General features: G+C 43.2%; 6 protein-coding genes and 1 long non-coding RNA gene across 7 annotated transcripts; 3 read left to right on the top strand and 4 right to left on the bottom strand.

The window, feature by feature from the left end:
* Nucleotides 1-5,496: 5,496 nt before the first annotated feature.
* LOC124145729 (sodium- and chloride-dependent glycine transporter 2-like) lies at nucleotides 5,497-23,419 on the top strand. Its single transcript, XM_048401340.1, has 13 exons — nucleotides 5,497-5,686; nucleotides 9,581-9,712; nucleotides 12,620-12,899; nucleotides 14,391-14,523; nucleotides 15,641-15,775; nucleotides 16,159-16,262; nucleotides 16,445-16,569; nucleotides 18,084-18,196; nucleotides 18,753-18,884; nucleotides 19,636-19,735; nucleotides 21,066-21,166; nucleotides 21,378-21,545; nucleotides 21,707-23,419. Exons 1-13 carry the CDS (start codon nucleotides 5,497-5,499, stop codon nucleotides 21,827-21,829), a joined length of 1,836 nt encoding a protein of 611 aa, XP_048257297.1. The 3' UTR covers nucleotides 21,830-23,419.
* Nucleotides 23,420-26,440: 3,021 nt separating this feature from the next.
* On the top strand, nucleotides 26,441-28,150 carry LOC124145768. The gene is made up of 3 exons (XR_006862593.2): nucleotides 26,441-26,542; nucleotides 27,326-27,446; nucleotides 28,062-28,150. It is a non-coding gene; the product is annotated as an uncharacterized LOC124145768 (long non-coding RNA).
* Nucleotides 28,151-46,389: 18,239 nt separating this feature from the next.
* LOC124145767 (toll-like receptor 3) lies at nucleotides 46,390-58,516 on the top strand. Its single transcript, XM_046515680.2, has 2 exons — nucleotides 46,390-46,457; nucleotides 55,724-58,516. Exon 2 carries the CDS (start codon nucleotides 55,756-55,758, stop codon nucleotides 57,949-57,951), a length of 2,196 nt encoding a protein of 731 aa, XP_046371636.2. The 5' UTR covers nucleotides 46,390-46,457; nucleotides 55,724-55,755; the 3' UTR covers nucleotides 57,952-58,516.
* Nucleotides 58,517-67,712: 9,196 nt separating this feature from the next.
* LOC124145728 (keratin-associated protein 16-1-like) lies at nucleotides 67,713-68,362 on the bottom strand. Its single transcript, XM_046515621.2, has 2 exons — nucleotides 67,875-68,362; nucleotides 67,713-67,719 (listed from the first exon to the last, which is right to left on the bottom strand). The coding sequence occupies exons 1-2, from the start codon at nucleotides 68,360-68,362 to the stop codon at nucleotides 67,713-67,715; spliced, it is 495 nt and encodes a 164-aa protein (XP_046371577.2).
* A 7,266-nt stretch (nucleotides 68,363-75,628) lies between these two features.
* Nucleotides 75,629-81,676, bottom strand: LOC124145766 (toll-like receptor 13). Its single transcript, XM_046515679.2, has 2 exons — nucleotides 81,627-81,676; nucleotides 75,629-78,185 (listed from the first exon to the last, which is right to left on the bottom strand). Exon 2 carries the CDS (start codon nucleotides 78,139-78,141, stop codon nucleotides 76,042-76,044), a length of 2,100 nt encoding a protein of 699 aa, XP_046371635.2. The 5' UTR covers nucleotides 78,142-78,185; nucleotides 81,627-81,676; the 3' UTR covers nucleotides 75,629-76,041.
* An 8,505-nt stretch (nucleotides 81,677-90,181) lies between these two features.
* LOC124145765 (toll-like receptor 13) lies at nucleotides 90,182-95,649 on the bottom strand. Its single transcript, XM_046515678.2, has 2 exons — nucleotides 95,566-95,649; nucleotides 90,182-92,520 (listed from the first exon to the last, which is right to left on the bottom strand). The coding sequence occupies exon 2, from the start codon at nucleotides 92,474-92,476 to the stop codon at nucleotides 90,377-90,379; it is 2,100 nt and encodes a 699-aa protein (XP_046371634.2). The 5' UTR covers nucleotides 92,477-92,520; nucleotides 95,566-95,649; the 3' UTR covers nucleotides 90,182-90,376.
* An 11,251-nt stretch (nucleotides 95,650-106,900) lies between these two features.
* LOC124145764 (toll-like receptor 13) lies at nucleotides 106,901-111,333 on the bottom strand. The gene is made up of 2 exons (XM_046515677.2): nucleotides 111,263-111,333; nucleotides 106,901-109,386 (listed from the first exon to the last, which is right to left on the bottom strand). The coding sequence occupies exon 2, from the start codon at nucleotides 109,340-109,342 to the stop codon at nucleotides 107,243-107,245; it is 2,100 nt and encodes a 699-aa protein (XP_046371633.2). The 5' UTR covers nucleotides 109,343-109,386; nucleotides 111,263-111,333; the 3' UTR covers nucleotides 106,901-107,242.
* Nucleotides 111,334-121,866: the final 10,533 nt, after the last annotated feature.

Genomic DNA, 121,866 nt, shown 5'->3' with positions numbered 1-121,866 from the left:
CTACTTGGCGACAACTAATTGTACGATTGACAGTGAAGAGGACGTCTGTTGAAAATCACAAAATTTTAGTTAGTATGATTGAAGCCAAAATACAGGATTTATGGCAGAGATGTAATGGAGATTGTATTCTTAGAGTTATTAACTATTATAACTATTGTTCGGTATATATATATATACACATGAAATGTAAATGCAATGAATATTTCAAGACAGCTGTGCAACACATTATTCTATAATTGCTTTTTTATATAGTGTACATCGCTCTATGGCGTTTTGGTATAGAATATGAATTGACTGAAACATCCAATGAAACAGCTATTGTCATGGGGATTATTGTCAAGCATAAATATTGGCCGACACATTGTAAAATAAAGTTACAGCCGCCTACGAAGTATTGGTATAGAGAATGTCACAAACTAAATTAATTAAATTAACATCTATTGTTAGGACGATGCTTGATTTATATTGGCCTTCACATCATATACCTTATAGAAAGCATGCGGTATCTGTGAATGGTGTACTGTCTGACACCGAAAGATTTAATGTTTTCAGTCTTTTCTTTCCGGTCGGGTAGCCTAGTGGTTAAAGCGTTCGCTCGTCACGCCGAAGACCCGGGTTCCATTCCCGACATGGGTACAATGTGTGAAGCCCATTTCTGGTGTCCACCGCCGTGATTTTGATGGAATATTGCTAAAAGCGGCGTCAAACCATACTCACTCACTCACTCACTCATTCACTCACTCTTTCCGGTCTACGTATGAATATTATTAACTGCCGGGCAAAAGAAAGTATCAAACTTGAAAATTGGATTTGACGAAAACATTACAAACGTTATGAAAACAGTCAACAAAACACTGCAAAGTGAAGGTCCAAAACACAACCCGTATCCCATACATCATAATCGAACAACTGTTTGTTTCATTGCTAGCTACCACAAAACACGGGTGCATACTTTGTTTACTGGCAGTTTTGCTAAAGGGTTTTGAAAGGGTATTTTCGTTTGGATTGAATTTAAAGTGCGATGAGACCCATGAAGATCCGGGGTAGAATAGGTCTTCAGCAACCCATGCTTTCCGTAAAATGTGACTATGCTTGTCGTGAAAGGCGACTAACGGGATCGGGTGGTCAGGCTCGCTGACTTGGCTGATGCATGTCATCGATCCCAATTGCGTGGATCGATGCTCATGATATTAATCACTGGATTGTCTAGTCCAGACTCGATTATTTACAGACCGGCGTCAAATAGCTTGAATGTTGCTAAGTGGCGGCGTTGAACAACAAACAAACAAATAAATTGTGATGGGAGTGTACATGTGTCTTCGACTGGAAAGATATATGAACACATATACATTTAAAACAATAAATTAATAGTCAAAACAGTGGTTGATTCCGTAAAAGCTGCAGTTGCAATGAACAGAGTTGACCTTTGGATTTCAACTTTTATATTCTTTCAATTGGACTTTTCGGTACAGATGATAAATTATTTATCAAACAATTGTTGAAAGAATGAAGAAGTTGCAATCCATGCAAGTTATATGTATTATATTTAGCCCGTGAAGATCCGGGGTAGAATAGGTCTTCAGCAACCCAAACTTGCCATATATGGCGACTATGCTTGTCGTAGGAGGCGACTAACGGGATTGGGTGGTTAGGCTCGCTGACTTGGTTGATGCATGTCATCGATCCCAATTGCGTGGATCGATGCTCATGATATCAATCACTGGATTGTCTGGCCCAGGCTCGATTATTTACAGGCCGCCGTCATATAGCTGAAAAATTGCTAAGTGCGGCGTTAAACAACAAACAAACAAAGAGTGAGTGAGTGAGTGAGTAATTTTTGCTTAACGCCGCATCAGCATTATTGCAGCTATTCGCGGCGAGAAAATGTCTAATCTGACCATATGGAATCAAACATAATAAAAGTGATGCTAAAAATCACCAAAACCTCAGTCAATATCACATTCAAGGGTAAAACTGATTGTTCAGATAAGAATCTATATTTCATCACACAGTTTGATTACTTTTAAATATGCCAAAATCAAGTGATTAGAAACTGTTTTAAAAAGTTCAGATGAGGTATGAACATTATCATAAAATCGTTGTCTGATGAGTGCAAAATCAACACTATCAAGCAAAATGTGCTTGATAGTATTTGGACTATTGCAGGTGATACAAAAAAGGGGGATCTTCACCCTTCAATAAAAATGAATGTGTATAATAACTATGGCCAATGCGGCACCGCTGTAAAACAACTTCGTCATGACGATATCAACCAGAACATGTGTGACCTCCAATCAGTGGTTTGATAGCATGAAGTTTGTTCAGAGTCTTGGTACTCCAAGTTTTTGCCAGTGATCATTCACATATTGTCTGATGGAAGGTTTTAGATCAGAATATGGGAGTTTTGTGTTTGACGTTGGTTTATTAAGAGCGGTTTTGGCCAAAGAATCTGCTTTACAATTGTCACTGATGCCAACATGACTGGGCAGCCAACAAAAAAAATATATCTTTTCCAGCTACTGATACACTGAGATGACACCGTAAAATTTCAGCTAAAAATGGATGATCCACCTTTCGGTTTTCGATTGCCTGTATACAGGACAGACTATCAGATAATAAAATAAAACTGGTTTTAGTAGACTTTCAGTTTCAGTGGCAACGTTGAGTAATTTATCAGAAAACAGTTTGATTTGATCATTATCATTGATAAATTGATCAACTTTCAATTTAGTACAGCACAAAGAACTAAAAGACAGCCAATTAGCCTTGGAATATTGCCATTTGGAAATGGAACTATCCACAAAGGGAGATATAGCTTTAAGCAGGGTAGGAAAGTGATCACTGCCGCACAAATCACCATGAACTGACCACGAAAATTCATTAAAAAGTGATGGGTCAGAAATGGACAAATCCAAAGCTGAGTATGTACCTGTTGCCGGGTGGAGGTAGGTGTTACTTCCATCATTAAGCAGACATAGACTATGCTTATCCAGAATGTCTTCAAGTACTTTTCCCTTGTCATTATGTGTAGATGAACCCCATAAGGGATTGTGACCATTTCAGTCACCCACTATAATGAACGGTTTGGGAAGCTGGTCAATGAGATAATCCAGATCCCTGATTTGGAGAGCGTATGATGGAGGTATATATATAAAGAGCACAGAGTTATTGCAACATGTAAAGTTAGTCGTACTGCAACAGCCTGTTAATTAGTATTTAGTACAATGGGGCTGTGTAGTGAACCCTGTTTAATAAGTATACTTGTGCCCCCAGAGGCCTTACCGCTGGTGATCTTTAAATCAGAACTATAGGCATCATACTGGCGCAAGTTAAACGGATAATCGTCCCTTAGAAATGTTTCCTGGAGGCTAAATGCCACGGGGTTAAAATCTTGATTTCTTCAAAATTTGGTTTAATTCCTCGACAATTCCAATCCCGACGTTTTTTCTTAGGAGAATGGCTCCTTGAGCGGGTGCTCTGATTGGCTGACACTTCCATGTCATCTAAAACACCGAATTTGTTGAAAATGGACACAGGGTCTCGGTGTCCTTTTGGAAGACGGTCACTGGAATTTTTTTTTTTTTTAATAATTCACATTTACATTTTTATTTTTCTGAAGTGGTAAAGAAGGTGTCTGAGTTTCAGATGATTTTGATGTATTTTGTGAAGAGGATTTTGGTGGTGGTGAAGTCTTGAGTTCACAAAGACTCACCGGTGTTTCAGTGTTTATCCAAGTTAAGTCAGTTTGACAGTCTAAAGCTGTTGTGGAAGGTTTTGAGACCTCAGCGTAGCTTGATTTGCCTCTCAAGGGAATATTGCTGGAAGGTGAAATTGAAGCTGCCAATTTCCTTGCATCTGAAAAACTGATGTTCTTCTCAGTTTTTAAGCGCTTGGTGGCCATTTCGAACTTCCAAACTGGACACTCTTTAGAGGAGGACATGTGAGGACCGAAGCAGTTAACACATTTAAATTCAGATTCACATGAGTTGCCATCATGATCTCCTCCAAGCGGCATGTTTTGTACGTGTTTTCTGTCCATGGCCAAACTTCTGGCACTTAAAACACCTGAGAGGATTAGGAACATACAAGTCAATTATCATAGAGAAACATCCTACTTTAATTGATTGAGGTAGCTTCGGAACATCAAATGTAAGCAGGTAGGTATTGGATGGTGAAAAGATTCCATCCTTCTTAAAGGTGAAACGATTTGCCTCAACTACACCCTGCACACGTAACTAACTTACAATGTCATCAGTAGATAGACTAGCAAGACTCTTATCTCTGTCTCGGATAATGCCTTTGCTGAAGTTCAGGGACTTATGTGGATAACATGTTATGGGTATATTAGCAAAAAGTTTCGCTTCCAGCAGATTAGCTGCCTGGCCTCTTTTAACACATTCTATAAGAATTGCACCAGATCTAGTTTTGGTGACATTCTTCACAGTTCCAGCAATACCCTGAATTGCTTTTTCTAAAAAAAAACGAGAACAAGAAGTCAACTGTTTTTCAGTAGATTCAGCAACGATGAATCGAGGCCAGGTGTCGCGTTCAGGGTAACAGAGTCTAGTTATCATATCTTCCTCATCATCAGTATCATCAGTATCATAACGTTTTTGTTTTATGGGGTTTTGAGTAGCCATGGTAGTATAGTTGTGTTTCACCTTCCTGGCTCCCCATCCACCATGGAGCGTCAACAAGGACGATGCCAAAGTCCTGTGGGCCTCAGACAAGCGGCACCAAGGATACCAAGAGGGGGGGTATACTCAAGCAGAAACATTACAAGGAATGAACTACCAAATTGGCCAATGAGCCACCGCCTTCTGGGCTTTAAGACTCTAGGCAAAATTGCAAATAATTCAACATATAAGCATACATATTTGGTTTGAATACAATTTAAGCAGAAGTAAACTTTGCAAACGGCAAACAGGTTGCCCAATTTTGTCGCCTCTAACGACAAGCAGTGGGTTGCTGTGAACACATTCTACCCCGGGTCGACACGGGGGAAAAGCTATTAGCGCTACCCAGCGCTCACCACGGGGAGGTTGCTCTTCACGAGTGCCAAACAACAAACAAAGAAACAAACAGTTATGTATTTCTGAAAGCCGCTGAAATACACACAACCTAAAAGCATAGTATCACCACACGAAGTGTAATGTATATAAACGAAATGTCGTGTTATAATATCCTCAAGATAATTAACCGAGCATATTGTTTTACATTTTGAATACGTCAATCGACAGGTTTATTCGACCATACTTTGAATATCCAAGTGAGATATTAACAGATATACATAAATTGAACACGTTAATCGACATGTTTATTCGACCACACTTTGAATATCCAAGTGAGATATTAACATACATACATAAATTGAAAAATGTAATTTGCGGCAGCAGATGTTTATGGTTTCAGAACACCGTACACATATCATATAGATCAGAATGTCCGGGAACATCCCGACAACCACCGTCACGGTGTTTCATTGTGGAGTCAAACATGGCGGAGAGTGAAACATTTCTTGAGGATGTCTGTCGCAAAGAGACGCGAGAGTATAGAAAAAGAAGTTCCGTAGCAACCAGAGAGGAGTGGACGAAAAAGAGAGAGTACATCCTGTCCCTCCTTGGGTACACTGTGGGCCTTGGGTCTCTGTGGAGATTCCCCTACCTCTGTAACAGAAATGGCGGTGGTAAATATGAAATGTGTATTCACATTGTAAATTTTTGGGGGGTCTAAAAAGGTAATCAAACAATGTTTGTATGTTATTATACATTGATACACCACACCAGCGGGAAACAGTGTTGAAATTACTTTGATTTTTGGTTAGATTTGAAGGTTCTGATGGCGTTAAAATGTCGTCGTTGAATCAAAATCAGATACCAATGTTGAAACAATCTTATACACAACACCAGTGGGAAACAGTGTTGAAATGACTGATTTTTGCCTGGATTTGAAAGTTGTGATGATGTTGAAATGTCAGCGTTGAATCAACATCATATATTGATATTGAAACAATGTTTTGCTTCAATGTAGAAATAACATTGCTTTTTGGCTGGATTATAAAATTGAATCGACGTTCAATCAACACCAGATATCCATGACGAATTTTGGTTGGGCATTGGTTCAATATTGGCTGCATTGATAGATAAGCTCTATAGAAGTATATAATCAGTTCAAATGGATTTTAAGAGAGTCCCGTGTCACTAGTGGTCTGTCAGATACACGCATGGTATTCTTTATCCGCTGTGCATAGTTACCAGCTCTTGGTAGTTTCAATTTTCGCGATATCACGAGATCTCGTCATTCTCCAACCCCGTAAAGCGAACCAAATAGGAGTATTGACAGACAAAACACAAGACAAGCAAGTTGTGAACAAATGACAATGTTTTTAATTTTGCTTGAACAGAAAATACAATCTTTAAGTAACACCTTAACAAGGAGAAGAATCAATAAAACTTCAAGCCAAAGTGTCTCTCAATTAAAAGTGCAAGTTTATCCCGGGATCACATCACTCCCTCAGGATCATAACATTTCCCCTTCGAAAACGCCCCCCCCCCCCCCCCCCCAAAAAAAAAAAAAGAATATTGTTAAATCTAAATACAACACTACAGTGTATCATATTAGGATATGTATGAGATGCACACTGTCTTCACTTTCCAGCACATTGTACATATCCTTCATATGAGCACTGTATATATATTGCGCACTATGTTTCCACAATGTGAAGCTTCAACTGTAAATTGTTCATTTTCATCATGCAATATTATGTTTAACTGTATACAGGGAGAAGGCGGTTTAAAGTGCTGCACTTGTGCCCAATCCCTTGGTCTTGTTGGATAATAAAATATGTTTACAGTATATTTTTAACCAATGTCAAAATATCTTTTTATATAAATTTAAACGAATCGCCTTTGCGCAACTTATTCATCCCTATCACTGACATGCGCAAAATACCCGTATGCAAATCTGGTATAAAACGGGTACGAAAATGTTCTTTGGCATTGGCGCATTCAGTTGCCAAAAGTGGACATGCAACGATTAACAATGGAACTGAGATAAAGGGCACATGGGGTTGTTGGATATGGGGGCAACTCGGGCCCATGTTGCTGGGGTAATGTGCTGTTCGAGAAGGACGATACTGAGGTTAGTCAGCCGGTTTGGGCAGACAGGTGGAACAGCAGACAGCCATAGGAGCGGTAGACCCAGAATGTCCACCCCTCCGGGAGACGGCATTTACCGCTGCTTCTCCTCGGGACGACATGCTCTTGGTCATCACATCAACAGAACGGACGTCACGTTGTTGCGTGCAGGAAATTGAACCACACGGCGGTGGCAGTGTGATGGTCTGGGTGGGATCTGTGGAGACATGAAGACGGATCTGGTTGTTATTGATGGCACTGCTTCAAGCTACGTCATTGAAGTCTTAACGCCAGTTGTACTGCCATTTCTTCAACGTCACCCGCAAACGTTATTCCAGCAAGATAACGCCGCGCCTCATACAACCCGCAGTACCAGAGCATTTTTCAACGCCAACAACGTGAACCTTCTTCCTTCGCCGGCAAGATCCCCTGACATGTCTTCAATAGAACATCTGTGGGACCACCTGGGACGACAGCCACATCCGATATTGACTAGATAGTTGCTTTTTCTGACATTTTTGAAGTGGCGGATCATATTTGTTGGTGATCGAATATTGGACAAGTAACCTTCTTCGCAAAATTTTCGACAAAATGAATTTCTTCCGCTGAATTTAAATTTACCCTAAAAGTAGCCTAGTTGTTAAAGCGTTCGCTCGTCACGCCGAAGACCCGGGTTCGATTCCCGACATGGGTACAATGTGTGAAGCGCATTTCTGGTGTCCCCCGCCGTGATATTGCTGGAATATTGCTCAAAGCGGCGTAAAACCATACTCACTCACTCACTTTTTATTATATATATCATGTTATCGATATACTTATAAATTTTATGTATTATATGTGTACTATGTTTCATAAAATATTGTACAAATCAACTCGTTTAGAGTATCAGTCGTTTAGATTATTTTTCCAACTCTAGTGTCTAATGATTCCTATAACGCCCGCGCCTTTTCACGTATAATGTTAAATATATATGTTAATATTCAATGCTATCAAAATTAAATCATGTAATACCAGTTATGCACTACTGCTTATTGTTTTAACCAGTTGTAAGATAAGCAACAAAAGACCCAACTCTGCATTGATAATGTAATTCCCGGACAGTTATAAATGTAATATAATCCATATGCATATATATATTCCATTTTTAAGTGATAAACTCCCATTTGTCATAATGCTTTTTTGCAATCAGTAACGCTTCTGATATAGTCGGAATCATACAATGATCTGTTTAAGCAGATATTTCTTTTGATTATGGAATTGTTGTTGTCGCTTTTATTGAACACAACGATCTGGTTTCAAACCTCAACCGTTCCTCGTTTGCATTTCACTTTCACATTTAACCTCACTACATGTATGTGATCACATTTCTCCTCCATTGGTAGTACCCTGCATCACTGACTCTCTCTGATTATTTCCAGCAGTGACAGTGGTGCAACTAGAATAAACCTGGATATGAAAGTCATGTGCCCAGCGTGAGTGAGTGAGTTGGGTTCAACGCCGCTTTTAACAGTATTCCAGTTATATCACGGCGTGTCAGCTTAAAGTGGGAGGAAAGCCCAAAGTGATGCAGGTCTCAGACGTTTACCACTGCGGTGAAACCCACGAGCACGGGTATGATGCTGACAAACCTAGAAACATAATCGGGGCGAACCGGGATTCGAACCCACAATCATCGGTTTCTGGCGTGCCAAAGGGACGCAACTCAGCACAGCCTATCGTGGCGCCTTAGACGACTGGGCCACCCATGCCCCCTTTTACATTAGTGGCGCTGAGAGAACTAGGGTGCAGCATCTTGGAATACCTGATGTCATCACTGACTTTCAATGGACCATTCTGTGTTTTTCACAGCTATTTTGCCCTTTACGTTAAATCTGTTTCGGCGAATAATCAAGACTGGTTATTCTCTTGCATTGACAATGTACATTTGCTCAGCCCCTTGCAACACCTATCCCAGATTGGCCATATGGTCTGTCTATTAGAACCATACCCATGTTGGGGGGGGGGGGGGGGGGGAGGGGATCACCAAAGTTGCAAATGTCCACGACCCGCGTGACACCATGTCATATAAATGAAATTATGTTCAAATTCAAATCCCCCCCCCCCCCCCTTAATTCATTAACTAAAATAATTTCACCCATGATATATTTTTAAATGTTTACTTAGCACAGTTGACCAGGCCGTTTTAGGCTCTGCAGATCTCCTTGTCTCCGTCATGCATAATGGGTGAACTTCCAATGTCTTCATTAATACGTTGTTTTTTATTTGTCAGCACCATGCCCGTGTTCATGGATTTCACCCCAAGTGGTAAACGTCTAAAACCTTCATTTGGGGCTTTCGTGACACCTAATTATGTTTTCTTTTTTTTCGATGGTGGTCAATGAAGACCAATAATCACATGTGTCTTGTCGCCATTATCTACTTGTTTGTTTGTTTGTTGTTGACAGGTGCGTTTCTCATCCCTTACTTTATCGGAATTATCACGTGCTCTGTCCCGCTGTTTTTGCTGGAGATCACTATCGGCCAGTTCTCAAGCAGGAGTGCAGGACACGTGTGGGTCCTCTGCCCTCTGTTTAAAGGTCAGTTGTTGCCTCATTGTATTGTTGATTACATGTCATTTAACCATTGAAGGTACGGATGGCCCAGTCAGCTTAGACGCCGACATTCGCTGTAAGGTGGCGTTCCCTGGGCACGATAGAAACGTATTATCGTGTGCACGAATCCTGGCTCGCCTCAGTTATGGTTCTAGGTTTGTCAGCACCATATCCATGTTGTTTCACCAAAATGGTAAATGTTTGAAACCTGCATCACTTCGGGCTTTCCTCCCACGTCAAGCTGACATGCCTGGGACTTTTCAAAGCGGCCTCAAACCGAACTTATCCACTCACACAAAGAAAATGTTTATCGGATATAGGAGCGTCACTTTACATCATGCGCAGCAGTCTTTTGTATTTCTGTTTCGAAAAATATGTTCCATTTCTACGGTGGCCCATACCCGCCACTGGTGAGATCATTTTTCACTGTATGCCTCTATATTTTATCTGGCGGCCGCCAGATACTTCCACTGGTGAGATCATTTTCCCCTGTAAACCTCTAAATTTTATCTCACCAGTTGAAGTATCTTGCGGTCGCCAGATAAACTATAGAGGCATACAGTGAAAAATGATCTCACCAGTGGAAGTTTCTCGCGGCCGCCAGATAAAATATAGAGGCATACAGTGAAAACTGATCTCACCAGTGGAAGTATCTCGCGGCCGCCAGATAAAATATAGAGGCATACAGTGAAAAATGATCTCACCAGTGAAAGTTTCTCGCGGCCGCCAGATAAAATATAGAGGCATACAGTGAAAAATGATCTCACTGGTGGCGGGTATGGGCCACCGTACATTTCCAGCATCTTCAGTGCTTCGACCATTTGTTCTCGAAGAACGCATCTTATGTCTAGGGTCTGATTTATAGGACTGAGCCTTCAGGTTTAGAGACACCTAGTGTATTAGTCACTACTAAAGCGAAAAGAGTCGGTGGTGTGGCCTAGTGCTTAATGCGTTCTCTCGTCACTCGGAAGGCCCGGGTTGAATTCCCTAAATGGGTTCAATATGTGAAGCCCATTTCTTGTGTTCCCCGCCTTGATATTGCTGGATAAGCTCGGCATTAAGGGGCTAAAACAAGGACTGGCCGGCTCGGAGTCAGTATGCTGTGTCTGAGTGGAGTATTCATGTTAAACTGCGGCATGGTATCTCAGTGAGCTAGCACTATAAAACGGCATCAGTCCGGACTAGTGCAAGCAGCCACACAAACACACACACACACACACACACACACACACACACACACACACACGTGCATGCACGTCGCTATATAAGTGCAATAATCTTGGACGCGACGTTAAACCGTTTCACCTCACCTCGAAATAAACTATAGAAACCGACATGTATATACACCTCAGTACGGAGCTCTACTTCATCTGTTATCTATATTACGGCGGTCTGTAAATAATCTGGGACACTTAAAGCCAGCGGTTGATAGCAAGATCAACACGTCCCAGGTTACAATGACCTACTATCAACTAAGTCACTGAACCCGACCATCCCATCCTAATTTAAATCGGCAGTAGAGAAAAGTATTGTGCAAAGGTAACCTAGACTGGCTGGAATAAAAACAGCGCACGCTCACTGTATGATGTTATTCAGGCGTTTAAATTCCGTTACTGTGAAAATATTTTGAAATTAACTCTGAAAAAATATAATCGCTAAAACTTCCTAAAACTTCGAATATAAAAGTGACAACGAATAACAACGGTCACGATAACGTCTTCATTTTGTTATTTTAAATACTCTGACCCATTCGCCACAATGGCTTCGTTCCGGAAGTGACGTCACCATCTCTATCTAACCGTTAACGTTGCACAGAATTTCCGTCGCTAATGAGAGTAATTTGATTGGATGCATATGACTCACTGTCGTGCTGTTCGAATCGGGCTCAAACCGACGCTACGATAGCGAATAGGTCGAGGGTATGTCATAATAGAACGATATCGGGTGGTCAGGCTCGCTGACTTGGTTGATGCATGTCATCGTATCCCATTTGCGAGGATCGATGTTCATGATATCAATCATTCGATTGTCTGGCCCAGACTCGATATTTCACAGACCGACATTCACAGACTATTGCATAGTGCGGCGTTAAGCAACAAACAAACAATAATAGAACGGTTGAATATTCGAGGATGAGCATATGTTAGACAATGAAGGAATATATTGTTACGGTGTGATATTTGCTATATATTCTTTTGAAATATGATGAAATTTTTATATATGTAAAGATTTGAATATTATTAAATTTCCTTTGGTTCGGAAACATATGGTCACTTACAACTGAGGTGTATTGTTATAACTGGTATGCGCCTCTAGCAAAACGGTCGGGCAAGAACTGACCATTTATCAGGAGCACCTGTCACCTAGGCGCATCTTTGAACATTAAATACTTACTCAGTCGCCAGTGTAGCCATTGTATATTGATAACCTTTCCCCAGGCCACCAGCGTCCAAACAATGGACAGAGTCAAAATGTACACTGAGGGTCTATTCTTTTGGACCCGTGAATATTCCGGGGTAGAATAGGTCTTCAGCAACCCATACTTGCCGTAAAAGGTGACTATGCTTGTCGTAAAAGGCGACTAACGGGATCGGGTGGTCAGGCTCGCTGACTTGGTTGATACATGTCATCGATCCCAATTGCGTGGATCGATGCTCATCATATCAATCACTGGATTGTCTCATCCAGACTCAATTATTTTCAGACCCCCGTCATATTGCTGGGATATTGCTGAGTGCGGCTTAAACAACAAACCAAACCAATCTTATGAAAATTATATCATAAAAATATCATATTATATATAAAAATTTCATCATATTTCAAAAGAATGTATAGCAAATATCACACCATAACAATATTATTACAGACTGTTATAAACGTGTTTTGTTCCAGGTATCGGTATCTCGCAGGTGTTATCCTGTGTATTCGGAAGTGTGCTGTACAATGTGATAATTACCTGGTCCATGTATTACATCTGCAATTCCTTCTGGGCCGCGTTGCCCTGGACAACGTGTGACAACTGGTGGAACACTCCCTTGTGTGTCAATAGGCTTGGAAACGTTTCATCCACCAGCGAGACCCACGCCAACACAACTGTTGTGGATGAACGCCTTTTCAACTCAGCATGGAGAAAGACGAATGCCACATTGACAGCATCAGAAGAATTTTGGCAGTAAGAGAAAGATTATACCATACATGGTATTTTACCCGAGTACTAAACGCCCGGAATAAATGTGGAATAAATATGTACAGGCCCACTTAGCGCTACGAGTATTGTAAGCCTATGGGGGACACGGGTGGCCCAGTCGTCTAAGGCGCCGCGATTCGCTGTGCAGAGTTGCGTCCCTTGGGCACGCCAGAAACCTATGATTGTGGGTTCGAATCCCGGTTCGAATTATGTTTCTAGGTTTGTCAGCACCATACCCTTGCTCGTGGGTTTCATCGAAGTGGTAAACGTCCGAGACCTGCATCACTTCGGGCTTTCCTCCCACATTAAGCTGACACGCCGCGATATAACTGCAATACTGTTAAAAGCGGCGTTAAACCCAACCCACTCACTCACTCACTGTAAGCCTATTTTAAAGTATGGGAGTTACGATCATGTTAGCGCAAAGATCGCTTTGTGCAAGTGGGCCCTGGTGTCATAACTGATTTTCAGTGATTCGTGCATGTCATTGTCACCCTCATTTTACCTTTTACGCCTTATGGAATCTGTTTTGGCAGATACTAGTAATCGAGAAACGTTATTCTCTCCCGTTGCCGTTATATAGTTATATCTTGATCATTTAACTTCATAAAGAACATTGCTACTCTTATCTTGCATATAAAACTTAAAATAAATGTATTTAATTCAAACCAAATATAAAATATGCATATGACAAACTGCATATATTGAATATAACACATAACTTTCTCTCAACGTTTCTACCAAATTTGAAGTAGTATCTTTGTGTGGTTAGTGCTAAGATGTGTGGGAAAGTGTATAAGTAAAATACATGCTTTGATGATAAAGACAATATGGCTGACAGTGGCCTTGATCCTCGCCTGAAGAAATCACAGCAAGCTTACATCTGAAACTAACTATTTTCTTCCTGTTATTTTTGACATATTGACATACATGTACATATATCACCGCTTTGTTTCTCAATGGGATTCCAGACGATAACGTAAACAAATATAACACTCTTGAGGCCAATTCGGTTGAAGTTTACAATACAGATTAAACGGTACTAATTCGTTTGATAGTCACATGTGAAACATTGTCATGTGACCGACCAGGCTTCCGACGAAAAAAGCCCCTATAGGGGTGGATGCTTTTTAGGATTTGATCATGTTATGGCTGTTTACAATGTATATCTGTCTCGTTCTTAGCACTATCAATTGAGACAAACATAAATTTCCATCCCACTGGTGTACTCACCGACTACAAATATGTTCGTGTGTTTGTTTGTTGTTTAACGCCGCACTCAGCAATATTCCAGCTATATGACGGCCGTCTGTAAATAATCGAATCTGGACCAGACAATCCAGTGATTGACATCGTGAGCATCGTTCCATGCAATCGGGATAAGATGACATGCATCAACAAGTCAGCGAGCCTGACCACCCGATCGGCGTTAAACAACAAACCAAACCAAACCAAAAGTTCCGTTTACTGTGACAGATACGGCACACTGAGGGTGTCTAGTGGAGTCGACAGCGTCGGGTCAGTCCAGGTCCATCTCCTCCTCTGTAACCTTGCTTCCTGGGTTGTCGTGTTCCTCTGTCTCATGAAAGGCGTCAAGTCTGTAGGAAAGGTGAGACGCACCATTCGCTAGGCCACCACCGCACTGATTTCTTTATCTGATCTCATTATGGTGGCCCCATGGGGATTTCTCGACAGAATTATCCCGAATAGGGTCCAACCATGTAGTAATTTAAGATTGTATTATTGTATTGTTTGTTGTTTAACGCGCCGCGCTCAGCAATATTCGAGCTATATGACGGCTGCCTGTAAATAATCGAGTCTGAACCAGACAATCCAGTGATGCACCGATCGACGTAATTGGGATACGATCATAAGCACCGATCGACGTAATTGTAATACGATGACATACATAGTAATTTAAGATATGTGTGAGGATGTTTAAGATGCTCAAAACCATTCCCTGGAAGAAGAAGCCAAACGGTTTGGGGACCCACTTAGATCCACAACACATCATTTTTCAGAACATCAAGTAAGTCCTGTGAAGGATTTCCTTTAGGGGTTAAAGGGAAAAGTAATATTTACCCGCATGTTTGAGAACAGATCACACGCTTTTGACTTATAACCTCTCTCCGTGCCCCGATGGCGTGGACCTTCTCCCACGCCTTCAGACTGATCCAGACTAGATTGTTTAAAGGCTGCCATGCACACACTCATATAGTCGCTGTAACAATGCCGTTAGTGTGAGCATATTGTACTAACGACCCGTGAAGATTCCGGGGTATAATAGGTCTTCAGCAACCAATACTTGCCGTAAAAGGCGACTAACGGGATCGGCTGGTCAGGCTCGCTGACTTGGTTAATACATGTCATCGATCCCAATTGCGTGGATCGATGCTTATGATATTAATCACTGGATTGTCTGGTCCACACTCGATTATTTTACAGACCGCCGTCATATAGCTGGAATATTGCTGAGTGCGGCGTTAAACAACAAACAAACAAACAAATATTGTACTAACTCTGGGTTGAGTATTGTCCTCACTTGATACTTTGTTTGTTTCTTTTCTTTGTTTGTTTGTTGTTTAACGCCGCAATATTCCAGCTATATGAAGGCGGTCTGTAAATAATCGAATTGGACCAGATAATCCGATGACTGACATTATGAGCATCGATGAACGCAATTCATTCCTAACCACTCAATAAAGACTTCTGGTTTATATTTACAGGTGGTTTATGTGACTGCGTTGATGCCGTATATCCTGCTGACGGTGCTGCTCATAAGGTCGTGCATGATGCCGGGAGCAGGAGAGGGGATACTTTTCTTCTTACGTCCAGACTTCTCACGACTAGCTTCCGTTCAGGTTCATAAAATATCTGTCAAAACAATGTCTCTAAATTCATCTTTGTTTTAATCAGATTTTGCAAAAAATCTGTCTTGGTACTCCAGCGTGTCCAGCTTGAACTATTTGTTTCAAAAGTTACCTCCCCACAAATTATCCCCCCTTAATCGTAAGTATCTTCTGCTGGAAAACAACATGGAATACTCAAAATGAGTGAAAATATCTCGCTTTCCTTTTTACTCGATGAGAGACACATGATATTACACTCGACGTATGGACTATCCTCAATATATCTTTATCGCTTTGCTATACAATGCTTTATTATTTTGTATATGTATATACCATTACTATACCACGTCGCACAGCCCCTATAATACAGCACTGATGACCCTGCTTTTTCACAGGTGTGGCTGGAAGCGCTGCTCCAGGGGTTCTATTCAACGAGCGTTACCTACGGCGGACTGATCACCATGAGCAGCTACAACAACTTCAACAACAGACCATTGAAGTAACTTGTAATACTTCACTTCTGAAATGAATTTCCAAACAGCGTGGTCTTTAATAGTGATCACGGTGGTGATAGTAACACAATTATTCGTTCTTAAACCAATAATTACCTTAATAATATTATTCCATTCTAAAATTTGACATGTGATCTGATTTTAATATTTTGATGTCTTTTGATTTCAGAGACTTGGTGTTGGTTACCGTCATTGGTCAAGCAAGTAGTATATTCTGTGGTCTTGTGGTCTTCTCTACTCTCGGCTTCATGGCGCATCAGGCGCAGATACCTATATCAGAAGTTGTGTCATCGGGTAAATATATCTGTTCCTTACTTATTGATATATATTTTCATTAACAAATGGACGGGTATAGTGGCAGAGCCTCCATACGGAGGGTGGAAGGTCCGGGGTTCGATCCCCGGCCGCGTCATACCAAAAGATGGTACTTGTTGTTACCCTGCGTGGCGTCCGGCATTAAGGGGCTTAAAAAAGAACTCGTCGGCTCGGAGTCAGTATACTGTGTTTGAGTGGGGTATTCGTGTATAACTGCGGCATGATATTTCAGTGTGCTAGCACCATAAAATCGGCATTAGTCCGGACTAGTACAAACACACACACGTGAATGTATAAGCTGTATAAGTGAAATGATCTTGGACGCGACGTTCCACCCCATTTCACCTCATTAACGCAAGTGTTCGAACGATCACCGAGATGCGTATGAGCTGTGGAGGAGATGCGTTAAACTGTCGCAGAGAACTGTGAAGGAAATGATGATGATGATGATGATGATGATGATGATGATGATGATGATGATGAACAGCCTATGTAACAGCTGACCTATCTCTTCATAATCACACTAACTACGCCTACTTGTAACATTGAATTAATGACGAGATTTTCAACGTGACACCCGAACTAGTTCCAGGGAATTACAGGGAGCTCGGGTGGCCAAGTCCTCTAAGGTGCCGCGATTTGCTGCGTCCCTGGGCACACCAGAAACCTATGATTGTGGGTTCGAATCCCGGTTCGCCCCGATCATGTTTTTAGGTTTGTCAGCACCATACCTGTGCTCGTGGGTTTCTCCGAAGTGGTAAACATCTTAGATCTGCATCACTTCGGGCTTTCCTCCCACATTAAGCTGACATAAGTGTAATACTGTTAAAAGCGGCATTAAACCCAACTCACTCACTCACTCACTCAATCACTCACTACCCGCAGCACCTGCCACTCGCACTGTTTGCAATAAAAATATGTGTTCGTTCCTGTCGCCACAGAAAAGAACTAAAAGTAGACAAGGATATCTATAGAAAGATATAAGATGAAAACGACTACCCCACACGTAAACTTTATGTTTTTATGTTTGTTATAATTTCCATTTTGCAAACACATTCCATGTGTGTGTAGAGTTTTAAGCAAGGGTATGATATCCTTATGATTTGGTTCATAACATACTCAGGACATTTCACGTACGTGCAGTCTCAGACACCGAAATTAGATGAGCAGAGTTGTTCGCCCTTGGTTTGTCGACACCATGACAAGTTTCTAAGCTTTCACTGAAATGGTTTAAGTGCAGGAACTTTGTCATCTAGAGCTAATCTCAACATCAAGCTGACACGTGATATAACTGAAAGACTGCTCATAGAGGGGTCAAAACTCACACTGAATCGAAGACGCGGCGTAAGGTAGTGGTTTAAGCGTTCGCTCGTTACGCCGGAGGCTTGAGTTCAATTTCTCCAAAGTGTGAAGCCTATTTCTTATGTTCCACGTTGTGATATTGCTGGGACATTCTTGAAGGCGGCGTAAAACTAAATTCATGTCTGTTTCAGGTTCTGGTCTGGGGTTCATCATCTACCCAGAGGCAATCGCCCAGCTTCCGGTGTCTCAGCTGTGGGCAGTCCTGTTCTTCCTCATGCTCTTTGTGATGGGAATAGATTCTTTGGTATGCAATACTTAAAACGTTGTGATGTTATCAGATGACTTCTAATGACACGTTAACCTGATGTTAACCAACATTTAAAACGCATGTGCCATGCAAATGATGATTAAACAGTAATTAGTGAGTGAGTATGGTTTTATGCCGTATTTTATCAATATCGCATCTGGGACACCAGAATCCAACAGTAACATGATCTACTAAATAAATGTCTAAAGAGTGATTGTGCGTCACACTTAGCAATATTCCAGTCACCACGAGGGGAACTAAGTGTGGGCCTTATACATTATACCCTTCTTGGGAATCAAACCCGGTTCTTGGGTTCAAGGGCGGTAGGGTAGCCCCGTGGTTAAAGCGACCCTGAGATCGGGTCGTCAGGCTCGCTGACCTGCTTGATGCATGTCATCGTATCCCAATTGCCTTGATCGATGTTCATGATGCCAATCACTGGATTGTCTGGACGAAACTCGATTATTTACAGACCGCTATTGAATAGAGCGGAGATAAACAACAAACAAACAAACTTTGTGAAACTGCTGAAGCTAATTTGGTACGTTCGCAGTTCGGGATGACGGAAACTAACATAGCTGGAATCATAGACGCGTGTCCAAAACAGCTTCAACAACGGAGGTCGTGGGTCACTGCTGGGGTGTGTCTAGCTAGCTTCGCTGTGTCCATTCCCTTTGTAACCGAGGTACGTATATCTCATGGCCAAACCTGTTTGTTTCATTGAGGTCTGATCTCTGACATGACTTGGATTCAGTGTTATATGGACATGCTAAGACAGGTACATAAAAACGGTTATAACGCACTCAAAGGGACAACTAATTTTAATTCGTTATAACCGTTGTTCGTTATAAACATATATGTACAGCAAATGGACGGGACTCAAAACAGTTCGTTATATCCGGCAGTTCGTTATAAGGATGTCCGTTATAAACGTAGTTTACTTTATTATTATGATACCTAAAGAGAACAATTTTCAGTGATTCTGGAATGAATGCTGCGAAACATGACCAAATCTGCCATGTCGTTTGAAGGTTTGATAATTCTAAATGTAAACAAACGTTACAAATGAAGAAAGTCATTGTTGATCAAAGATATTATGCCTCTTTAATTAGCAACTCTTTACAAACGAAACGACCCGGGAAGATCCGGGGAAGAATATATAGGTCTTCAGCAACCCATGCTTGCCGTAAAAGGCGACCATGCTCGTCGTAAGAGGCGACTAACGGGATCGGGTGGTCTGGCTCGCTGACTTGGTTGATGCATGTCATCATAGCCCAATTGCGGGGATCGATGCTCATGACGTCAATCACTTGACTGTCTTGTCCAGACACGATTATTTACAGAGAGCCGTCATAAAGCTGGAATACCACTGAGTGCGGCGTTAAACAACAAACAAACAAACAACAAATGAAACACTGATGTTATCCCCTATGCAGGGCGGAATCTACCTCTTCCAGCTGTTAGACTGGTACGCCTCCTCCTTCAACGCACTGCTCATTGGCTGCCTCGAGTGTGTCGCCATCAACTGGATCTATGGTAAAACCTTAAAGCACAATATAACATACGTCATTATTACTTATGTATGCAAATTATGTAAGTGGCGGGAGTTACCACTGAAGGAGGTCATGCTTATATATTTTTCACCACTACAGTACCCTACGGTTCTAACGAAGTCAAAGGGACCGCTAATTCTAATTCGTTATAACCGTAGTTCGTTATAACCGTAGTTTGTTATAAGCATATGAATCACTGAAGGAGGACATGCTTACCCAGTTCGCTAACTCCTGGTATCAACATTCATAGTCAGTTATCAATATATTTTTTCACCACTACAGTAACCTACGGTACAACGAACTCAAAGGGACCACTAATTTTAATTCGTTATAACCGTAGTTCGTTATAACCGTAGTTTGTTATAAGCATATGAAACACTGAAGGAGGACATGCTTACCCAGTTCGCTAACTCCTGGTGTCATCATTCATAGTCAGTTATCAATTTATATATTTTTTCACCACTACAGTAATCTACGGTTATAACGAACTCAAAGGGACCACTAATTTTAATTCGTTATAACCGTTGTATATATAAGCATATATATGCTGCATATATACAGCAAATAGACGGGTTTCTAAATGAGTTCGTCATATCCGGCAGTTCGTTATAAGGGTGTTCGTTATAAACGTAGTTCACTGTATTTTGCGTTTTATGCTCAATGGAATCTACGCCCATTGTAAACTGATAGTTCTGGTGTTGACATTTGGTATTTTAAATCATATTGACACAGCATTGTCAGATTTGTGTAGATGTAGTGTTACAGTTTGTGAACTGGAGAGTTGGTGAACTCATTACATTGCAGAGTTGCGTCCCTTAGACAGGCCAGAATCTTATGATCACGGGTTCGAAACAGATTCGTCTAGTAATAATCACCGTACTCGTAGTCGTAGGTTTCACGCAAGTTGTAAACGCCTAGGATGATGATGATGATAGCCGAGAAAATGCTATTCCACTCATTCATTTTGACAGTATAACCGAGATACATTACCTGTTTCACAGATCCGCGAAGATCCGGGGTAGAATGGTTCTTCAGCAACCCATTCTTGCCTAAAAGGCGACTATGCTTGTTTTAAGAGGTGACAAACGGAATCTGATGGTCAGGCTCGCTGACTTGGTTGATGCATGTCATCGTATTCCAATTGCGTGGATCGATGCTAATGTCAATCACTGGATTGACTCGATTATTTACAGACCGCCGTCATATAGCTCGAATACTGCTGAGTGCGACGTTAAACAACAAACAAACAAAACCTGTTTCGACAAACAAATCCTACAGTCACACAGTGTTAACGTCGCTTCTCTGTTTTGTAGGTTCAAAGAGACTCAGCGACGACATTGAGATGATGACAGGCAGGCGATTTCCAGTGTTGCTTAAAATCATGTCATCTTATTTGACGCCCTTCATACTCTTTGTAAGTTCACACCAAAGAGTTTATTAGATCAAGATTTGATGTTACATCTTATGCATTGTTACAGAGACTGACATCCGTGCACATTCGAGTAGAATAGGTCTTCAGCAACCAATGCTTGTCGGAGAAAGAAAGAACAATCAAATATTAACTTAAACAAATCCATTGCAAGCATGTGCAGTTATATGTACAGAGTGGTTTCATTTACTTTCAGGCTTCCCTGATATGCTCCCTGTTTCTATATGACCCCCCGAGCTATGGCGAGTACATCTACCCTGAATATGCAAAGGTGATTGGTATCATGGTTGCGGTGGTGATGTCGTTGCCCATACCTATCACCTTGGTGGTCCTAGTCGTCAAGGGAAAAGGGAGCCTTTGCGAGGTACGTTTTTACGCATAGTACTTTACGACTCAATTATTTACAGACCGCCGTCATATAGCTATATGCTGAGAGCAAGTTTAAACAATAAACAAACAGACAAACGAATACGAACATAGGTCAATAATTTATCAACGCCTTCCTGGGAAACATTTCTTTTGCAGCGCCTGAGATTTGCAAGCAGACCTTCACCCGAGTGGGGACCATTACGAGCGGAAGACAAGGAGATATACCTTCAGAGCATGATCACAGAACATAGTCCACAGAACATGGTCCACAGAGCATGATCCACAGAGCACGATGCACAGAGCATGGTCCACAGAGCACGATGTACAGAGCATGATGCACAGAGCATGGTCCACAGAGCACGATGTACAGAGCATGATGCACAGAGCATGGTCCACAGAGCATGATGCACAGAGCATGGTCCACAGAGCTCGATGCACAGAGCACGGTCCACAGAGCGTGGTCCACAGAACATAGTCCACAGAGCATGATCCACAGAGCATAGTCCACAGAGCACGGTCCACAGAGCACGATCCACAATGCATAGTCCACAGAGCCCGATGCACAGAGCACGGTCCACAGAGCGTGATCCACAGAGCATGATCCACAGAACATGGTCCACAGAGCATGATCCACAGAGCATGATCCACAGAGCATTATCCACAGAGCATGATCCACAGAGCACGGTCCACAGAGCATGATCCACAGAGCATGATCCACAGAGCATGATCCACAGAGCATGATCCACAGAGCATGGTCCACAGAGCATGATCCACAGAGCATGATCCACAGAACATGATCCACAGAGCACGATCCACAGAGCATGATCCACAGAGCATGGTCCACAGAGCATGATCCATGGAGCATGATCCACAGAGCATGATCCACAGAACATGGTCCACATAGCATGATCCACAGAGCATTTACACAAGTGGTAAGTGCATTTTACAAAGGGCCATGAAGCTGCACGCACTGCACGTGCAGCAGCTCTATGAACGGTATTAAAGTGCAGGGGCTTTGATTGGCTGGCATCTGCGTCAATTGAACAGTGACAATTCAACAAAATGCCAAGATTGACAGAAGTGCAAAGAAACAACGACATAGGCCGCTTGCAGGCAGGGGAATCCCGATCAGCTGTAGCCAGGGTTTTCAATGTAGGGTATGGCCTCAACTGCGATGGAGGGATGTCTAGTTCAGCGTTGAATCAAGACTTCTCCTCCGTCGAGGAGGAGCACGGATCTACAGACGTCGGGGAGAACGTAACCCCGGAAACTGCGTACAAGAAGTGGACAGATTTGGTGGGGGTAGCGTTATGATGTGGGCGGCTATCTCTCATCATGGCAGGACAGGTTTGGTCGATATCAAGGGCAATCTTACGGCTTAACGATACATCAACGAAATTCTCCCACCACACGTCCTGCCAAATGCAACCAACGGCAACGGTGTATTCCAGCAGGACAACGCTTGATCGCATACAGCACGAATCACAACAGCCTGTCTACACAACAACAACGTTGATGTTCTCCCCTGGCCCTCCAGATCCAGATTTGAATTCGACAGAGCACCCGTGGGATGAATTGAATAGACGGCTACGCCGACGTCAACCACAAACCCAGACGTTGCAGCAGTTGTCTTTTGCGTTGCAGGCCGAGTTGGCTACCATTCCCAAGGATGTGATTCGCATAGTCGTCTCTTCCATAGGCAGAAGGTGTCAGGCCGCTATCGATTCCAACGGGGCACATACGCGTTGGTAGCTGACCTTCACCTTTGACTTTTTCTATGTACCCATAACTGAGATGACTACAATCACCAAAATATAATTAATGTTCTCTCCACATCATTTTGGCTCAATACCTTGTACGGTTCCTCGTATAAATGTATTTTCCTCACACAAACCTGTCTTTGCGTTTCTTTTGTTTTGAAGGTGAGGTGAGGTGAAATGGGGTTCAGCGTCGCGTCCAAGATTATTGCACTTATATAGCGACGTGCATGTACGTGTGTGTGTTTGTGTGGCTGCTTGTACTAGTCCGGACTGATGCCGATTTATAGTGCTAGCTCACTGAGATACCATGCAGCAGTTTTAACATGAATATCCCACTCAGACACAGTCACACTGACGCCGAGCCGACCAGTCCTTGTTTTAGCCCCTTAATGCCGAGCGCCGGGCAGGGTAACAACAAGTACCATCCTTTAACGTCTTTTGGTATGACGCGGCCGGGGATCGAACCCCGGACCTTCCGCTCTCCGGGCTGACGCTCTACCACTAGACCACGGAGGCGGTCCCTTTTTTAAAGAGTATAAATTGTATGATAAATATAACGTTCTGTCTTATATACGTATAATTATGAATGATATCGTGTATTTGATGTTTGACCATTGAGGTAACACACTAAACTGGTCTTTGTAACATCATCTGTTACCAGGGTCGGTCGGGTAGCCTAGAGGTTAAAGCGTTAGCTCGTCACGCCGAAGACCCGGGTTCGATTCCCGACATGGGTACAATGTGTGAAGCCCATTTCTGGTGTCCCCCGCCGTGATATTGCTGGAATATTGCTAAAAGCGGCGTAAAACCACACTCACTCACTCCTCTATAACCAGGGTCCTCACAGGGCAATACTGCTCTGTTTTGTTACGATACAGAGTTATTTAAAAGGATCTGTTAATCAAGGTTATAGGTTGTGAGAGCATACGCACCGTTTCCAAGGCGAACACTTCATTTCGATAGTGTGCCCTTCTTGAAGTATTGATTAATGCAGGGTTCTTAGTGAAGTATATGGCAATAATTGCGAGGATACCAAATTCATTATTTTATTCGTGTTTCAAAACTGCTAGATTCTCTGAAGCACACATAATGCAAGCCAGGGTGGAGAAAGTACCCTTAGCATTGTAACGTTTGTATGGATACATCACAAGTTACAGGGGTGCTGGCTTGCTATCAATGTACCACGTATTACTGAGATACTGCCTGTGTATCGACAGGACAATCACTGATTTTCAGCTGTACAATTCTCATCACTGATCCCGGTTCGCCTCGATTATGTTTCTAGGTTTGTCAGCACCATACCCGTGCTCATGGGTTTCACCGAAGTGGTCAACGTCTGAGACCTGCATCACTTCGGGCTTTCCTCCCACATTAAGCTGACACCACGATATAACTGGAATACTGTTAAAAGCGGCGTAAAACCCAACTCACTCACTCACTCACTCATCACTGATCATTCTCCAGCGTTGTCATTTTAGATTTACTGGAGTGCGAACTTGATATCAAAATATCATTAGTGAATAAACCACACGAGAGCCCTCTTAACAAATCTCCAAGAAAATATTTCAAATCAAGAACGAAAATGCCAATGTGACACTTGTCGACTTGAGACTGATTTCAGATATTTTACAAATGCTTCTTTTACTAACACGCAAATTGACGCCAGAGACTACCGAAGCGGTCAACACGACTGGGAAAAGATTGCATGTTAGTTTACACCGACATCCCAGCTGAAACTAACGTTAACTGAATGAAATATCTTTTAAACTGGAAAACAAAAGTATTGCTGAAACAGATATGTCAAGGATAACACACAGTAGCGACAATCGAGATGAAGGAAACGTTATGAAATATGTGTCAATGTCGGCGTACATCAGATAGATCTCAAAGTAAAAACACCAAACAAAAAAACAGTTAGGGATAATGAATATTTTTGGGAATATTTTTTGTAATGAAGACCGAACACACAATTTCATTTAAAAATATCTTTAAATACTTTCATTATCCCCAACTATTTCAGTTCAGTGTTTTAGCCGAACGATTCCATTATGGTCGGCTGAATCCACGACCGCCATAATACCTCGTGCAGCAATGCATGGCGTAGGAATATGACCTGAATCCACGTAACGCCGATTCCTTCCGCATATAGTTCGTATAACCAGGGAGTCCATATAAGATTATACACTGCCTGGAATATCAGAACGGCCAGCTTTCTACATGTTTTTCTTTGTCTTCCAGAAATTAAGTATGGAGACAGACCCAACGAAAACGATTTAAACGGTTATATCAGGTGCACGACTGTCAACAGGTAATGCTGCGTAACGTGATAGTCATGTACCGCTACTGATCAGTTTTCGCCATACTACTATATAATATATATTTGTTATTCGCCATCATATTACTATATGAAAGTAAGACCGCCTCCGTGGTCTAGTGGTAGAGCGTCCGCCCGGAGAGCGGAAGGTCCGGGCTTCGATCCCCGGCCGCGTCATATCAAAAGGCGTTAAAAGATGGTACTTGCTGTTACCCTGTCTGGCGCTCGGCATTAAGGGGCTTAAACAAGGACTGGTCGGCTTGGAGTCAGTATACTGTGTCTGAGTAGGGTATTCATGTTAAACTGCGGCATGGTATCTCAGTGAGCTAGCTCTATAAATCGGCATCAGTCCAGACTAGTACAAGCAGCCACACAAACACACACACGTACATGCACGTCGCTATATCAGTGCAAAAATCTTGGACGCGACGTTAAACCCAATTTCACCTCACCTCACCTGTAACAGTAAACGACCAGCGTAACTTTAGTAACGCCCAAGCGGCTTTAAACACTATTTCACCCATCCACGTAAGTTATACAGACTCCTTATTTGAAAACTGAATTCAACAAGAAAAAAACTGGTCTGTCTCACAGTAGATAAACAGGCAAGAACAGATAAATCTGAAACACGTCATTTGTTCATTACACACCAGTGGCACCTGTCACAAACACACGCAAAGGCAAATCAATAGCGTAACTTTGTAACGACCGAGCGGCTTTAACACTATAAATTATACAGATTCACAGCCCAGGTTACTTTAATGTGTCTTTCTAATCTGATCACAACAAAAACTTGGTCTGTGGCAAAGTAGATAAACAGGCCAGAACGGATTAAACTGAAACACACCAGTTGTTCATAACACACACAAGTGTACACGATGTTTCGAGCCTTCGTCGTTTGTGTCCTGCTTTTGGCTGGTAAGACTTGAAACATAAGTTAATGAGTTGGGTTTTACGCACTTTTAGTAAATATTCCTGGTGAATATATGAGGAATCGAACCCGAGTCTGACCCCAGCGGCGAGCGAGCGAAGACTTGAACCTAATAAGGCATGTCCATTTAAGTGTTTGAAACTCAATAAGGAAGAAAAATAATTAATAAATTTATAAATACATTTAAATGTCATTTTGCTACCTTCCCTGACTGAATCAAAAATGATGACTCAAATATAACACGATCCATCTGCATGAATGCGTAAATGGATGCGCGCGCGTGTGTGTGTGTGTGTGCGTGCCTGCGTGTGCGTGTGCGTGTGCGTGTGCGTGCGTGCGTGCGTGCGTGCGTGCGTCTTTTAAAACCACACTGACACTTAAATTTGTTAAGGCCGTAGAACTTATATCGATTTAAAGTTATTAGCCCCAGATGCCAATGTGGCTTCTGTGGTGACAAGGAAGTTTTTGCGAATCGAGTTCGAGGCGTCACTGTGATCTAACTAAACATATTGTCAGGGGTTCTTTCACTGTGTGTCAGTTTAATGTGGAAGGAAATCCTAAATTGTAACAGTTTCAGCATCTTATCACTTTGGTCAGACCCACAGTCATGAGTATAGGGATCAGGTCGACTCTGGGATTCAAACATGTGATCATCGGATCATCTGGCAACTCTCGCATTTCTGGGCACGAAAGACTGGAGGGTTCAAGTACCCAAATTATTTATTAGACTTAAGCATTAACTTTCATGAACTAATTCAATTATTTTACAGCGGTTGGTGCGGATGACATTCGCGATTGTCTGAGAGCATGTCCACTGAACTACGCACCGATCTGTGGATCTAACGGAATCACATACTCCAATTCTTGTGAAATGGGCGTGAGGCTGTGCATGTAAGTCACATCTACAAAATATACAAGTATATAGACTGACGTTATCGGAGTTCGACGTCACACTAAAACGGCCAGATCATTCTTGCAATGTGATGTTAATTGTTTCACCACACAGTGAGCACAATTCCAGCCATGTATCACGGCGGTTTATACAGAATCGAGTGAGATCCTTTAACGCTGTTTTGTATTTTTTATAATATCACGGCGTGTCAGCTTGATGTTAGAGGAAAGCCTCAAGTGATGCAGTGATAATAAGTGCAATAATCTTGGACGCGACGTTAAACCCCATTTCACCTCACCTATACAAAGTCATACGGGGTTAATTGTGAGGTCACAACTCAACATATCCTGGCTTACAAGTACAATCAAAGATTTCTGGCACGTCTAAGGGAGGCAACTCTGCACAGCGAATTGCGGCGCCTTAGCCGTATTGTTCACCTGTGCCACTTACCGCCGAGGACCAATGAAGATCCGGGGTAGAATAGGTCTTCAGCAACCCATGCTTGCCGTAAGGCGACTATGCTTGCCGTACGTTCTCGGTAGTCTGTGAACAAAGTTACCGGAGTTACTCTCGTCGACTTGAAATAATGTCTGTTTTTCAAATATGTTTTACAGGTCCGGGGATACTGCGACGGTCATGGTGGCACACCAGGGTGCTTGTTAGCAGGACATTTGAAGGCAATAAAGCATATCATGTCTAACAATCGGCGTTTTTGTAGTCATCCTCTTGAGTCGGGGGCTAATGCTGATAATGTAAACTTACTATCCGTGAAAGTATAGGATAAAGTGTTTCACAAGTGGATCCTCTCATTAGCTAAGGGAGACAACTCTATACATCGATCACTGTATTCGTCACCATTCGCATGTTTCCGTAACTTACAACAAGGCTTGTCCCCCTCACGAAGGGCGCCATGCGTCGAACGACGAAGGCCAATCAGAAAGCGCGTAAGGATATTGGTAAATATAATATAATATAATCCGGAGTATTTAAATTAATTTTGGGAATACGCTTGTATTTATGAAACGTGGAAAAATGTAGATTGTCGGTTCCACACCGCAGTGTGTACGGAAAACAGAATTGTGTCATAGTAATTGATGTTGTTACTTGTAGGGCCATGTTGGTTGATAGATTTGTACCCATGTGTTTGTTTAATTACATTCAGGAAACGGCTCCCTTGACTGCGACATCCGTTCATTTGAGCTATCACTAGTCATGGCTTTCCAAAACTTCATTCAGTGTAATATCCATGTCGATGGTACACCAAGAGATTAACAATGTATCAAAGTGATTAACTAATCACCTATTTCAAAACAAATTATTTATTTACCTGTTACATATGTAAATATATGTGACATTGTGCTTCGGACAATTTAGCCCATATGTATTTGCAATGTTTACAATTTTGTTTGTGACGGACCAAAATAGCTCATACTTCAATAAAGACAACAAAAATATAAGGAGGAATCATACTTTCGATTTTTAAATATTAGAATTAGTAAAGTGAACATAAATATTGAAATGGCTGAAGTTGCTGAGGTCATTCGTATGTTTCATGGTATGCATGGTCTATGTCTAAACATCTTCCCGAGGCAAGAGGTGTTAACTGACATTTAAAGTCCAGTTTCCACCCTTGCCGAACTAGGCTGGAATTACTGCGCTCGATCGTAGCGCCACCAGTGGCTATTACCAGTTATGTCCCTTCTAAGCCTCTCCTATGGACCAATCAGATTCAACTTCTCGTATCACCTGCGTTTGCTTCACACAAAATGGTGGCGCTGAGTCAGGACGATCTGGTCGATAATCAAGATCCATATTGTGATGAAAAAAACAAACGGGTCTTACATCGCGAAATGCATCAAATCTCGCGAGTACCTTGATCAAAAACATGAAAAGATTTGGAAGATATCTGCTGACATCGCATAGGCGGTGCACATGCTTTGCAAATCCTGCAATCGACCTGAATCTGCACGACAGTTTACGAACCGGATTTCGATTTTGGTGCGCGATTTTGATTGGACTATGCATAGACTCGTTAGTCCAGCCAAAATGTACACTCCATAATACCAGCCTCGGCAAGGGTGGAAACTGGACTTTTATAGTCAGTTAACTCTCTTGCCTCGGGAAGATGATGTCTAAAGTACGCACTTAAGTTCTATGTCAGCTCGCCTGAGTTTGGTTTGTGTACGAATTGATTGCTTTTATTAACTATCTATAAATATGACTTTGTCGGTCCTCGCTCTGGGGTATAGATTTAATGAATACAGCTAGCGTTGACATGTAGAGGCAATCCTCTTCCACAACAAGTGCTTTAAACGGGGGGTATCATAAACACAATGATATATAAAAATCGGAAGAATTATTTCGAAAGTTTTGAAAGAAAAGAAAGCTATTCTAAAAGATCAGCACTAAATTCTGACAAATTGTTAATGAATACAGTTGGATCCATTGGAAAAATGGATTCCTCAATACATATTCACAACCACATGATGGTCTATATACCACAAATCACTAATATTATTAGGGGCACGGATGGCCCAGTCGTCTAAGTCCGCGATTCGCTGTGCAGAGTTGCGTCCCTTGGGCACGACAGAAACCTGTGATTGTGGGTTCGAATCCCGGTGCGTCCCAATTGTGTTTCTAGGTTTGTCAGCACCATACTCGTGCTCGTGGGTTTCACCAAAGTGGTAAACGTCTGAGACCTGCATCACTTCGGGCTTTCCTCCCACATTAAGCTGACACGCAGCGATATGACTGGAATACTGTTAAACGAGGCTTTACACCCAACTCACTTATTTATTAATAAAATGGGTTTTAAATTTCCTAAATGGTTGACGTACATATATTCTGGGTTATCTGACCTGTAAGAGACTAGAATGTTACTCCCACACAATTTAATCAGTTAAAGCTATTTATGCTCTGTCCATCACATAGTTTGTACTAAATGTTTTTACATTAGTTGATAAGATTATAATTCTTCCTTTCTTTAAACACCTTAAATTTGAACGAGCTTTGAATATTAAAGCTTGTTTGTAGTTTAATGTCGCACAAAGCAATATTCAACCAATATGACGGCTGCTCGAACATGATCGATACATCACCAGGCCAACCAGTGATTGATATTGTAAGCACCGATCAACAAGCAGCAAGTCAACGAAGTTACCGAGTCTGACCACCCAATCCGTCAAGCTGCTCTTACGACAGGCACAGCGCTACTAAGGAATCCCCACGTGGTTTGAATATTGACATGGTCTCCATATGTGTTTAGAAATACTTCTATACATCTCTTTGACATGGTGGATATGGCATTCCTTCATACTTTTATTGTAATTAATTCATATAATATGTGTCTACTGTTAACACTGTCCATGAAAGGACCGATTCAGTAATGTCAAATTTGCCACGCTTAACTGAATATGTCTGAGATATTCTCTATAAAAATTACTTAAATCCGAAAACCACATTCGACTTGTCAGTTTTCTGTCATTTATTTTTGATATCTTATTTTAAAAAAATGAATAATTTGCAAATAAAAGATGTGCAGCTGAGAATAAGTGAGCTGAATGGCTTGCCAAATGTTATTTTGGACAAAAGAATATACTAGTATTTATATCAAAGAGGGTTAATATTTTTATATCATGAATAAGCGAGCGCTGCTGTAACGTCTGCATCAATTTTACTATAAGATGCAGGTAGAAATAGAGAATTTCATCCGAGTTGCTATATTTGATAAAAGTGAGTGAGTGAGTTTGGTTTTACGCCGCTTTTAGCAATATTCCAGCAATATCACGGCGGGGGACACCAGAAATGGGCTTCACACATTGTACCCATGTCGGGAATGGAACCCGGGTCTTCGGCGTGACGAGCTAACGCTTTAACCACTAGGCTACCCGACCGCCCCTATTTGATATAAAAACACACGAGGGTGAGATTGTATTTATCATCCAACATTATTTCAACTTTTTCAGTTTGTAAACAGTAAAAAGCAATGTCTTAGTGTAAAAACACTGCGAACAGCTTCAGTAGCAGAGCCATTAGTGATGTCATGTGATTGTGACGTCATGGTAACAATGACGACACAATGGTCTGCAAAGCATTGTGATGCAATTTCATTGCAGTGATATCTACAATGTACAATATTGATCTCACCCAAGCGATATCTCCAGTGGGAGCCAGTTTTGGATGATAATAAGAGTTATCGTTCTTGTTTGAAGTAGTTCTCGTATTCATACGCCAATATGGAAACCTTCGAGAGGAGCACCAGTCTTCATTCGGGTTGTCCCGGAATGGGACGAGTTGGTCACGAATGCCATCACTGGGTACTCTGTGACCTCTGGTCAAGATGAGCTGTCTGTATACAGACTCCCTGGTATTATATCTATGAGTGCTAGGTGGCACGGGTGACCCAGCCGAGCAGTGTTGCGTCCCTTGGGGACACCAGGAACCTATGATCGTACGTTCGAATCACGTTTCTCATCGATTATGCTTCACGTTTCTCATCGATTATGCTTCTAGTTTGGTCACCATACCCGTGTTCGTGTGTTTCACCAAAGTGGAAATCGTGTTACACCTGCATCACTTCGGGCTTCCCTTCCACATGCAGTCGACACGCCGTGAATACTGAATACTGTCAAACCCAGCTCACTCACTCACTCCATGAGAGCTCTAACGTTAGCATTATAATACCGTGTGGATTTGACGTGCGGTCATATTCAGAACAATTTCTAAAACCCAAAGTCAGGCAGATCGTTAACCACTTTGTTGACACTTGAGAGAAGGGTGGCGGTGCTGACGAACCTAGGACCATTATCTGGGCGAACCTGGGATTCGAACAAACGACCAGCGGATCCTGACACGACTAAGAATAGCAACTCTGTGGAGTGAGATGTGGTGCCGGAAACCACACAATCAGTGTTTGTTTGTCTCTTGTTTCATGTCATAATCTGCGTACATTAAGGGAAAATCAATAATTTGAACGGCATGTCAAACATTCCCACTGATAACAAAAACTTCACAGAGTGAGTGAGTGAGTGAGTTGGGTTTAACGCCGCTTTTAACAGTATTCCAGTTATACCGCGGCTTGTCAGCTTAATGTGGGTGAAAGCCCGAAGTGATGCAGGTCTCAGACGTTTACCACTTCGGTGAAACCCACGAGCACGGGTATGGTGCTGACAAACCTAGAAACATTATTGGGGCGAACCGGGATTCGAACCCACAATCATAGGTTTCTGGCGTGCCCAAGGGACGCAACTCTGCACAGCGAATCGCTGCGCCTTAGACGACTGGGCCACCCGTCCCACAAAACATCACAGAAACGCCACGACTGACACCTGAACAACCTAGCGGGCGAGCCACCCATGCCCACATGGCGAGAACTTTTAGTTGCTCCCGTGTTGTTGTAACTAACCTGATGCAACGTTATAGACAGACCGGGCAAGCATCAAACAGGCCAAGAACAGGCAGGCCCAGGCTAACTACGCCCAATGAAGACCGGTACTTGCGTGCTTTGCATCTCCGGAAACGATTCCTGACAGTGACGTCATCAGCGACGAATGCATTAAGGCATATGGTTAGCCGACAGACCGTGGCCAGGCGACCCAGGGCGCAATAATTAAGTCTTACAGAACTTACAGAGGGCAGTTATTGTTAGCCTCACATTGTCGTCAGAGATTGAGATGGGCCCGGACTGTACGTCCTTTCATCAGTGAAAGTCGATTTTATGTGGATGGAAGAGACCGTGAAGGGGAGGGTGTGTTATAGTGTGTGTGTGTGGGGGGGGGGGAGGTTGGGGGGGGGGGGGGGGGGGGTCGTGGGCAGGATAGAACACCACTGGTCATCAGTAACGCAAATTGGACAGCTCAGTGTTACATGGATGATATTCTTCGTCTGATTGTATTATCATTTCTACAACAGCTGCCATGTGGTGATTGCAGGTCATGTTCGGTAATCAGCCAAAAACAGATAAACCTAAAGAAAACTGAAACGCCAGTTGTTCATAACATACAAGTATACACGATGTTACTACCCTTCGTCGCTTGTGCCCTGCTTTTGGCTGGAGCGTAGCGCCTGCTTGTATTTCCCTATATGATTTTGTTATTGATATTCCCACCAGTGTATTTAGACATAAACAGTATTAACGGAATGCATATTAATCTACGTTAGTGCGTGCTGTGCATGTTTGTGTATCTGTGACAACAATGTGTATTTAATCTGTATGTGCGTGTTTGAGTGTGTGAGTGAGTGGGTGGTTCTTACAATCTCATTCAAATCAGATCTTAGTTCTCGCTATCGCTAAACAAAGATCTAAGGACATCCCATTACGGGTCACGTCAGCACGACCTTTTCTCCGGCCAATCAAAGCGTTGCTTACCAGATCATGAAAGCGACAGTGGGAATTTGTTTTCTAATCATGCAAGCTCGAAAACGTTAACATGGGGTATTCCGAACGACAGTTACGGCCCGTACGACTTATTCCGTCAAAATCATCGCCTATCTCTTGCTTCCATGGGAGAAAAGGCGTTGCACAGTACGTGGAAGGCACTACCCTACAATCTCAACCATATATGAGACATTCCGGAACGTTCGTTTTTTCAGTTTTCAAAATTTTTATCGAGAACTGTGTCAACATATTTTTCAAGCGTAGTCTGAAATGGAAGCAATCTCATTAAAATCAGATCTTTGTTCTCGCTATCGATAAACAAAAATCTGAGGACATCCCATTACGGGTCACGTCAGAACGACCTTTCATCCAACCAATCAAAGCGTTGCTTACCATATCATAAAAGTAACAGTCGGAATATGTTTTCTTATTATGCAACCTCGAAAACGTTCACACGAGGTATTCCGAACGACAGTTACGGCCCCTACGACTGATTCCGTCAAAATTTAGTCTATCTCTCGCTTCCGTGGGATAAACATTTGAACGGAGGAGGCGTTGCACAGTACGTGGGAAGCACTGACATACAATCTGAACCATGTATGAAACATTCCGGAATGTTCGTTTGTTCAGTTTTCAAAATTTTAATCGAGAACTGTGTCAACATTTTTCAAGCGTAGTCTGAAATGGATGTCGCCAGGTTGAAACGAGTACCGTAAAGCTCGAGGAAGCTGTTTTCCAATTGGCTGACGTCGACTTCTTGTTGGTCAATTCAGTGATCGGTCAAAGTTCGCGAAAGGTCGGTCTGACGTGATCCGTAATGGGATGTCCTCAGATCTTTGTTTACCGGCAGCGAGAACTTAGATCTGATTTTAATGAGATTGGTGGTTCTTTATAATAGTATGTATATTAATCAATGCACGTATGAGTGTGTGTGTGTGCGTATGTATGCGTGTGCGTGCGTGCGTGTGTGTGTGTGTGCGTTTGCGTGTGCGCGTGTGCGTGTGTACTGCTACTGCCATTGCTACTGCTGCTACTACTGCTACTGCTATTGCTACTACTGCTACTACTCCTACTGCTATTGCTACTACTGCTACTACTGCTACTACTCCTACTGCCATTGCTACTACTGCTACTACTGCTACTACTGCTACTGCCATTGCCACTACTGCTACTACTGCTACTGCCATTGCTACTGCTGCTACTGCTACTACTGCTACTACTGCTACTGCTATTGCCACTACTGCTACTACTGCTACTACTGCTACTGCTATTGCTACTACTGCTACTACTGCTACTGCCATTGCTACTACTGCTACTACTGCTACTGCTACTACTGCTACTGCCATTGCCACTACTGCTACTGCTACTACTGCTACTACTGCTACTGCCATTGCTACTACTGCTACTGCTATTGCCACTACTGCTACTGCTACTACTGCTACTGCCATTGCTACTACTGCTACTACTGCTACTGCCATTGCTACTACTGCTACTGCTACTACTGCTACTGCTATTGCTACTACTGCTACTACTGCTACTGCTACTACTGCTACTGCCATTGCTACTACTGCTACTGCTATTGCTACTACTGCTACTACTGCTACTGCCATTGCTACTACTGCTACTACTGCTACTGCTACTACTGCTACTGCCATTGCTACTACTGCTACTACTGCTACTGCCATTGCTACTACTGCTACTACTGCTACTGCTACTGCTGCTACTACTGCTACTGCTACTACTGCTACTGCCATTGCCACTACTGCTACTGCTACTACTGCTACTACTGCTACTGCCATTGCTACTACTGCTACTACTGCTACTGCTACTACTGCTACTGCCATTGCTACTACTGCTACTACTGCTACTGCTACTACTGCTACTACTGCTACTGCTACTACTGCTACTGCCATTGCCACTACTGCTACTGCTACTACTGCTACTACTGCTACTGCCATTGCTACTACTGCTACTACTGCTACTGCTACTACTGCTACTGCCATTGCCACTACTGCTATTGCTACTACTGCTACTACTGCTACTGCCATTGCTACTACTGCTACTACTGCTACTGCCATTGCCACTACTGCTACTGCTACTACTGCTACTACTGCTACTGCCATTGCTACTACTGCTACTACTGCTACTGCTACTACTGCTACTGCCATTGCCACTACTGCTATTGCTACTACTGCTACTACTGCTACTGCCATTGCTACTACTGCTACTACTGCTACTGCTACTACTGCTACTGCCATTGCCACTACTGCTATTGCTACTACTGCTACTACTGCTACTGCCATTGCCACTACTGCTATTGCTACTACTGCTACTACTGCTACTGCCATTGCTACTACTGCTACTACTGCTACTGCCATTGCCACTACTGCTACTGCTACTACTGCTACTACTGCTACTACTGCTACTACCATTGCTACTACTGCTACTACTGCTACTACTGCTACTGCCATTGCTACTACTGCTACTACTGCTACTGCTACTACTGCTACTGCCATTGCCACTACTGCTATTGCTACTACTGCTACTACTGCTACTGCCATTGCTACTACTACTGCTACTGCCATTGCCACTACTGCTACTGCTACTACTGCTACTACTGCTACTACTGCTACTACCATTGCTACTACTGCTACTACTGCTACTACTGCTACTGCCATTGCCACTACTGCTACTACTGCTACTGCCATTGCCACTACTGCTACTGCTACTACTGCTACTACTGCTACTACTGCTACTGCTACTACTGCTACTGCCATTGCCACTACTGCTATTGCTACTACTGCTACTACTGCTACTGCCATTGCTACTACTACTGCTACTGCCATTGCCACTACTGCTACTGCTACTACTGCTACTACTGCTACTGCCATTGCTACTACTGCTACTACTGCTACTGCCATTGCCACTACTGCTACTGCTACTACTGCTACTACTGCTACTACTGCTACTACCATTGCTACTACTGCTACTACTGCTACTACTGCTACTGCCATTGCCACTACTGCTACTGCTACTACTGCTACTACTGCTACTACTGCTACTGCCATTGCCACTACTGCTATTGCTACTACTGCTACTGCTACTGCCATTGCCACTACTGCTACTACTGCTACTGCCATTGCCACTACTGCTACTGCCATTGCCACTACTGCTACTACTGCTACTACTGCTACTGCCATTGCCACTACTGCTACTACTGCTACTGCCATTGCTACTACTGCTACTACTGCTACTGCTACTACTGCTACTGCCATTGCCACTACTGCTATTGCTACTACTGCTACTACTGCTACTGCCATTGCCACTACTGCTATTGCTACTACTGCTACTACTGCTACTGCCATTGCTACTACTGCTACTACTGCTACTGCCATTGCCACTACTGCTACTGCTACTACTGCTACTACTGCTACTACTGCTACTACCATTGCTACTACTGCTACTACTGCTACTACTGCTACTGCCATTGCTACTACTGCTACTACTGCTACTGCTACTACTGCTACTGCCATTGCCACTACTGCTATTGCTACTACTGCTACTGCCATTGCTACTACTACTGCTACTGCCATTGCCACTACTGCTACTGCTACTACTGCTACTACTGCTACTACTGCTACTACCATTGCTACTACTGCTACTACTGCTACTACTGCTACTGCCATTGCCACTACTGCTACTACTGCTACTGCCATTGCCACTACTGCTACTGCTACTACTGCTACTACTGCTACTACTGCTACTGCTACTACTGCTACTGCCATTGCCACTACTGCTATTGCTACTACTGCTACTACTGCTACTGCCATTGCTACTACTACTGCTACTGCCATTGCCACTACTGCTACTGCTACTACTGCTACTACTGCTACTACTGCTACTGCCATTGCTACTACTGCTACTACTGCTACTGCCATTGCCACTACTGCTACTGCTACTACTGCTACTACTGCTACTACTGCTACTACCATTGCTACTACTGCTATTGCTACTACTGCTACTACTGCTACTGCCATTGCTACTACTGCTACTACTGCTACTGCCATTGCCACTACTGCTACTGCTACTACTGCTACTACTGCTACTACTGCTACTACCATTGCTACTACTGCTACTACTGCTACTACTGCTACTGCCATTGCTACTACTGCTACTACTGCTACTGCTACTACTGCTACTGCCATTGCCACTACTGCTATTGCTACTACTGCTACTACTGCTACTGCCATTGCTACTACTACTGCTACTGCCATTGCCACTACTGCTACTGCTACTACTGCTACTACTGCTACTACTGCTACTACCATTGCTACTACTGCTACTACTGCTACTACTGCTACTGCCATTGCCACTACTGCTACTGCTACTACTGCTACTACTGCTACTACTGCTACTGCTACTACTGCTACTGCCATTGCCACTACTGCTATTGCTACTACTGCTACTACTGCTACTGCCATTGCTACTACTACTGCTACTGCCATTGCCACTACTGCTACTGCTACTACTGCTACTACTGCTACTACTGCTACTGCCATTGCTACTACTGCTACTACTGCTACTGCCATTGCCACTACTGCTACTGCTACTACTGCTACTACTGCTACTACTGCTACTACCATTGCTACTACTGCTACTACTGCTACTACTGCTACTGCCATTGCCACTACTGCTACTGCTACTACTGCTACTACTGCTACTACTGCTACTGCCATTGCCACTACTGCTATTGCTACTACTGCTACTGCTACTGCCATTGCCACTACTGCTACTACTGCTACTGCCATTGCCACTACTGCTACTGCCATTGCCACTACTGCTACTACTGCTACTACTGCTACTGCCATTGCCACTACTGCTACTACTGCTACTGCCATTGCTACTACTGCTACTACTGCTACTGCTACTACTGCTACTGCCATTGCCACTACTGCTATTGCTACTACTGCTACTACTGCTACTGCCATTGCCACTACTGCTATTGCTACTACTGCTACTACTGCCATTGCTACTACTGCTACTACTGCTACTGCCATTGCCACTACTGCTACTGCTACTACTGCTACTACTGCTACTACTGCTACTACCATTGCTACTACTGCTACTACTGCTACTACTGCTACTGCCATTGCTACTACTGCTACTACTGCTACTGCTACTACTGCTACTGCCATTGCCACTACTGCTATTGCTACTACTGCTACTACTGCTACTGCCATTGCTACTACTACTGCTACTGCCATTGCCACTACTGCTACTGCTACTACTGCTACTACTGCTACTACTGCTACTACCATTGCTACTACTGCTACTACTGCTACTACTGCTACTGCCATTGCCACTACTGCTACTGCTACTACTGCTACTACTGCTACTACTGCTACTGCTACTACTGCTACTGCCATTGCCACTACTGCTATTGCTACTACTGCTACTACTGCTACTGCCATTGCTACTACTACTGCTACTGCCATTGCCACTACTGCTACTGCTACTACTGCTACTACTGCTACTACTGCTACTGCCATTGCTACTACTGCTACTACTGCTACTGCCATTGCCACTACTGCTACTGCTACTACTGCTACTACTGCTACTACTGCTACTACCATTGCTACTACTGCTACTACTGCTACTACTGCTACTGCCATTGCCACTACTGCTACTGCTACTACTGCTACTACTGCTACTACTGCTACTGCCATTGCCACTACTGCTATTGCTACTACTGCTACTGCTACTGCCATTGCCACTACTGCTACTACTGCTACTGCCATTGCCACTACTGCTACTGCCATTGCCACTACTGCTACTACTGCTACTACTGCTACTGCCATTGCCACTACTGCTACTACTGCTACTGCCATTGCTACTACTGCTACTACTGCTACTGCTACTACTGCTACTGCCATTGCCACTACTGCTATTGCTACTACTGCTACTACTGCTACTGCCATTGCCACTACTGCTATTGCTACTACTGCTACTACTGCCATTGCTACTACTGCTACTACTGCTACTGCCATTGCCACTACTGCTACTGCTACTACTGCTACTACTGCTACTACTGCTACTACCATTGCTACTACTGCTACTACTGCTACTACTGCTACTGCCATTGCTACTACTGCTACTACTGCTACTGCTACTACTGCTACTGCCATTGCCACTACTGCTATTGCTACTACTGCTACTACTGCTACTGCCATTGCTACTACTACTGCTACTGCCATTGCCACTACTGCTACTGCTACTACTGCTACTACTGCTACTACTGCTACTACCATTGCTACTACTGCTACTACTGCTACTACTGCTACTGCCATTGCCACTACTGCTACTGCTACTACTGCTACTACTGCTACTACTGCTACTGCTACTACTGCTACTGCCATTGCCACTACTGCTATTGCTACTACTGCTACTACTGCTACTGCCATTGCTACTACTACTGCTACTGCCATTGCCACTACTGCTACTGCTACTACTGCTACTACTGCTACTACTGCTACTGCCATTGCTACTACTGCTACTACTGCTACTACTGCTACTGCCATTGCTACTACTGCTACTGCTACTACTGCTACTGCCATTGCCACTACTGCTACTGCTACTACTGCTACTGCCATTGCCACTACTGCTACTGCCATTGCCACTACTGCTATTGCTACTACTGCTACTACTGCTACTGCCATTGCTACTACTGCTACTACTGCTACTACTGCTACTACTGCTACTGCCATTGCTACCACTGCTACTACTGCTACTGCCATTGCTACTACTGCTACTACTGCTACTGCTACTACTGCTACTGCTGCTACTACTGCTACTACTGCCATTGCTACTACTGCTACTACTGCTACTGCCATTGCCACTACTGCTACTGCTACTACTGCTACTGCTACTACTGCTACTGCCATTGCCACTACTGCTACTACTGCTACTACTGCTACTACTACTACTGCTACTGCCATTGCCACTACTGCTACTGCTACTACTGCTACTGCTACTACTGCTACTGCCATTGCTACTACTGCTACTACTGCCACTGCTACTGCTACTACTGCTACTACTGCTACTGCCATTGCTACTACTGCTACTACTGCTACTGCTACTACTGCTACTGCCATTGCCACTACTGCTACTACTGCTACTGCTACTACTGCTACTGCCATTGCCACTACTGCTACTGCTACTACTGCTACTACTGCTACTGCCATTGCTACTACTGCTACTACTGCTACTGCTACTACTGCTACTGCCATTGCCACTACTGCTATTGCTACTACTGCTACTACTGCTACTGCCATTGCTACTACTGCTACTACTGCTACTGCTACTACTGCCACTACTGCTACTACTGCCACTACTGCTACTACTGCTACTACTGCTACTGCCATTGCTACTACTGCTACTGCCATTGCTACTACTGCTACTACTGCTACTGCTACTACTGCTACTGCCATTGCTACTACTGCTACTGCTACTACTGCTACTGCCATTGCCACTACTGCTACTTTCTGCTACTGCTACTACTGCTACTGCCATTGCCACTACTGCTACTACTGCTACTGCTACTACTGCTACTGCCATTGCTACTACTGCTACTACTACTACTGCTACTGCCATTGCCACTACTGCTATTGCTACTACTGCTACTGCTACTACTGCTACTACTGCCACTACTGCTATTGCTACTACTGCTACTACTGCTACTGCCATTGCTACTACTGCTACTACTCCTACTACTGCTACTGCCATTGCTACTACTGCTACTGCTACTACTGCTACTGCCATTGCTACTACTGCTACTGCTACTACTGCTACTGCCATTGCCACTACTGCTACTACTGCTACTGCTACTACTGCTACTGCCATTGCCACTACTGCTACTACTGCTACTGCTACTACTGCTACTGCCATTGCTACTACTGCTACTACTACTACTGCTACTGCCATTGCTACTACTGCTACTACTACTACTGCTACTACTGCTACTGCCATTGCCACTACTGCTACTACTGCTACTGCTACTACTGCTACTGCCATTGCTACTACTGCTACTGCTACTACTGCTACTACTGCCACTACTGCTATTGCTACTACTGCTACTACTGCTACTGCCATTGCTACTACTGCTACTACTGCTACTACTGCTACTGCCATTGCTACTACTGCTACTGCTACTACTGCTACTGCCATTGCCACTACTGCTACTGCTACTACTGCTACTGCCATTGCCACTACTGCTACTGCCATTGCCACTACTGCTATTGCTACTACTGCTACTACTGCTACTGCCATTGCTACTACTGCTACTGCTACTACTGCTACTACTGCTACTGCCATTGCTACTACTGCTACTACTGCTACTGCCATTGCTACTACTGCTACTGCTACTACTGCTACTACTGCTACTGCCATTGCTACTACTGCTACTACTGCTACTACTGCTACTGCCATTGCTACTACTGCTACTGCTACTACTGCTACTGCCATTGCCACTACTGCTACTGCTACTACTGCTACTGCCATTGCCACTACTGCTACTGCCATTGCCACTACTGCTATTGCTACTACTGCTACTACTGCTACTGCCATTGCTACTACTGCTACTACTGCTACTACTGCTACTACTGCTACTGCCATTGCTACTACTGCTACTACTGCTACTGCCATTGCTACTACTGCTACTACTGCTACTGCTACTACTGCTACTGCTGCTACTACTGCTACTACTGCCATTGCTACTACTGCTACTACTGCTACTGCCATTGCCACTACTGCTACTGCTACTACTGCTACTGCTACTACTGCTACTGCCATTGCCACTACTGCTACTACTGCTACTACTGCTACTACTACTACTGCTACTGCCATTGCCACTACTGCTACTGCTACTACTGCTACTGCTACTACTGCTACTGCCATTGCTACTACTGCTACTACTGCCACTGCTACTGCTACTACTGCTACTACTGCTACTGCCATTGCTACTACTGCTACTACTGCTACTGCTACTACTGCTACTGCCATTGCCACTACTGCTACTACTGCTACTGCTACTACTGCTACTGCCATTGCCACTACTGCTACTGCTACTACTGCTACTACTGCTACTGCCATTGCTACTACTGCTACTACTGCTACTGCTACTACTGCTACTGCCATTGCCACTACTGCTACTGCTACTACTGCCACTACTGCTACTACTGCTACTGCCATTGCTACTACTGCTACTACTGCTACTGCTACTACTGCTACTGCCATTGCCACTACTGCTACTACTGCTACTACTGCTACTACTGCTACTGCCATTGCTACTACTGCTACTGCCATTGCTACTACTGCTACTACTGCTACTGCCATTGCTACTACTGCTACTACTGCTACTGCCATTGCTACTACTGCTACTACTGCTACTGCTACTACTGCTACTACTGCTACTGCTACTGCTGCTACTACTGCCATTGCCACTACTGCTACTACTGCTACTGCCATTGCTACTACTGCTACTGCTACTACTGCTACTGCCATTGCCACTACTGCTACTGCTACTACTGCTACTACTGCTACTGCCATTGCCACTACTGCTACTACTGCTACTGCTATTGCTACTACTGCTACTGCTACTACTGCTACTGCTATTGCTACTACTGCTACTACTGCTACTGCCATTGCTACTACTGCTACTTCTACTGCTACTGCTACTACTGCTACTGCTACTGCTATTGCTACTACTGCTACTACTGCTACTGCTATTGCTACTACTGCTACTGCTACTACTGCTACTGCTATTGCTACTACTGCTACTACTGCTACTGCCATTGCTACTACTTCTACTTCTACTGCTACTGCTACTACTGCTACTGCTATTGCTACTACTGCTACTACTGCTACTGCCATTGCTACTACTGCTACTGCTACTGCTGCTACTACTGCTACTGCTACTTCTACTGTCATTGCTACTGCTACTACTGCTACTACTGCTACTGCTACTTCTACTGTCATTGCTACTACTGCTACTGCTACTACTTCTACTACTGCTACTGCTACTTCTACTGTCATTGCTACTGCTACTACTGCTACTACTGCTACTGCTACTTCTACTGTCATTGCTACTGCTACTGCTGCTACTGTCATTGCTACTGCTACTGCTGCTACTACTGCTACTACTGCTACTGCTACTGCTGCTACAGCTGCTACTGCTACTACTGCTACTGCTACTGCTGCTACTGCTGCTACAGCTGCTACTGCTACTACTGCTACTGCTACTGCTGCTACTACTGCTACTGCTGTTACTGCTACTACTGCTACAGCTGCTACTGCTACTACTGCTACTTCTGCTGTCATTGCTACTGCTACTGCTACTGCTGCTACTACTGCTACTGCTACTACTGCCACTGCTACTGCTACTGCTGCTACTACTGCTACTGCTGCTACTGCTGCTACTACTGCTACTACTGCTACTGCTGCTACTACTGCTACTGCTACTACTGCCACTGCCACTGCTACTGCTGCTACTACTGCCACTGCTACTGCTGCTACTACTGCTACTGCTACTACTGCCACTGCCACTGCTACTGCTGCTACTACTGCTACTGCTACTACTGCCACTGCTACTGCTACTGCTGCTACTACTGCTACTACTGCCACTGCTACTGCTGCTACTACTGCTACTGCTACTGCTGCTACTACTGCTACTGCTACTGCTGCTACTGCTGTTACTACTGCTACTGCCATTGCTACTACTGCTACTTCTACTGCTGCTGCTGCTACTGCTACTGCTACTGCTACTTCTACTGCTGCTTTTGCTGCTGCCACTGTCACTGCCACTGCTACTACTAGCCCATGTGTATAGCGCTTTTCCATGCTGGATATCATCAGAGAATTATTAGCCCTGTCAATGGATTTTCATTCTCAGCTCTCTGGGGTGTATGCAACCCAAGCTGCGTGGGGCACATTAAGTCCACATTCACCATTACATCCTACCGGGTACCCATTCACTACAGGGTGAACGGAGGCATATTTCGAACCAAATTACTTGTCAAGGAGACACCACATGTAGCATATGACTCACCGTGGGGCAGTACCGAACCCCTAGGGACTCCCAGGAGTCAAGACACCGCCTACTCTCCTACTGCTACTGCTGCTACTGCTACTGCTACTGAGTCAAGACACCGCCTACTCTCCGAGACAACCATTGTTTAATTTCGCCTGATTTGTGACCTGGGTGCTGTACAGAGGACAACTTATCGGTGTTTCTAAGTCACGGACAATATCATGGCGTACAATCTGGTGTTGTGAAGTCATAATTGCGTTATGATATTCCGGAATGAGAAGTGTCGACATTGTATGAAAACTTAACGCTACATGACAGGACATAACAATTAAGGTTTGTTCTGATTTGAGAAAAAATCAGCCACAACAAGTCAGGGCTGATGTGGGAGCAATTCGCTATGCAGAGTTGCGTCCCTTGGGCACGCCAGAAACCTATGATTGTGGGTTCGAATCCTGGTTCGCCCCGATGATATGTCTAGGTTTGTCAGCACCATACCCGTGCTCGTGGGTTTCACCGAAGTTGTAAACAATAAAACGTCATATTGGAGCAAGCTGATTGTTGTTTTTTTGTTTGTTTGTTTGTTTGTTGTTAAACGCCCCACTCAGCAATATTCCAGCTATATGACGGCGGTCTGTAAAATAATCGAGTCTGGACCAGACAATCCCGTGATTGACATCATGAGCATCGATCCACGCAATTGGGGTCGATGACATGCATCAACCAAGTCAGCGAACCTGACCACCCGATCCCGTTAGTCGCCTTTTACGACAAGCATAGTCACCTTTTACGGCAAGTATGGGTTGCTGAAGACCTAATCTACCCCGGAATCTTCACGGGTCCCATTTGAATAGAAACAGTTAAGTTTATTGATGGTATTGTTTTTGTGTTCGATCGAAGAACACATCGTTGTCATAATCACATATGTAATGACACGCTGACACAACACACACTCAAAGCTATGCACAATTCTCTGATTGACACAGCTTGTCATTGTAATAAGGTGCTATAACGGAGCACTTAAACCATATTGGTAGTCTTGCACTGTACCGGAAACCCGAGAAGATTCCGGGGTAGAATAGGTCTGCAGCAACCCATGCTTGCCATAAAAGGCGACTATGCTTGTCGTAAGTGGAGACTAACGGGATCGGGTGGTCAAGCTCGCTGACTTGGTTGATGCATGTCATCGTATCCCAATTGCTCATGATGTCAATCACTGGGTTGTCTGGTCCAGACTCGATTATTTACAGACCGCCATCACATAGCTGGAATATTGCTGAGTGGGTGAGTGAGTGAGTGGTTAAATGGTTGAGTGGTTGAGTGGTTGAGTTAGTTCGCAAGGATTCGTACCCACGAGTAATGGAGTTTGGCACGCCTAACGGGTGAACATAATTATTTATGCGTAACAATAATTGATCAAGGGATATCGAGTAAACACACTTACCCGGTAAAGTAAACTGACATGTGATATGATTTCATTGTCCGTGTTTGACGTGACCAACAGTTAGTAGCAGGAGTTTAACTAGATCAACTGGAGATCTGGCTGTAAAATTTGTAAGTATAGTTATTTGGTCAGTGTTTCTCAAAGTACAGTAAACTACAGTTATAACGAACACGCTTATACCGAACTGACGGATAAAACGAATTTTGTCCTTAAAATTTGCTGTAGTGTAAGTCCCGAGCATTTGTTGTATATATGCTGTATATATGCTTATAACGAACTACGGTTATAACGAACTAAAATTAGTGGTCCCTTTGGGTTCGTTATAACCGTAGTTTACTGTATTTTGACATCTCATGACGTAATTATAGCATGTTATAATTACGGATTATTAAATTATGATTGAGCAGATGACTTAACCATAAGTGGTGATATGTTGTTATTTCACTACAAGTCTTGTTTATTGTTGGTTGGTTTTGTTTGTTGTTATACGACGTGATCATCAAGACCACTGCTACGTCACGGCGGTCTGTGACTATACCGGGTCAGACAAACCACCTGATGAGGTTATTGGACTGATCACACAATCCAGTTAAGTCACCTCTCACTACAAACAAATGAGTTGGTTATTGAACATACTAGGTATGTCATGCCATTTCATTGTTTCCATTATTGTTTTTTTATGTTTTACGACGTGATCAACGACATCACGGCTGCATCACGGCGGCCTGTGATTAAAAGAGTCTGGCTGATATTATCATACTGATCAGTCATTCCGGTTAAGTCGCTTCTCACTACAAACAAATGAGTTGGTTATTGAACATACTAGTTATGTCGTGACATTTCATTGTTTCGATTATTGTTTTTGGTTTTTTTACGACGTGATCAACGACATCACGGCTGCATCACGGCGGCCTGTAAATAAAGAGTCTGGCTGATATTATCACACTGATCAGTCATTCCGGTTAAGTCGCTTCTCACTACAAACAAATGAGTTGGTGATTGAACATACTAGTTATGTCGTGACATTTCATTGTTTCGATTATTGTTTTTGGTTTTTTTACGACGTGATCAACGACATCACGGCTGCATCACGGCGGCCTGTAAATAAAGAGTCTGGCTGATATTATCACACTGATCACCCATTCCGGTTAAGTCGCTTCTCACTACAAACACAACATCACGGCTGCATCACGGCGGCCTGTGATTAAAAGAGTCTGGCTGATATTATCACACTGATCACCCATTCCGGTTAAGTCGCTTCTCACTGCAAACACAACATCACGGCTGCATCACGGCGGCCTGTGATTAAAAGAGTCTGGCTGATATTATCACACTGATCACCCATTCCGGTTAAGTCGCTTCTCACTGCAAACACAAGTGTAGGTGACCCTGACAGACACGGGACTGTTGCCATGCAGAGAAGGCTGTCGAAATAAATGAACATAAATAAACTGACATCAGACATGACTAATAATCACGACATGTTAATGTACAGTAAACTACGGTTATAACGAACTCGAGGGGACCCCTTTTTTTAATTCGTAACAACCGTAGTTCGTTATAAGCATACATACAGCATATATACAACAAATGGACGGGACTTAAACATAACTTCGTTATATTGGTCAGTTCGTTATAAGCGTGTTTGTTATAAACGTAGTTTACTGTAGTTAACTCATATCTGTACAATCAATGTCAGCAAAGTTCACTTGGCTTTGGAGGAAATAATTTAGAGATTATAAATCACTGCTATGCAATATAATTATAATATTAGCTGGTGTGAATTTATTAGTTTGTTTCGGAAATATCAGTAGTAATAATTTCCTCAACCTTAAGTACCTCTTAAGTAGAAATATATGAGATGTTTAGATATACTTTGTTATGCTACATATGTCTTACTGGGAATATATTTCCATAACTACAGTCGAACCTCGTTGGTCGAACTCGTTGGGACCTGAAAAGAATTCGAGTTGTCAGGGGTTCGATACATCAGGAACAAATATGCTTAATTTGGATACTTGGGACTCCCAAATGAGTTCGAGACAACCGGGAATTCGACACATCCATGTTTGACACAACAAGGTTCGACTGTAAAAGCAAATAGGTTTTGATCTCAGAACTCAAAGGGACCACTAATTTTAGTTCGTTATAACCATAGTTCGTTATAAGCATATATACAGCATAACTACAGCAAATTTTAGGGGCAAAAAAAGTTCGTTATATCAGTCAGTTCGTTATAACCGTAGTTTACTGTATATCGGGTGCGCAATGCACACTTTAGACAGAGCAATATTCAATAACGCGGCAGTGAAACAGGACATCTTTCGTCAAAATGATTCAGAAAATCGGAGGCCCACATGAGTATACTTGCATGATACTGTTTGCCATGTCACCATAGAAACTGAATCGAATCGAATTAAACACACTGCTTCTCATATAACTAATGACATGACAGTTGAAATCAAATAGAAATTCGACCCGTGAAGATTCCGGGGTAGAATAGGTCTTCAGCAACCCATTCTTGCCGTAAAAGGTGACTATGCTTGTCGTAAAAGGCGACTAACGGGATCGGGTGGTCAGGCTCGCTGACTTGGTTGATGCATGTCATCGATCCCAATTGAATGGATCGATGCTCATGATGTAAACCACTGGATTGTCTAGTCCAGACTCGATTACAGTAAACTACGGTTATAACGAACACGCTTATAACGAACTAACGGATATAACGAACTTACTTTTTTGTCCCTAAAATTTGCTGTAGTTATGCTGTATATATGCTTATAACGAACTACGGTTATAACGAACTAAAATTTGAGTTCGTTATAACCGTAGTTTACTGTATTTACAGACAGCCGTCATATAGCTGGAATATTGCTGAGTGCGGCGTTAAACAACAAACAAACATCAAATACAAATCCAAATTGACTATTAAGACAATTTAGCTGGGGGAGAGTTTGTGAGCATAACTGCCAGGCGGTTTCCACTTCGTAATAGCAAATAGGTTGTGATCTCAGAACTCAAAGGGACCACTAATTTTTGTTCGTTATAACCATAGTTCGTTATAAGCATATATACAGCATAACTACAGCAAATTTTAGGGACAAAAAAGTAAGTTCGTTATATCATTCAGTTCGTTATAACCGTAGTTTACTGTATATCGGGTGCGCAATGCACACTTTAGAAAGAGCAATATTCAATAACGCGGCAGTGAAACAGGACATCTTTCGTCAAAATAATTAAGAAAATAGACATTGTCCAATTAAACTAATAAGAGAAAGTTTGTCATACAATCACAGGAAGTATTTCTATATTTGTTCAAGGAGTGAGGCCTAAATTGTGACTCCTGTGTTGAATCTCAGTTGTTTGAGGAAATAGATAAACACTTCCTCCACGTTATGTGCACAATCACAGTAGTAAGGTTCATTCCATTAGAGGTGCGGTCGGGTAGCCTAGTGGTTTAAGCGTTCGATCGTCACGCCGAAGACCCGGGTTTGATTCCCGACATGGGTACAATGTGTGAAGCCCATTTCTGGTGTCCCCCGCCATGATATTGCTGGAATATTGCTAAAAGCGGCGTAAAACCATACTCACTCACTCATTCAATTACATACAACTCAAAAGGCTCATACCCCGATTGTGTGAACCATTGTTCATGCTTTCAGCTACTGCTTTGTCTGGCCCGATTATATACAGGCCGTGATATAGCTAGGATACTGCTGACTGCGGCGTTAAACAACATTCAGTCACCCACAAATCTGTATGTACCATTATTTACTTAATCAGTTGAACCCCATTTATCCACAGTTGATAAAGAATGACGTATGTATGACTGAATTTGACTGTAGTTATCTACCTTGCATATTATCAAATCTTTAACTCGTCACGACTTCGTGACCGTAGGCGGTATCATCGCTGCCACCAGTTAACAAGAATCGTGATTTCCTCCCCTCTAACCCCAAATGTAGTGACATTTATAATTGTGTTTCTGTCAAATAGTATTTATGGAAAAGGGTTTTCTACTAACTTACTATTTCCAAGGTGAATTTAAGTTTGTTTGTTTGTTTGTTTGTTTGTTTGTTTGTTTGTTTAATCAGATTGGTTCGAGAATGCAACACCCAACTTATCCGTTACGTTCTCATATAACCTATGACATGACAGTTGAAATCAAATAGAAATTCGACCCGTGAAGATTCCGAGGTAGAATAAGTCTTCAGCAACCCATTCTTGCCGTAAAAGGTGACTATGCTTGTCGTAAAAGGCGACTAACGGAATCGGGTGGTCAGGCTCGCTGACTTGGTTGATGCATGTCAACGATCCCAATTGAATGGATCGATGCTCATGATGTAAACCACTGGATTGTCTGGTCCAGACTCGATTATTTACAGACAGCCGTCATATAGCTGGAATATTGCTGAGTGCGGCGTTAAACAACAAACAAACATCAAATACAAATACAAATTGACTATTAAGACAATTTAGCTTGGGGTGTGTTTGTCAGCATAACTGCCAGGCGGTTTCGACTTCAACTCCTGCATGGTTGCAAAGCGCCTACGACAGTGGGAATTTGTGACTGGTGGTAGAGAGTTCGTGAATGGGCTATGGTTGTGACGGACTTTAATAAAACCTTCTTCATATAATCAATGGACATGTGATCTTAATGTTTGCCGATTGAAATAGAATACAATCGCTTGGCTTATTGTACCCTTTATGAAGGGATGTCAGAGAGTGATATTACTGTGTCCCTTTGGTGGTTCTCAAAATAAGCAAGATAGATTTAATACCGTTGAAACATGACTGAGTGAGTTGGGTTTTACGCACTTTTAGCAAATATTCCAGGTGAATATATGAGGAATCGAACCCGAGTCTGACCCATAACGAGCGAAGACTTGAACCTAAAAAGGGATGTCCATTTAAGTGTTTGTAACTCAAAAAGGAAGAAAAAAAAAAAAATAATTTATAAATACATTTAAATGTCATTTTGCTACCTTCCCTGACTGATACTCTGTGTGTGTGTGTGTGTGTGTGTGTGTGTGTGTGTGTGTGTGTGTGTGTGTGTGTGTGTGTGTGTGTGTGTGTGTGTGTGTGTGTGTGTGTGTGTGTGTGTGTGTGTGTGTGTGTGTGTGTATCCACACAACCTCCAATTATTGCTTCATCCCTCCAAACAACCCCCAATTTTTGCTTCATCCCTCCAAACAACCTCCAATTATTGGTTCATCCCTCCAAACAACCTCCAATTATTGCTTCATCCCTCAAAACAACCCCCAATTCTTGCTTCATCCCTTAAAACAACCTCCAATTATTGCTTCATCCCTCCAAACAACCCCTAATTATTGCCTCATTCATCAACACAACCATGAGACATTGCTTCCTCCACATGACGTCCAAACACTCCCTCATCTCTCCATGTACCCCCTAAGTTCCCACACACATTCCGCACACAACACATTATGCTGTAAGTATCCCATATACATTCAGCACACAACACATTATGCTGTAAGTATCCCATATACATTCAGCACACAACACATTATGCTTTAAGTATCCCATATACATTCACCACACAACACATTATGCTGTAAGTATCCCATATACATTCTGCACACAACACATTATGCTGTAAGTATCCCACATACATTCTGCACACAACACATTATGCTGTAAGTATCCCATACACATTCAGCACACAACACATTATGCTGTAAGTATCCCATATACATTCAGTGCACAACACATTACGCTGTAAGTATCCCACATACATTCACCACACAACAAACCATGCTGTAAGTATCCCACATACATTTAGCACACAACACATTATGCTGTAAGTATCCCATACACATTCAGCACACAATACATTATGCTGTAAGTATCCCATATACATTCAGTGCACAACACATTACGCTGTAAGTATCCCACATACATTCACCACACAACACACCATGCTGTAAGTATCCCAGGTACATTCAGCACACAACACATTATGCTTTAAGTATCCCATATACATTCAGTGCACAACACATTATGCTGTAAGTATCCCATATACATTCAGCACACAACACATTATGCTGTAAGTATCCCAGGTATATTCAGCACACAACACATTATGCTGTAAGTATCCCATACAAATTCTGCACACAACACATTATGCTGTAAGAATCCCATATACATTCAGTGCACAACACATTATGCTGTAAGTATCCAACATACATTCTGCACACAACACATTATGCTGTAAGTATCCCATATACATTCAGTGCACAACACATTATGCTGTAAGTATCCCATACACATTCACCACACAACACACCATGCTGTAAGTATCCCACATACATTTAGCACACAACACATTATGCTGTAAGTATCCCATACACATTCAGCACAAAACACATTATGCTGTAAGTATGCCATATACATTCAGCACACAACACATTATGCTTTAAGTATTTTATATACATTCAGCACACAGCACATTATCCTGTAAGTATCCCATATACATTCAGTGCATAACACATTACGCTGTAAGTATCCCAAATACATTCAGCAACCAACACATTATGCTTTAAGTATCTTATATACATTCAGCACACAACACATTATGCTGTAAGTATCCCATATACATTCAGTGCACAACACATTATGCTGTAAGTATCCCAAATACATTCAGCACACAACACATTATACTTTAAGTATCTTATATACATTCAGCACACAACACATTATGCTGTAAGTATCCCATATACATTCAGCACACAACACATTATGCTGTAAGTACCCCAGGTACATTCAGCACACAACACATTATGCTGTAAGTATCCCATATACATTCAGTGCACAACACATTATGCTGTAAGTATCCCAAATACATGCAGCACACAACACATTATGCTGTAAGTATCCCATATAAATTCAGCATAAAACACATTATGCTTTAAGTATCTTATATACATTCAGCACACAACACATTATGCTGTGAGTATCCCATATACATTCAGCATACAACACATTATGCTGTAAGTATCCCATATACATTCAGCACACAACACACCATGCTGTAAGTATCCCATATACATTCAGCACACAACACATTATGCTGTAAGTATCCCATACACATTCAGCACACAACACATTACGCTGTAAGTATCCCATACACATTCAGCACACAACACATTATTCTGTAAGTATCCCATACACATTCAGCATACAACACATTATGCTGTAAATATCCCATATACATTCAGCACACAACACATTATGCTGTAACTATCCCATAAACATTCAGCACACAACACAATATGCTGTAAGTATCCCATATACATTCAGCACACAACACACCGCCCTGTAAGTATCCCAGGTACATTCAGCACACAACACATTATGCTGTAAGTATCCCATATACATTCAGCACACAACACATTATGCTGTAAGTATCCCATATACATTCAGCACACAAGACATTATGCTGTAAGTATCACAGATACATTCAGCACACAACACATTATGCTGTAAGTATCACAGATACATTCAGCACACAACACATTATGCTGTAAGTATCACAGATACATTCAACACACAACACATTATGCTGTAAGTATCACAGATACATTCACCACACAACACATTATGCTGTAAGTATCCCATAAACATTCACCACACAACACATTATGCTGTAAGTATCACATATACATTCACCACACAACACATTATCCTGTAAGTATCCCACATACATTTAGCACACAACACATTATGCTGTAAGTAACCCATATACATTCAGCACACAACACATTATGCTGTAAGTATCACAGATACATTCAGCACACAACACATTATGCTGTAAGAATCACAGATACATTCAACACACAACACATTATGCTGTAAGTATCACAGATACATTCAGCACACAACACATTATGCTGTAGGTATCCCATAAACATTCACCACACAACACATTATGCTGTAAGTATCCTATAAACATTCAGCACACAACACATTATGCTGTAAGCATTCCAGATACATTCAGCACACAACACATTATGCTGTAAGTATCCCATACACATTCAGCACACAACACATTATGCTGTAAGTATCACATATACATTCACCACACAACACATTATCCTGTAAGTATCCCACATACATTTAGCACACAACACATTATGCTGTAAGTATCCCATATACATTCAGCACACAACACATTATGCTGTAAGTATCCCACATACATTCAGCACACAACACACCATGCTGTAAGTATCCCAGGTACATTCAGCACACAACACATTATGCTGTAAGTATCCCAGGTATATTCAGCACACAACACATTATGCTGTAAGTATCCCATACACATTCAGTGCACAACACATTATGCTGTAAGTATCCCATACACATTCAGCAAACAACACATTATTCTGTAAGTATCCCAAATACATTCAGCACACAACACATTATGCTGTAAGTATCCAGGGTACATTCAGCACACAATACATCATGCTGTAAGTATCCCAAATACATTCAGCACACAACACATTATGCTGTAAGTATCCCATATACATTCAGCACACAACACATTATTTTGTAAGTATCCCATATACATTCAGCACACAACACATTATGCTGTAAGTATGCCATATACATTCAGCACACAACACATTATGCTGTAAGTATCCCATACACATTCAGCACACAACACATTATGCTGTAAGTATCCCATATACATTCAGCACACAACACATTATGCTGTAAGTATCCCACATACATTCGGCACACAACACATTATGCTGTAAGTATCCTATATACATTCAGCACACCACACATCATGCTGTAAGTATCCCACATACATTCAGCACACAACACATTATGCTGTAAGTATCCGACATACATTCACGGGTGGCCCAGTCGTCTAAGGCGCCGCGAGCTGCGTCCCTTGCGTCCCTTGCGTCTGAGACCTGCATCAATCACTTCGGGCTTAATCCAGGGCTGATCTTGTCTTGGTGTAACATTTTGCAACCGACTTTACGACTTTGACCTCTGCGGTTGAACAATTGAAAATCCTTTAGACCGATTAGCTTACGCGGAATCATGGACTCCAACAATGGGCTTTACACATTTACAAGTCAAAAGAATCGATTTTCGAAGAGCAAACTGACAAAGGAAAATCTAATCCGATTGTATCCTACTGTATATCATCCTGAAACAGTTATCCATCCACTCCCTCTCACCTGCTGATCCTGTGTCAGCATCATACCTGTGCACGCTGGTTTAAACATACAGGTAAACGGTTAAGCTTTGCTTTGCCTTTCGGCTTTCCATCCACATTATGTTGACGTGAAGTTTGAAGCGGTGTTAATCCCAACTCACTCACGCACTTTACACATCTTTTCAGAACAGCAATCAGGACACAACAAGAAAGACGAAATGAAGGCGTTAAAACAACTCCAGGGTGTAGCCGTTGTTGCAGTGTTCATGTGGATGCTAGCATTGTCGGCGTTGTTGCCGTTGAGGAATTCGAAGAAACTGGACTGTGACTCGCGATGCAACTGTTATAAGACATGGATTAAGTTTCGACATAGACATGAACAGATTGTTATGCGCTGCACACACTTGAACTTGACAGAGGACCTTTTACCCTTACCTCCAACACTGTCCAGTAATATGTCTACAAGGCTGTATTTGGAGAATGGCACAATTCCCTATCTCTCAAACACTTCTCTGTCAGTGTATTCTCCATACAGGATCGTCATTCTCAGTCTGAAAAATAACACCATTGAATACGTAGCTAAGGACGCCTTTGGTAATTTGACGTTTTTGAAAACACTTGACCTCTCTCTAAACATCATTCCCGAGGGGATACTAAAGGAAGCTTTCTATGGAATCGCCTTGACGCCACTCACAACATTGAATATAAGTTCAATGAACCTTCAAAATATTTCTGATGGCTTTTTTAAGCATTTAGAAAGTATTGATAATTTCAAGCTTATATTTCTGGACAACACATATATGTTCCCAATGACCGCACTCATGAGACTGAATCACATGATCTCACTTGACTTTGGGGGAAATAATCTAAGCCTTATACATCTACACGATGCAAGTTTTACCTCTTTAAGATATCTGAATCTCGATAACAATCACCTTTATGATTTTCCCGATTTCTGTTTTAAAGAAAGCAACAGTTCACGGTTCCCTACTCTTCAAATCCTCAAAATTCAGTGGAATGTTATGAAATATATTCAGCGAGACAATTACAACTGTCTTATAAGCCTCACGCATTTGTACCTAAATGGTAATCTGTTCCAAGAATTAAGATCCAATCAGTTTTCGATGCTTCCAAACATTTTCAAGATCACCCTGTCCTATGTTGGATGTGCGATGCACAATATACAACGAGCAGTGTTCAATAATTCGAAACTGAAGCAAATATATTTTCGTGAAAATCATATTTGGTTTACGGAGCCTAAGATTAACTTACGTGTATTTGAAGGATGTTCTTCGTTAGAGTTATTAAATCTTAATGATAATGTATTCAAAATCACCTCAGAATATGAGTTCAATGCATATCTTGGAGATCTCACTTCACTCAGGATTTTGGTCATGGGAGGTAACGGCCTACGTTCTATACCACGCGTTATAACTGAAAAATTGACGAACATAGAGAGCCTTGCACTATATGATAATAGTATCTCAGATTTGTCGCCATTGAAAAATATGACAAATTTGAAGAAGTTATTCATGGGAATTAATAAAATAACAACTTTAGATGAGTCATCTTTCCAACTCTTAAGAAGGAATTTAACTGATATTAATCTCTCTAGAAATCCCTTTTCCTGTGAATGCAAAATATATTGGTTCATTGAATGGATGCGCAAACAGCCCAGAATATTTGGTTTTAAAAAAGATCCAAAGCTCACGTTGTTATACAACTGTGCCAGCCCAGGGGACCTTGATGGACATAGCTTGCTAGATTTGGAAATGTCGGAAATCACTTGTTTATTGGGTATGGATGTCAAGATTACAACTCTCACCTTAAGTATTTTGCTCATTGTGTTCCTCGTGACAGGAGCAGTGATGTATCGTTACCGTTGGCACATCCGATACTTCATCTACATGGTCAGGTACAGTCAACGTCAGGAGGTGGACACACGGGAATACGAATATGACGTGTTTGTAGCTTACTCTGCACCAGATCGCCCCTGGGTCATTAAGACTCTACTTCCAGTTCTTGAAGTCAAAGAGAACCTTAAACTCTGTGTACACGACAGGGACTTTGAGGTTGGTAAATTAATCGTGGATAACATTGTTGATGCCATTGAAACAAGCCGAAAAATCGTCATCGTCCTCTCCAATGAGTTTGCCCAGAGTGGATGGTGCCAGTTTGAATTGAATCTCATCCAGCGTCACGTGCTGGAAAATGGACAGCGCCTCCTGGTGGTGGTGATGCTAGAGGAGATAGACACACGCCACGTGACCAAAGCTATGAGAGCCATGTTGCAGACGACAACCTACCTGATGTGGGCCGAGGAAGAGTATGCCAGAAAAGCCTTCTTCAACAGACTGAGGATGTTACTTCGCAGAGTGACCAGACGTGGATGGGGAAGGAGATTGTCAATCTAGTCTGTTTCTGGTCAACCAACCAGTCATATCTGTATATATGTGCGGAAACCTCTTCGTTGCCCGTTTACTGGTCGCGGTACAACTGGTGAGTGCTGTGAGACTTAGAAATGTGTCATCGACCACTGAAGCAGTGATTTTCAAGAGTATCAAGAGGAATGTATGTGATGGACGCACACACCTATCCAGTGCGGAAACTTAAACTATACCTGAACGGAACAGTTCAACAGCAGCAAATGCAAAGAACTGCATATTTGCCAACAGTATGGAGATGAATGTGTAGGATGTACAATTACAGCGTTTCGCTGTGAGATTTGAGGCCCTTAGGCATGCCAGACACCTATGATCGTGAGTTCGAATCCCAGTTCCTGGATTTTCAGTACCGTAATCGTGCTCGTGGTTACACTAATGTGGTAAACGTTCAGAAAAGAGCGACAAAATCCTGTCCATATTCATTTCCAATCTGGATTGAACGATTCCGACTACATGTTTAAATCATGAGCATGTTTTTTTGATTGATTGGTTGGTTGGTTTGTTGTTTAACGCCGCACTCAGCAATATTCCAGCTATATGACGGCGGTCTGTAAATAATCGAGTCTGGACCAGACAATCCAGTGATTGATATCATGAGCATCAATCCACGCATTTGGGATCGATGACATGCATCAACCAAGTCAGCGAGCCTGACCACCCGATCTCGTTTGTCGCCTTTAACGACAAGGATAGTCACCTTTAACGGCAAGCATGGGTTGCTGAAGACCTATTCTACCCCGGAATCTTCACGGGACGTTTTTTTTATGAATCACCATCAAATTGTGATGGAGAACAAATCAGATGTTTGTGAAAAGGTACGTGAGCGTGACTATCCTGCCCTCTTGGCGGCACCAGTCACAAACACATGCAAAGGCAAGTCAATTGTTTGAATAAAAGCGGGAAAACATGGTACAAGTCTATATAGGGAATTGATGATGAGGTACGATAGCCTTGTGGATATAGCCTTCGCTCGGCACATCGAATGTCTGGGTTCGCTTACCAACATTATTACAGTGTCTTAAAGCCTATTTCTGGTTTTCCTCAAGCTGATATTGTTGGAAAAGTGCTAAAAGCGGCGGAAAACAATACTCCCCCACCCATTTACTCCACAGGTGAATCGTCGATATACCATTGTCTAATGTATCGCGTTTTATCCGCCATTCTCGTATGAGAGGAGGCATCTGAATTCATAAGCGACTGAGGTTATATGTGCAGCAAATGATGCTAGCATTATCAATTTAAACGGCTTCGCGAAATGTTATTTTCTGAAAAATTTCCAGGCTGGTTGGCTTGGGTGGTTCGGCGGACATGTCTCGTTCGAGATTGTGTATATATTTCGATTGTTTTCTAAAATAAATTTGTAACCTGTCACTCCGTCACAATTTGTTTCCCTCAACTGTTTTGAATGATGTACATTCCACACATGCTTCCCAGTTGCGGAGTTTTATCAAAACAAAATATTTCCTGATACGTTTGTTTGTTTGTTGTTTATAGCGCACTCAGCATTATTCCAGCTATATGACAGCGGTCTGTAAATAATCGAGTCTGAACCCGACAACCCAGTGACTGACATCATGAGCATCGATCCACGCAATTGGGATAAGATGACATGCATCAACCAAGTCATGGAGTCTGACCACCTGATCCCGTTAGTCGTCTCTTACGACAAGCATAGTCGCCTTATTGGGCAAGCATGGGTTGCTGAAGACCTATTCTAACCCGGAACTTCACGGGTCCTGATATGAATTACATTTCTGACAATTAGTCAATCAGTTAGTTTTATACAAATGTGCTTGTATTTACCAAACAGCTTCAACTAAAGCGTCGTGAAGCAGCATGGTATTTCAGGCATGTTATCCGTGTTATTAGTTTGTTTACTCGTTTGTTTAGTTCTCACATAAATTTGAAAGGACATATTACATGACTATCCAAGTATATTATGTTTCTATGTGCGACAGATCATGTGTTACACAGATTGCAGGTTATGTCTCTTTACTATACTACTGCTAATGGATTCGAAACCTACATTCGACCAAATAATCGGCTGTCAGCACCATTCATGTACACTACTGCCTAGAAGTTCATTCCCCTTACACGCATGGGCAACGCGTTACGCAACCCGTGTGCACCCCGTTGGTCACTCGTGTGGAACCCGTCCGCCACGCGTGTGATACCCGTGTGCACTGCGTTGAACACATGTGTGCACCCCGTTCGTCACTCGTGTGGAACCCGTCCGCCACGCGTGTGATACCCGTGTGCAGCGCGTGCCACACTCATTAGAGGGGGAACAAACTTTTGACCAAAGGAGGACCCATGTTAAGCTGAACCTGGAGGTGGTAACAAGGAGATAACCTTTTGATTTCCTGACGAAAAATGATAATACACATTTTATTATATGTACTTGCTGATGTCTCATTTTTAGATGTGATTTTGTTGGAAAATATGAGTACTGTTGTGGCTTCTTCATGATGTTTTGCGATGGTGTCAAGAGAATACATGATCCTGTTAAATGTACTTGTGTTCATGAGCTTCACTAAAGTGTTAAATGACCACGATCTCATCGTGTGCTTTCCGGCCAAGTGAAGTTGACACAGCTTGATAGAACTGAGATGCAGTTAGCAAAAGCGTTAAATGCACTCACGCACTCACACGAGCTTAGACACGTGATACCAGAGGTTGATAGTATGAGTAACAATCCACATCAGGAGTCATTACTCAACCAACTGGGTCACTCATTGTGACCACGTGACATTGTGACGTTTCGGTTTCCTTGTGCCCACTATCTACAATTTAACACCTTCAGGATGGGGCGGTCGGGTAGCCTAGTGGTTAAAGCGTTAGCTCGTCACGCCGAAGACCCGGGTTCGATTCCCGACATGGGTACAATGTGTGAAGCCCATTTCTGGGGTCCCCCGCCGTGATATTGCTGGAATATTGCTAAAAGCGGCGTAAAACCCAACTCACTCACTCACTCCTTCAGGATGAATACGACGTATATAGTATTTATACATTTGAAGTAAATAATTTTTCAGTTTATTCACTTACAATTCTTACCGAAAACATATTTGAGGAAAGGAATGACATTGTTCAACAAGAGAATAAACTCGCATTCTGAACAACTGTGTCAGATAATTTATGAATAACCCATATACAATATAAAGAACAAGCATGAAATATTCATATCCCCCGACATTATGACATGTCTGATTGTGTGCAAGGCAAGAAATATTGTACGTTTTTCAAGATCTGCCCCGGAACCGAGCACTACCGCCATTTTTAGTCCAAGTCAAAGTCGTGAAAACTCGAAAAAATCATTTTCCATAAATCCCAAACTATCAATTTCCATGTGCTTTATCGTCTAGGTATCTACCACGAGATACTACCCCGTTCACCCACCCTGATTGATACACATGGCGTGAGACTGAGATACAGGTCCGGTTGAGACAGCTGTCCACATCACACAGAAATATCATTCATGTAAGAGTTACTACATTGATATCAAACGTTTGAGTGAGATGTAGAACAGTGGTTCCGGGTAAAGGAGTGTGAGTTACACGGAAATATCATTCATGATCATGTAAGAGTCACTACATTGTTATCTAGCACGCGATATGCACATTGAAGTCAATGAAACCTGTTCACAACAGTTTATTTCATTCTTACTTTCATTCAACCTTTGTTGTAAAAATGTTTAAAGAACAGTTTATTACCAAACGTATGAGTGAGATGTGGAACAGTGGTTCCGGGTAAAGGAGTGTCAGTTACGTGATAAATTGGTCTCACAATTTCAGTCAGTAACCCAGAAAGAAATCAGATTTAGTTTGACACTAAAGTACGGCTTTAAATACGAGGCCGTGTGTGAGTGAGTGAGTGAGTTGGGTTTAACGCCGCTTTTAAAAGTATTCTAGTTATATCGCGGCGTGTCAGCTTAATGTGGGAGGAAAGCCCGAAGTGATGCAGGTCTCAGACGTTTACCACTTCGGTGAAACCCACGAGCACGGGTATGGTGCTAACAAACCTAGAAACATAATTGGGGCGAACCGGGATTCGAACCCACAAACATAGGTTTCTGGCGTGGCCAAGGGACGCAACTCTGCACAGCGAATCGCGGCGCCTTAGACGACTGGGCCACCCGTGCCCCCACGAGGCCGTGTATATGGTCCGGTATTGACACAGATCGGGTTTGTTAGAGTTCAATTTAAACAGATTTACGGAATACAGTAAACTACGGTTATAGCGAACACGCTTATAACGAACTGACGGATATAACGAACTTACTTTTTTGGTCCCGACTATTTGCTGTAGTTATGCTGTATATATGTTTATAACGAACTACGGTAATAACGAACTAAAATTAGTAGTCCATTTGAGTTCGTTTTATCCGTAGTTTACAGTACATATCATGGTTATAAAGTAAAAGGGTTGATTGGTAAATCCTTAGCCTCACATAGAAATGCAAAACGCCAACGTCAAATGATATCGAGTCCAGATCATCCGACGAACAGATTCCATAGTGCATACGCAGTGAAAATCAGTGATGACACAAGGTGTTCGCGACGAACTTTCGAAGGAGTGAGTGAGTGAGTGAGTGAGTGGGTATGGTTTTACGCCGCTTTTAGCAATATTCCAGCAATATCACGGCGGGGGATACCAGAAATTGGCTTCACACATTGTACCCATGTCGGGAATCGAACCCGGGTCTTCGGCCTGACGAGCGAACGCTTTAACCACTAGGCTACCGACTGCCCCCGGAGGATATTATGATGGAGGAGGATATTATGATGCACCTTTGAGGCAATTATTATGGTATGAAATTAAGACTACGAAGCAGGGGAAGCTGGGAAATTGTGTGCTCTTCCGACAGAACAATGCGCCAGTGAACAAGTCAGACACTGCCATGACAACAATCACAGGCGTGGCTTTGAACTCCTTTAGCACCCATCTTATTCTCCTGATCTGACTCCGTCAGACTTCCATCTGTTTCCAAACGTGGGGCACGGGTGGCCCAGTTGTCTAAGGCGCTGCGATTCGCTGTGCAGAGTTGCGTCTCTTGGGCACGCCACAAACCTATGATTGTGGGTTCGAATCCCGGTTTCTAGGTTTGTCAGCACCATACCCGTGCTCGTGGGTTTCACCAAAGTGGTAAACGTCTGAGACCTGCATCACTTCGGGCTTTCCTCCCACATTAACCTGACACGCCGTGATATGACTGGAATACTGTTAAAAGCGGCGTTAAACCCAACTCACTCACTCACTGTTCCCAAACAGGAAGAAAGCTCTAACCGGAACTTATTTCGACTCTAACGATGACGTCATAGAACCTGTGGAGAACGTTTTTGGACAGCATTACAAATTTGTGAATTCAGCTATTGAATATTGAGGCCTTGAATGTTGTATCCTTGATCAGAAAACTGTTGAGCAAGAGTCGTATCAAGCTCTTTGGAGTCGTGGTAGAAAGAGCATGCTCGTTTGTATCACAAGTTTTGAAAGGAAAACAACAAAGGCTTAAGCATTTGGAATCTTGCTCGACATGAAGGGAAACTTGAAAGTCATCCCTGTTGTAACACAGTCGTGTGGATAGTTTTTTAGTCACTCTGAATCTGTATTCGTGGATCTAAATATGAAACAGACGAGACAGTCTCACTGGGCTCTTTCATTTCTAGTTCCGCCGGGTAAATCAGTGGCAGGGAAAACGGTATTTTGATGGTCATTAAATGACATCAGATCGATGTACCTGAAATTTGAGTTAAACTTCTTGGACATATTACCTTGTTTTGACTTTGTCAATCCGAGCAGGAATTCCGATTCATATGTATAAAGAAACAGACAAGGAAGAAGCTTTATAAGGGGGTCACAATGTGTGGCCATGGGCCTACGTCTTGTCGAAATATTTTACCCCGAGAGTTTACGGAGGTGTTATAAATGAGGAAGTCCAGTATTTCACCCATTGTTTTCTCAGTAAAAGATGGCATTTGCTTGGATTTCTAACAAATCGCCCTGAACCTCTGAAGTTACTAGATATGTACATGTAACTCTTTCTGTGGTCACCACGTTTAGTAACACATGCCCCACGGGTCAATGAATGCAGTTTTTCCATGTAGGATAGTGGTGTACAAAGTTGTAAAAGTTTGAACTTCAAACAGGCACTTACATGTATAAAAATTTCCAACAAAAAATATAGTGATGCTTACATTTAAAATGGTTATAATATTTCAGGGCTAACGTTTAACGAAGGGTATACAGACTTTAAAGGAATTTCGAGATTGACAGGACATCAACCTATTTCATATGTTCGTTTGCGCGTACTACGCACTTCTTATAAGGGAGATAAATCGACGATATAACCGTCAAAAACCAGCTTTGAAAATGTCAGTCGTGCTCTCCTTTCGAGACATTCCCAACCAAGTTTGGATAACTTCAGTTCGTGTCCTTCTAATCGGTAACATGGATTCGACAACAAAACACACAGATAAAACTCTTTGACAGTAGATAAACAGGCCAGAACAGATAAACCTAAGGAAAACTGACACAGCAGTTGTGCACAACACACACAAGTGTACACGATGTTACGAGCCTTCGTCGTTTGTGCCCTGCTTTTGGCTGGTGAGTGTAGCGCCTGCTTGTATTTCCACCGCATACTTGTTGTATGTTGATTGTGTTCTTGATATTCCAACCCCACTTTAGTCACACGCTGCGTGCGCTAGGGGACCGTTCAGCGGTCGTTGACAGGTCGCCAGTGAGTCGTTCAATGCAAAGCAAACGATTAGTAACAACCAAGTAACGCTAGAGTAACGACTGACTAACGATAAACGTTCTTAAACGTTCTTCAGCGTTTAAAATTAAACGTTGAAGAACGCTGGTCTCAGTGAGAACTTTTGTGCATGTTCAAAACTTTTTTTCCGGACCAGCGTTCTCCGCCGATTCCCGGCGATCACCGACGTTCACTAGCGTTCACACAACGCTCTTCTGGCGCTATCCCAGCGACCATGGGCGACTACCAACGTTTCCTCAAACGTCATAGAACGCTGACCAGAACGTCATGGTGTGACGGCCCCATAAGGCGCCGCGATTCGCTGTGCAGAATTGCGTCCTTTAATTTGGGCACGCCAGAAACCTATGATTGTGGGTTCGAATCCCGGTTCGCCCCGATTATGTTTCTAGGTTTGTCTGCACCATACCCGTGCTCGTGGGTTCCACCGAAGTGGTAAACGTCTGAGACCTGCATCATTTCGGGCTTTCCTCCCACATTAAGCTGACACGCCGTGATATGACTGGAATACTGTTAAAAGCGGTGTTAAACCCAACTCACTCACTCTCTCTCTCGTTAACTCTAAGTCATCAAGGCCGAAGAAAATGTATGGATTTCGATATATCATCCTCTGATGCCAATGTGGCCTCTTCCGTGACAACGAAGTTTTTGGGTCTTAAACAAAGTTTATGGAGTTCGAGGTCTCCCTATGGTCTAACTAAACGTATTGTTAGTGACTGGGTCATCGATTATATCACTCTGTGTCAGCTTAATGTGGAAGAAAATCCTAACTTAAAGATGTAAAATCGTATCACTTTGGGGGCACCAACAGGCATTGGCATAGTGCTGACAAAGCTGGATCAGGACGATTCTAGGATCCGAACATGTGGTCATCAGAATATGGCAAGGGACGCAACTCTGCAAAGATAATTTCTGCGCCAACCTATTGGAAGGTTCCAGTGACCAAACCATTTGTTAGAATTTAACGTAAACTTTCGGGAACTAATTCAGTTATTTTTACAGCGGTTGGTGCGGATGACATTCGCGATTGTCTGAGAGCATGTCCTCGGAACTACGCCCCGGTCTGTGGATCAAACGGAATCACATACTCCAATTCTTGTGAAATGGGCGTGAGGCTGTGCATGTAAGTCACATCTACAAATGAACGAACGTAGTCGGAGTACGACGTCATACTAAAACGGCCAGACCATTCTCACACTGTTTGTTGTTTAACGCCACATCAAGCAATATTCCAGCCACATTTCACAACGATCTTTACCTAATCGAGTGAGATTTGTTAAACGTTGTTTAGAAACATTATTTCTTGTAATTTCACGGCGTGCCATCTTGATGTAGGAGAGTAAGTGAGTATGGTTTTACGCCGCTTTTAGCACTATTCCAGCAATATCATGGCGGGGGACATCAGAAATTGGCTTTACACATTGCAACCATGTCGGGAATCGAACCCGGGTCTTCGGCGTGACGAGCGAACGCTTTAACCACTAGGCTACCCGACCGCCCCCTGTTGTGGGAGAAAAGCCCCAAGTGATGTAGGTCTTAGACGTTTACAACTAAGGGCAACCCTTGAGCTCACGTATGGAACCTAGAAATCAGATCGAATCGGATCGAATCTCCTATTCTAGATTTCCGGCACGCCTAAGGGACGCATAGCTAATTGCGGCGCCTTTAATGTATTGGTTACCTTACCGCGGTGAAACGCCCTTGACTGTATCGTCACATGTATTTTTGAAAATAGGCCTCGGTAGTCTGTGAATAAAGTTACCCTGTGTTATTCTCGTCGACTTGAAATAACGTCTGTTTATTTTCAAATATATATTTACAGGTCCGGGGATACTGCTACGGTCACAGTGGCACACCAGGGTGGTTGTTAGCTGTACATTGAACGCAATAAAAAAATCTCATGTCCAAAAATCGTCGTATTTATGGTCATCCTCTTGAGACAGGGGCTTATGCTAATCATGGGAAATTATTATCCATGAAAATATAAAGTGTTTCACCGTATCCCAATTGCGTGGCTCGCTGCTCATGATATCAATTACTGGAATTTCTGGTACAGACTCGATTATTTACAGACAGCACAATGTGAATGCAATAAAAAAATCGTATGTCCAACAATCGTCGTATTTATGGTCATCCTCTTGAAACAGGGGCTAATGCTAATCGTTTGAAATTATTATCCATGAAAATATAAAGTGTTTCACTGTATCCCAATTTCATGGCTCGATGCTCATGATATCAATTACTGGATTGTCTGGTACAGACTCGATTATTTACAGACCGCCGTCATATAGCTAGGATATTGCTGAGTGCGGCGTTAAACAACAAACAAACAAAGTCACAAATGGATCCTATCACCAGCTAAGGGAGACAACTCTGTATATCGATCATATTAGGTGGTACAGAGTTGCTTCCCTTGGGTACGCCAGAAAATCCACTGTGGGGTCGATGATGTTTCTAGGTTTGCCTGCGCAATAACCGCGCTTGTGAGTTCCACGAAAGTTGTAAACGTCTTAGACCTGCACTACTTTGGGCTTTCCTCCCTCAGCACACCGTGATATAACTGTACATAATACTGTTCAAAGCGGCGTTAAACCTAACTCACATCGTACGAACACCCTGGGTTTCATATGCAAATTCTGGGCTTTGGAAAATACTTAACACCCGCAAATAAAAACACTCAATGTTTACCTCCTTATCTCACAATCGTTAAAAAAAACATCTTTTTGTTCATTATGTTAATTATTCATGCTCCATTGTGAGGGACTTCCTCAATACAGAACATGGCCTGTATAATATCTCCCTGTCGAGGGCAGTCAAGCAGTGTTTGTTCGTTACGCCGAATACCCGGTTTCGGTTTCCCAGGACAAAACGTTGGAAGCCCGTTCTTGGTTTTCTCTGCAGTGAAAGCGTCTGTATTGTTAACGGCGACATTAACCTGACTGACTCATACAACACACACGTGTCAGATTCTACGAACACAACATTACACTGTATCAACTTCAAGAATAGAGCAGGGCAGGGCAGGGCAGGGCAGGGCAGGGCAGGGCAGGGCAGGGCAGGGCAGAGCAGAGCAGGACAAAGCAGGACAGGGCAGGACAAAGCAGGACAGGGCAGGACTGAGCACGACAGAGGAGAGCAGTGCAGAGCAGGACAAAGCAGGACAGAGCAGGACTGAGCAGAGCAGGACTGAGCAGAGCAGGACAGAGCAGAGCAGGACTGAGCAGAGCAGGACAGAGCAGAGCAGGACTGAGCAGAGCAGGACAGAGCAGAGGAGGACTGAGCAGGACAGAGCAAAGCAGGACTGAGCAGGACAGAGGAGAGCAGTGCAGAGCAGGACAAAGCAGGACAGAGGAGGACAGAGCAGGACAGAGCAGGACTGAGCAGAGCAGGACAGAGCAGAGGAGGACTGAGCAGGACAGAGCAGAGCAGGACAGAGCAGAGGAGGACTGAGCAGAGCAGGACAGAGCAGGACTGAGCAGAGCAGGACAGAGCAGAGGAGGACTGAGCAGGACAGAGCAGAGCAGGACTGAGCAGAGCAGGACAGAGCAGAGGAGGACTGAGCAGGACAGAGCAGAGCAGAGCAGAGCAGGGTTTTTCAATAGTTTGGGCCATATAGCCTAAAGTGCGATTGTAGTAGATCATTCTAAAATGTCACATGACTGTTAAATAAAGCAATTAGATTAACGTACTGCAAAGATAAAAGGACGATTTCTTATTACGTCATTATTATTTGCAGTATTTAGAACAATATTCGGCAACTTCATATTGTGAAAATCTGCAAACCCCTCAAAAGGACTCCACATTTCGTTCATTGCGTAGAAAAACTCATAAGCCAATGACCAATCACCATGAACCACAGACCTGCTTAACTCGTCTGTTGCAACATGCATACGACTCGTATCCCACATTCATTCACTCGTATCTCTGAGAATAATAATCTAGTTCAGAGCAGAGCAGAGCATAGCATAGCAGGACAGAGCAGGCAGAGCAGAACAGAGCAGAGTAGGCCGAGCATAGCAGAGCATAGCATAGCAGGACAGAGCAGCAGAGCAGATTACGCAAATGGTGAATTAGTGCCTTTTGCTCTTCATTACTTTAACCCTTTTAGTTTTGAAGTTTCCTCTGGAGAAATGAGGAGGTAGGATAAGAATCATTCTTGGTCCACAAGAAATGTCAAATTTAATTTGTAAACTTTGTAATCATGGTTTGAAAACTCCACACATGTTCAAGTGGTTGACAGCTATCTGTGAGCAAGTCCTTGACACAACAAGAATTGTTAATCACATGTCTTTATGTTTTTGTCTGCATCTACTTTATCAACCTTTTCGACATATTATAAATTAAGTGTTGTTTGAAGTACACAAAACATGCACTTGTTGAAATGAACAAAGTCTAGATCTTCTTCACGTAAGCACATCTGCTTACTGTCATAACAATTTTGTCCCAAAATAGCTCTAATCATACCTTGTCCTCTCAACTGAGGGAAGATTTGGTGTCCAGTACGAAACATCAAGCACCAGTATCTCTCTAAAAATGTAACACCAATAGGTTTATACCTTCACATTTTGAGAACTGGGTTTAAGTTCAAATGGGTATAGGTTTTGTTACAGTAGGTGAGGTGAGGTGAAATTGGGTTTAACGTCGCGTCAAAGATTATTGCACTTATATAGCGACGTGCATGCACGTGTGTGTGTATGTGTGGCTGCTTGTACTAGTCCGGACTGATGCCGATTTATAGTGCTAGCACACTGAGATACCATGCCGCAGTTTAACATGAATACCCCACTCAGACACAGTCGTTTGCCCCTTAATGCCGAGCGCCAGATAGGGTAACAATAAGTACCATCTTTTAACGTCTTTTGGTATGGCGCGGCCGGGGATCGAACCCCGGACCTTCCGCTCTCCGGGCGGACGCTCTACCACTAGACCACGGAGGCGGTCCTTGTTACAGCAGAATTTCACTCCACATTATGTATTTTTCTTGGGAGATTTGCATAGTGAAGCGAGTGAAGCGGCATGGACAAGAAAATGTTACCAGGAACCAACTCTAACCCGGAATTGTTATAGCCTTTTTAACGTGGTTTAGTCCCGCATCTTATCATTATTATGCCCCGTTAGAATTAGAACGTTTAAAGACATATAACCAGAATATTATTACTGCTTGCGGTGTTAAACAAGAAACAAATTCTAAGCAGTATAATTTCTCTTTCTACCAAGATAAAGCTTTCACAAAGTTTTATGGTAGACATGCGGAGGACATTTCCAAATTTGGCGCATCAGTGACAAAAATGATGTCCGATGCAATTCCCTATTTTGACTTGTACCATGTGTTCCCGTGTTTTTTCAGGTGAACAATTGGCTTTCCTTTGCATGTGTTTGGGACGGGTGCTACCGGTAAGGCAGGATACGCTCACCTTTTCGCGAACACTGGTATCATTATTATTTGATAGTGACTGATAACACATGCTCATGATATAGTCCGAATCGTACAATCGACTCTGCTTTAAGCAGATATTTCTTTTGGATATGGAAAGGGTTTTGTCATTTTATTAGCATAACATTGTGAAGATCTTTCACAGTCATTTGATGCTCATCACTTTCACCTATCATGGTGCTGTACAGGTTAGTCTCTTCAGTTGGTCAGATGAGGAAGCGGAAAACTGCTGGATGAGCCATGAAAAAAACGCCTGACAGCCCGTCATACGAGTTGTCTCAACAATACCACTTTTTGTTTCCCTTTCCTGGATCCATTTGGTTCTGAACAATGAATGGAGAAACTGCATGTTTTGGTGTTTGTGTCCTGGTCACGATTTGTCTGTCTGTCCCTGACTCATCAAGCGATCCTTCGTCGTCAGTTTGCTCAGCTGCATTCAATGGATATTCCTGGTCACGATTTGTCTGTCCCTGACTCATCAAGCGATCCTTCGTCGTCAGTTTGCTCAGCTGCATACAATGGATATTCCTGGTCACGATGTGTCTGTCCCTGACTCATCAAGCGATCCTTCGTCGTCAGTGTGCTACGCTGCATACAATGGATATTCCTGATCACGATTTGTCTGTCCCTGACTCATCAAGCGATCCTTCGTCGTCAGTTTGCTCAGCTGCATACAATGGATATTCCTGGTCACGATGTGTCTGTCCCTGACTCATCAAGCGATCCTTCGTCGTCAGTTTGCTCAGCTGCATACAATGGATATTCATTTTACATTATACAGACCTGTACACAATGCGTCAGTTGAATTTCAGCTCACTTGTTGCAATATTTTAGGCGGGGAACGCCACGTTTAGACCTCACACAGTGTACCCATGTGTGAAATTGATGCCAACCCTTGACCTACTAGGCTACACTACCGACACCGTGAAGTGAAGAAAAGTAGGCTGAAGGCCTTCTCCGTCCATATAGGATTGTTTGTTTGTTTGTTTGTTTGTTTGTTTGTTTGTTGTTTTTGTTTCTTTTTTGGCTGTTTAACGCCACACTCAGCAATAGTCCAGTTATATGACGGCGGTCTGTAAATAATCCTGTCTGGACCAGACAATCCAATGATTGACATCACGAGCATCGATCTCTGCAATTGGGATACGATGACATGCATCAATCAAGTCAGCGAGCCTGACCCCCCGATCCCGTTAGTCGCCTCTTACGACAAGCATAGTCACCTTGTACGGCATGCATGGGTTGCTGAAGACCTTATCTACCCCGGATCTTCACAGGTCTATGTAGGAACTGGGAAAGGAAGTGAAACAGGTTAAATATATTAAAGATCTGATGGATGTTAATGAATTAAAATGTGTTAAAATGAGTGAAGTATAGAAAGAGGGGATAGACTGAAGCACCAGATAGACTGAGCGAGGGGAATGAATGAGTAAATGGGATATGACATCATGTAGAATATGTGACAGGAATGAAGCTCCACGTGGTATGAGTGGATCTATCGACAAGTAATGAGTCAATCAAATGAAGCATAACGTAGAACCAGTGAATTGAATGAAGCATCGTACACAAGTTAATGAAATTAGGGATTTGTACAGAAATTTAAAGTAAGACTAACAAATAACACACATGTAATGAAGCACACAGATAATGAAGCCAGATGTGCAGTAAGAATAACAAATAACTCATAGGTAATGAAGCACACGGGTAATGAAGCCAGATGTGCAGTAAGAATAACAAATAACTCATAGGTAATGAAGCACACGGGTAATGAAGCCAGATGCGCAGTAAGAATAACAAATAACTCATAGGTAATGAAGCACACGGGTAATGAAGCCAGATGTACAGTAAGAATAACAAATAACTCATAGGTAATGAAGCACACGAGTAATGAAGCCAGATGTGCAGTAAGAATAACAAATAACTCATAGGTAATGAAGCACACGAGTAATGAAGCCAGATGTACAGTAAGAATAACAAATAACTCATAGGTAATGAAGCACACGGGTAATGAAGCCAGATGTGCAGTAAGAATAACAAATAACTCATAGGTAATGAAGCACACGAGTAATGAAGCCAGATGTACAGTAAGAATAACAAATAACTCATAGGTAATGAAGCACACGGGTAATGAAGCCAGATGTGCAGTAAGAATAACAAATAACTCATAGGTAATGAAGCACACAGATAATGAAGCCAGATGTGCAGTAAGAATAACAAATAACTCATAGGTAATGAAGCACACGAGTAATGAAGCCAGATGTGCAGTAAGAATAACAAATAACTCATAGGTAATGAAGCACACGGGTAATGAAGCCAGATGTGCAGTAAGAATAACAAATAACTCATAGGTAATGAAGCACACAGATAATGAAGCCAGATGTGCAGTAAGAATAACAAATAACTCATAGGTAATGAAGCACACGAGTAATGAAGCCAGATGTGCAGTAAGAATAACAAATAACTCATAGGTAATGAAGCACACGGGTAATGAAGCCAGATGTACAGTAAGAATAACAAATAACTCATAGGTAATGAAGCACACGGGTAATGAAGCCAGATGTGCAGTAAGAATAACAAATAACTCATAGGTAATGAAGCACACAGATAATGAAGCCAGATGTGCAGTAAGAATAACAAATAACTCATAGGTAATGAAGCACACGGGTAATGAAGCCAGATGTGCAGTAAGAATAACAAATAACTCATAGGTAATGAAGCACACGAGTAATGAAGCCAGATGTGCAGTAAGAATAACAAATAACTCATAGGTAATGAAGCACACGGGTAATGAAGCCAGATGTGCAGTAAGAATAACAAATAACTCATAGGTAATGAAGCACACGGGTAATGAAGCCAGATGTGCAGTAAGAATAACAAATAACTCATAGGTAATGAAGCACACGGGTAATGAAGCCAGATGTGCAGTAAGAATAACAAATAACTCATAGGTAATGAAGCACACGGGTAATGAAGCCAGATGTGCAGTAAGAATAACAAATAACTCATAGGTAATGAAGCACACGGGTAATGAAGCCAGATGTGCAGTAAGAATAACAAATAACTCATAGGTAATGAAGCACACGGGTAATGAAGCCAGATGTACAGAAAGAATAGCACATAGCACATAGTAATGAAGCCAATACCATATACAAATATCCATATATTTAGACATGTTTTCTTGATTAACAGTTAGATTTAGTGCATAAATTTTCATTCGGCTTCACACATTGTACCCATGTCGAGAATCGAACCCGGGTCTTCGGCGTGACGAGCGAACGCTTTAACCACTAGGCTACCCGACAGCCCTCTTTAATTAGGAGAAGTAATAGAGCATAAAGGGCAGCGTAAGAGGGGTAACTTTAAAAGGATGTTGAACGAATATGGGTGACGATGGGGAAGCGTTGCCAGCCAAGCGGTGTACGGAAAGAATAACATAAAAGGGAGGGCAGTTAGACCGTCAGGACAGTAACGGTGAGGTGAGGTGGGGTGAAATTGGGATTAACGCCGTGTCCAAGATTATTGCACTTATATGTGTATGTGTGTGAGTGGCTGCTTGTACTAGTCCGGACTGATGCCGATTTATAGTGCTATAGAGCTAGCTCACTGAGATACCATGTTTAACATGAATACCCAACTCAGACACTGTATACTGACTCCGAGCCGACAAGTCCTTGTTTTAGCCCCTTAATGCCGAGCGCCAGACAAGGTAACAACAAGTACATTCATTAAACGTCTTTTTGGATGACGCGGCCGGGGATCGAACTCCGGACCTTCCGCTCTCCGATCGGACACTCTACCACAAGACCACGGAGGCGGTCTTGTACAGAAATGGAATAACGAGGTTGTAACAGCGACTTGCGTGTGCTTCCTGGGTAAGTTTGATGATTACATGGCATGAGTGACGGGAATGAAGCATGATGTAAATTGTGTGAAGTTAATGAGGCATCATATTGAATGAATCGTTAATAAAGAAGAACTAAAAATAGTGTATTTTGATAAAAGCAAGAGACTGGGGGGAAATACAGTTTTACTGACTGTAGAGAGTTGCGACACTTCGCCGGCAGGTTCCCATAGCCAATCCCCTCATTCCATCATCCATGCAGACCATCATGACATCATGACCATCATGACATAATGACCATCATGACATGACATTTTGGGTTTCCCCTCACAATGAATGAATGAATGAGTATGGTTTTACGCCGCTTTTAGCAATATTCCAGCAATATCACGGCGGGGGACCCCAGAAATGGGCTTCACACATTGTACCCATGTCGGGAATCAAACCCGGGTCTTCGGCGTGACGAGCGAACGCTTTAACCACTAGGCTACCCGACCGCCCCTCCCCTCACAACGAAATAGAAACTAAAACGCGTCTAAATCCCGCCTTTCTCACTCCTAGGGTGGGAGCACGGGTGGCCCAGTCGTCTTAGGCGCCGCGATTCGCTGTGAGGGTTGCGTGCCTTAGGCACGCCAGAAACCTATGATTGTGGGTTCGAATCCCGGTGCGCCCTGATTGTGTTTCTAGGCTTGTCAGCACCATACCCGTGCTCGTGGGTTTCACCGATGTGGTAAACGTCTGAGACCTGCATCACTTGGGGCTTTCCTCCCACATTAAGCTGACACGCCTTGATATAACTGGAATACTGTTAAAAGCGGTGTTAAACCCAACTCACTCACTCACTCACTCACTCACTCCTAGGCTGAGAAGCCGCTGTCATGCTACAACACAGCGAGAGAACGTGAAGAAAACAGAAAAGGCATCAAAATAGAGCATTCTATTGTTTATTCTATGTGTTTATATACATATACACTCACACATGCTTGATAAAATATTAAAATATGCAGATACTTTGTGTATGAAAACTGACAATTAAGAATCAATAAGCATAATTTTGATTTTTAGATATTTGTATCAAGTGTAGTATTAACTAGAATTGTCAATACATGGATCATATTACACTTATTTTTCTGTACTCTGTTGGACGATAACAAATTGTATACAAATAACTGTTCTGCGGTTAGTAACACGGACATTTGTAAATTTTGACAATTCACTGGGAACGGCTCCGACCTGATTAAAGAGGTTTTAACTGTATAGGACTCGGTCATTCAACAGGGCTAAAATACAGAATGAATGCAAGACCAGTAAATCAAAATATCTACACAACGAAAAGAATACAGCGAGACACCTCTTTCAGGGCTGAACTGCCATATATACAAAGGCATAACTGTGTAACGCTGAGTTGAGGTGAGTTGAAATGAGATTAACGTCGCGTTCAAGATTATTGCACTTATATTGCGATGTGCATGTGTGTGTGGCTGCTTGTACTAGTCCGGACTGATGTCGATTTATAGTGCTAGCCCACTGAGATATCATGTCACAGGTTAACATGAATACCCCACTCAGACACAGTATACTGACTCCGAGCCCAACAGTGATTGTTTTAGCCCCTTAATGCCGAGCGCCAGACAGGGTAACAACAAGTACCATCTTTTAACGTCTTTTGATATGACGCGGCCGGGGATCAAACCCCGGACCTTCCGCTCTCCGGTCGGACGCTAGACCACGGAGGCCGTCCACGTTGGAAGGTACCCCATGAATACAACATGAATACTCCACTCTGACACAGTGTACTGACTCCGAGCCGAGCAGTCCTTGTTTTAGCTCATTAATGCCGAGCGCCAGACAGGGTAACAAGTACCATCTTTTGGTATGACGCGGCCGGGGATCAAACCCCGGACCTTCCGCTCTCCGGTCGGACGCTAGACCACGGTGGCCGTCTCCGGAATACTCCACTCTGACACAGTAACAATCAGATTATTATGTTCTTCAAACTGACAACCTTCTTTTCTGTTAATTTTGTTCTTGCCTCCGCAATATCATCTTCATCCTGTCGAAGAAGGCTTTTTTGGCATACTCTTCCTCGCCCCACATCAGGTAGGTTGTCGTCTGCAACATGGCTCTCATAGCTTTGGTCACGTGACGTGTGTCTATCTCCTCCAGCATCACCACCACCAGGAGGCGCTGTCCATTCTCCAGCACGTGACGCTGGATGAGGTTCAGCTCAAATAGGCACCAGTCACTTATGGCAAACTCATTGGAGAGAACGATGACGATTTTTCGGCTTGTTTCAATGGCATCAACTATGTTATCCACGATTAATTTTCCAACCTCAAAGTCCCTGTCATGAACGCAGAGTTTCAGGTTTTCATTTCCTTCCAGAACAGGCAACATATTCCGAATGACCCACTGACGATCCGCTGCAGAGTAGGCCACAAATGCGTCATATTCGTATTCGCGTGTGTCCACCTCCTGACGTTGATTGTATCTGACCATGTAGATGAAGTATCGGATGTGCCAACGGTAGCGATACATCACTGCCCCTGTCACCAGGAACACTATCAATATGCATCCTGCAGCTAGGGTGATGATTCGCTCATTCTGACTCAACAGACATTTATTTTCAGATAACGTCAGATTAAGGAGCCCAGTCCCCTTGAGAAAATGAGGACTTTCACATCTGTAATCATACAGATATGATATTATCTTCTCATTTGACTTCATCCACTCAACAAACCACAACAAATTACACGTGCATGAGAATATGTTATGGCTAAAGTCCAAACCCTTTGCACCCTTTATAAAATGTTCAGGAAATGAACGTTGTGTAATCACCGTAATTCTATTATTTCTCATATGTAATGTCTCTAATCGTGTAAGATTGTCTAGTCGACCTTCCTCCCAAGAGGGAATTCCGTTTCCATATAGTTCAAGCTTTCTCAACTTTGTTAAACTTGATGTTATGACTCTTGGAATATAATAAAGACCTCCCCTACCTATTGTTAAATACACCAGGAAACGAAGATCTTTAAACAATTGATCAAAGTCATTTTGAGTCATTTTTTGCAGAATATTATCCTCCAAGTTCAGCGATTCCAGGGACGTGCAGCCATGAAACATTGTCAGATTGTGTTCATTAATCCAAATGTGATTTTTACGGAAGTCAATATATTTTAAAGCCGTATTATTGAAAACAAAGCCTTCTATTTTGTCCATTGCACACCCTACGTATGCCAGTGATATCAAGTACAACTTGGGGAGTCTTGCGAACTGATTTCTCCTTAAAATACGTAGAGGACTGCCATCAAGGTATAGATGGGTCAGAAAATGCAAACAGTCATAATGGTCACTGTTCAGATCTTCCATTTTGTTGTATTTAAAGTGAAGTCTTTTTAAATTTGGAAATTGTGATCTGGAGTGGTTTAATATGCAGAAATTTGGAAATTTCCTGAACTTATTGTCATTCAGTCTTAGCTCATATGTCCAAAGTGTGTAATTTTCTGGTAGTTTTATGTCGGAGAAATCATTCCGTCCAAGGTCTAAGTAGTGGAGATGACGGAGGACTTTCATTGCTGTATGTGGGATTTCAGAGAGCGAGTTATTCCTCATTGTGATGTTTAGATCAGGGATGTTTTGCAAGTGGTGAAAAAAGTCATCGCTGACGTGCAATCCCATAGAACTGATGTTAAGTCGTAGACTGGCGTGATTTCTCAAGCCCCAAAATGATTTCTCAAGACTTGTATTTGTCACGTTATTATCGCTTATGTCTAATCCGTACAACATATCCAGACTTTGAAATGCATCACAAGATATTTGCCGAATACCGTTTCTCCTTAGACTGAGATAATACAATTTCTGAGGAGTTTGAAGCGGTGTCATTATCTTCTTCGTCAATACTGGCAAGCGGTTCCCAATGAAGTACACGGATAACTTGTATTTGTGCTTCCCTGTCTTTGGAGGCGAGGGTATCTCCGTCAGATTGGTGTTAATACAATTCATTTGCATGGTTCCATTTTCGAAGACTTGGCAGCTACAAGGCGGACAAGGAAGCGAGCTGACCAATCCAGCTGACCCAAGGTAGAGGGTCAAGACCACTGCCATGGGAATGTCCATGTTGAGGATACTTGAGGGAGTAAACAGGCAAAACGCACTTTCGGCTGCAAAAAGAAGGAGTGAGTGAGTTGGGTTTAACACCGCTTTTAACAGTATTCCAGTTATATCACAACGATTCAGCTTAATGTGGGAGGAAAGCCCGAAGTGATGCAGGTCTCAGACTTTTACCACTTCGGTGAAACCCACGAGCACGGGTATGGTGCCGACAAACCTAGAAACATAATTGGGGTGAACCGGGATTCGAACCCACAATCATAGGTTTCTGGCGTGCCAAAGGGACGCAACTCTGCACAGCGAATCGTGGCGCCTTAGACGACTGGGCCACCCGTGCCCCCATCAAAAAGAAGGAACATGAATAGGAATATTATTTGACAAACAAAGAGTTTACTGCCGTGTTGATGCATTGCATAAACAGTTTTCGTATCAGATCTGTTGACATGCTATACAAAGCCCTAATTAATAAGAACTGTGCGTCGTTATAAAACAGAGCAGTATTGTCTTTTGTTTTATGCGAGGGCCTTGGTTATAAAGGACGCTGCTAAGATCAGTTCAGTTTGTTACTTCAATAGTCAAACATCAAACGCACGATGTCATACGTGATGATATGACCCGTGAAGACCCGGGGTAGAATAGGTCTTCAGCAACCCTTGCTTGCCGTACAAGGCGACTATGCTTGTCGTAAGAGGCGACTAACGGGATCGGGTGGTCAGGCTCGCTGACTTGGTTGATACATGTCATCGTATCCCAATTGCGTGGATCGATGCTCATGATGTCAATCACTGGATTGTCTTGTCCAGACTTGATTATTTACAGACCACCGTAATATAGCTGGAATATTGAATATTGCTGAGTGCAGCGTTAAACAACAAACACACAAACAAAACGTGATTACACGTTACAAAACATATCGTTATATTTATCCTAACATTCATGTTTCAGTAATCTCGTTGGTTATCTATAACACTAACCCCCCCCCCCCCCCCACCCCACACACACACACACCCATGGTGTTACGCCGCTTTTAGCAATATTCCAGCAATATCACGGTGGGGGACACCAGAAATGGGCTTCACACATTGTACCCATGTCGGGAATCGAACCCGGGGTTTCGGCGTGACGAGCGAACGCTTTAACCACTAGGCTACCGACCGCCCCCCGCACAACAGTACTCCTGCTATGCGACAGCGGTATGTAAACAAACCAGACATAAAAGTGATGTAAAAGTGAGTGAGTTTGATTTTACGCCGCTTTTAGCAATATTCCAGCAATATCACGGCGGGAGGACACCAGAAATGGGCTTCACACATTGTACCCATGACGGGAATCGAACCCGGGTCTTCGGCGTGACGAGCGAACGCTTTAACCACTGGGCTACCCGACCGCCCCGTGATGTAAAAGAAACCCAGCCACACGATAACGCATTTACAAAGGAAACGTGTTGCTTATAATTAAAAACATCTAACTTCGCAACAGAATTACTTGATGTCTGTTATTAGGCTCATCACATGAGTGAGTGAACGCCAGATTCAGTAATATTCCAGCTATATGACGGTAAAAAGGTCAATAATCGAGTCTTGACTGGGAAAACAGGTGACTGAAAGTATGAGCACGATGTCACGCCATTAGCCACTGTCAATGAGTATGACTGAATGACTTAGACGCTTCTGCAATGGGGTTCCTGGGTCTTATTCTCACCCGGATTACCTTAGGGGTAAGTCATCTAACGAACAAAGACACGGCCCTATGGTTTATCTGTTTAGCTGTGCTGGTTAAGAAACGTACATGTACTACGACTGCCAATACTGCTGCCACCCAGCGATTATGATAAACCACCACCCACCTACCACCCACCACCACCACCACCCCCACCACCCCCACCACCCCCACCCCCAGCCCACCCCTTCCTCTTCCTCCTCCTCCTCCCCCTCTTACTACTACTACTACTACTACTACTGCTAATGTGGATGCTACTACTATTACTACCACATAACCATCACTAGTCCTGCTACTACAACAACTACTACTACTACTTGTCCTGATGTACTACTACTACAACTACTACAACTACTGCTATTACTACTAATACTACCACTACTACTACTACTACTACAACTACTACCACTACTGCTATCACTACTAATACTACCACTACTACTACTGCTACTACTAATACTACTACTACTACCCACCCCAACCCCCAACCCCCAACCCCACCCCCACCCCCCACCCCCCACCCCCCACCCCCAACAAAAAAAAAGAATAAAAAAATCATGAGCCCAAACTGTTTTGTTCAGTTTCGATCGGATGGTCCTTACATGTAATGTTGCTGGTTCTTACGTGTAATATTGCTGGTAGTGAGTCTAATGTTGCTGATTTTGACATGTAATGTTGCTGGTTCTGACGTGCATTGTTGCTGGCTCTGACGTGCATTGTTGCTGGCTCTGACGTGCATTGTTGCTGGCTCTGACGTGCAATGTTGCTGGTTCTGACGTGTTATGTTGCTGGCTCTGACGTGTTATGTTGCTGGCTCTGACATATAATCTTGCTGGTTCTGACATGTAATGTTGCTGGCTCTGACGTGTAATGTGGCTGGCTCTGACATGTAATGTGGCTGGCTCTGACGTGTAATGTGGCTGGCTCTGACATGTAATGTTGCTGGCTCTGACGTGTAATGTGGCTGGCTCTGACATGTAATGTTGCTTGTTCTGACGTGCCTTGTTGCTGGCCCTGATCACGACGCATATTTCAGATATATCAAATTTAGATCGGTAAAATCTACAGGTGGCCAAGCTCTACATTGAAACCAGGTTTATATCTCCATTCGACCATGATAGCAAATACACCGAGTGAAGCGGCATGGACAAGAAAATGTTACCAGGAACCAACTCTAACACGGAATTGTTATTGCCTTTTTAACGTGGTTTAGTCCCGCATCTTATCATTATTATGCCCCGTGAGAATTAGAACGTTTACAGACATATAACCAGAATATTATTGCTGTGTGCGGTGTTAAACAAGAAACAAATTCTAAGAGCAGTATAATTTCTCTTTCTACCAAGATAAAGCTTTCAAAAAGTTTTAGGGTAGACATGCAGAGGACATTTCCAAATTCGGAGCATCAGTGACAAAAATGATGTCCGATGCAATTCCTTATTTTGACTTGTACCATGTGTTCCCGTGTTTTTTCAGGTGAACAGTGGGCGGTGGGGTAGCCTAATGGTTAAAGCGTTCGCTCGTCACGCCGAAGACCCGGGTTCGATTCCCCACATGGGTAGAATGTGTGAAGCCCATTTCTGATATCAGAGTGTCAGCTTCCAGTGTGAGGTAAAATCGCTCTAAAAACAGACACTGCTACCACAAACATCACTTCATTCTTTTGTCATATTACCATGTCTACATGTTACTATGTTACTACCGGTAACATCATTACCAATTCCCAAATACTACCCTACTTACGACTACTACCAATGACCTTTGATACTTACAGGGAAGACGACGATCCAACCTTTCACGAGCTTCTGTTCTTGAAGACTGAAGCAATGCCGAGAAATCTAACGGTTAAATGATTCATCTTTTGTCCAGAACAGGACGTTAACCCATTCGATGACTTACCTTACCAATATTTCATCTGTTACATTTGTGTTAGGGTTAACTAGACACGGAAACATAAAGTAAGGAATCCAGATTTCTTGTTCCGTGAGTGTGGGAACATGACCTTTCACTGAGCACACAATCTCTGTACAAAATCATAATGTTGCTGATTTTAACGTGTAATGTTGCTGGTTCTGATGTGTAATGTTGCTGGTTCTGATGTGAAATGTTGCTGGTTCTGATGTGAAATGTTGCTGGTTCTGATGTGAAATGTTGCTGGTTCTGACGTGCATTGTTGCTGGCTCTGACGTGTAATGTTGCTGGCTCTGACGTGCATTGTTGCTGGTTCTGACATGTGATGTTGCTGGTTCTGACATGTGATGTTGCTGGCTCTGACGTGTAATGTTGCTGGTTCTGACATGTGATGTTGCTGGTTCCGACATGTAATGTTGCTGGTTTTGACCTGTAGTGTTGCTGGTTCTGACATGTGATGTTGCTGGCTCTGACGTGTAATGTTGCTGGTTCTGACATGTGATGTCACTGGCTCTGACATGCAATGTTGCTGGTTCTGACGTGTAATGTTCCTGTTCTAACATGTTATGTTCCTGGTTCTGACGTTCATTGTTGCTGGTTCTGACATGTAATGTTGCTGGTTCTGACGTTTAATGTTGCTGGTTCTGACATGTAATGTTGCTGGTTCTGACGTGCATTGTTGCTGGCTCTGACGTGTAGTGTTGCTGATTCTGACATGTAATGTAGCTGGTTCTGACATGTTATGTTGCTGGCTCTGACATGCAATGTTGCTGCCTCTGACGCGAAATGTTCTGGTTCTGACATGTTATGTTGCGGGCTCTGACGTGTAATATTGCTGTTTCTTATGTGTAATGTTGCTGATAGTGAGACAAATGTTGCTCATTTTGACGTGTAATATTGCTGGCTCTGACGTGTAATGTTGCTGGTTCTGACATGTAATGTTGCTGGTTCTGACATGTAATGTTGCTTGTTCTGACGTGCATTATTGCTGGCTCTGACGTGTAATGTTGCTGGTTCTGACATGTAATGTTGCTGGATCTGACGTGCATTGTTGCTGGCTCTGACGTGTAGTGTTGCTGGTTCTGACATGTGATGTTGCTGGTTCTGACATGTAATGTTGCTGGTTCTGACGTGCATTTTTGCTGGCTTTGACGTGTAATGTTGCTGGTTCTGAAATTTAATGTTGCTGTTTCTGACGTGCCTTGTTGCTGGTTCTGACATGTGATGTTGCTGGCTCTGATATGTAATGTTGCTGGTTCTAACAAGTAATGTTGCTGGTTCTGACATGCAATGTTGCTGCCTCTGACGCGAAATGTTCTGGTTCTGACGTGTAATGTTGCTAGCTCTGACGTGTAATGTAGTGGTTCTGACATGTTATGTTGCGGGCTCTGACGTGTAATATTGTTGATTCTTACGTGTAATGTTGTTGGTAGTGAGTCTAATGTTCCTCATTTTGACGTGTGATGTTGCTGGCTCTGACGTGTAATGTTCCTGGTTCTGACATGTAATGTTCCTGGTTCTCACATGTAATGTTGCTTATCTGACGTGCATCGTTGCTGGCTCTGACGTGTAATGTTGCTGGTTCTGACGTGTAATGTTGCTGGATCTGACGTGCATTGTTGCTGGCTCTGACGTATAATGTTGCTGGTTCTGACATGTAATGTTGCTTGTTCTGATATGTAATGTTGCTGGTTCTGACATGTGATGTTGCTGGCTCTGGAATGTAATGTTGCTGGTTCTGACGTGTAATGGTTCTGGTTCTGACATGTAATGTTGCTGGCTTTGACGTTCATTGTTGCTGGCTCTGACATGTGATCTTGCTGGCTCTGACGTGTAATGTTGCTGGTTCTGACATGTAATGTTGCTGTTCTAACATGTAATTTTGCTGGCTCTGACGTGTAATGTTGCTGGTTCTGACGTGCATTGTTGCTGGTTCTGACGTGCATTGTTGCTGGCTCTGACATGTAATGTTGCTGGCTTTGACGTTCATTGTTGCTGGCTCTGACATGTGATCTTGCTGGCTCTGACGTGTAATGTTGCTGGTTCTGACATGTAATGTTGCTGTTCTAACATGTAATTTTGCTGGCTCTGACGTGTAATGTTGCTGGTTCTGACGTGCATTGTTGCTGGTTCTGACGTGCATTGTTGCTGGCTCTGACGTGTAATGTGGCTGGCTCTGACATGTCATGTTGCTTGTTCTGACGTGCATTGTTGCTGGCCCTGATCACGACGCATATTTCAGATATATTAAATTTAGATCGGTAAAATCTACAGGTGGCCAAGCTCTACATTGAAACCAGGTTTATATCTCCATTCGACCATGATAGCAAATACACCGAGTGAAGCGGCATGGACAAGAAAATGTTACCAGGAACCAACTCTAACCCGGAATTGTTATTGCCTTTTTAACGTGGTTTAGTCCCGCATCTTATCATTATTATGCCCCGTGAGAATTAGAACGTTTACAGACATATAACCAGAATATTATTGCTGTGTGCGGTGTTAAACAAGAAACAAATTCTAAGCAGTATAATTTCTCTTTCTACCAAGATAAAGCTTTCAAAAAGTTTTAGGGTAGACATGCAGAGGACCACTCTCCTACCCAGAGTTCCATGCGGCCGACAGCCAGCTAGCATGGTACCTCTGCCACAGGCCAGCGCCATGTGACGATTCGTCACATCTTTCACAGTCCATTCAAGATATTGCATATGCTTTTCATCCGTTTCATGTTTGACAAGTCTACACATTTTCATAAACAAATGTCAAAGAATGGTTAACTTTCATTGAGAAAGTATGCAAATACGTAAAAATCTACTTGTTTTTGCGTAGTTATCCTATGTTTACATTGGTTGTACGGCTCCACGTGCTGTCATCGAAGCCCAACGGAGAGCTAGCGACACGGTCACTTTGATGCATAAATATAAATTGTCATGCAACTCACTGTCGCAGTTGTAGTAGCATATCTATATAGTTATGCAAAATAATATGTAAAGCGCCCCCAAATACTTGCATTAGTCCGTTCTGTACTGATTTCTGAAAAAGCGCGTTTGTTTACAAACAAGAGAAAAGTCCGGTCACGCAAATTAGCCTGTGGCAGTGGTGTTTTGCTGAGTCACCACTGCGACAGAGTGTGGCAGAGGACATTTCCAAATTCGGAGCATCAGTGACAAAAATGATCATGATGTCCGATGCAATTCCCTATTTTGACTTGTACCATGTGTTCCCGTGTTTTTTCAGGTGAACAGTGGGTGGTGGGGTAGCCTAATGGTTAAAGCGTTCGCTCGTCACGCCCGGGTTCGATTCCCCACATGGGTAGAATGTGTGAAGCCCATTTCTGGTGTCCTCCGCCGTGATATTGCTGGATTATTGCTAAAAGCGGCGTAAAACTATACTCACTCACTCACTCACTCAGGTGAACAATTGGCTTTGCTTTGCATGTGTTTGTGACGGGTGCCACCGGTGAGGCAGGATACGCTCACCTTTTCGCGAACACTGGTATCATTATTATTTGATAGTGACTGATAACACATGCTCATGATATAGTCCGAATCGTACAATCGACTCTGCTTTAAGCAGATATTTCTATTGGATATGGAAAGGGTTTTGTCATTTTTATTAACATAACATTGTGATCTTTCACAATCATTTGATGCTCATCACTTTCACCTATCATGGTGCTGTACAGGTGAGTCTCTTCAGTTGGTCAGATGAGGAAGCTGAAAACTGTTGGATGAGCCATGAAAAAACGCCTGACAACCCGTCATACAAGTTCTCTGAACAATACCACTTTTTGTTTCGCTTTCCTGCATCCGTTTGGTTCTTAACAATGAATGGAGAAACTGCATGTTTTGGTGTTTGGTTCCTGGTCAAGATTTGTCTGTCCCTGACTCATCAAGCGATCCTTCGTCGTCAGTTTGCTCAGCTGCATTCAATGGATATTCCTGGTCACGATTTGTCTGTCCCTGACTCATCAAGCGATCCTTCGTCGTCAGTTTGCTCAGCTGCATTCAATCGATATTCCTGGTCACGATTTGTCTGTCCCTGACTCATCAAGCGATCCTTCGTCGTCAGTTTGCTCAGCTGCATACACTGGATATTCCTGGTCACGATTTGTCTGTCCCTGACTCATCAAGCGATCCTTCGTCGTCTGTTTGCTCAGCTGCATACAATGGATATTCCTGGTCACGATGTGTCTGTCCCTGACTCATCAAGCGATCCTTCGTCGTCAGTTTGCTCAGCTGCATACAATGGATATTCCTGGTCACGATTTGTCTGTCCCTGACTCATCAAGCGATCCATCGTCGTCAGTTTGCTCAGCTGCATTCAATGGATATTCCTGGTCACGATTTGTCTGTCCCTGACTCATCAAGCGATCCTTCGTCGTCAGTTTGCTCAGCTGCATTCAATGGATATTCCTGGTCACGGTTTGTCTGTCCCTGACTCATCAAGCGATCCTTCGTCGTCAGTTTGCTCAGCTGCATACAATGGATATTCCTGATCACGATTTGTCTGTCCCTGACTCATCAAGCGATCCTTCGTCGTCAGTTTGCTCAGCTGCATACAATGGATATTCCTGGTCACGATTTGTCTGTCCCTGACTCATCAAGCGATCCTTCGTCGTCAGTTTGCTCAGCTGCATACAATGGATATTCCTGGTCACGATTTGTCTGTCCCTGACTCATCAAGCGATCCTTCGTCGTCAGTTTGCTCAGCTGCATACAATGGATATTCCTGGTCACGATTTGTCTGTCCCTGACTCATCAAGCGATCCTTCGTCGTCAGTTTGCTCAGCTGCATTCAATGGATATTCCTGGTCACGATTTGTCTGTCCCTGACTCATCAAGCGATCCTTCGTCGTCAGTTTGCTCAGCTGCATACAATGGATATTCCTGGTCACGATTTGTCTGTCCCTGACTCATCAAGCGATCCTTCGTCGTCAGTTTGCTCAGCTGCATACCATGGATATTCATTTTACATTATACAGACCTGTACACAATGCGTATCTTGAATTTCAGCTCACATGTTGCAATATTTTAGGCGGGGAACGCCACGTTTTGACCTCACACAGTGTACCCATGTGTGAAATTGAATCGGAAGTCAACTCTTGACCTACTTCCTACACTACCGACACCGTGAAGTGAAGAAAAGTAGGCTGAAGGCTTTCTCCATCCATATAGGATTGTTTGTTCGTTTGTTTGTGTGTTTGTTTGTGTGTTTGTTTGTTTGTTTGTTTGCTTGTTTGCTGTTTAACGCTGCACCCAGCAATAGTCCAGTTATATGACGGCGGTCTGTAAATAATCGAGTCTGGACAAGACAATCCAGTGAATGACATAATGAGCATTGATCTCTGCAATTGGGATACGATGATATGCATCAACCAAGTCAGCCAGCCTGACCACCCGATCCCGTTAGTCGCCTCTTATGACAAGCATGGTCACCTTTTACAGCAAACATGGGTTGCCGAAGAGCTTTAGAAGTTTAGACCTCACACATTGTACCCATGTGGGGAATCGAACCCGGGTCTTCGGCGTGACGAGCGAACGCTTTAGCCACTAGGCTACCCGACAGCCCTCTTTAATTAGGAGAAGTATTGAGCATAAAGGGCAGCGTAAGAGGGGTAACTTTAAAAGGATGTTGAACGAATATGGGTGACGAGGGGGAAGCGTTGCCAGCCAAGCGGTGTACGGAAAGAATAAAATAAAAGGGAGGGCAGTTAGACCGTCAGGACAGTAACGGTGAGGTGAGGTGGGGTGAAATTGGGATTAACGCCGTGTCCAAGATTATTGCACTTATATGTGTATGTGTGTGTGTGGCTGATTGTACTAGTCCGGACTGATGCCGATTTATAGTGCTGGCTCACTGAGATACCATGCCGCAGTTTAACATGAATACCCCACTCAGACTCAGTATACTGACTCCGAGACGACCAGTTCTTGTTTTAGCCCCTTAATGCCGAGCGCCAGACAGGGTAATAACAAGTACAATCTTTTAACGTCTTTTTGAATGACGCGGCCGGGGATCGAACCCCGCTCTCCGGACGGACGCTCTACTTCTAGACCACGGAGGCGGTCTTGTACAGTAGTGGAACAACGAGGTTGTAACAGCAACTTACGTGTGTTTTATGGGAAAGTTTGATGATTGCATGGAGTGACGGGAATGAAGTATAATGTAAATTGTGATGAGGCATCATATTGAATGAATCGTTAATAAAGAAGAACTAGAAATAGTGTATTATAATAAAAGCAAGAGACTGTGGGAAAATACAATTAACACGTCCCATTTTAATTCTGGAAACCCAAAAGTCCAGAAACTCTGTGGTCTTTTCCCAGTCTCGGTCAAAGGTATTTACAAAAATAAGCATGCTGTTTTCATGGGAACATACTAAGGAAGAAAAAATGAATGAAAAAAAGTTTTAAAATATTTACACCATCTCGCCCATGGGCGAGAATATTTTCCTTCACGCAAAACTCATGTTTTTGTTTCGCAAATACTTAACTTGTATTGCATCAAGTATCATACACAAAATTTAACTCATTTTAACTTAATTCAACGATTTTATAGCGATATTGAAATAGTTCGCCCATGGGCGAGAAAAGGTTTGGCCCATGGGCGAGAATATTTTTCATTACACAAAACTCATGTGTTTGTTCCGCAAATATATTTTAATGCATTCCTTCACGTATCATGACACAAAATTTAACTCATTTTAACTTAATTCAACGATTTTATAGCGATATTGAAATATTTCGCCCATGGGCGAGAAAAAGGTTTGGCCCATTGGCGAGAATATTTTCCTTTACACAAAACTCATGTTTTTGTTTCGCAAATACTTAACTTGTATTCCATCAAGTATCATACACACAATTTAAACTCATTTTAACTTAATTCAACGATTTTATAGCGATATTGAAATATTTCGCCCATGGGCGAGAAAAAGGCTTGGCCCATTGGCGAGAATATTTTCCCTGTAGAGAGTTGCGACACTTCGCCGGCAGGTTCCCATAGCCAATCCCCACATTCCATCATCCATGCAGACCATCATGACATCATGACCATCATGACATGACATTTTGGGTTTTCCCCCACAATGAAATAGAAACTAAAACGCGTCTAAATCCCGACTTTCTCACTCCTAGGGTGGGGGACGGGTGGCCCAGTCGTCTTAGGCGCCGCGATTCGCTGTGAGGGTTGCGTCCCTTAGGCACGCCAGACACCTATGATTGTGGGTTCGAAGCCCGGTGCGCTACGATTATGTTTCTAGGTTTGTCAGCACCATACCTGTGCTCTTTGGTTTCACCGAAGTGGTAAACGTCTGAGACCTGCATCACTTGGGGCTTTCCTCCCACATTAAGCTGACACCCCGTGATATAACTGGAATACTGTTAAAAGCGGCGTTAAACCCAACTCACTCACTCACTCACTCCTAGGGTGAGAAGCCGCAGTCATTCCCTGCCGTATCCTGTCACGCTACAAAACAGCGAGAGAACGTGAAGAAAACAGAAAATGCATCAAAATAGAGTATTCTTATTATTGTTTATTATACGATGTGTTTATATACATATACACTAACACATGCTTGATACAAATATTAAAATATGCAAGATACTTTGTGTATGAAAACTGACAATTAAGAATCAAAAAGCAGAATTTTGATTTTTAGATATTTGTATCAAGGGTAGTATTTTAACTAGAATTGTCAATACATGGATCATATTGCAATAAAATCCAATTTTTCTGTACCCTGTTGGACGATAACAAATTGTATACAAATAACAGTTCTGTGCTCTTATGACTAGTAAACCTGGATATTTATCAATTTTGACAATTCACTGGGAACGGCTCCGACCTGATTAACGAGGGTTTAACTGTATACTCGATCATTCAACAGGGCAAAAAAAAGAATGAATGCAAGAACAGCAAATCAAAATATCTACACAACGAAAAGAATACAACGAGACACCTCTTTCAGGGCTGAACTGTCATATATACAAAGGCATAACTGTGTAACGCTGAGTTGAGGTGAGTTGAAATGAGATTAACGTCGCGTTCAAGATTATTGCACTTATATTGCGATGTGCATGTGTGTGTGGCTGCTTGTACTAGTCCGGACTGATGTCGATTTATAGTGCTAGCCCACTGAGATACCATGCCTCAGTTTAACATGAATACCCCACTCAGACACAGTGCACTGACTCCGAGCAGACCAGTCCTTGTTTTAGCCCCTTAATGCCGAGCCCCAGACAGGGTAACAAGTACCATATTTTTACGTCTTTTGGTATGATGCGGCCGGGGATCAAACCCCGGTCCTTCCGCTCTCCGGTCGGACGCTAGACCACGGAGGCCGTCCACGTTGGAAGATACCCCATGAATACTCCACTCTGGCACAGTGTACTGACTCCGAGCCGAGCAGTCCTTGTTTTAGCTCATTAATGCCGAGCGCCAGACAGGGTAACAAGTACCATCTTTTGGTATGACGCGGCCGGGGATCAAACCCCGGACCTTCCGCTCTCCGGTCGGACGCTAGTCCACGGAGGCCGTCTCCGGAATACTCCACTCTGACACAGTAACAATCAGATTATTGTGTTCTTTAAACTGACAACCTTCTTTTCTGTTAATTTTGTTCTTGCCTCCGCAATATCATCTTCATCCTGTCGAAGAAGGCTTTTCTGGCATACTCTTCCTCTCCCCACATCAGGTAGGTTGTCGTCTGCAACATGGCTCTCATAGCTTTGGTCACGTGACGTGTGTCTATCTCTTCCAGCATCACAACCACCAGGAGGCGTTGTCCATTCTCCAGCACGTGACGCTGGATGAGGTTCAGCTCAAATAGGCACCAGTCACTTATGGCAAACTCATTGGAGAGAACGATGACGATTTTTCGGCTTGTTTCAATGGCATCAACTATGTTATCCACGATTAATTTTCCAACCTCAAAGTCCCTGTCATGAACGCAGAGTTTCAGGTTTTCATTTCCTTCCAGAACAGGCAACATATTCCGAATGACCCACTGACGATCCGCTGCAGAGTAGGCCACAAATGCGTCATATTCGTATTCGCGTGTGTCCACCTCCTGACGTTGATTGTATCTGACCATGTAGATGAAGTATCGGATGTGCCAACGGTAGCGATACATCACTGCCCCTGTCACCAGGAACACTATCAATATGCATCCTGCAGCTAGGGTGATGATTCGCTCATTCTGACTCAACAGACATTTATTTTCAGATAACGTCAGATTAAGGAGCCCAGTCCCCTTGAGAAAATGAGGACTTTCACATCTGTAATCATACAGATTTGATATGATCTTCTCATTTGACTTCATCCACTCAACAAACCACAACAAATTACACGTGCATGAGAATATGTTATGGCTAAAGTCCAAACCCTTTGCACCCTTTATAAAATGTTCAGGAAATGAACGTTGTGTAATCACCGTAATTCTATTATTTCTCATATGTAATTTCTCTAATCGTGTAAGATTGTCTAGTCGACCGTCCTCCCAAGAGGGAATTCCGTTTCCATATAGTGCAAGCTCTCTCAACTTTGTTAAACTTGATGTTATGACTCTTGGAATATAATAAAGACCTCCCCTACCTATTGTTAAATACATCAGGAAACGGAGATCTTTAAACAATTGATCAAAGTCATTTTGAGTCATTTTTTGCAGAATATTATCCTCCAAGTTCAGCGATTCCAGGGACGTGCAGCCATGAAACATTGTCAGATTGTGTTCGTTAATCCAAATGTGATTTTTATGGAAGTCAATATGTTTTAAAGCCGTATTATTGAAAACAAAGCCTTCTATCTTGTCCATTGCACACCCTACGTATGCCAGTGATATCAAGTACAACTTGGGGAGTCTTGCGAACTGATTTCTCCTTAAAATACGTAGAGGACTGCCATCAAGGTATAGATGGGTCAGAAAATGCAAACAGTCATAATGGTCACTGTTCAGATCTTCCATTTTGTTGTATTTAAAGTGAAGTCTTTTTAAATTTGGAAATTGTGATCTGGAAGAGTTTAATATGCAGAAATTTGGAAATTTCCTGAACTTATTGTCATTCAGTCTTAGCTCAGATGTCCAAAGTGTGTAATTTTCTGGTAGTTTAATGTCGGAGAAATCATTCCGTCCAAGGTCTAAGTAGCGGAGATGACGGAGGACTTTCATCGCTGTATGTGGGATTTCAGAGAGCGAGTTATTCCTCATTGTGATGTTTAGATCAGGGATGTTTTGCAAGTGGTGAAAAAAGTCATCGCTGACGTGTAATCCCATAGAACTGATGTTAAGTCGTAGACTGGCGTGATTTCTCAAGCCCCAAAATGATTTCTCAAGACTTGTATTTGTCACGTTATTATCGCTTATGTCTAATCCGTACAACATATCCAGACTTTGAAATGCATCACAAGATATTTGCCGAATACCGTTTCTCCTTAGACTGAGATAATACAATTTCTGAGGAGCTTGAAGCGGTGTCATTATCTTCTTGGTCAATACTGGCAAGCGGTTCCCAATGAAGTACACGGATAACTTGTATTTGTGCTTCCCTGTCTTTGGAGGCGAGGGTATCTCCGTCAGATTGGTGTTAATACAATTCATTTGCATGGTTCCATTTTCGAAGACTTGGCACCTACAAGGCGGACATGGAAGCGAGCTGACCAATCCAGCTGACCCAAGGTAGAGGGTCAAGACCACTGCCATGGGAATGTCCATGATGAGGATACTTGAGGGAGTAAACAGGCAAAACGCACTTTCGGCTGCAAAAAGAAGGAGTGAGTGAGTTGGGTTTAACACCGCTTTTAACAGTATTCCAGTTATATCACAACGATTCAGCTTAATGTGGGAGGAAAGCCCGAAGTGATGCAGGTCTCAGACTTTTACCACTTCGGTGAAACCCACGAGCACGGGTATGGTGCCGACAAACCTAGAAACATAATTGGGGTGAACCGGGATTCGAACCCGCAATCATAGGTTTCTGGCGTGCCAAAGGGACGCAACTCTGCACAGCGAATCGCGGCGCCTTAGACGACTGGGCCACCCGTGCCCCCATCAAAAAGAAGGAACATGAATGGGAATATTATTTGACAAACAAAGAGTTTACTGCCGTGTTGATGCATTGCATAAACAGTTTTCGTATCAGATCTGTTGACATGCTATACAAAGCCCTAACTAATAAGAACTGTGCGTCGTTATAACAGAGTAGTATTGTCTTTTGTTTTATGCGAGGGCCTTGGTTATAAAGGACGCTGCTAAGATCAGTTCAGTTTGTTACTTCAATAGTCAAACATCAAACGCACGATACGACCCGTGAAGATCCGGGGTAGAATAGGTCTTCAGCAACCCTTGCTTGCCGTACAAGGCGACTATGCTTGTCGTAAGAGGCGACTAACGGGATCGGGTGGTCAGGCTCGCTGACTTGGTTGATACATGTCATCGTATCCCAATTGCGTGGATCGATGCTCATGATGTCAATCACTGGATTGTCTTGTCCAGACTCGATTATTTACAGACCACCGTAATATAGCTGGAATATTGCTGAGTGCAGCGTTAAACAACAAACACACAAACAAAACTTGATTACACGTTACAAAACATATCGTTATATTTATCCTAACATTCATGTTTCAGTAATCTCGTGGGTTATCTATAACACTAAGACATACATTCACACACACACACACACACACACACACACACATACATACACACACACACACACACACACACACACACACACACACACACACACACACACACACACACACACACACACACACACACACACATACTGAGTGAGTGGGTGAGAGGGTTTGATTTTACGCCGCTTTTAGTAAAATTCCAGCAATATCACGGCGGGGGATACCAGAAATGGGCTTCACACATTGTACCTATGTCGGGAATCGAACCCGGTTTCGAGCGAACGCTTTAACCACTAGGCTACCCGACCGCCTCATTTCCATCTTCAACAAAACTACATTGTAACTCTGTGAACATGGTGATTCCAGGATACAGCGTTAACTAAATTCCCGAAATGCTTGTGTAAATATTTAACATCAACGCCAGAGAACACTCAGTCCCAACCATCTGCCTGAACAGATTCCACTGTGCGCAAAAGGCAAAAACAGGTGACAATTCAGTGAATGGATCACTGAAAATCAGTGATGACGCGGGGCGTTCGCGAAGAGGGCAAGCATGCCCTGCTCTAACGGATCATCCGCCATTTGTACAATTTGCATGAAAAGATGTGTGTGTTTTGTGCATGACACCGCACAACAGTGAGTGAGTGAGTGAGTATGGTGTTACGCCGCTTTTAGCAATATTCCAGCAATATCACGGTGGGGGACACCAGAAATGGGCTTCACACATTGTACCCATGTCGGGAATCGAACCCGGGGTTTCGGCGTGAAGAGCGAACGCTTTAACCACTAGGCTACCGACCGCCCCCCGCACAACAGTACTCCTGCCATGCGACAGCGGTATGTAAACAAACCAGACATTAAAGTGATGTAAAAGTGAGTGAGTTTGATTTTACGCCGCTTTTAGCAATATTCCAGCAATATCACGGCGGGGGGACACCAGAAATGGGCTTCACACATTGTACCCATGACGGGAATCGAACCCGGGTCTTCGGCGTGACGAGCGAACGCTTTAACCACTAGGCTACCCGACCGCCCCGGGATGTAAAAGAAACCCAGCCACACGATAACGCATTAACAAAGGAAACGTGTTGCTTATAATTGAAAACATCTAACTTCGCAACAGAATTACTTGATGTCTGTTATTAGGCTCATCGCATGAGTGAGTGAACGCCAGATTCAGTAATGTTTCAGCTATATGACGGTAAAAAGGTCAATAATCGAGTCTTGACTGGGAAAACAGATGAGTGAAAGTATGAGCACGATGTCACGCCATTAGCCACTGTCAATGAGTATGACTGAATGACTTAGACGCTTCTGCAATGGGGTTCCTGGGTCTTATTCTCACCCGGATAACCTTAGGGGTAAGTCATTTAACGAACATAGAAACGGCCCTATGGTTTATCTGTTTAGCTGTGCTGGTAAAGAAACGTACATGTACTACGACTGCCAATACTGCTGCCACCCAGCGATTATGATAAACCACCACCCCACCCCCATCCCCATCCCCACCCCCACCCCACACACCACCCTACCTCTTCTTCCTCCTCCTCCCCCTCTTACTACTACTACTACTACTACTACTACTACTACTACTGCTAATGTGGATGCTACTACTATTACTACCACATAACCATCACTACTACTGCTACTACAACAAGACCTACTACTACTACTACTTGTCCTGATGTACTACTACTACAACTACTACCACTACTGCTATCACTTATAATACTATCACTACTGCTACTACTACCACTACATCTACTACTGCTACTACTACTACTACTACTACTACTACTACTACTACTACTACTACTACCACTGATAATTTTACTGGACTTGTACTGATATCATTACAACTTCAAATACTTCAAATATATTAAAATCACCACGATCTATAGAGACACAAGTACTACTACATTAAGTTGGTTTTTTTAATGCCGCTTCGAATAGTATTTCAGTTGTATCAGAGTGTCAGCTTCCAGTGTGAGGAAAACCCGAAGTAGAATCGCTCTAAAAACAGACACTGCTACCACAAACATCACTTCCTTCTTATGTCATATTACCATGTCTACATGTTACTATGTTACTACCCGTACCATCACTACCAATTCCCCACTACTACCCTACTTACGACTACTACCAATGACCTTTGATACTTACAGGGAAGACGACGATCCAACCTTTCACGAGCTTCTGTTCTTGAAGACTGGAGCAATGCGGAGAAATCTAACGGTTAAATTATTCATCTTTTGTCCAGAACAGGACGTTAACCCATTCAATGACCACCTTGCCAATATTTCATCTGTTACATTTGTGTTAGGGTTAACTAGACACGGAAACATAAAGTAAGGAATCCAGATTTCTTGTTCCCTGCTATTGAAAAAAACAGTGTAGGAACATGACCTTTGACTGAGCACAAAATCTCTGTACAAAATCCACCAATCCCCCACCCCCACCCCAACCCCCAACCAAAAAAGAATTAAAAAATCAAGAGCCCAAACTGTTTTGTTCAGTTTAGATCGGATGGTCCTCACATGTAATGTTTCTGGTTCCGACGTGTAATGTTTCTGGATCCGACGTGTAATGTTGCTGGTTCTGACGTGTAATGTTGCTGGTTCTGACATGTAATGTTGCTGATTTTGACGTGTAATGTTGCTGGTTCTGACGTGTAATGGTGATGATTTTGACATGTAATGTTGCTGTTTCAGATGTGAAATGTTGCTGGTTCTGACGTGTAATGTTGCTGATTATGACGTGTAATGTTGCTGGTTCTGACATGTAATGGTGCTGGTTCTTACGTCTAATGTTGCTGATTTTGACGTGTAATGTTGCTGGAAGTGAGTCTAATGTTGCTGATTTTGACGTGTAATGTTGCTGGTTCTGAGGTGTAATGTTGCTGGTTCTGACGTGTAATGGTGCTGGTTCTTACGTCTAATGTTGCTGATTTTGACGTGTAATGTTGCTGGAAGTGAGTCTAATGTTGCTGATTTTGACGTGTAATGTTGCTGGTTCTGACGCGTAATGTTGCTGGTTCTGAAATGTAATGTTGCTGGTTCTGACGTGTAATCGTGCTGGTTCTTACGTCTAATGTTGCTGGTTCTAGCATGTAATGTTGCTAGTTCTGACGTGTAATGTTGCTGGTTCTGACGTGTAATGTTGCTGGTTCTGACGTGTAATGGTGCTGGTTCTTACGTCTAATGTAGCTGGTTCTAGCATGTAATGTTGCTAGTTCTGACGTGTAATGTTGCTGGTTCTGACGTGCATTGTTTCTGGCTCTGAAGTGTAATGTTGCTGTTCTGACGTGCATTGTTGCTGGTTCTGACGTGTAGTGTTGCTGGTTCTGACGTGTAATGTTGCTGTTCTGACGTGCATTGTTTCTGGCTCTGAAGTGTAATGTTGCTGTTCTGACGTGCATTGTTGCTGGTTCTGACGTGTAGTGTTGCTGGTTCTGACATGTAATGTTGCTGTTCTGACGTGCATTGTTGCTGGCTCTGAAGTGTAATGTTGCTGGTTCTGACGTGCATTGTTGCTGGTTCTGACGTGTAGTGTTGCTGGTTCTGACATGTAATGTTGCTGGTTCTAGCATGTAATGTTGCTGGTTCTGACATGTAATGTTGCTGTTCTGACGTGCATTGTTGCTGGCTCTGACGTGTAGTGTTGCTGGTTCTGACATGTAATGTTGCTGGTTCTAGCATGTAATGTTGCTGGTTCTGACATGTAATGTTGCTGGTTCTGACATGTAATGTTGCTGGTTCTGACGTGTAGTGTTGCTGGTTCTGACATGTAATGTTGCTGGTTCTAGCTTGTAATGTTGCTGGTTCTGACATGTAATGTTGCTGGTTCTGACGTGCATTGTTGCTGGCTCTGACGTGTAGTGTTGCTGGTTCTGACATGTAATGTTGCTGGATCTAGCATGTAATGTTGCTGGTTCTAGCATGTAATGTTGCTGGTTCTGACGTGTAATGTTGCTGGTTCTGACGTGCATTGTTGCTGGTTCTGACGTGTAGTGTTGCTGGTTCTGACATGTAATGTTGCTGGTTCTAGCATGTAATGTTGCTGGTTCTGACATGTAATGTTGCTGGTTCTGACGTGCATTGTTGCTGGTTCTGACGTGTAGTGTTGCTGGTTCTGACATGTAATGTTGCTGGTTCTAGCATGTAATGTTGCTGGTTCTGACATGTAATGTTGCTGTTCTGACGTGCATTGTTGCTGGTTCTGACGTGTAGTGTTGCTGGTTCTGACATGTAATGTTGCTGGTTCTAGCATGTAATGTTGCTGGTTCTGACATGTAATGTTGCTGTTCTGACGTGCATTATTGCTGGCTCTGACATGTAATGTTGCTGGTTCTGACATGTAGTGTTGCTGGTTCTGACGTGCATTGTTTCTGGCTCTGACATGTAATGTTGCTGGTTCTGACGTGTAATGTTGCTGGCTCTGACGTGTAATGTTGCTGGCTCTGACGTGTAGTGTTGCTGGCTCTGACGCGTAATGTTGCTGGTTCTGAAATGTAATGTTGCTGGTTCTGACGTGTAATGTTGCTGGTTCTTACGTCTAATGTTGCTGATTTTGACGTGTAATGTTGCTGGAAGTGAGTCTAATGTTGCTCATTTTGACGTGTAATGTTGCTGATTCTGGCGTGCATTGTTGCTGGCTCTGACGTGTAGTGTTGCTGGTTCTGACATGTAATGTTGCTGGTTCTAGCATGTAATGTTGCTGGTTCTGACATGTCATGTTGCTGTTCTGACGTGCATTGTTGCTGGCTCTGACGTGTGATGTTGCTGGCTCTGACATGTGATGTTGCTGGTTCTGACGTGCATTGTTGCTGGTTCTGACATGTAATGTTGCTGGTTCTGACGTGCATTGTTGCTGGCTCTGACATGTAATGTTGCTGGTTCTTACGTCTAATGTTGCTGATTTTGACGTGTAATGTTGCTGGAAGTGAGTATAATGTTGCTCATTTTGACGTGTAATGTTCCTGGTTCTGGCGTGCATTGTTGCTGGCTCTAACGTGCATTGTTGCTGGTTCTGACATGTAATGTTGCTGGTTCTGACGTGCATTGTTGCTGGCTCTGACGTGTAATGTTGCTGGTTCTCTCATGTGATGTTGCTGGCTCTGACCTGTAATGTTGCTGGTTCTGACATGTAATGTTGCTGGTTCTGACATGTAATGTTGCTGGTTCTGACGTGCATTGTTGCTGGCTCTGACGTGTTATGTTGCTGGTTCTGACGTGCATTAGTGCTGGTTCTGAAGTGTAATGTTGCTGGTTCTGATATTTGATATTGCTGGTTCTGACGTGTAATGTTGCTGTTCTGACATGTAATGTTGCTGGTTCTAGCATGTAATGTTGCTGTTCTGACGTGCATTGTTGCTGGCTCTGAAGTGTAATGTTGCTGGTTCTGACGTGTAGTGTTGCTGGTTCTGACATGTAATGTTGCTGTTCCGACATGTTATGTTGCTGTTCTGACCTGTAATGTTGCTAGTTCTGACGTGCATTGTTGCTGGCTCTGAAGTGTAATGTTGCTGGTTCTGACGTGTAGTGTTGCTGGTTCTGACATGTAATGTTGCTGTTCCGACATGTTATGTTGCTGTTCTGACCTGTAATGTTGCTAGTTCTGACGTGCATTGTTGCTGGCTCTGAAGTGTAATGTTGCTGTTCTGACGCGTAATGTTGCTAGTTCTGACGTGCATTGTTGCTGGCTTTGACGTGTAATGTTGCTGTTCTGACATGTAATGTTGCTGGTTCTGACATGTAATGTTGCTAGTTCTAGCATGTAATGTTGCTGGTTCTGACATGTAATGTTGCTGTTCTGACGTGCATTGTTGCTGGCTCTGACGTGTAATGTTGCTGGTTCTGACGTGTAATGTTGCTGGTTCTGACGTGAAGTGTTGCTGGTTCTGACATGTAATGTTGCTGGTTCTAGCATGTAATGTTGCTGGCTCTGACGTGCATTGTTGCTGGCTCTGAAGTGTAATGTTGCTGGTTCTGAAGTGTAGTGTTGCTGGTTCTGACATGTAATGTTGCTGGCTCTGACGCGAAATGTTGCTGGCTCTGACGTGCATTGTTGCTGGCTCTGAAGTGTAGTGTTGCTGGTTCTGACGTGTAATGTTGCTGGCTCTGACATGTAATGTTGCTGGTTCTGACGTGCATTGTTGCTGGCTCTGACGTGTTATGTTGCTGGTTCTGACGTGCATTAGTGCTGGCTCTGAAGTGTAATGTTGCTGGTTCTGATATTTGATGTTGCTGGTTCTGACGTGTAATGTTGCTGTTCTGACATGTAATGTTGCTGGTTCTAGCATGTAATGTTGCTGTTCTGACGTGCATTGTTGCTGGCTCTGAAGTGTAATGTTGCTGGTTCTGACGTGTAGTGTTGCTGGTTCTGACATGTAATGTTGCTGTTCTGACATGTAATGTTGCTGTTCTGACCTGTAATGTTGCTAGTTCTGACGTGCATTGTCGCTTGCTCTGAAGTGTAATGTTGCTGTTCTGACGCGTAATGTTGCTAGTTCTGACGTGCATTGTTGCTGGCTTTGACGTGTAATGTTGCTGTTCTGACATGTAATGTTGCTGGTTCTGACATGTAATGTTGCTAGTTCTAGCATGTAATGTTGCTGGTTCTGACATGTAATGTTGCTGTTCTGACGTGCATTGTTGCTGGCTCTGACGTGTAATGTTGCTGTTCTGACGTGTAATGTTGCTGTTCTGACGTGTAATGTTGCTGGCTCTGACATGTAATGTTGCTGTTCTGACGTTTATTGTTGCTGGCTCTGACGTGTAATGTTGCTGGTTCTGACGTGTAATGTTGCTGGTTCTGACGTGAAGTGTTGCTGGTTCTGACATGTAATGTTGCTGGTTCTAGCATGTAATGTTGCTGGCTCTGACGTGCATTGTTGCTGGCTCTGAAGTGTAGTGTTGCTGGTTCTGAAGTGTAGTGTTGCTGGTTCTGACATGTAATGTTGCTGGCTCTGACGCGAAATGTTGCTGGCTCTGACGTGCATTGTTGCTGGCTCTGAAGTGTAGTGTTGCTGGTTCTGACGTGTAATGTTGCTGGCTCTGACGCGAAAAGTTGCTTGCTCTGACGTGCATTGTTGCTGGTTCTGACGTGCATTGTTGCTGGCTCTGAAGTGTAGTGTTGCTGGTTCTGACATGTAGTGTTGCTGGCTCTGACGCGTAATGTTGCTGGCTCTGACGTGTAGTGTTGCTGGCTCGGACGTGTAGTGTTGCTGGTTCTGACATGTAATGTTGCTGTTCTGACGTGCATTGTTGCTGGTTCTGACGTGTAATGTTGCTGGCTCTGACGCGAAATGTTGCTTGCTCTGACGTGCATTGTTGCTGGTTCTGACGTGCATTGTTGCTGGCTCTGAAGTGTAGTGTTCCTGGTTCTGACGTGTAATGTTGCTGGTTCTAGCATGTAATGTTGCTGGTTCTGACATGTAATGTTGCTGTTCTGACGTGCATTATTGCTGGCTCTGACATGTAATGTTGCTGGTTCTGACATGTAGTGTTGCTGGTTCTGACGTGCATTGTTTCTGGCTCTGACATGTAATGTTGCTGGTTCTGACGTGTAATGTTGCTGGCTCTGACGTGTAATGATGCTGGCTCTGACGTGTAGTGTTGCTGGCTCTGACGCGTAATGTTGCTGGTTCTGAAATGTAATGTTGCTGGTTCTGACGTGTAATGTTGCTGGTTCTTACGTCTAATGTTGCTGATTTTGACGTGTAATGTTGCTGGAAGTGAGTCTAATGTTGCTCATTTTGACGTGTAATGTTGCTGATTCTGGCGTGCATTGTTGCTGGCTCTGACATGTAATGTTGCTGGTTCTGACATGTAATGTTGCTGTTCTGACGTGCATTGTTGCTGGCTCTGACGTGTGATGTTGCTGGCTCTGACATGTGATGTTGCTGGTTCTGACGTGCATTGTTGCTGGTTCTGACATGTAATGTTGCTGGTTCTGACGTGCATTGTTGCTGGCTCTGACATGTAATGTTGCTGGTTCTTACGTCTAATGTTGCTGATTTTGACGTGTAATGTTGCTGGAAGTGAGTATAATGTTGCTCATTTTGACGTGTAATGTTCCTGGTTCTGGCGTGCATTGTTGCTGGCTCTAACGTGCATTGTTGCTGGTTCTGACATGTAATGTTGCTGGTTCTGACGTGCATTGTTGCTGGCTCTGACGTGTAATGTTGCTGGTTCTCTCATGTGATGTTGCTGGCTCTGACCTGTAATGTTGCTGGTTCTGACATGTAATGTTGCTGGTTCTGACATGTAATGTTGCTGGTTCTGACGTGCATTGTTGCTGGCTCTGACGTGTTATGTTGCTGGTTCTGACGTGCATTAGTGCTGGTTCTGAAGTGTAATGTTGCTGGTTCTGAAATTTGATATTGCTGGTTCTGACGTGTAATGTTGCTGTTCTGACATGTAATGTTGCTGGTTCTAGCATGTAATGTTGCTGTTCTGACGTGCATTGTTGCTGGCTCTGAAGTGTAATGTTGCTGGTTCTGACGTGTAGTGTTGCTGGTTCTGACATGTAATGTTGCTGTTCCGACATGTGATGTTGCTGTTCTGACCTGTAATGTTGCTAGTTCTGACGTGCATTGTTGCTGGCTCTGAAGTGTAATGTTGCTGTTCTGACGCGTAATGTTGCTAGTTCTGACGTGCATTGTTGCTGGCTTTGACGTGTAATGTTGCTGTTCTGACATGTAATGTTGCTGGTTCTGACATGTAATGTTGCTAGTTCTAGCATGTAATGTTGCTGGTTCTGACATGTAATGTTGCTGTTCTGACGTGCATTGTTGCTGGCTCTGACGTGTAATGTTGCTGGTTCTGACGTGTAATGTTGCTGGTTCTGACGTGAAGTGTTGCTGGTTCTGACATGTAATGTTGCTGGTTCTAGCATGTAATGTTGCTGGCTCTGACGTGCATTGTTGCTGGCTCTGAAGTGTAGTGTTGCTGGTTCTGAAGTGTAGTGTTGCTGGTTCTGACATGTAATGTTGCTGGCTCTGACGCGAAATGTTGCTGGCTCTGACGTGCATTGTTGCTGGCTCTGAAGTGTAGTGTTGCTGGTTCTGACGTGTAATGTTGCTGGCTCTGACATGTAATGTTGCTGGTTCTGACGTGCATTGTTGCTGGCTCTGACGTGTTATGTTGCTGGTTCTGACGTGCATTAGTGCTGGCTCTGAAGTGTAATGTTGCTGGTTCTGATATTTGATGTTGCTGGTTCTGACGTGTAATGTTGCTGTTCTGACATGTAATGTTGCTGGTTCTAGCATGTAATGTTGCTGTTCTGACGTGCATTGTTGCTGGCTCTGAAGTGTAATGTTGCTGGTTCTGACATGTAATGTTGCTGTTCTGACATGTAATGTTGCTGTTCTGACCTGTAATGTTGCTAGTTCTGACGTGCATTGTCGCTTGCTCTGAAGTGTAATGTTGCTGTTCTGACGCGTAATGTTGCTAGTTCTGACGTGCATTGTTGCTGGCTTTGACGTGTAATGTTGCTGTTCTGACATGTAATGTTGCTGGTTCTGACATGTAATGTTGCTAGTTCTAGCATGTAATGTTGCTGGTTCTGACATGTAATGTTGCTGTTCTGACGTGCATTGTTGCTGGCTCTGACGTGTAATGTTGCTGTTCTGACGTGTAATGTTGCTGTTCTGACGTGTAATGTTGCTGGCTCTGACATGTAATGTTGCTGTTCTGACGTTTATTGTTGCTGGCTCTGACGTGTAATGTTGCTGGTTCTGACGTGTAATGTTGCTGGTTCTGACGTGAAGTGTTGCTGGTTCTGACATGTAATGTTGCTGGTTCTAGCATGTAATGTTGCTGGCTCTGACGTGCATTGTTGCTGGCTCTGAAGTGTAGTGTTGCTGGTTCTGAAGTGTAGTGTTGCTGGTTCTGACATGTAATGTTGCTGGCTCTGACGCGAAATGTTGCTGGCTCTGACGTGCATTGTTGCTGGCTCTGAAGTGTAGTGTTGCTGGTTCTGACGTGTAATGTTGCTGGCTCTGACGCGAAAAGTTGCTTGCTCTGACGTGCATTGTTGCTGGTTCTGACGTGCATTGTTGCTGGCTCTGAAGTGTAGTGTTGCTGGTTCTGACATGTAGTGTTGCTGGCTCTGACGCGTAATGTTGCTGGCTCTGACGTGTAGTGTTGCTGGCTCGGACGTGTAGTGTTGCTGGTTCTGACATGTAATGTTGCTGTTCTGACGTGCATTGTTGCTGGTTCTGACGTGTAGTGTTGCTGGTTCTGACGTGTAATGTTGCTGGCTCTGACGCGAAATGTTGCTTGCTCTGACGTGCATTGTTGCTGGTTCTGACGTGCATTGTTGCTGGCTCTGAAGTGTAGTGTTCCTGGTTCTGACGTGTAGTGTTGCTGGTTCTGACATGTAGTGTTGCTGGCTCTGACGCGTAATGTTGCTGGCTCTGACGTGTAGTGTTGCTGGCTCTGACGTGTAGTGTTGCTGGTTCTGACATGTAATGTTGCTGTTCTGACGTGCATTGTTGCTGGTTCTGAAGTGTAATGTTGCTGTTCTGACGTGCATTGTTGCTGGCTCTGAAGTGTAGTGTTGCTGGTTCTGACGTGTAATGTTGCTGTTCTGACGCGTATTGTTGCTGGTTCTGACGTGTAGTGTTGCTGGTTCTGACGTGTAATGTTGCTGGTTCTAGCATGTAATGTTGCTGGTTCTGACATGTAATGTTGCTGTTCTGACGTGCATTGTTGCTGGCTCTGACGTGTAGTGTTGCTGGTTCTGACGTGTAATGTTGCTGGCTCTGACGCGAAATGTTGCTTGCTCTGACGTGCATTGTTGCTGGTTCTGACGTGCATTGTTGCTGGCTCTGAAGTGTAGTGTTCCTGGTTCTGACGTGTAGTGTTGCTGGTTCTGACATGTAGTGTTGCTGGCTCTGACGCGTAATGTTGCTGGCTCTGACGTGTAGTGTTGCTGGCTCTGACGTGTAGTGTTGCTGGTTCTGACATGTAATGTTGCTGTTCTGACGTGCATTGTTGCTGGTTCTGAAGTGTAATGTTGCTGTTCTGACGTGCATTGTTGCTGGCTCTGAAGTGTAGTGTTGCTGGTTCTGACGTGTAATGTTGCTGTTCTGACGCGTATTGTTGCTGGTTCTGACGTGTAGTGTTGCTGGTTCTGACGTGTAATGTTGCTGGTTCTAGCATGTAATGTTGCTGGTTCTGACATGTAATGTTGCTGTTCTGACGTGCATTGTTGCTGGCTCTGACGTGTAGTGTTGCTGGTTCTGACATGTAATGTTGCTGGCTCTGACGTGTAATGTTGCTGCTCTGACGCGTAATGTTGCTGGTTCTGACGTGTAATGTTGCTGGTTCTGATATGTGATGTTGCTGGTTCTGACGTGTAATGTTGCTAGTTCTGACGTGTACTGTTGCTGGTTCTGACGCGTAATGTTGCTGGTTCTGACATGTAATGTTGTAGAGCATAAAGGGCAGCGTAAGAGGGGTAACTTTAAAAGGATGTTGAACGAATATGGGTGACGATGGGGAAGCGTTGCCAGCCAAGCGGTGTACGGAAAGAATACAATAAAAGGGAGGGCAGTTAGACCGTCAGGACAGTAACGGTGAGGTGAGGTGGGGTGAGGTGAGGTGAGGTGAGGTGAGGTGAGGTGAGGTGGGGTGAAATTGGGATTAACGCCGTGTCCAAGATTATTGCACTTATATGTGTATGTGTGTGAGTGGCTGCTTGTACTAGTCCGGACTGATGCCGATTTATAGTGCTGGCTCACTGAGATACCATGCCGCAGTTTAACATGAATACCCCACTCAGACAAAGTATACTGACTCCGAGCCGACCAGTGATTGTGTTAGCCCCTTAATGCCGAGCGCTAGACAGGGTAATAACAAGTACAATCTTTTAACGTCTTTTTGAATGACGCGGCCGGGGATCGAACCCCGCTCTCCGGACGGACGCTCTACTTCTAGACCACGGAGGCGGTCTTGCACAGTAGTGGAATAACGAGGTTGTAACAGCGACTTACGTGTGTTTTATGGGAAAGTTTGATGATTGCATGGAGTGACGGGAATGAAGTATAATGTAAATTGTGATGAGGCATCATATTGAATGAATCGTTAATATAGAAGAACTAAAAATAGTGTATTATAATAAAAGCAAGAGACTGTGGGAAAATACAATTTCACTGTAGAGAGTTGCGACACTTCGCCGGCAGGTTCCCATAGCCAATCCCCACATTCCATCATCCATGCAGACCATCATGACATCATGACCATCATGACATGACATTTTGGGTTTCCCCTCACAATGAAATAGTAGCTTAAACGCGTCTAAATCCCGACTTTCTCACTCCTAGGGTGGGGCACGGGTGGCCCAGTCGTCTTAGACGCCGCGATTCGCTGTGTGCGTTGCGTCCCTTGGGCACGCCAGAGACCTATGATTGTGGGTTCGAAGCCCGGTGCGCCACAATTATGTTTCTAGGTTTGTCAGCACCATAATCGTGGGTTCCACCGAAGTGGTAAACGTCTGAGACCTGCATCACTCCGGGCTTTCCTCCCACATTAAGCTGACACCCCGTGATATAACTGGAATACTGTTAAAAGCGGCGTTAAACCCAACTCACTCACTCACTCACTCACTCCTAGGGTGAGAAGCCGCAGTCAATCCCTGCCGTATCCTGTCACGCTACAAAACAGCGAGAGAACGTGAAGAAAACAGAAAATGCATCAAAATAGAGTATTCTTATTATTGTTTATTATACGATGTGTTTATATACATATACACTAACACATGCTTGATACAAATATTAAAATATGCAAGATACTTTGTGTATGAAAACGGACAATTAAGAATCAAAAAGCAGAATTTTGATTTTTAGATATTTGTATCAAGGGTAGTATCTTAACTAGAATTGTCAATACATGGATCATATTGCAATAAAATCCAATTTTTCTGTACCCTGTTGGACGATAACAAATTGTATACAAATAACAGTTCTGTGCTCTTATGACTAGTAAACCTGGATATTTATCAATTTTGACAATTCACTGGGAACGGCTCCGACCTGATTAAAGAGGTTTTAACTGTATACTCGATCATTCAACAGGGAAAAAAAAAGAACTGTCATATATACAAAGGCATAACTGTGTAACGCTGAGGTGAGGCGAGTTGAAATGAGGTTAACGTCTCGTTCAAGATTATTGCACTTAAATTGCGATGTGCATGTGTGTGTGGCTGCTTGTACTTAGCCCCTTAATGCCGAGCGCCAGACAGGGTAACAAGTACCATACTTTTACGTCTTTTGGTATGACGCGGCCGGGGATCAAACCCCGGACCTTCCGCTCTCCGGTCGGACGCTAGACCGCGGAGGCCGTCCACGTTGGAAGGTACCCCATGAATACAACATGAATACTCCACTCTGACACAGTGTACTGACTCCGAGCCCAACAGTGATTGTTTTAGCCCCTTAATGCCGAGCGCCAGACAGGATAACAAGTACCAGACTTTTACGTCTTTTGGTATAACGCGGCCGGGGATCAAACCCCGGACCTTCCGCTCTCCGGTCGGACGCTAGACCACGGAGGCCGTCCACGTTGAAAGGTACCCCATGAATACAACATGAATACTCCACTCTGACACAGTGTACTGACTCCGAGCCGAGCAGTCCTTGTTTAAGCTCATTAATGCCGAGCGCCAGACAGGGTAACAAGTACCATCTTTTGGTATGACGCGGCCGGGGATCAAACCCCGGACCTTCCGCTCTCCGGTCGGACGCTAGACAACGGAGGCCGTCTCCGGAATACTCCACTCTGACACAGTAACAATCAGATTATTGTGTTCTTTAAACTGACAACCTTCTTTTCTGTTAATTTTGTTCTTGCCTCCGCAATATCATCTTCATCCTGTCGAAGAAGGCTTTTCTGGCATACTCTTCCTCGCCCCACATCAGGTAGGTTGTCGTCTGCAACATGGCTCTCATAGCTTTGGTCACGTGACGTGTGTCTATCTCTTCCAGCATCACCACCACCAGGAGGCGCTGTCCATTCTCCAGAACGTGACGCTGGATGAGGTTCAGCTCAAATAGACACCAGTCACTTATGGCAAACTCATTGGAGAGAACGATGACGATTTTTCGGCTTGTTTCAATGGCATCAACTATGTTATCCACGATTAATTTTCCAACCTCAAAGTCCCTGTCATGAACGCAGAGTTTCAGGTTTTCATTTCCTTCCAGAACAGGCAACATATTCCGAATGACCCACTGACGATCCGCTGCAGAGTAGGCCACAAATGCGTCATATTCGTATTCGCGTGTGTCCACCTCCTGACGTTGATTGTATCTGACCATATAGATGAAGTATCGGATGTGCCAACGGTAGCGATACAAAACAGCCCCGACCACCAGGAACGCTATCAATATGCATCCTGCAGCTAGGGTGATGATTCGCTCATTCTGACTCAACAGACATTTATTTTCAGATAACGTCAGATTAAGGAGCCCAGTCCCCTTGAGAAAATGAGGACTTTCACATCTGTAATCATTCAGATATGATATTATCTTCTCATTTGACTTCATCCACTCAACAAACCACAACAAATTACACGTGCATGAGAATATGTTATGGCTAAAGTCCAAACTCATTGCACCCTTTATAAAATGTTCAGGAAATGAACGTTGTGTAATCACCGTAATTCTATTATTTCTCATATGTAATGTCTCTAATCGTGTAAGATTGTCTAGTCGACCTTCCTCCCAAGAGGGAATTCCGTTTCCATATAGTTCAAGCTTTCTCAACTTTGTTAAACTTGATGTTATGACTCTTGGAATATAATAAAGACCTCCCCTACCTATTGTTAAATACATCAGGAAACGAAGATCTTTAAACAATTGATCAAAGTCATTTTGAGTCATTTTTTGCAGAATATTATCCTCCAAGTTCAGCGACACCAGCGACGTGCAGCCATGAAACATTGTCAGATTGTGTTCATTAATCCAAATGTGATTTTTACGGAAGTCAATATATTTTAAAGCCGTATTATTGAAAACAAAGCCTTCTATTTTGTCCATTGCACACCCAACGTATGCCAGTGATATCAAGTACAACTTGGGGAGTCTTGCGAACTGATTTCTCCTTAAAATACGTAGAGGACTGCCATCAAGGTATAGATGGGTCAGAAAATGCAAACAGTCATAATGGTCACTGTTCAGATCTTCCATTTTGTTGTATTTAAAGTGAAGTCTTTTTAAATTTGGAAATTGTGATCTGGAGTGGTTTAATATGCAGAAATTTGGAAATTTCCTGAACTTATTGTCATCCAGTCTTAGCTCATATGTCCAAAGTGTGTAATTTTCTGGTAGTTTAATGTCGGAGAAATCATTCCGTCCAAGGTCTAAGTAGTGGAGATGACGGAGGACTTTCATTGCTGTATGTGGGATTTCAGAGAGCGAGTTATTCCTCATTGTGATGTTTAGATCAGGGATGTTTTGCAAGTGGTGAAAAAAGTCATCGCTGACGTGCAATCCCATAGAACTGATGTTAAGTCGTAGACTGGTGTGATTTCTCAAGCCCCAAAATGATTTCTCAAGACTTGTATTTGTCACGTTATTATCGCTTATGTCTAATCCGTACAACATATCCAGACTTTGAAATGCATCACAAGATATTTGCCGAATACCGTTTCTCCTTAGACTGAGATAATACAATTTCTGAGGAGTTTGAAGCGGTGTCATTATCTTCTTCGTCAATACTGGCAAGCGGTTCCCAATGAAGTACACGGATAACTTGTATTTGTGCTTCCCTGTCTTTGGAGGCGAGGGTATCTCCGTCAGATTGGTGTTAATACAATTCATTTGCATGGTTCCATTTTCGAAGAATTGGCACCTACAAGGCGGACAAGGAAGCGAGCTGACCAATCCAGCTGACCCAAGGTAGAGGGTCAAGACCACTGCCATGGGAATGTCCATGATGAGGATACTTGAGGGAGTAAACAGGCAAAACGCACTTTCGGCTGCAAAAAGAAGGAGTGAGTGAGTTGGGTTTAACACCGCTTTTAACAGTATTCCAGTTATATCACAACGATTCAGCTTAATGTGGGAGGAAAGCCCAAAGTGATGCAGGTCTCAGACTTTTACCACTTCGGTGAAACCCACAAGCACGGGTATGGTGCCGACAAACCTAGAAACATAATTGGGGTGAACCGGGATTCGAACCCACAATCATAGGTTTCTGGCGTGCCAAAGGGACGCAACTCTGCACAGCGAATCGCGGCGCCTTAGACGACTGGGCCACCCGTGCCCCCATCAAAAAGAAGGAACATGAATAGGAATATTATTTGACAAACAAAGAGTTTACTGCCGTGTTGATGCATTGCATAAACAGTTTTCGTATCAGATCTGTTGACATGCTATACAAAGCCCTAACTAATAAGAACTGTGCGTCGTTATAAACAGAGCAGTATTGTCTTTTGTTTTATGCGAGGGCCTTGGTTATAAAGGACGCTGCTAAGATCAGTTCTGTTTGTTACTTCAATAGTCAAACATCAAACGCACGATACGACCCGTGAAGATCCGGGGTAGAATAGGTCTTCAGCAACCCTTGCTTGCCGTACAAGGCGACTATGCTTGTCGTAAGAGGCGACTAACGGGATCGGGGGGTCAGGCTCGCTGACTTGGTTGATACATGTCATCGTATCCCAATTGCGTGGATCGATGCTCATGATGTCAATCACTGGATTGTCTTGTCCAGACTCGATTATTTACAGACCACCGTAATATAGCTGGAATATTGCTGAGTGCAGCGTTAAACAACAAACACACAAACAAAACGTGATTACACCTTACAAAACATATCGTTATATTTATCCTAACATTCATGTTTCAGTAATCTCGTGGGTTATCTATAACACTAAGACATACATTCACACACACACACACACACACACACACACACACACACACACACACACACACACACACACACACACACACACACACACACACACACACATACTGAGTGAGTGGGTGAGAGGGTTTGATTTTACGCCGCTTTTAGTAAAATTCCAGCAATATCACGGCGGGGGATACCAGAAATGGGCTTCACACATTGTACCTATGTCGGGAATCGAACCCGGGTCTTAGGCGTTTCGAGCGAACGCTTTAACCGCTAGGCTACCCGACCGCCCCATTTCCATCTTCAACAAAAATACATTGTAATGCTGTGAACATGGAAGTGTGTGGCTACAAGGGGATTCCAGAGTACAGCGTTAACTAAATTACCGAAATGCTTTTGTAAATAAACAACATAAACATAATAAACATCAACGACAGAGAACACTCAGTCCCAACCATCTGCCGGAACAGATGGCAAAATAACGGTGACAATTCAGTGAATGGATCACTGAAAATCAGTCATGACAAAGGGCGTTCGCGAAGAGGGCAAGCATGTCCTCCCTAACGGATCCATCCGCCATTTCTACAATTTACTTGAAAAGATATGTGTTTTTTCTCATGACACCGCACAGCAGTACTCCTGCCGTGCGACGGCGGTATGTAAACAAACCAGACAATCAAGTGATGTAACAGACACCCAGCCACACGATAACGTATGAAGAAGGAAACGCGTGGCTTATAATTGAAAACTAACTTCGCAACAGAATTGATATCTGTTATTAGGCTCCTCACATGAGTGAGTGAACGCCAGATTCAGTAATATCCAGCTATATGACGGTAAAAAGGTGAATAATTGAGTCTTGACTGGTGACTGAAAGTATGAGCACGATGTCACGCCATTAACCACTGTCAATGAATATGACTGAATATTACCAATTCCCAAATACTACCCTACTTACGACTACTACCAATGACCTTTGATACTAAATTACTTACAGGGAAGACGACGATCCAACCTTTCACGAGCTTCTGTTCTTAAGCAATGCCGAGAAATCTAACGGTTAAATGATTCATCTTTGGTCCAGAACAGGACGTTAACCCATTCGATGACTTACCTTATCAATATTTCATCTGTTACATTTGTGTTAGGGTTAACTAGACACGGAAACATAAAGTAGGGTTTCCTGATTTCTTGTTCCCGGCGATTGAAAAAAGATCTCTGTACAATCTCTGTACAAAATGTAATGTTGCTGATTTTGACATGTAATCTTGCTCGTTCTGACGTTCAATGTTGCTGGCTGTAACGTGAAACGTTGCTGGTTCTGACGTCTATTTTTCTGATTTTGATTTGTAATGTTGCTGATTTTCATGTGTAATGTTGCTGGTTCTGACGTGTAATCTTGATGGTTCCGACTGTAATCTTGCTCGTTCTGACGTTTAATTTTTCTGGTAGTGAGTGTAATCTTACTGGTTCTGACGTGTAATGTTGCTGGTTCGGACATGTAATGTTGCTGGTTCTGACGTCTATTCCTTCTGGTAGTGAGTGTAATGTTGCTGGTTCTGACATGTAATGTTGCTGGTTCTGACGTCTATTCCTTCTGGTAGTGAGTGTAATCTTGCTGGTTCTGACATGTAATGTTGCTGGTTCTGACGTCTATTCCTTCTGGTAGTGAGTGTAATCTTGCTGGTTCTGATGTCTAAAATTGCTGGTAGTGAGTGTAATGTTGCTGGTAGTGAGTGTAATGTTGCTGATTATGACATGTAATGTTGCTCTGGTTCATGAAATCACAATCGGTGTTACTGACAATCACGTGTTTGATTCATAAGAAAAAACTGTCCAAAACACACTCCATTCAACGATTCCGACTATATGATAAGCAGGTGTTCGTGAACCACTAAGACATAGTCATGATACCAGGTGCTGAACGAATAATGTCGCAATCGTCTTTGTCGGTTCACTGTCTCTGTCGGATCGCATTCGGGAGAATCGGGACGCTGTCGGGACAGATTCGGTCGGGTTTTTTTACCATGCGGAGGATACAAATCGGATCAGATTCGGAATGAGAACGGGAGAATCGGGACGAATTCGACTGGAAACATCTAAAACGGGACGCTTTCTGAACAATATCTTATTGTTGTCGTGATTAAATAAATGTTTGTGAATTTCCTGCCACGAATCACAGGATCTTGATCAGACTTTTGACAAATTTTAATCGGGAATGGTCCTATCAAGGACGGCAGTAAAAATCCTGAATGTGTGACTGAGCCCTTAAGCATTAAATTGTCTATAAATGAGACAACCCCGATCAGTGAGTTTCTATTCCGTGAAATATTTCTTTGGTTGAGAGGCAGCCACAAGATGCAAATGATCACCTGCTCACGATACGATCTGCCCTTTTAAAAATGAAATGTGAAAAAAAGAAGGAGAAAAAACAATGGGTTTTTTTCATTCCGACGACGATAATTAACTAAAATGTTGAAAATGACAATTGTTCTTGTCAATATAAAGAACTAATTTAAATACTGTAAACAAAACCTGTTGAAAATCCAAAAGATATATGTTTATCTAAATATATTTATATATGTTTATTTGAAGCGTTAATTGTTTATTGTTAGCAAGTTTATCTCTGCAGCCATCGTAATATGCAGCTACCAGCAGACTCGTCTAGCATCAAAACACGGGGCTGTGTACTCGCGGGCAGATGACTATATTGGGTAATTCGTTGCAAATTAGGTGTGTCGGAGTCGGGGTGCGAGACTGTCGGATTAACGGGTCTAAATAGCACTGATTTAATCGGTTCCCATCATTAGTGTCGGATTAACGACTGTCGGATTAACGAGACTTGACTGTATTCACCATTGGAATTTAAAATTAATTTTTTTCGTCTTACTAACCTGAGGTTTTGCACACACACCCACACCCCCACACACACACACCCCCCACCCCCCACCCCGAAAAAAAAGAAAAGAAAAAGAAGAAGCCAGACAAGTTTTTATGAATAACAAGTGACACGTGTGAATATGTATTTGTCCTTTTAATAAGTGATCCTACACGACTGCAGCTGATTATAAGGAAATGAAAACATACAAAATGACCTTCATAAAAAAAAAAAAATCCAAGTATGAAAGTTACATCAAAGGACAAACAGTATGTGTGAGTCAGTTATATTTTACATCCCTTTAAACAGATCCGGTATTTCAGATTCACCAACACGTGACAATGTCAGGAAGAGAGCATGAGGCACCGAGCATATTCCCGACATGGGTACAATGTGTGAAGCCCTTTCATGGTGTCCCCCGCCGTGATATTGCTTGAATATTGCTAAAAGCGGCGTAAAACCATACTCACTCACTAAGGACATAGCCTGAACATAGCTGACAGAGACTTGAAGTTATAGGCAACTGGAAGCCAGGACTTAAATTATCACTTATTGATAGCATTCATTCACCCGATGAAGGGGTATACTCCGAAACGTTGTGTTCCTCCTAAAAAGGAGTTGACATCCACGAAGGAGTAAGCATATACCCCGAAACGTTGTGTCCCACACAATAAACATCTTCCCGAGGCAAGAGAGTAAACTGACTTTGAAAGTCCAGTTTCCACTGGACTTTTATAGTCAGTTAACTCACTTGCCTCGGGAAGATGCATAATAAAGAAGTTGACATCACACGAAGGAGTAGTATGTACCCCGAAACGTTGTGTTCCTCATAATAAAGAAGTTGACATCACACGAGAAGTAGCATGTACCCCGAAACGTTGTGTTCCTCATAATAAAGAAGTTGACATCACACGAGAAGTAGCATGTACCCCGAAACGTTGTGTTCCTCATAATAAAGAAGTTGACATCACACGAGAAGTAGCATGTACCCCGAAACGTTGTGTTCCTCATAATAAAGAAGTTGACATTACACGAGAAGTAGCATGTACCCCGAAACGTTGTGTTCCACATAATAAAGAAGTTGACATCACACGAAGGAGTAGTATGTACTCCGAAACATTGTGTTCCACATAATAAAGAAGTTGATATTCAAACGAAGGAGTAGGCATATACCCCGAAACGTTGTGTTCCACATAATAAAGAAGTTGACATCACCCGAAGGAGTAGTATGTACTCCGAAACGTTGTGTTCCACATAACAAAGAAGTTGACATCACACGAACGAGTAAGCATATACCCCGAAACGTTGTGCGTGAACTATATTCTGTAAAAATATTGTTTGTGTACTCCAAAGAGAAATAAAATCATTAAAAAATGTATCAAGTGATGATCTCGACACTGACTATGTATCAAGTGATGACCTCGACACTGTCTATGTATCAAGTGATGACCTCGACACTGTCTATGTATCAAGTGATGACCTCGACACTGTCTATGTAACAAGTGCTGACCTCGACACTGTCAATGTATCAAGTGATGATCTGGACACTGCCTACGTATCAAGTGATGATCTGGACACTGTCAATGTATCAAGTGGTGATCTCGACACTGCCTCCGTATCAATTGATGATCTCGACACTGCCTACGTATCAAGTGATGATCTGGACACTGTCAATGTATCAAGTGATGATCTCGACACTGCCTCCGTATCAAGTGAGGAAATGGACACTGCCTCCGTATCAAGTGATGATCTGGACACTGTCAATGTATCAAGTGATGATCTGGACACTGCCTACGTATCAAGTGATGATCTGGACACTGCCTACGTATCAAGTGAGGATCTGGACACTGCCTCCGTATCAATTGATGATCTCGACACTGCCTACGTATCAAGTGATGATCTGGACACTGCCTACGTATCAAGTGATGATCCTGACACTGCCTACGTATCAAGTGATGATCTGGACACTGCCTACGTATCAAGTGATGATCTCGACACTGCCTACGTATCAAGTGATGATCTCGACACTGTCAATGTATCAAGTGATGATCTCGACACTGCCTACGTATCAAGTGATGATCTGGACACTGCCTACGTATCAAGTGAGGATCTGGACACTGCCTCCGTATCAATTGATGATCTCGACACTGCCTACGTATCAAGTGATGATCTGGACACTGCCTACGTATCAAGTGATGATCCTGACACTGCCTACGTATCAAGTGATGATCTGGACACTGCCTACGTATCAAGTGATGATCTCGACACTGCCTACGTATCAAGTGATGATCTTTCTCCCGACACTGCCTTAGTACCACGTGACGATTCCATACAGCAAACATTATGCATTTTTATGCTCCAGGGTAATCCAAAGATTTATCTAAATGAATATTAACATTTTTTCACTCCTGATCAAATCTGCTGTTAATTCATGTTATTGTTCACCCGAGCTTTGTATGACACTGACAGCATCCTTCGAAGACCGCCTCTATAGTGTAGTCGACAGAGTGTCTGCCGGAAAGTGGTAGATCGGTTGTTCGGACGTGTCATACCACATATGGTACTTGTTGTTACCTGGTGCTCGGCATTAAGGGTTTGTTTTGTTTGGTTTATTTTTTAACGCCGCACTCAGCAATATTCCAGCTATTTATCTGTAAAATAATCGAGTCTGGACCAGACAATCCAGTGATTGACATCATGAGCATCGATCCACGCAATTGGGATCGATGACATGTATCAACCAAGTCGGCCAGCCTGACCACCCGATCCTGTTAGTCGCCTTTTACGACAAGCATAGTCGCCTTTTACGGCAAGTATGGGTTGCTGAAGACCTATTCTACCCCGGAATCTTCACGAGTCTCGGCATAAAGGGCCTAAAACAAGGACTGTTCGGCTCGGAGTCAGTATACTGTGTCTTGGTGGGGTATTGAAGTTACAACAACAGCATTGTATCTCAGTGGACTAGCGATATTAAACCGGCATCAGTGCTGGCTAGTACAGACAGTTACCTACTCACGTTCAGGCACTTTATGCTATATAAATGGAAAATTGGCACAATTGGCAAATTCGGATAGGGCGGTCAGGTAGCCTAGTGGTTAAAGCGTTCGCTCGTCACGCCGAAGACCCGGGTTCGATTCCCGACATGGGTACAATGTGTGAAGCCCATTTCTGGTGTCCCCCGCCGTGATATTATTGCTAACAGCGGCGTAAAACCCTACTAATTCATTGTTGCGATCTATATCACGGAGCATATTATTCGAATCAATACCATGTTCGTCCTAGAGAACAATCTATTTTCGAGTTTCAAGGACATATGTACAAGTAGGACTTCGGGATGACCAGATGCCGTGCTTTGTGTTGTGTGCCATTTCTTCAACTGCCAGCTGATATTGACAACAGAAATGACATCTGTACTTCGTCGTGAAGATCCGGGTAGAATAGGTCTTCAGCAACCTGTGCTTGCTGTACAAGGTGTCCAACGTAAGAGGCAACTAACGGGATCGGGTGGTCAGGCTCGCTGACTTTGTTTATGCATGTCATCGTATTCCCAATGCGTAGATTGATGTTCATGATGTCAATCACTGGATTGTCTGGTCCAGACTCGATTATTTACAGACCGCCGTCATATAGCTGGAATATTGCTGAGTGCGGCTTTAAACAACAAACAAACAAAAACCTCCTCCCGTTAGGTTGATGTAACGAGGCGATTGATGACAACCACTCGGTGGTTTTCAAATATTTAATAAAAACCAAAACAGAAAATGGAACAAAAAATAGAATAAAATAAAGGTTTGAAAAGTTTACCTCTTCATCATTTCCCAAATCATTTAATAATAGGGCCTCATATATTCCTAACGTTGGTACTCTTAAAAAATATCTTCATCCTACAAGCTAAATCGATTAAATAGCAATGCCACCTAACCATCCCTCCTCAAACTATTACAGTTCCCGAAGCGCCCCTAAAATACCATTCTTACCGTGTATTTTGGTTTGGTTTGTTTGTTTAACGCCGCACACAGCAATATTCCAGCTATATGACGGCGGTCTGTAAACAATCGAGTCTGGACCAGACAATACAGTGATTGACAACATGAGCATAGATCCACGCAATTGGGACCGATGATATGCATCAACCAAGTCAGCGAGCCTGACCACCCGATCCCGTTAGTCGCCTTTTACGACAAGCATGGATTGCTGAAGGCCAGTTCTACCCCGGATCTTCACGGGCCTCTCTTACAGTGTAAACTGGTACTGGAAAAACAACCTGCATGCCGTCTACAATTTTCCTGTAAAATCCAAAAAACTATACAATTTACACGTTCTTTGTCAACCAAGTCAACGGGCCTGACCACCCGATCCCGTTAGTCTTACGACAAGCATAGCCGCCTTTTGCAAGCATGGGTTGCTGGAGACCTATTCTTCACGGGATCTTCACGCGCCCGGGACCGCCTCCGTGGTCTAGTGGTAGAGTGTCCGCCCGGAGAGCGGAAGGTCCAGGGGTTCGATCCCCGGCCGCGTCATACCAAAAGACGTTAAAAGATGGTACTTGTTGTTACCCTGTCTGGCGCTCGGCATTAAGGGGCTAAAACAAGGACTGGTCGGCTCGGAGTCAGTTTTCTGTATCTGAGTGGGATATTCATGTTAAACTGCGACATGGTATCTCAGTGAGCTAGCACTATAAATCGGCATCAGTCCGGACTAGTACAAGCAGCCACACAAACACACACACGTACTTGCACGTCGCTATATAAGTGCAATCATGTTGATCGCGACGTTAAACCCCATTTCAACTCACCTCAACTTCACGCGTCCGTCTGCTGTGTGTTTCGTATGGGCCAAGTTTTACTCCTTATGTGATTATCAAATGGTTCTATCGCCGAAATGTTACTCAATGTAAGGTAAGGATTAAATATGAAACAAAATTATTCTTTGATTGATTCTTATTGCAACAGATACAATGGCATTAAAATCATATCTTAGTTCTCGATACTGCTGAAAAATGTCTTCAGATCTTTGTTTAGCTGAAGCAACAACTAAGATCTGGTTTTCATGAGATTGCCAAAGATACCCCGTCGGTGACAGTAATTGTAGCGCCAAATAAATGCGACGTCACGTCAGGTTTCTCAGTACGGATCTGGGGCCAGGACAACGGTGTTCTATCAGGGCAATACGTTTTGTCGAATATAAAATTAGTGTGCGGCTTATTATTATATACTCACAGCCAAAAGAAACCCGAACCACGGAAACATAAAGAGAAATTGGTTGTTTGTTGGGTGAACACTTTACCCACTAGGCTACCCGGCCGCCCCGGTACACATTGGAAACATCTCTTCTCAACGTCCATACTTCTCTATAGACCCGTGAAGATTCCGGGGTAGAAATAGGTCTTCAGCAACCCATGCTTGTCGTAAAAGGCGACTAACGGGATCAGGTGGTCAGGCTCGCTGACTTGGTTGATGCATGTCATCGATCCCAATTGCGTGGGTCGATGCTCATGATATTAATCACTGGATTGTCTGGTCCAGACTCGATTATTTACAGATCGCCGTCATATAGCTGGAATATTGCTGAGTGCGGCGTTAAACAACCAACCAACCAACCAACCAACCAACCCAGGAGAGAACACACTGGGTCTTCAAACAGATCACAGGCGTTCAGCAATAGAACACGCGCTGTCCGAAATAGAACTTACATTATTCTGTCGCAGAGCGTGTGGACGCGTCCAGTTTTCAATATTAGAACACACATAATGCAGGTCTATATACCAAAGCAGGAAATCCCCAAAGACCTTCAAACGTCTATTCACCACAACCTCTCCAGGAATAACCATTACTTCAAAGTAATAATGCTAAATGTTTCAAGTCAGTTATCATCTACAGCACACTGTTCTGAACGATACAGTAGCGTACATTTTCAAATTATTTCAACAAACATACTTGGTATTCGCATCGGAATATAAAAGATCAGATATTAATGAGACTGTTTACTCTGTAACGGCCCGCCGTCATATATGCTACTCAAAAGAAATAAAGGAACATCCGATTCTGGCATATTACTATAAATAGATTAACTACAGTATTATGAAAGAGACCCGTGAAGATCCGGGATAGAATAGGTCTTCAGCAACCCATGCTTGTCGTAAAAGGCGACTATGCTTGTCGTAAAAGGCGACTAACGGGATCGGGTGGTCAGACTCGCTGACTTGGTTGATGCATGTCATCATACCCCAATTGCGAATAGAGCGATGCTAGTGATATCAATCACCGGATTGTCTGGTCCAGACTCGATTATTTACAGACCACCGTCATATAACTGGGGTATTTCTGAGTGCGGTGTTAAACAACAAACAAACAAACAAACAAATAAAACAATTATGAAAGAATCGGGTGTTCTTTAACTTCTACTGAGTAGTACACATGGCGGAAGTTAAACAACAAACAAAAGATCTAATCTAATTGACTGAAAGGAATTATCAAAATGGTTAAAACTTTATATATTAAGGACATATGGAGAACATTTAAAAGGTTCTAAATGGTTCACCTCGGGACTATGAATAACATTCAATTTTCACCTATAAAGTGGGGCGGTGGTATGGGGTAGCCTAGTGGTTAAAGCGGTCGCTCATCCGCCGAAGACCCGGGTTCGATTCCCCACATTGGTACACTATGTGAAGCCCATTTCTGGTGTTCCCCGCCGTGATATTGCTGGAATATTGCGCAAAGCGGCGTAAAACCTCACTCACTCACATATAAACTGCCGGTCAAAAGAAAGTATACGACCACATTTGATGGCGGCTAAATGAAACAACCAGAAATGGTTATTCGACGGCGATGCATTTGATACGGTATCAAAGTCTTATATTTGAGCCTAACGTTTGCAGCCCAGTAAAAGTTTGATAACGTTCGTAATATTTGGGTCAAATCCAATTTTCAGCTTTCGTGTGAACGACAGTTAAGAATATATTGTTGGTTGGTTGGTTGGTTGTTTAACGCCGCACTCAGCAATATTCCAGCTATATGACGGCGGTCTGTAAAAAATCGAGTCTGGACCAGACAATCCAGTAATAAATATCATCAGCATCGATCCACGCAATTGGGATCGATGACATGCATAGTCACCTTTTACGGCAGGTATGGGTTGCGAAGACCTATTCTATCCCGGCGTCTTCACTGGCCTTAGAATATATAGCCGCAAAAATGTGATGTTAGGATTGCAACAGATTTGTGAAAGACATGATATTCATTGGACGTGATCAGAATGCCATCATCAGGTAGTATCGTTATTCACTTAACCCTAATACATATTGAATGAAATACAGCAAAGTGGTCCATCTTTTCCTGCCGATATTTTCTGTTATAAGCGATCTCGAAGCACAACTTGGACTGGTGTCCTCCCCATGAGGAGATCCAGGGTGGTGCAACGGGAACGCACCCTTCTCTTTGAAGCAAGACCCGTGAAGATCCGGGGTAGAATAGGTCTTCAGCAACCCATGCTTGCCGTAAAAGGCGACTGCGCTTGCCGTAAGAGGTGACTAACGGGATCGGGTGGTCAGGCTCGCTGACTTGGTTGATGCATGTCAGACTCGATTATTTACAGACCGCCGTTATATATACTGACCGCAAAAGAAACGTCACCCCAAGTAACATTGCATAAAAAGTTGTCATTTAAATATCTTGGTATTTTTTGTCAAAGTTTCTAAAATTTAACATTAAGACAATAAAACCGACCGCCCAAACGCATCACGTCAACGGCCATGGTAACCCGATGCACGTGAGTTCCGTGCAAATTGAAATGCACATGCGTTCCCCCATTTCTTGCCCTATAAAAATCCACCCAGATCGGATAACATTCATTCGTTATTGAATTGCTACCACATGCCAAGATTGACAAGAAATCAGCGACGCCAAGCCCTTGGACGATTGCAAGCAGGACAAGTAGCCAATGCATTTCAAGTCCACGTAAGGACCATATACAGGCTCCAGCAACGGTACCAGACCACCAACACTACAGATGACCGACCACGTAGTGGAAGACCAAGGGTCACCATCCGATGTCAGTATCGTCAGATTGTGCGACAGCATCTTCAAGATCGCTTTGTTACTGCTGCGGAAACTGCTCGACAGACCATGGGGACACACCAGCGACACATAAGTGCGGACACTGTGCGTCGACAATTGATGAGCAGACACCTCCACTGTCACAGGCCACACCGAGGACCCATTCTGGCACCACGTCATCTTCAGTGGGCAACACAGCACAAGCATTGGCGCCACAAGCAGTGGAGAAGAGTCCTTTTCTCAGACGAGAGCCGTTACTGTATCTCAACAGCAGATGGCTGAGAGAGAGTCTGGCGACGCCGTGGGGAACGTTATTCGGATGCTTGTGTTGTTGAGAGAGACTCGTGGGGTAGTCCGAGCATCATGGTGTGGTCGGCCCTGTGGTCTTCCAGAACATCGGTCCAGGGAGAGGCAATGGTGTCACAGCAGCTCGGTACATTGATCAAGTCTTGAGACCACACGCCATACCTCATCTGGCACGTCGCCGCAACCACGAGTTTCAGCATGATAACGCCGGTTCCCACATTGCGAGAGCAACAAGAGACTTCTTCCAGCAGAATGGCATCAGAACCATGCAGTGGCCTGCCCCCAGTTCCGATTTAAATCCCATTGAGCACCAACGGGACAAGATTCAAGGACGGCTGAATGACGTCCGACCAAGGCC

This window comes from Haliotis rufescens, unplaced genomic scaffold, assembly GCF_023055435.1.
Source record: "Haliotis rufescens isolate VD_foot unplaced genomic scaffold, xgHalRufe1.0.p SCAF_21, whole genome shotgun sequence".
Lineage (NCBI taxonomy): Eukaryota > Metazoa > Mollusca > Gastropoda > Lepetellida > Haliotidae > Haliotis > Haliotis rufescens.
This window is presented reverse-complemented; position numbering and strand designations above follow the sequence as displayed.

Bases quoted from the DNA above. Each gene is read 5' to 3' on its own strand.
- LOC124145729 (XM_048401340.1), top strand. From the start codon at position 5,497: ATGGCGGAGAGTGAAACATTTCTTGAGGATGTCTGTCGCAAAGAGACG. The intron at 15,776-16,158 runs GTTCATAAAATA...GCTTTTTCACAG, and splicing joins CACGACTAGCTTCCGTTCAG to GTGTGGCTGGAAGCGCTGCT. The intron at 21,167-21,377 runs GTAAGTTCACAC...ATTTACTTTCAG, and splicing joins TGACGCCCTTCATACTCTTT to GCTTCCCTGATATGCTCCCT.
- LOC124145767 (XM_046515680.2), top strand. From the start codon at position 55,756: ATGAAGGCGTTAAAACAACTCCAGGGTGTAGCCGTTGTTGCAGTGTTC.
- LOC124145728 (XM_046515621.2), bottom strand. From the start codon at position 68,362: ATGGCCCAAACTATTGAAAAACCCTGCTCTGCTCTGCTCTGCTCTGTC.
- LOC124145766 (XM_046515679.2), bottom strand. From the start codon at position 78,141: ATGGACATTCCCATGGCAGTGGTCTTGACCCTCTACCTTGGGTCAGCT.
- LOC124145765 (XM_046515678.2), bottom strand. From the start codon at position 92,476: ATGGACATTCCCATGGCAGTGGTCTTGACCCTCTACCTTGGGTCAGCT.
- LOC124145764 (XM_046515677.2), bottom strand. From the start codon at position 109,342: ATGGACATTCCCATGGCAGTGGTCTTGACCCTCTACCTTGGGTCAGCT.